Raw genomic sequence first — 112,107 nt, 5'->3', positions numbered from 1 at the left:
CTGCTTCTGTGTTATTTCAGGACAGCCGGAGCAAATACTCTGCAGCCTAATCGCATCATCTGAATGCTGATTTCGGTCACAGGATGGCCCTGTTTTCTTTTCTTTTCTTTTTTTTTTATCCGTTTTTATTTGCTTTATTCCTGAAAGTCTAAATCCCATCCACAGAGGATGCCAACTGTTGCTCCCGGCTGCCAAAAGTGAAACGCTGCCTCACTTTCCTTTGCTCATGCATGCAAACTGAGTTTAAACCTCAAACTTGTTGAAGCTGTCGGGAGTTCCTCTCCAGTGGCTGCTTTCTCCTGCTGCTGCTGGATCTGCAGAGACAAGCGGCCCCGGTTCCTCCTCGCTGATGTCCGTTATTATTTGTAATCTTTTGATCCGCAGAGATGATAATAATCCTGCCACATGCCTCTCTCTGATTACCAGTGCATAATGCTGAGCCTTTATTCTGAAGCCTTTCAGCTTGTGGCGTTTATGCAACAGGCCGAAGCAGAGAGAGAGAAAACCGCACACCCACTGCAGATTGAAGGATATCATTATTTAAAAGGTGATATTTTTACACTGCAGCTGCAGGAAGCTGCTCTTCTTTCACTGCTTCCAGCAACAAAATCCTTCCAGTGTTTAGTCTTTTCTGACCCACTCAGCTTTTCACTGGCTAAAAATATTTAAAAGTCCCGACTGATCACTTCTCTTGGCCTCAGCACAGACCGCTAAAAGTCACTACATTTAAACAGCTGGAGATTAGGATTCAATCTTAATATCTGCAGCAGAAATTTAAAGTTTGATCTCTGAAAAGCACTAGTCATCTGCAGTTACAGCAGGAAACAGTTTTCAAGTATTTTGGGATTATTTTTAGAGAAGGATTAATCCACATTGGGTGCTCTGGTTTTTGTGGCAGTGACAGTATTTGTGGTATCAAACATGGATGTCTTTTTTTCTCACTGAACAGTAAATCCAGTGAGGCGCTGCCTAAAAGGAGTGCCCAGCAGGGGGCGACTCCTCACCTAACCTCTGACCTCAGCAAACACTGACTGCTGCTGGTTTTTTGGTTCTGTTAGAGTCAAAGAGGCAATGAAGCAGAGGAGGGTTTAGAGACTGAATTTGCATTTCTTTGTGTCCCTTATCTAATTCTAGACATTTTAAGTCTCTCTATGTTCATTTCATGTCTTTTCAGGATTGTTTTCTGTATATTTTTGGTCATTTTTCTTAATTTTATTCAGTCTGCTTGCAGTTGTTCTTTTAATATCGTGGTCATTTGGTTGTTTTATATACGTTTTAAAACATTTCTTTTCACCTTGGTGAATTTGCAGTCATTTAATATCAGGTCTTGGTTCCTTTGTGCCTCTCCGGGATTGATTTTGTGTCTTTGATGAAGACCGAGGTTTTGTACCTCAGGTGGTAAATTCTGGACCAGTGCTTATGGTGAAAAACAATTCAGCTGATTGCTGAGGGTAACATTTGTTCGATTTATTTTATTTTGTACCAGAGAAACTAAGAAACCTTTATTGTAAGAAGTGGCAGACTGGTTTTTAAGTCTTTAAGCTGGGGATCACACCGGCTTTGCACATTTATCCATTACAAAATTACTGCAGCTGATTGAATAAATATGAGACTGATCAATCATCAGATACTGGACAACATTGAGCTGGTGCACTGAGGTCTCTCCAAAGGCCTGGTCACTGACGATATGAAGAGCTGGTTTGGGAGCGTACAGCTGACACGTGTCATATGTTCAAACATTACCGCAGTTATTGTTTGACATCTTTAGAAACCAGCTGGCGAACAAAGTGGAGAATTTAGAGCTGTCAGTTTGTTGAGGAGCAAAAACACTGCATGCTCACTGACTAAAGAATTGTCAATTACAAGTCCTCAGAAAAATGGATTACTCCCAAAACTGTGTTTTTATTCAGCATGACCCCAAAATCAGTGACTGAGCTGTGAACTCATCAAGGAAGTGTTTCCCTGGCCCAGCCCCTGGGTTCAATAGAAAAAAAGTAGATTTAGCTCCACCCCCTTTAAGACATCTCCAAAAGTTGATTCTGTTCATCTGGACGTAGCGTTTGGTGGGAGAAACGTTTCGTCACTCATCCAAGTGACTTCTTCAGTCTCAGCTGACTGCAGATTTCCCCAAATCTTATAAACAGTACATTTGCATAATGACTGAAACCAGCCCACTGAGGGAACAATGGGCTGTGAGGTCAGTTCCTTAATCTTAATTATGCAAATTCTCATGATCATTGATCAACAAACACTGACCAAAACCCACTGATCAAAGAACACTGATTAATGGCCATGAGTACCATTCACAGAGAGTTGGGGAATGGCTGCAATCACAGCATTGTAAGATGGCGAAAGATGTACCCTTAGGCCCCCTCCTCGATTCAGAGATGGTCTTTCCCTTTTCACGTAAATGGCCTCCTTGACTCCGCGCTCAAACCAGCGTTCTTCCCTGTCCAGGATGTGTACATCCTCATCATTGAAAGAGTGTCCACTGGCCTGTAGGTGTAAATAAACTGCAGAGTCCTGGCCTGACGAGGTAGCTCTTCTGTGTTGTGCCATCCGCTTCGCCAGAGATTGTTTGGTTTCCTCAATGTATAAATCCTGGCAATCCTCCTGGCACTTAACAGCGTACACTATGTTACTCTATTTGTGTCGGGGGACTCGATCCTTGGGGTGGACCAGTTTTTGGCGCAGCGTGTTTTGGGGTTTAAAAGCCACAGAGACCCGGTGTTTAGAAAAAATGTGTCTCAACTCCTCCAATACTCCTGACACATATGGGATCACTACAGGTTTTCACATGCAGATGCGCTGTTCTTGTGATTGCAGCCATTCCCCAACTCTCTGTGAATGGTACTCATGGCCATTGATCAGTGTTCTTTGATCAGTGGGTTTTGGTCAGTGTTTGTTGATCAATGATCATGAGAATTTGCATAATTAAGATTAAGGAACTGACCTCCCAGCCCATTGTTCCTTCAGTGGGCTGGTTTCAGTCATTATGCAAATGTACTGTTTATAAGATTTGGGGAAACCTGCAGTCAGCTGAGACTGAAGAAGTCACTTGGATGAGTGACGAAACGTTTCTCCCACAAAACGTTACGTCCAGATGAACAGAATCAACTTTTGGAGATTTACTTACCTGGATGATTGAAAATGCATCATGACCCCTTTAAGACACTTTTCTTCTGATTGGCAGTCTACTGCCAATCAGAAGAAAAGTGTACACCCACCTGTGAGACAAGCAGGTGGGTGTACCTGAGATGACCATATAAGGAGATCACCCCTCTGTGACATCACAGATCCAAGAGTAAAAAAAAAAAAAAACAGTGTTTCTGAGCAGTCTGAGCTTTTGGCTCACAGGGATTTCTATTCATACACCAACCTGATCTGTGTTTGCTGTGAACATCCACCTTTAGAACAGGACACATATGACAAGAAAATAAAGAAAGCTGCTTTGTGAGTTCCTCAGTGACAGCAGTCAGATATTTACAGCTCTAGCCGACATTTTAATCTTCTAATTTAATCTGCTGTGGAATTTGTCTAGAATATGTAAAAAGCTTTATTCCTAACCCCACAGCCCCAAGTGACATCATCAATGTCCTTGTGTTTACTTGTACTTCATTAGAAAAAATAAAGCATCTTTGAAGCAGGTAATGTTTAAGCTTTGGTTTCCTGTTGGTAAATGTGATTTATCTGCATTCATTAGTGTGATCTGAAGACTGATTAAGTCTTTTTTCGCTGTAGTCGAATGTTTGAGCTGAGGCTCCTTCACCCACTGGGACAAAATTCAAACAGCTTCTGCATAAAAACCCAATAGATTATTTGAAGAATGTGACTTTGTGTCAGCGTGTGCCCTTTTTTTTCACTCTCTGGGCTCCTCATTGTGGCTGAGAGAGAGGGAAATCAATAGATCTCAGTCGGCTCATTGATCATTTGGTCCTTGGAGACTACTGTGGTTGGCTGTTTTGGTCTTTAACAACAATCAACCTCTGCTTGTCCACACAGGCAGGAGAGATGAGTGTGGCGTAGACAGACTGTGTCATCACAGCAACACTAATGAAGTTCTGACAGTTTAAAAGCACACAAACACCCAAAGATACCATCTTTTAATGCCAGGAACAAGATGATGATAAATGCTGTGATGATTTACAGTACGACTGGTTACCCACGGGCTCTTCTTGCTATTTTACATCCCTGAGGGCAAAACTGGTTTTACTGTTAGTATCTTTAAATGTTTTTTAGACAGAAAAAGGAAAAAGTTTTGGTTCCTTGGATACAAAAAAATCCATAATAACCTTTCAGCATGTAGTAATTTATCTAATCAGAGCTCTTTACTGAGCAGGTCAGAGAGAAGAAGTCCAGATAGAAGCATCTGGTTTCAACACGAACGAGAACAACAATCTAAAAATGTTAATCTGTCGCAGAAAAGTAAGAGGCAAAACCTGCAGTTCCTCTAGCATCCACTAGAGACCACTAGAGAAAATGTTAAAACTTCACAGCAGAGATAAATAGCGTGATGTAACTTACCTGTTTGAGTTGTATTAAGGCTTAAAGTTTGCATTATTAGTGGTGTGGCACCTGACTGACACGTGGACAGAGTCTCTGAGCTGGACCTCTAAGCTGTGTTTGTGCTGTTGGAGCATTTTTAATTACATTATTTGACCAATAATATGGCTGCTGTGAGGTTACTGTGCTAACAGACTGTCCGAGAAGTCCGTGAGTGAAATGCTAGGATTTTATTTGGATGTTACTGAGCACTAATTAGCAGGCATCTGTCTGTGTAATTAATGACCACATTAGCTTGGATTAGCTTATAACTCAACCCTCTTTCTCTATTTAAAAGGTAATGAAGAGTAAAACTATCCACAAAGGCCAAAATTCATGTTTATTTGTGTTGCAAAGACATTTTAACAAGCGAGTCTGTGAGCCAGCCTCTAGTGGGCATCACAGGAAATGCAGTGTTCTGTTTTGAGGTTTTGGTTTTGTTCAGTCACAACCAAAAAACTTTCCTATGAAGTGAAATGTGGAAATCGTGTCGTACTTTTACGTTTTACATGTTAACAGAGCAACAATGGCATGAAGGTCTGCCATGGGCATTAAATCCAGTTGTTTCAGCCTGAGTCATAGTGGTGAACCGACCAAACGGGTGTTTATAAAACTCGCCTCAGCCACTCAAAGCCATAACTAGTGAAACTAACTGGAAACAACAACTCCATCTCTGAATACGTAGTTATCTCAGCTGAATCCTCGCATCTGTCTCACCATCTGTGGGATGTTTTCAATTACTGCTTTTCTAAATCCAGACTAACGATGCTCCACTACTTCTGAGAGAGACAGATATTTGAGATAGATATAAGTCAGGTATTAGTTCCTGTGTGAAAGCAAACCTGACGTCCAGAAAAAGAGAGGATGTTTCTGAGTGTTGCGCTCTCTCGCTCCGCTAAGAGGCTTATCTCATGCAGCATGTAACAGCGAGAGAACAACAAGGAGCCAGCGGCGAAATAAAACACAAATCTGGATTGAATCATCAAGCCACCGGAGTGATCGAGCATCACTCAACCTGCAGAGAGAGAGAGAGAGAGAGAGAGAGAGAGATGAAACCATAGAAACATGCCACGTAGCCACAGGCTGCACCACATGACCAAAAGTATGTGGACACCTGAGTCGCTGGATGGAGTTCAGGTCAGGACATCAAACTGTTTCCCAAAGTGAAAGGTTTTCAGCAGGAGGGTTGAACTCAGACACGACAGTCCTGCTGGACGTCCTCGCGCCGCTCTTTGGCTCCATTACACATGCGTCTAATCTTTTAGCTTAAGTTCTGCAAATAAACCCCTAAAGTCTGACGACCACATGCTAAAACTGTCCACACTCATGGCTAAGAAGGATCAAGCTTCCGCAGTCTGTCCACACAAATGTGTCACTTTTGCTGCACCTCTCATCTACGTTTCTCCACCATCTGGATGGGCTCTGGAAATGCTGCTGAATCTTGGCATCTTGCCCCAGAGGGGAAGGACAAACATCTCCACAGAATCCAGCCGAGAGGTTCACCTGCCCAGAAGCCGTTGACCCGTTAAGAACTGCTGACCCATTAAGACCTGACATAGGTACAATCCCAAAGCATGTGCAAGTACAACAAAGACTTTCTTATGCAGTTTTAAAAACACATAACCAATAAAGAAACTCTAACCATTTAAAACAAGTCTGAACTTTTAGATTTTCAAGAACAGGGAGCTTTGATCTTTCATCAGCTGTGAGTAGCTTCCTCTGTAGACCTGATGAGGTGAGGAGCTCATAGTAGAACCCAGAGCTCCACCTCAAGACGAGACAGCTTAAGTGCTTCACCAGGATTGGTCCAACGAAGAAGAGACCTCTTCGTTCGACACAGGACACCCTGACCAGTGGCCATAGTTTATATACAGTCTTTGGTTTCTCTTTATAACGTTATCACTCACTATGACGTCAGTGCATGCCGCTGACGCCAAACCAGCTGAAAGCAGACTTGTTGTTGACAGAATTATGTGCAGACGTGTCTAACCTGATGGCCACACAGGTGTCCACACACTTTTGGCCACGGCGCTGAGCGCGTGTGTTGTGATTTTGGTGAAATGAGCCTTTATCGTAGAAAGTTCCAGGGTTGTTTGGGCTTTTGCAGTGAAGATGAGACGAGTGAGGAGAGTGGGAGGTGAAGGGTGAGAAGGAGGGCAGGCTGGGGTGAGGTGGGCGATAAAAGAGGCAGAGGGGGAGGAGGGAGGACAGATGAAGCGCTTACAGAACGAAAGCGGTCGCGTTTAAACTCAACAGTTTCTCAGCACACAGCGAGCAGCGCCTCCTCCTCCTCTTCTTCCCCCTCCTTCATCCTCCGTGCATCCATCCATCCTCCTCCTCCTCCGTTCCTCCTCTCCATGCCGGCGGAGGTCTCCGCGGGGCTGCCATGGCGAAGATCCGGGTGTCGTACGAGTACTCCGAGGCCGAGGACAAGAGCATCCGGCTGGGCTTGTTCCTGATCGCCTGCGGGATCCTCAGCCTCTTCATCCTGGGCTTCTGCTGGCTCAGCCCGACCCTGCAGAGCCTCCAGAGCAAGCCGGCCAACTGCACGGTGAGCCCGGCTGCCAGCTCCGAGCTGCCACCGCCGCTGCTGCCGGAGCCGCCGCCGTACAAGGAGGTGTAGTAGATGTAGTAGTAGTAGTAGTCAGGTTAGTGGTAGTATTAGTTAAAATACACACTGAACCCGACTTTCCTTGTCGTTTGTTGTCGGGGTTCACGCTGTGCTGGTTTTCAGAGGTGTGTTTATGTGGAAGTAGTTTTAATGTGGACTGCTGCTACCACACTTACTGTAGTACTGCTACTGCATTCAGTACACGCTACAGTTAAATACTTTTGATATCACACAATGCATTTCTAGGGCAGGCTTTGGCTGTCTATAGTACTTCACTGTAAAATATTATTTTAGCACGCAGCCTATTAATAGTTCTCCTATAAAAAGAAAAAAATAACTTGCAGCCTACTGCAGGATACTGAGAGCTGTTAAGGATTTCAGCATTTCGCAGGAACTGCTGACACAACTAGGACTTTAACTGATTAATTACACGCAGTAAAAGTACATCAATCAAAAGTACTGAAAAATAGTAAACATATGTCTGCTGTAGTGTAGCGTACTAACACTCACCGGCAGCAGGGTGGCTTTACCTGGAGCCTAAATTAGTGATGTGACTGTGGAAGTTTGTTATTATCAGCTGTGGTATTAGTGGTTGATAAAGAGAGGAGTGCTTCAGTGTTAGTAAAATAATAAGTGAAGTCAGGACCAAAATAAATGCAGTTTTTAACATAATACTGACATTATTTTCTTCATATGTGCACTCGTCTGCTTTCAGCTCACTGTGGGAGTCTTTCTTGCACTTATTTCCAGTCTCCTTAGTTTCTCCTCACACATGGAGTGGAGTAGACACATTAATCCAACTCACCACTGCACGTATGTCACCATGAGTTCAATAAAAGTGAGAAACACCTCCAGGCTGCCAACTCTCTGTTATCTCTCCGCTGATGGTGGAGTAAACATTCCCATCGATACTCAATATCCAGATTTTTGAGTCATCATGATTGGAGATTTTATAAAGTATTAATGTTGATTCAGACAAAAAGAAAGTATTTAAGGGAAAATAATGTTGATTCCTGTGGATCTGGGTCCAGTATTTGCATTTTTTCTGTTTTTATTCATGTGAACTTAAAGAATATACAGCTTTTTGAAATTCTATGCATTAACTGGACAAAGCTGCAGCTTTACTATAGGTGAAAGGATCCACTTGCCTCTTTTGTTATGCTGCTGTTTTCAGGAATGTCCAAATTGTTTACTAGAAAGTCACTGACATATTTACTTTAGTGTATTAGAAACTGTCCTATTTCTGTCCTGTTTGTACTTTTAACCATATGTTGCACTGACACACTGACGAGAAGCACCATCTCGAAGAATTCCTGGTGTTGAGATCAATATTGAAGGATTTCTGTGAGTTTGACTCAGATTATCTGTGCTAATCTCCTTCAGCCACTCGAGAAGTGTCCAGTAATAAATGAGGGCAAACTCTAATGCAGATCAGTTATCAGACGTTGATGGACAGTGAGAGCGATCCCGCCGGTCTGACCGAGGTGATCTGACACAAACTGTCAGTCGTCTGTCAGTGAACGCGGACCTCGCTGTTGTTTTTAAATTAAAGTCACCCTGACAGCTGAGTCTAACTTCTGTAGTCCAGATTCTATGTTAGTCTGAGGTTTTGCTAGCTTTAACCTCACAGGTAACATGCTGTGGTTCTAGTTTAAGCCTCAAATTTGGAAAATGCTGGCTGGATACCCAGCGGTCAGACATTTTTCATCCCCCGGAGGATTATTTTTAACTTTCGGTATTTTCTCTTCCATTTCCTGGAAACCGTCCTCATAACTCTCTAAAACTACTTGGTATTATTTGGTATTTAGCTGTAAATTACAAGAATATCACAGAGAAAGTCCTCCACATGGGATATCGAGAAAGAATGACATTGTTATATTTGTGTTTTTTACAAAGAAACTACGTATTAATGTATTAGAAAAGCTAAATATTGCACTTAAACTGATCTTTCTTTCTTTTTTTCAAAGGTAACCTTCACAGCTGAAGTTTTACTCCTGATTTATGCTTGGAAAGTTCCTAATCTGTAGTAGAAGGAGTTCTAGAAAAAACCCTAATATACCACTGGTAAAATCTGCAGTTTTCTCTGGTTCATGGAGTGCAGACACAGAAAAGCATAACTCAACCTTAGTTGAACCTCAATTTCAGTGACTGTCTGTGCAGAATTAGAACATTTTAAGGTGCGACCTACATTTCTAGTAAAGGAATCAGGTTTTAGATAAAGTTCTATGAGATGGTTTATCTACTGAAAGTTCCTGTTCAGAGTGTAATACTTTATAAATGTAAGATCCTGGAAAAACGGGTAGACATTGTTTTTTTTCAGCGTTTTCCAGCCGTCACTGTCAGCTGCAAGAGAAATCATCTTCCATTCTTATTAAGCTGTTATCCAAAGGGAGGATGAAGTGGGAATTTGAGACTTTAATGTTCAAAGAAAAGGTCAACCTTAAAATTTTTGTTGACCTCGTCATTGTGTTGTTTTGATGTCGATGTTTCTAGTGGATCCAACCAGTTACAAACAAAGTTCTGTAAGATTCTTTAACCCTTCTATTGTCAGAATCCATGTTTTTGGATGGACCTTGCAGTGATGATTGTTAGTTTTCCTGCCAGATTGATGGACCACGGCCAAAATTAAAGCCTCCTTAAGCTTTTAGTCGGAGAAAGAAGGCTGACCTTAACATTTCCCTAAGCTCATCATCTTTTTGTTGCTGTTAACTATTCAGTTCAATTCAATTCAATTTCATTTATATAATGCCAAATCACAAGCTTAAAAGCTAGACTGAGAAAAGCTGATAAGAGTAACAATCATTTAAGAATGTACTTTTATTTCTAGAGAGGAACTTGGTTCTATGTAATGTTTCTTGAGATTGTTTATCTTCACCAAACCCATTTCTCAGGGAGTAAGACTTTCAGATGCAGAGGAACTTTTAGAATGGAACTACAGGTTAATCAAACAGATATTCAGTGATTTAAAAATCCGATGTTCTCCAATATTGTCCGGTATTGTTTTTTTCTTTATGACACACAAAACATAAACAAGCTTCTCTGATATTTGTTATGTGTAGATATTTATTTAAGTTCCAACACGTGTTACCAGCAGGGAAGTTCCTAAGTGCCCTCTGGTGGACAAACGATGAGACAGCGATACGTATAATGTTTTTGAAGGGTGTTTTTCCCTATCTGTTTTTTCCCTTTTTAAATTTCGGCTATTAGCCAATAATATTGTCCTGCTTATAAATTGGTCGGGCTCAAGGTGGAACTTGGAGTGCTTCATGCTGTTTTACAGTATTTTGAGCTTCACAGGAAATCTTTTGATAGAAGGGCAAAGTTCAAATCCTTTTAAGCATTTATCTAGAGGAAGACACCCAGTAGGAATTTGAAACGATGAGCTTGAATGAGTCAACATTTTGACAAGTTTGTCGTCATTTTGTTGATCTTTTGATGCTTCAACTGGCTAATTTACCTGCAGCTGCATTTTAAAGATAAGGTAACTTCTAAAGCTATTTTGCATTGTCTTGTTGCTGAATAGGAGGCCACCGCTGTGCAATCAGAGGGATGATTGCTGTGAGAAGAAGGCAGTATAATTACTTTGTGAGATATTTTTACTGAAAGGGAGACAAACTTCCGTCTATTACCTTCAGTCTTAACAAACTCCACTGCCATCAGAAACATATTGAGAAAACACAAGCAGCCAATCAGTTTTTGTAGTTTCAGCTTTTTGTTCATGTAGTGAATCCATCTATTATTTTCAGGAGAATCTTCTTTGCTCACAGACGGTGTCTCTGAATCCCCTTCCAGACATCTGAGTTGTTTCATTTTTAAACTTTTTCTTCGATTCGTATGCAGCAGGCCGGTCTGGTGTTCTGCTCACTGGCAGCTGTTTCCCCAGTTGGTAAAGCCAATCAGCATTCTCCTGCTTTGGAGCCAGAGAACCAGTGACAGAAAAATGGCAAGGAGCCTGAATGAGATCAAGACAGCTGTGCAGGTTTTGTACGTTGAATTCCCCAAATAACAACTCGTAGTGTTTCTTCAGATATCCTGGTCACGGATTCTCTGTCTTTAAAATGGATAAATTAGATTGAATGAATCAATATTTCCATTTAGAGCTCCTGCTGCTCTCAGAATACAAAATTACCCTTTAAAAAATTTCTCGTTGGGTTCAAACATTCCTCTTCTTGCTGTACATGGCAGAAGAAAAAAACATGACCTCTAGTTTTGACAGAAACTAAAACATATTGTTTGAAATCACAGCTCAAAGCAGCCTGAGGCCTTTTCTGATTGAGTTAGTCATTTATTTTGATTTTTGTTGTCAGGACAAAGCGTCCACCTTTAGCTGCTTCGGTTCACTCGTGCTGCATCACTTTCCGCTCTGGATCGTTAAAAGTGTTTGCACAGCGTTTTGAAGCCACCAGGACTTCTCATGGTATAAATTACAGGCAGCTACAGCCTGCACTCCCAGCTGTTTATTGTGGATGATGAATTCATACTGACCTGATTTATTTGGCTGTTAGCTTATTGCATCATTTTGGAATAATGTTCATGCATTATGGAGACTGGAAGTCCAAAGTCATGTGGCAGAGAGCACGTCTGCTCCGTCATTCACTAATCCATCGCTTAATAACACATCAATCACGATACTTGGACATTATTGCAGCTTTGTGACCTCTTGAGTGATGAAGCGGTCTGACTTTTATCAGATCTGCAAAGACTGACTGATTATTTTTCATGGACATTGATATTTATTTTCATGCCTGAGGTCGTTGTTTGAGTCCAGTAATGAGCCGGTAGACAAGTTGCCGCCATCGCTCATCATTAGCATCCAGACATATAAAAGATTCAGACTGTACTCTGTGTCCACACATTTTTAAAAGCTGCATGAACAAAAGTTCCCACAGATATAAGTGTTTACTAAAAACTGACACTGACTAAGTCTCAAGATGCAGCAATGAGAGCTGCTGCTCCCACTGCAAGGATGTGGACTCCGTCAGAGGCTGTGCGGAAAGCACAGTCTCCTCTCGAGCGTGGAGATATAGTTGGACACGTTCAGCAGGAAAGGGCAGGACTTGGATTTGGGACAAGCTGAGCAACGTGGCACAAGTCCATCTCACATGCTGGGCCAGTGAACCAACTGGGAAAAACTGAAACATCACAAGCTCAACTGGAAGGATCTCTGGAAAATGGAAGGAAGCAGACTCAGCTTTATAATCAGAGGCACCTACAATATCCTCCCTACAGCCCAAAACGTCCTTTAGGGAAGTGGAGACGACCATATGTATGCTCTCTGCCAAACTCCAGCAACTCTAAGGCAAAAAAAGCCTTTCCCAAGGCCGCAATGCCTAGAAATGTACAACTTCCACAACCAGGTCCTGCAACAACTGGTGATTATCTCATAAGGAAGGAGAACTGACACCAATGCCCTCGCTCCTACAGTGGTCTGAATACCAAGCCTCATTCCCTTCATGAGAGCAGGAGAACTTCTTGTGAAGTCATCGGCAAGAGTAAGCATCACCCTGGAAGATGTAGGTCAACCCTGATCACACTGGTCTTTCTGATAGGAATAATAACTAATCTCAGGCCAGACCTCATGTTGCGATCAGCTTTGCAGAAGATATTAGACATTCTGGAACTAATGGTACTTTGGGAATCTGGAGTTGAAGAGGCATATGAACAGGAAAGCTTGTCGTAATAGCAGCTCAGGCAGAACCTTGCTGTGGAGGTTGAGTGTACAGGGCTTATTGTCAAGACCAAAACTCCTGAAGAGGATGGGAGTGCGAGGGCACTGAGTGAAGAAGTGACTGGTTGTGGATCAAGAAAAAGGACACCAGGTGTCATGTTGAGCCCTCTGGAGGTATTGTGGAAATAAAATCAATGAAATACTGAGGATGGAAGATGCCCATCTGATGACCCTAATGAAGCAGTTACTGCTCACCCACTAAGGACCCCAGGCAGGAAGCAGCGCTGATTACTCAAAGGATCGAACCATCAAGTCCTATAAGCTCCACTGAGTCAGAGTTCCTGTATTTGTTTTTAAATCCTTAAATGGTCTTTACCCCGAGCTCTCAGGTCATCTAACCAACTGCTGCTACATATACAGAAATCTAAGTGGAAACTCAGAGGGGACAGGATTCTCTATCGCTGCCCCGAGGTTATAGAATAAACTGTCTTTGCATGTTAAACAGTCACCTCCACAGTCCATTTTTAAAACTCATCTTAAACACATTTTTCCTCCCAGGCCTTCATACCAGCATGACACATTCAAATAATTTTATTTTTACCTTAATCCAACCTTCGGTTAAAAACCCAAACAAAACATTCAAATTTACCTCACAGAAAATTGGACAATTAGTAAATATTTATATTTCAAATAAAATTACCAGTAAAAAATGTTATTTTTCAACGAATCAGCTGCATTCCGCTAATATCCATCACTAATCGTGTGCTCCCCCTATTGCAGGTGGTGTCGGTGTTGCGTCCGGAGGAGATGTTCGAGTGCGTGTTCACATGTGGAGCAGACTGTAAGGGAACGTCGCTCTACCCCTGCCTGCAGATCTTTGTCAACAACTCCGAGTCCAACTCTGTGGCTCTGCTGCACTTTGACGAGCAGCAGCTGGTCCTCAACCCAAAGGTAATGACCCCTCGTTTTACCGTGTGACGTGAAGGCGTGAGCGGCATGTTTTTTATAATTTTTTCTTCATCAGTTAGGCTCTGTTAGTCCCGATAGTCCGAACTACTTTGGATCCGCTCTTTGGTCATTAAAACAGAGACACTCATCATGTTTCAGCACTAAAGAGGATTTTATTTAACCTATTTATTTCTTTCATTTACTTTTTTAATTAGCCCTCACATCAGATAAGCTGCATTCTCCAGTTTTAAGCATTTAATGTCAGCTAATTGATTTATTGATTAATCCTTTCAGCCCATATGACTGCTCATTCTGTGGATGAAGTAGTTTATTAAAAATCAGCTGTTCCAGCTCTTATATCAGACAAATCAACAGCAAGCCTTTTTGAACGTTTTCTGAACATCATCTTTGTGCAAATTAATCAGGTTAATTTCATTAACAGCTGATCGTCCATAAAGTGTGATCAGAAAGTTTGGGGAATGAACAATAAGAATAATAATAATGTCGTTTGCCCACAGTCACCTTTAAAGGCGTCTTCACCTTTGGAAGCATTGCTGCTACTTCTAGATCACTTCCTGTTCACTTACCGTGTGTACTCAGTTGAGGGCTATTGCTAATGTTTAGAACTGGGTCTTCTTCTACAGCCCAGAGACCAAACAGCAGGTTTCAGTCAAAAAGTTGTACAGTTTGCAGTCAGGACAGTTATTCTTGTTCTTCGGTTTGTTTGTGTTTTTCAGGATTCGTTGGTTTGTCCAGATCTCCAGGCTCAAAGTCTCATATTTGACTGATGCCAGTTCTAGCTCTGTATTAAAGGCGGGCTTTTAAAGGCCCGTTTTACAGCCTTTACATGAAACTAATAAGCTTTGCACTGTGAATCAGTGTTGCTATTACACATCTGAATTGGGGCAGACCTGAAAACCAAGGCTGTTGGAGTCAAAATGTCTGAATGATAATGGATGATAATCATCGTGTCATGAAATAACGCGTAAGCTCATATGAGTGCTTAAAAATTTGATTTACCGGTCTCTCTTTTCACAGATAATTAATTTTAGTACAATACACTTCACCAGTTCATGAGACGGTGTGAGAGATTTCACTACAAGCTCAATTACTGGCCCGTCATTTAGCATTCCTGCTGCCAAATGTGGAGATTTAGAGCAGCTCAAACTACAAAATATTAACAGTAAGGCTGCCAATTACTCAGAAATGAAGTACTCTGAGTACTCTATAGTGGCATTTGTACTGCACGAACACCCAGAAGTTGTAATATCTTAAGGCAAATGCAGTAATCTGGGAAAGCTGATTCTGTTCACTGAGAACGCCGCCTCCGGATGAACACAAACAACTGTCTGAGTTTTAATGGCAGCAACAACATATCAGGCAATCACCATATTAGGGATATCTGCTCTTGGTGATGTCATACAGATCCAAGACTGGAAATTTGATGTGACACTGAACATTTAGCTAATGAGTATAACTGTAGCCCCATTATTTAAATCTTTGGCCATGTTTCATATGAACATCACCACTGGAACAGCAGATTTAGGGCAGATTTAAAGTAAGTAGTTTGAGTACCCTGATAAAAAGTGATCTACGCCTCAGTGGGTCAGAGGTTAAATGGCTGAAATGAGGAAAAAATGGAAGTGTTGCAGTGATCTTGCCATATTTTGCTGTTTTAGTTCCATCTGAGTGTCAGGAGAGTTTCATTCTGATTGTTGTTGTATCGCAGCGTCTAAAGTCAGAGGTGAACCTAAAGAGATCCACTCAGTGTGTGAATGAAGGACTCAGAGCGCCATTAACAACCATCTGAAGGTAAACACTGCACAGCTGCGTGACTCCGGGTCTGAGGGCCGGCTGTTTACAGTTTGAACCCCTCCGGGTTTCCACTTTAGCTGCGTGGGTCATGAAAGAAAGCACATCCATGTAGTCAGGTTCAATATCTGGTGAAACCAAAACAGCTGAAACTTTCATAGCAATGACACGCTTGCATAATCTGGATGTGTCCACATACATTTGGAGAAATAGTGCAGAAAACCCCCCACGAGGGGCCAAAAGGACAATATGCAACAAAATAATCGAACAGCAACAGAGATAAACACAGAAGTCTGTGCTGCTGCTGCTTCTTCTTCTTTGGTGCATGCCTGGGTCGTCGCTACGGCAACAGAGTAAATATAGAGGGGAGAGACGGGGCGTCATCGATGCTGCTCAGTCGCTATGGCAACCCATGATGTGGAGATGGAGAAACGGAGAGAGAGCGAGAGAGAGAAGTCACGCTTCATTCAGAAATCCTTTAATGTCGAGAGAGAGAGGCTGAAAATTGGAAAAGGACGGATGTCGCACCGCTCGTCGGCTGGGTGACCTTTACATGTAACTGAAATCGGGGTGGGGGAGGGTTGGAGGGGAGGGTTCCTCGCTTCAAATATAAAACCTTTATTGCTCCGCCTCCTTCAAGACCAAAACATCGTTAACATGTTGGCAAAAAGACAAAAATGAGCTTGTTGGCGGGTCCTCAGCCTGCCTCACAGGCGTCATCAGCTCCTCACAGATTCCTCAATGTAAACATCCAGATTCATAACAGAAATAATAAGCACGTGTGCGTCACACAGGTATACAGCGATCATAAACAGACAAGTGCCCCGAATAAAATATGATTTCATTTGATCTGACCAGCTGTGGTGCTCACTTCCTCCTCCACGGGTTTGTTTTCAGACTCTCTTACAGCAGCTTTGTATGATTCATAGTTAAAAATAAGCCATATCTTATCCTGGGCCTCAAGCAGCCCCTCCGTCTCAAATAAGCTATAAGACAGCACAGAAGGTGGGCGGGGCTTCTGTGCCCAAGATGACCATTTTAGGGTTATGTCTTTGTGTGACAACAGAAAGCTCCAAGAGGAAAAAAAAAATATAATACCAGTCAGGGGCGATTTTAGCCCATTTTTGGGGGGTGCTTCAGCTCCCCCAAAAATATTCGGGGCACCCCCCCCACCCCCACCCCTCCAAAATGGTTTGTTCCAGCTCGGCTCTCCCCTGCTCTGGCTCTAGCACAGTTGCTGCCAGAGCGATGGTGGCTGAGACGCAGCGGAGCGGAGGTGTAAGTGTCTGGCTTAAAACAGGACATATTAGCTGCATTTAACCTTCAGTTACTCTTTATATAGTTAGGTAGGAGTCAGATCATGTTACTTTTTAGCTGAAAAACATTACACCCAGGTAACCTGCTGTGTTGAAAACCTGTTTTCCGACGATGTTTGCTACCCTACAATCCGTCCTGCTCTGTAGTAAAATCAGCGACATTTGACCGTCCTGTTGCTCCCTCTGAAAAGTATATAGCCTATTTAAAATCTAAAACTTAAATTGTCCGTAGCCTACTGTTGTTACCACTGTCCTGTTTGTAATGGATACTAACTAGCTAACTGACTGAATGCCCATTAACCTTATAACTCCTGGTGTGTGTGTTTGTGTACAGAGAGACAGCCAGGTTCATAATGGATATAAGGAAGTTTTTTCAAAAACAGGAGCCACATTCAGGTAAAAGTGTAAAATCAAATGATCCGTCAATAAAGGATTATGTTGGATCAGTGTTTCAATATTTATATCTTTTATTAGATGTTCATGTTGTTTGGTTATTTGCCTTTTGGTTGAAAGTACACTGAGAGAGGACTTTTTGTTGGTGATCTTAATAGTATTTTTTTCATATTAATGTAATTTTTTCATCAAATTGAATACAATCTATTTGTGTATGATTGTCAGTCCAAAGAGGGAGAGAGGAAAGAGGGGAACGTGAGGAGAAAGTACAAGGTCAGGAAGAACCAGGTAAGAAAACAGACAGGGAACAGTGACAGGCAAAACAGAAACTATTAAACTGACGAAGAGAAAAAACCTGATTTTACTCATACAATCTGGAAGTTACATTCTCCCTGTATGAAAGCTGCTATACAGAATCTGCAAAACAAACTGGGTTGAAACATTTTTGACCCTCTTTAACAACATTCCAACATAACATTATCATTGCTTGGGGAGATTAAAATTAATGACATATTTTTATGTGGTTCAGCCACAACTCTACTAAAACCTCAGCCAGTAATAGGTAGGCCAACTTTTGGACCGTCCAGTTGTCTGTATGACTGCAGTACGTGCACCACATTTGCGCACTGAATCAGAAAGTGCCAAACAGAGCCCTGGTGGAGTGAGGAGCGTAAAGAGTGTAAAGAGAAGCAGAGTGCTCTGTTTATATTCTAAAAATGTTTTAAGCTAGCTTGTTTCAAAGATTCTGTACTGCAGCTTTAAATGTTTTCCAAAAGCACACATACACTTATCAGTGTTTCTCAAACTTTTTACAGTGTGTACCATTGGGAAAATGTCAAGCTCTCCCAAGTACCACTATGAATGTATGAAACTCATAAATCTTACAACACAAAATTAGTATTATTAAATTAGTCAAATTAGTATCTGCAGTAAAGATTTTTTCATACATTGTATACACTGTACCACAGGCAAAGTTGCCTCCATTTTTATATTTTTTAATTAATATTTTGTAATAATTTATTTGTAATAACTTATTCTGTTTTGGGAGTATTTTTTATGTATCTGTATTATATTATATACATTAAAAGTGAATCTCTGTCCAAAAAATGCACTCAGTTTACTTTTTACTCACTATGAGCATCATTCATTATTCTCCCGCAGTAATTAAGGTTAGGATATGTATTTTTTTTATTCCAATCCATTCTTCTTTTGCAGCATTTAAATAACCTTTATCAGATGTGATGGTTTTGTTACAGCCTTTTAAAAAAGTGTTTTGCTTTTCTTTCACAAATGTGGGGATTAAATTGTGTTAAAATGTACAAAACAGTGATGTCATGTTTTGTGACGAGGACTCAGGCAGAGAGACTTGATGAATTTAAGAATCTTATGATTTAATAAAGAAATTTACAGACTTGCACAGAGATGGTAAAATTATGATGACTGATAACAGAGACAAAGACAACACACAGCGAGGACAGGGAGAAACAGGGGTTTAAATGCACCAAGGAGACAGTCATAGAGAACTCGGGACAACTGGAGACATTTAAGTATGCAGGGACTGACAGAGACAGGGAAGAAGTCTCATCGTGATGTGTAAAGTTTATTTTGCCTGGCTGGGCAGCTCTCTGGGTGCTCAGCACCCCCAAAGCTCTGATCCTAGAATCGCCCCTGATACCAGTGCTGGGTTCTGGTTGTACGGTCGCCATGTTTCACATGGCTTAACATGAGGCTGGTGACTGGAAGAGTGGGGCGGTGGTTTGATCCTGGGCTCCTCCAGTGAACAAGTTTAAGTCTGTGAGTCTGAGTGCAGTAGTTAGAAAGCACTTAAAGAATAGTGTGCTTTGTGATTAAAAACCTCTTTGAGTGCTGAGTTTGTGTGGAAAATTTGCAGTTAGACGGTTATGGTTGAAATTTGAATTTTACTCTTTGTTGAGGAACAAGGAGAAACCAACAACAGCTCCGTATTTCTGTTCTTGGACTTTAAAACAGCAGCTTTGCTTGATCCACAGTTCAAAATAATCGTTCTTTAACATACACTGGTGCAGCCCCTCAGTTAATCCTCAGTCTGAAGTGAGTTGTAAATTTCCTCAGACTGGCTGTCCCTCATAAACAGGAGGCGGGTGGAGCTCCCATGACTAGATTATTAGAACTTCGAGGAGGTGTTATCCAGCTGTCTTTATGAACATTTTAACATTGTTAAAACCCTGAGTGGAGGTTTGATAACATGTATAAAAAGTTGTAGAAATTACAAAATTACAAACATTCAAAAAATTGGAATTTTCACATTTCTAATTTTGTAAAAACACAAGAAAAACAAAAAACAATCAACCAACACAAAAACACGTGTTTAGTTTTTATGTAAAATCAGTTCTGTGTCTGTGATTCATGCAGTCGATGGATAGATCCAGCTAACATCAGCTGATAAATTTAGCACTCCAGCTTTTTGTTCAAAAACGGTCACTTATGGCTCTTTCTGGTGCTCAAAATGCTAAAGTTGAGGCTTCAAATGGCCAAATGTCCACAGCAGATGGGTGATCAGGGTGCTGGTGTGTCTTTTATATAGAGCATATGGTTTGGGGCAGTGCAGTAATAGATGGTTTAACCCAAAGCTGTCTTAAGCAGCTTTCTTGTGGTCTCAGATGAAAAAGATTGTGAAACTTTGTCGTGATATTTTTCCTCTCTGAAGCTGTTTGGACTTCAGCTCATTGTAAAAGCAGATGAAACAATAAAAGGCTGTGTGCTGCTAGCTCTGCAGGGGTATAAAAAAAGATGGCGCTGGGATTTTAGCCAATCACGATTTTAATAAATGACATATCGGCAGAATGTGTCTTCAGGGCCACAGCAGATCTCAGACGAGCAGGCGAGACGCATCGATATGTCTGTTTGATAACCTCTCAGAAGGTTATTGTAGACGACACGCACACACCACCTGCAGATACACACAGTGACGCACACCTGCTGAACCACTTCATGTTTATTGGGGTCAGAAGTTCATTTCATTTTTGTTGGAGGAGAAATGAACTGTGAAGACACGAGCAGAGAAAGGAGCTGCAAGAGATTTTATACTCAGCGTCTCTGTGTGTATTTAAGTGTACTCGCCCAGCTATTCTCATGAGGACTCGTGTCATTTTCAGACCTCATGAGGACCGTAGGGTAAAAGAAAGGTCATTTTGGCCAGTTGTGATTTTGGGTTGCTTCTGGTTATGACGTGGTTTGAGAATTGTCACAAAAGCAGAAGTGAAATATGTGTGTTGGGCCTGTCTAGCTCTCAGCTTGTGTTTAACCACGAACTGATAAGCTGGTGTTTCTGATCAGATAACGACTCAGACCTGCAGCTTTAATTAAAACCTGACAATCTCTTACGTGTGTGCCTACAGTAATGTCTGTGTGTTCGTGCATCACTGCGTAAATCCAAGCGCCGTGTTCGCTTGATTCAGCAGGTGTGAAAACAAATATGTGGCTGGATATGCTCTCCGTTTCCTAATTTAAATCTCTGAAGGTGACATGAAAAGTGCAGCAGGAAGGTTGTTGGAGAGCTCAGAAAAGACTGTTGCATTTTAGTCCCATTACATTAAGAATACTGATAAGTATGGATACAGATCAATGGAGCCAGTATTGATAAAATCCTGATGATAGCTATCTGTAATCCTCACATGTGCAGATATTGATTTGACTTCTGTTTACTGCATTATTCTTAAAACACCTCAGTTTTCCTGCCTTTGCTTTACATGACCAGATTCAGTTGGCCTGTGCTGCTGTTGATCTTAATGTCATGTCAGTCATTTGGTCCACAGGCGGCTCCATTAAGTAATCCCCCCCCATAGACACAACACCAATTAACTCAGAGTGTCTGTCTTCTTCTTCTATTTCTCAGTCAGCTGTTTTACAGTCCACAACGTCCATTTTAGACACAACTGCAATTAAAGTTCCCAGTCTGTCATTGAAAGGTCATGAAGAAAATGAGCTCAACCAGAGGTTCTTTTAAAGATGGAATTTGTTTAGGTGGGTTCCCTGTTGGTTCTGTCTGGATTATATCCAATGCCATTTCATGTTCTTGGCCTAACTTTCTTTAATTTCTTACAGAAATTCATGCTGCCAGTCAGATCTATAGCACAATAACATGAAAACCATCCAACGACCAATCAGCTTTCTGCAATCTAACTCTATATAATGTCATCTGCAGGGCAGAGTGTGTGGATATTGACTCTTCCTGGTTTTTCTGGTGATGGTGATACACTTTGGGGTCCACAAGCACTCAGTGGGGTCGCAGGATGTAAAAGTTTCCAATGTTCTACTGACTCAGTAACTGCAGATCTCCAAACCTCTTCTGGCATTATTATCATGACAGAAACTGTGCACTGGGAGCTTCATGGTGTGGGTTTCCATGGTTGAGCAGCTCCTGTAGGTGTAATGTGAGAGTAGCCCAGTACTTTTCTTCATGTAGTTTATGTTAAACTCCTCCCAGAACGAGATCTCATAAATAGGCAGCCATCTTGAAATTCCTCCCAGTGCTAATTTTTATTTGAGTAGTCACCAGGAAATAAAACTAAATCTATAGAACCACCAGGGAAGTCTCATCTTAAAATACCAACGCTTAAAAGGTTTGATCCAAATTAAATGTTTGAAAAACATTTTTCCCCTGGGAGTTTTACTTCTACCTGCATTTCCTAGATTTTTATTTCAGTAGTCTTGGAGTGCTATGTCCGTCTTTTATAACATCTCTGCTTATGTCCCATTTTCACTTCTTGGGCTTGCTGTAAGTTGTAAACACTGGAGTGGGATACCATACAAACAGAACAAAAATAACAAGGGGCTAAACAGAATGAACTCTAAGCAGTGTAAAGTAAAGTGTAAAGTGTGTTGTGTTAGTCCCCGAAGGGAAATTACTCCTCTGCATTTAACCCATTCACCCAGTGAAGCAGTGGGCAGCCACCAGTGCAGCGCCCGGGGAGCAGTGTGTAGGGGCGGTACCTTGCTCAGGGGTACCTCAGGGTAGCCGTTCAGTGGGGTCGAACCCCCGACCTTCCGATCATGGGGCAGACACTCTACCTACTGAGCTATCCCTGCCCAAAGCAGGACATGAGGATGAGTATAAATAAACTCAAAAGCAAAAATAACATTAGAATGAAAATCAGACATGAAAAAGTCAACAAAGCAAAATCTCTGGGTCCAAAATCCAGGACCAGGAGAACATTAACAAGCATATAAAGAAAAGTTGAAGGTGGGGAAGAATGGGGATTACTCCAAACTGCTGACGCTTTGCTATCGCATGCTGATGTAAACACAGTTATGGGAGGAGCTACTGAAAGAAATCAAGCAGTTATTGGCAGATTCTCACAGAAATGACCCCAGACGTCTGCCTGTAATGTTCAGACCTGTTTAAATGTGAGCCGGATCTGCATAAAAGCCGCAGCAGGGACAAGGAGACATTCTTCAAGATTGTTCAGTTACAGAGCCACTCCTGAATTTAGGGGAGTGTTTAATGCATAACATAAAAAATGTTTCTGCCTCGTCTTTGTGAGTTTATCCAGCTGAAAGTTATGAAGTCATAATGGCGATTAATTGATCTGTTTGATTAATTTCTCTGTCCTGTTTTATTCTTTGTGTGCACTTCATCAGACTGAACTCACAGTGCCCCTCTGGCTTTCTATCAAACACACACACACACACACACACACACACTGTTCAGTTCAAATTTAATGGAGTTTGCCCATCCAAGCTAGGCTGGTTACATTAGTGTGTGTGTGTGTGTGTCCAGCCCATAAAATATTTCATGAGTGCAGAAATCCGACTCTAAAGTCTTAGCAACAAACTAAAGCAGCTTTGGCTTCGCTGCAGCTCGGTAATATCTCAGTACAGCGCTCTGCAGATGTTGGTGTTATGGCAGGATTACTCCTCCTGCACTGACTGGTCCTGCTGCATATGTTTCCACTGATGTCCACATCTGTAACCAAACGTGTCAGGTCAATTAGACATTGCATCGTATGACATATGATTTAGTGAAGAACAATCATAAATGTTTCAAAGATTTGTTGGGAAATAAATCTAATATATGCAAAGAGTCAGTGTTTACAGCAATGGCACTTCTTCGTGACTTCTTCACCACTGTGATTCTCTGTGCTGGATACTGATCGATGGAGATCTCTTCCTGTCTCATCAAGTGATTGGTTTGTGTTCTTTTTAAAGAGATTCTGGATCAGCTGGGAAGTTTCCTAGCCATGAATTCAAAGTGTAGTTTGATGATCTCCGAGGTTCTTGATTATCACTGTTGCCAAAAGTCATTCCATCGTGGTTGAAAATACACAGATAGAGGACATTTTTCCATAAAGTCAGCCCTTAAAAAGAGATTGTGTTGTCCAATTTGTAGGCTGAAATCTGTCTGCTGCTTCACCGGACACTAAAAATACCAGAATCATTTCATCCTGAGTTCATTATCCAGGAAAGCCATCAGAAGTCTCTAAATACTGTCCTAAAATGTATCACTAAAAGGCCTCACAACCTGCAGAGGCCTGACACGCTCCAAGAAATTGATGGTGGTTTCTCTAAAGTGTGCCTATTTTACAGTGGTCTGTTTTTTGGGGGCCCACAGTGAGGAGTCAACTTAATTAGCATTACTGTAAGAAACAGATGAGATCACACACAGCCCTGAATCACATGTTACACTGGACACGTGAGGTAAAGTTAGTTGCTCAACAGAGAGAAAGGAAAGGCATGACTGATGAACCAGGTCAGTGTAAACTGAGTTTCAGTCAATAAGTATATGAAAGGTTTTTCTTTTTGGGATTAACATTATTTTGAATTTTCCAGAACACTACAGTCCACGGTAAATACAGATCACAACATGTAAAAATTGCCTCAGCATAACAGCAGAACAGTAGAGAATACAAAACCTTTGTATTCTGTGATCTCTGAAAGTGCTCATCAGGACCCCAATGTCTGTCCCACTCTAAGTTTTAACCTAATCCTTTTATTCTGAACAGATACAGATCCCGCTTCAGGTGGAAGCTCTCCATTCTTCACTCCTTGGGTGAAGAATTGAAGAAAGTTAGAATCATGCAAAAGGCTTGAGTTTAGCCTCCATCTGGGAGACTTGAGGGGGCTACCAAATGAGGTCAGATGCAGGAGCACTGAGGCATGGTCAAATAAGTGTATACTTCCAATAGAACAAGACATTGCTCAGGGCATGATAGAATTTGACATAAGAAAATAATCAATCCTCGACAGAGCGTTGTGGGGGGCAAAATAAAAGGTGTAATCTCTTGTGGATAGGTTGAATACTCTCCATGCATCTACTAAACCCAAGTTCCTACACATTTTAAGAGCAACTGAAGCTGATCTAGAGTGTCGCTGTGAGGGAGTGCTTCGATCTAGTATATCATCCACAACCAAATTGAAGTCCCCTGCTATCAGGATTGGGTAATCACCCATATAGCTAATTATACATTCCAAATTGTCAATATTTGGTGCATAGATATTGCTTGAAATCTTGAAATCTTGAATCTCAGCCAAGAGTAGCAATGTCCGCCCATCTGCATCCTTAACCATCTGGGTGCATTTAAACTGTAGCTGCTTATGAATCAAAATTGCTACACCCCTACTCTGACTGCTGCCACATGAAAAAAATACCTGACCCACCTAATCACGGCAAAATTTATCCGACTCTTGGGGTGACAAGTGAGTCTCTTGAAGAAAGGCAATGTCAGTGTTTTTTGATTTGATAAATGTCATGGTTTTCTTTTTTTTTATTGGATGGTTAAGGCCCTTTACATTCCAGGTCATTAAGGTAAAGGCCCTTTGGTGTTTATTTGCCACCATGCAGTTTGTATTGGACATATAACAGTGGGCTAACATATTATTAAAACCAGGAGTTCAACACCGAGTGGACAATATTTGGACGGCTGGCTATAAATAAAATAGGGGGGTATGGAAGTAAATAAAAATAACAACTGATAAACATTTAAGCAAATACGTCTGGGGTGATGGAGAACACTAGTTACCCTCAGGTGGGCTAGGAGCCCCCAAAAGCAAAACATAAACTTTATGGTCTGTGACTCTAACCAGTCAAACAGTCATAAACAGGACCCGTCGCCAGCAGCAGCAGCATACCAAGTCAATGTAATGTGAGCAGAGCAGTCATTTCAGGACTTAGCTCCCGGAATGCACCTCTGTGCAGGTTGGTTAGAACTGTCCTTTGACAGACTGAGAAGGGCCTCATGAGGACTGAATTACTTGAAGAGTAATTTAATAGTCTTAGTGAGATTCTCTACCAAGCCGATTGCGTCGTATTCTTAAAACTAAAGTAAGTGAATAAATCAAATCAAAGCGTGAGACCCTATAATATTGAAACTTAAACAGTTAGGAGGTGCAAAGTATATCGATAATTTGAAATACTATAACTGAACAGCAGCCAAGGTTTGCTATTCAATGGCATGTTAATTATGCTATGGCAAAAAAAGGCAGTTTTTAAATCCAAGGCCTTGACTGTATAATTCCCTTAAGGTAAAGACAGAATGTAGTGTTTGGCTTTTTTTGGGTCGATAAACTCACGTCTGCCCTCCATCATTTTTAGCACAAGCACTGCTGGAAACAGTAAGGGGAACTTGATCTTCCTTTTGCTGTAGCAGCCGTTTACAGGGATTAAATGCCGCTCGTTTGTCCGTGACAAGTTTGGAGTAGTCAGAGAAGATCATGATGCGGTGGTCGTTTCAGCTCAGCTGCCCTAGCCTCCACACCTTACATGATCCGCTCTGTGTCCTGGAACTATAGAAATCGGGTGATGATGAACCTTGGGGATGACCGTCAGATTTGTGTCTCACTAGGCCGCGGTGTGCGTGGTCAATCTTCAGCCCGCCTGGGAAGTCGAGTTGTGGGATTGTGTTGTGCATGAATGTCAGAGCGTCCATACCCTCGCAGCCCTTTGGAAAGCCAGCAAAGCGCATGCGGTTTCTCCATCCTCTGTTTTCGAGGTGGTGTAATTCCTGTCGTAGAGCGTTCACTTGGTCACTAGTTACAGGAGGGTTTTCCTTTAGTGCTCTGCTAGCACCCTCAAGGAAATCCAGGCGAGACTCAGCATTGCTTCCCATATGGAAAAGATATATATAAATCTTATAAAGTTTGTATCTGTCTTGTGTGAAACTTGTATGAAAAGCATACAAGATTGAAAAGAGATATAAGATCCCATGAAAAATTATATAAATGAAACTTGTATGTTTTGGATACTTCCTAAAACGATATATGAAAGTAATGAGAAAGTGGCCACTTTCATGAGTAAATCATATAAGCCTTATATGATTCACTATATGAAGCAAGCTAAAGCTGATGCAAGTCTTTTATAAGTTTTTCCTATTTCTTTTCCATATGGGTTAATAGAGTAGCCATATCCCCTAGCTTAGCCTCCACTGCCCTTGTAGCAGTTTGAATTGCATTGAGTTTGCTCTCTTGTGTCTCGGAGGTTTCCTTAAGTGCGTAAATACTTGCAATGTCCTTGGCCATTTGTTCAGTTGTAGCAATTTGAGTAGTATCTGACTTTGAAGGTGAGGGTGGCTGCACATCATTAGCTTTCGCTGAGGCTTCCTTGCTAACTGCTTCTTGGCGTCGAAGTGTAAGTTTTTGTTGGTGACTTGGCATTATGAGCTTTCACAAAGACTCTTCAAGCCTCCCACTGTCCCAAAGCGATATTTTGTAAATGTTGTGTACCGTAATGTTCTAATAATAATAATAATACATTTTATTTGAGGCGCCTTTTTAAAACCCAAGGTTACCTTACAAAGAGAAAAAGACATCAATAAAACAGTAGATTAAAATAGATTCTAATAGATTAAAATACAGAAAACAACGAATAAAACAAAACAAAAAACACAAATAAACAAGATGACAGCAAGTAAAATCTGTATTAAAGTGAGTAAGTTAAAATCCACAAGCAGCCAGGAAACCTGAGTGCAGAGTTTTACACATAGTTTTTTGCTTTGTACCTGTAACCAGACCATAACAAAAAAATTTGTAACTTGTGTAAATATTTTTTACAAACACAAATCGTTTTCACACACACACAAATTCTCATCTGTAGATGCACAAACATATAACTTTCAGATATTTTGGTTTACAAGGTTACAAAACTCAGTACACAAATACGCATTTGATTTACAAGTACAAAATATTTATGACCACAATTTGAGCCCATATGGAGCCTCTAGTGGACGTTAGAGGAACTGCAGCTCTTGGTTGTCTTTATTTTTCACCCACAGAAGTTGAAGTTTCCACTTCAAACCAAGATGCCACATAATTCATGTACGCCCTTCTCCTTTAATACAAATGTTTATCCTGATGTAAATAGCTAACGCTCCATTTTTTGTATTGTTGGATTTAACTGTTAATCAGACTGAATTAAGGTGAGCTGCAGCTCTGGTCACATACGTTTACGCAGAAGGCTGCTGCACACACCCACTGGAAGCTGCGGGTTTTATTTAGCAGAATAAGTGTGTGCTGTGTTGGTGATTAAGGAGTCATTGAGCTGTTTACTGCACATCTACTCAGATTTTTCTCTGTGACAAGCAGCAGAAGAAACGTCTCACTCTCCCCTTCTGTTAGGCAGATTGATTTTACACTCCCTCTCTCCTCCGGTTTCTGTCATGTAGCGAACAAATCGGCTCTAAATCGTGTGTTTTGAGCAGTAAAATGAGGATCTGGCAGCTGAATAAAGCGATGACATGAACACAGTGTGACAGCAGAGAGAGGAAGGAAGCAAGAAGATGAAGGCAGGTGGGCGGTTTCACTCAGCCAATTACTCGCCGAGTAATTTCCTCGTCTGTGACTTAATTATGTCATAAATGTAAATGACAAGAGCTGCAGGTAACCAAAGGGCAGGGGCGCACACATACATGCACGTTTTGTAATAATCTCCCCAAAGTCCCACGTTTTGCATTATTTTTATATCAATAATGAACTTTGACCCCAAACTAATAATTTCTAAAGATAACCAGCAAAAAGGTCCCTCTGTAGACTGGAATCTTTTAAAAGGTGTCTAAAACTTTTATTTTTTCTAATTATTTAATGTCAAAGATTTCTTTAAAATTATTTTTAATCATTGATGGTTGCCAGGGGTTCACCAACTGGTCTCTAGGCCTGTGTGAAGTCTAATGATTTGAACTAGACTCTACTTAAATATGGCAGATCAAATATGTCAAAATAATATAATTTAAAAACTCAAATATAAATAAATACAATAAGAAATAAATGACCCAATTATAAGATCAATGCAATTAAATACTGAAAATATTATATTTCTTTTATCATGTTTCTTTTAGTTTGGCATTGATTTATCTTTTTATGATAAAATTTGTTTGTTTTTATCATTTATTTTGTATTATTTGTTCTTTTAAAATTTGGTGGTTCATCTTTTGTAAATAAAAATGTATTTATTTATTTGGCCAGTTTTGGTCCTCCCTACATAAATGTACTGCGGTTACTCATAAACTTGCAGCACTAAAACACATATGATTCTTTTTTTTTGACCTTGTGCTTTTTGATCAATCATGAGATGTACAGATATAACTCAGCAGTCTGCTCTGCTTCATGGAGGGCATTACATCTATGCTGCTCGGGGCTTTAAAAGAGTGCAGGTGTTGTGGTTTAATACTGACCTTTTTATGCTTTAATCCCAAAGAAGTAGGCAGTAAACATTTTTCATTTTTCTGTTCATATGAGGACGTTTAGAGCTTACAAATACAGCAAATCTCAGAGCAGCTGGAGAGGTCAACAGAAATAAGCCGAACTATTAATTTATGAAAGTATATTTGGTTCATGGAGACAGAAAAAAACATTTAATATAATCACTGAAGAATGACGACAGCAATAATGACGTGTGTGTGTGTGTGTGTGTGTGTGTGTCATGCTAAGTTAAACTAATTAACTGTGATGAGGCAGCTTCTGGAGCTCCTGGACGCAGTGGAGGTGGGAGGCAGTCGTCAGTATCTTCCTGCCCAGCCAGGAGCCACTGTCCCTGGGGACAAACGCTACCTCTCTCCACCTCTCCTCTGCCTCAGAGGAAATGTTCAGCCGAGGCCGTTCAGACATTTGTGTGCTAACAAGTGTGTTCAACCTCTACCTAAACTGTACTAGTTTATACTTTACTCAATTCCTGGACCTTAACTGATCTTGGACAAGTGGTAAATGGCCGGTTTTGTCTCTGGGAGCTTTAGAGAAATCTCAAGCGTGTGTGTGTCCACTCCCACAACACAAGTCATTTTATTTTAAGTTCTTGTACAGGTGTCAAAGTTTCCAAAGAACCTGAATCAGGTTGAATGTCGATGAAAACAATGAGGTGCTCATTTTTATTTAATAGTGTTTTCATTAATTATTGAAACTGGATCCAACCCAGAATTTAGTGCAAACTTGAACTGAACATTGAGATATTCTTTAAAATCACACATAAACTGATTTTCATCCACTGCTCCTACAAATAGGATTTTTTTAGTTTCCAGGTCAAAGGCAGGTATGTTATTTAACCAGACGACAAGATAACAGACTGAAGTTAAACAGGTGAATTATAAAAATATGGAAGTGTGGGGGGCTGCTGCTGCTGCGCTCTGATGGGCATGCAGAGAAGTAATGTGCTCTCTAAATGTACTCGGTGAATATTTAAAAGTGAGACGTCAACAAGACACTAATAAAAGTCAGCTGGATTTATGGTTGTCGTTGTATCAGCTTGCCTTCAGAGAGGCTGACCACCTTTGAAGTGAAGTATCTCCACATGTTCTTCTCCTCACTGAAAGCTTGAGTGGATGCTACAGTGCTGGATCCAAGCATCTCTTCATCATTCACACACTGCCTGAGACTTGGCGTAGAAAGTCAAATATATAAATCAATTATTAAAGGCTCCATAGCGCTCCATAAAGGTGTGTGTTTGTATTCCCATCAGTATAGATTTAAAAAAAACTGTGACTGCGAGGAGCAGAACTGAAGGGGTTAAAGAGACTGCCGAGCCACTCATTCATCACCGTGCTGTTCATCCACATAGAGGCGCACAGGTGGACAGACAGGTCGTCATGACCTCATGTTAATCTGTTTAGCCGAGTGAGACTGAGAGGCGACAGCAGGTCACAGAAGACCAAAAACCTCAGAGCTCCTGATTATCTGCTCCAATTCAGGACAGAAACGCCGCTGTGCTGCTGTCCTGTCTGTTAATCCAACCGATGCAGTTCTTCTAATGTCCAGCAGGGGCTCCAGCAGTGGCTTAGTCCCCACAGACTGCCATGTTACAGTTTTTCTCAAATGCTAAAACACATTTCACAAAAGTTCCCACCATGTTCCCCAATGTCTAAACACAGCACCCTTTTCTAAAGCTACATAAACACAACCACACCTTCCCACTGCAAAACACAAATTTTCACACCAAAAGAGCAGCTCGAAGCTTTCAAAAATGTAAACACTATACACATCATTACACACTACAGCAAAACAATTGAAAACACAATGCTCAATTTGTGAGAAGGTTCTTTGTTTCATAACTGCGAATGCATATTTTTCGAAACTATACAGTAATGGATCGTCGTAGATCTCTGCAGAGGATTAGGCATTTAGATTTGTCAGTTTCATATGAAGAGTATAAATCTATAGAAAATCCTGCATGTACGTACACTACTGTAACACAACTCAATGCAAAAACAGAATCTATTGCACACAACAGTACTCTTGAAAACATGATCAGGGTGTGAAGTTTTTTTATTTACTTTATTCACACCACACACACACCACAATCACTGTGTGGCATCATGTCGCTGAGCTGCATCGGGCCACATCACCTCATCCACATCGCAGGCTATATTGTCTCTCGCCAGGCACCGCGGGAAAAACGCCCTGGAATGGCGAATCCATCCTTGGAAGGCCTCCGCTGGGATGTCAACACAGGCCAGCTCCATTGCCCTTAGGAGGTTCTCTCTTGTGTATGGTTGTCTGTCATAAACCTTCCATCTCCACGATGAGAAGAACTCCTCTATAGGGTTCAGGAAAGGGGAGTAGGGTGGCAGACAGACGTTTAAAAAGTGGTCACTGTTGGTGGTGAACCACTCTCTGATTTGGTTTGTTCTGTGGAAGCGGACATTGTCCCAAATGATCACATAAATGTGATGTGCGGGCCCAGGATGGTGTTGTTGGCGGTCCAGGAGGATGTCTTTTAGCTCCTCTAGGAAGGTGAGGAGACGTTGGGTGTTGTAAGACCCAAGGACAGCATGCCGGTGGACAAGCCCCGCCGAACCCATGGCCGCACAAAGAGTAATATTACCTCCCCGTTGGCCAGGGACCTCAGTGATGGCTCTTTGGCCAATGATGTTACGGCCTCTTTGCCTTCGTTTCTGCAGGTTGAAGCCAGCCTCATCCAGGAAGAGGTACTTATGAGGTCTGGCCATCGCGTCCAACTGTAATATCCTCTGTGAAAATGTGAAAGTGCACAGGTGTTCAGAACAACAGTCAATCAGGTAGCACAGTATTGTCCAGAAGTAATGTAGGCCACTGAGCAACACAGTATGTCCACTAACTGTACTGTGAACATGGATGTATACTTACTTGCACATACTCGTAACGTAGGTCTTTGTGTTGCGCAGAGTTGCACTCAAAGGGAACCCTATAGACCTGTTTCATCCGCGTCTTTTGGCGCTGGAGAACTCGGTCTATTGTGGCCAAGCTGACATCGTCAATGCTCTCAAAGTTGACATTATCAGGAATAACTTTGTCTCTGATGAGGTTGTTCCCACGAACCATATCCACAATGAGGGTTTCTTGTGCCGCTGTAAATATGGCAACCCTCCCACCTCTATGTGGCATTCTTTCAACTCTAAAGAAAGAAACGTGTTGTCAATTGACATGTGTTACAATACAGTCACAACTGATTTGAAACCAATAGACTACTTTCACAGGTTTGTCAAACTGTATTGTGACAAAGAAAGCAATAGAGTACAATACCTGTTGTGTTGTCTGAATGCCCTGATAATGGTGGCCACGGTGAACCTACTCAGGTTTGGACGGACTCTTAGTCCTGCTTCAGCCATTGTCATGCCATGGACAATGACATGGTCAATGACTGTTGCTCGCATCTCGTCCGTAATGATGGTGCGAGGTTGTCTTGCTCTCCCTCCTGGACCTTCTCTCCCATGTTGGCTTCCTCCTTTTCCTCGTTGGCCTGCTCCTCTTCTTCCAGGGCCAGCTCTTCTCCCTCCTCTGCATCAAATTCCTCTTCCCCTGACTCTGCCTTCATCCATTGTGTTTGTTTGGAATCTTCAGCAAACTGTGCACTCTGAACTTGCTTTTATACATGTGGTCACAGCATTAGCAACAAGTGTCTTCAATTTTGAGTCGTTGTGTGTAATGAATGACGCCAGGTGTGTTCATTGTGTTCAAATATTGCTGACTGTGGCAAGCATGTTGCATCACATGAGCTTTCATTTGAGAATATGAGCAGAGTTCTTTTGCAACTTGTGTTTTAGCAAGGCAAAATGTGGTTAGATTTATGACAACGGAGGATTGTGTTCTGTGAATTGTGTCTTCATGTGACATGTGTTTATGATATTGGTAAATGATGGCTAGATTTAGTAAATGTGTTTAGACAACTGGTCATTTGGTTTAGAGGTTTGGCGTTTGTGTTTTAGCATTTGAGAAAAACTGTAAAATGTTACATCAGAAACAAACATGTTTCCAGCCTTGTACAAACACTGGTTTTTCTCTATAGATAATTCCCTGCTTCATGTTTTTAACTGTTTGCATTATTGGAGGCGTGGCCTCTTTGACTGACAGGGAGCTGCCTAATTGGGTCTCTGAACTGGACCTCAGGACAGTGTTTGTGCTGTTGGAGCCTTTTGAATGTGATTATCTGACCAATAATATGACTGCTATATGACTGCTATTGACTGACTGATATTGTGCATTCATCCATCCATCCATCCATTCGCTTCCACTTATCCTTCTCAGGGTCGCAGGGGCGCTGGAGCCTATCCCAGCTGTCGTAGGGTACACCCTAGACAGGTCGCCAGTCTGTCGCAGGGCTAACACACAGAGACAGATAACCATTCACGCTCACTTTCACTCCCACATTCACACCTATGGGCAATTTGGATTAATATTGTGCAGTTTTGGGGAAATTTTAGGATTTAATTAGTGAGCACATATGAGCAGGTATTTGTGTCTGTGTGAAATCTGTTTTTTCTACTCTTGAATCTCTTTGACATCACACAGAGCATGATAATCTCAGAAGACCCAGTAACTTTATGTTTATGAGGAGCAACCAATCAGAAGAAAGTGAATTGTGCAAAGCTACTCTGGTAGAGTCCAAGAGTAAGAACATGGGACTGGAACGAGCAGAGTGGTTTTGCAGCTGTTGTGATCACAGGCCCACTGTTGTTGTAGTCTCAAGGCTTTTGTGGTTGTTGGATTGATTTAAATTTTCTTGCAGTTCTTTGATTTTTTTCCTCTCCAACAACAAATGATGACAGCCGCTCAGCAGTGAACCGAAAGCTCTGACCATGTGACCTCCCGAGAGGCCCCACGGGGCCGATCAATAAGAAATATAAAAATCAGTGAAGAGATCGATAACTCCCCGCAGCGTCAGATAGAGCTGAGAATCCTGCTGAGAACCTTTGTCTTACAAGACACAACAACAAACACCTGAAAAAAAACACCTGCGAATAAAACATGAGCCAGGTTTCCTAAAGTGAGAGCAAATTTACAGAAAAACCAAAGAGCAGTACTTCCACAGGTACAGCAGGTGACGCTGTTGCTATAGTTGGTGCTGTTAAAGCGTTACAGAAAAAACCTAAGCTGGTTTCATGTCTTAGTCATAGACTGAGATGGATATAGCAAATATGATATCATCCACTGGCCTCTGGGTGCTTTAGCATTTGCCATAAATGCCTGTCGAAGGCTAAGCTAGCCTGTATCACACGCACACAGATACCCGCTAATAGCTAACTGGAGCCTCCGGTGGACATGAGACGAACTGCGGGTTTTTGTGTTTCTTTGAATTTCTAGCAAGTTTTCAGGTTGATGCCCTGTGTCAACATGAGGAAAATGACAGTTTCCTCATTCCTTCCTGGAAGCTTCAGTGCAGTTAGCTGATCCTTGCTGGTTTATTCAGGTCTCTTTCTTCTGCTGCCAATTTGTTTTTATTAACACACAAACTTTTAAGGGTTTTTTTTTGTTTTGTTTTTTTTACACGCTGTGGAACCGATTTCTTCCTTGATTGTTGATGCCCTCTTCCTCTCTCTGTGCTGCTTTTAAAGAGGACAAAGGTCACCTGTTCATTACCGCCCAATCAAAAAACATTTCTCTTTGTCTTTTCCAATCAAGACAGGCAGTGTTTGTCCTGTCAGCCTGTCAGGACATGATTGATGTTCTTCAACTCACAGCTAATTGTTTGTGTGTTGTCATGTCTCAGTCTTTTCCTGGTTATTTGGGTCAAGTGTTTGTTCAAGCTGAGTTTTTACTGAAATTTAGACTGAATGAAAAAAAAAACACATTTTGTGCAAAACTGCCTCAAACTCACTTTTTACCCGAGTATCTTTGTGACAGATTATTCACCGTCTCACTCTTTTTAATGCTCCAAATGCAGCAGGACCGCTTCTAACATGTGGTTGAAGCTGTGAAAAAGTGTATTTGACACTAACTGTAACCTTTTCCCAAACCTAACGATCTATTTGTGGTGCTTAACAGGGTTTTGCCTCAGTTGCACTGGTGCACCTGCACAAAAGTTACACCCAAAAAAAGGTACACCCAAATTTTTCAACCACACTTAAAAAACAAACAAACAAAAAAACTGCTGTCCATACAGACAATATTGATTTGTAAATGATTAACTAACAATCTTGTCAAAACAAAGTTCTTTATTTGGAGCACATTTCTACAAGAAAGATAAGTTACTGAAAAAGTGCTTGTGCTTAAAGTGGTTTGGCAATATTGTAGGCAATGTTAAACTTAATCATCATGTCGGCCTCCTCTGACAACCTGTTTGCTGCTGCCTGCCGCTGAAATATGTGTTTTCTGGATACACTGTGCTTTTCAGCGTTCATAGGTTGATGGCTCCGTGTCAGAGCACTGGCTATGAATTTCAGACGGATCAGGCCTTCCCATATGGAAAAGATATATATAAATCTTATAAAGTTTGTATCTGTCTTGTGTGAAACTTGTATGAAAAGCATACAAGAGTGAAAACAGATATAAGATCCCTTGAAAAATTATATAAATGAAACTTGTATGTTTTGGATACTTACTAAAACAATATATGAAAGTAATGAGAAAGTGGCCACTTTCACGAGTAAATCATATAAGCCTTATATGATTCACTATATGAAGTAGGCCACATCTTATGCAAGTCTTTTATAAGTTTTTACTATTTCTTTTCCATATGGGTTAACTTAACAAAAAAGTTATCAATCTTTCTTTTCGTCTTTTCTCATTACCCACAGCTACATCCGCTTCTCTCGGGCCGAGGCTACTCGTTAGGGCTGGGTATCGTCACTGATTTCTATAATCCATTCGATTCTGATTCACAAGGTCCCAATTCAATTTGATTCAATTTTGACTCAGACAGTCAGAGGTATTATAATTCTGATCATTTATCAGTACTGATACTTGTGAGACTTCATCAGAGGTGTGAGCATCACAGCAGATGCCTTTGTGTCAAAGTAACTGAGGATAAAACACAGAAAAACATGAAGCAGATTTTCCTGGCCTGGCTTTTTATAGTAGATTTTATAGTAGATAACCTTAAAAATATTCTGCACTAGATCAAAAACTGAAGAAAACCATGAATCAACATTTTAACATTATCTGATGCTGCTGAAGTGAAGGAGAGGAAAGTTACAGAGGTTTTATTAGAAACACAGCTAACCGTTTAGCAATTTGCCATCATTTTAAAAAGTTTAAAATTCCTTCGCTATTAAACAACAGAAATTAGGCTTTATTGTCGGAGGTAATTTTTGGGAGAACAAAAAAAAAAGCGTCTGACAGTGCTGTATATGACTTGTCCGTAATAAGCAAACAAATAATGCAGAAAACAGAGATTTGAGATGGGAAACTATTGTAGAAGTACACTGAGAGAAAGAAAGAGCTGCGCAGGAAGTGGGATTTTTATTGTGGTGGAAGCAAAACAGCAAAAGTCAGAGGGAATTTATTATGATGTTTATCAAATGTGAATTGTAGTTTGGATCTTCTTTTGCTGCTGGTTCAGTCAATTTTGGTTGGAGAGAGAAAAAACCTGCAGCTTCAGAATCTGTGCAAAAAAGACGTAAACACAAAGTGCGGACACGACGCATCAGAATCAGTGAGCTGTCGGCTTTCAGCCCTTACAGCTATCTGAGTATGTGCCGTCGGGTGAGAAAGCCGACATCTTGCTTATTCTGATGCGTCAGGTCCGTGCTGTGTTTACATCTTTGTGTGGAATCTGTTTACCGGCTCTCATTTACTTTTTAAGCTGTTTGGTTGTTGTTAAAATAGTTTTATGAGCTTTAACCTGAGATTCTGGCGTTTCTGGCAAAATATATTTATATTTAAAAGTCGATTCAGGATTTAATGAATTGATATCGCTACTCACCTCCCTCTATCCGCCTGCACTTTCAAACTTACATCCATGTACGCCGACAGGAATATCTGAATCAGGCCAATCAGAGAGGCCCCGCCTCTGACTATCTCTGATTGGTTTAGACAACGAAATGGGCATAATGTGTGTCTGTTGTTGACCACACGGAGACTTTCAGAGTTGCAGACTTTTTTTTTTGTACTCGAATGGCTGGTTGCACCAGTGCGGCCTAGGATTTTTTTTAGTCGCACCACTGAGAAATTAAGTCGCATATGCGACCAAATTGGTCGCACTCTAGAGCCCTGCTTAAGTTAGGCAAAGATCTCAGAGTCTGAAAAAGGTCATGCTAATGCCTGCAAGTCTACTAGAGGCTGCAGGAGTGAGTCAGTCCCCATAGACGCCCATGTTAAAATGGGTTATAATTAAGATGAATTTTGCTGTATATCATCAAATAAATGAGATTTTTCCTGATTTAAAAGGAAACAAACACAGACTGATGTTTGGTTCTAAAGAAGTGCCTTTAAATGCCTGAGTGAGTCCACGCTTGGACTGTCAGGACAGGGAGATAACAGCAATCAGAGGCTGGAGTGAAGCGAGCTTGTGCGTGGAGGAAACCTGCTGCGTGTTCAGAGCGCTGCTGCTCGCTGATCGCCGCGTGACGGTTCATCCTGTCAGCAGCAGACCGCTGCTGCTTCAAACCCAAACTCCTCTCATTCAGGGCGCTTATCACACACTACAACACACACACACATGTAATTATAACCTCAGCCTGTTGGCATGGCAACCGCAATCATCTGGCAGGGAGCCTCACTTATGATGTCATCAGGCGAGCCGAGTGTGATTGGACGGGTGATGAATGGCTGCTGAGCTGAGAGGGCTGATGAGCGGGCGTTTACCTGAAATACAGAGACAGAGCGATGGTCTCACGACAGGCAGAAACTAACCCGCGATGGTCTGACGTCTCTGCACTCTCAGTAGCTGTCCAACATATCACAGGCAGACCGCTTCATACTCAAGCAAATGAGAGCTGAGGAGCTCAGATTTTAAATGTAAGTTATTAGAAAAAAGACAAAGGTCCCCAAAAAAATAGCACCTGTGGTTAGAAAGTGAGCAGTGGGCACTTTCAGACATGAATCTAAGAGCAAATCTAGTTAACTATTTCTCCTGTATTTGGACTGGATATCCATAATAGCCTTCTGCAGCAGCCCATCCATTTTGCAGCAGTTGATGTGGGTCCAGGTTGTCAGGGCAGCAGTGATGTTCAGGTCTCACTCTCCTCAGACGTCACCTGCAGCTCTTCTCTGGGGACATAAAAGCATTTCCAGGCCAGGATTGAAGTGTAATTCATGTTAAGCAAAGGCTCCCAAGGTCCCTCGAATGTGTCCATCTGCCATCTGACCTGGAGTGGGTGTGTTCAGTTATCATCTGACAACCACAGCCTCAGACTTGGAGGTGCTAATTCCCAGCCACTTCACACTCTGCTGCAAACCACCCAGTATGAGCTGACGGTCATCATAAAACAAAGCCAGCAGAGTCACATCAGCTGCAAAAAGCAGAGAGGTGATCCCGACACCACCTGAACCATCTCCCTTCTCCTCTTACCTGCACTTACAATTCTGTCCATGAAAATTATGCGCAGTGAAAAACAGCAGCTCTCATCATCATCCTAACAACATTTCGAGGCTTGTAGATCACTGCTCGCATTCAACAGAGAGAAAGTTGCTCCTGACAACAAACATGAGGAACTTTATATCTAAAAGAACTCTACTGCCACCAGGGCTTTTGCAGGAATGATGACATCATTTTCCAGGGAGCTGATTGGTTAGTAAGTGTTGGTTATGTACATGTTGAGTTGTTATGTCACATAAATGAAACACCTGCTTCATAACACCTGAGGTTACCTCACTAAGCCAGTAATCTTGCAAGACTCTGTAGCAACTCAGAGAAATTAGAAAATAATCCTCCCCATCACTCCTAAAACTGATGCCATATCAAACTGTTTTGATTTGAAAGGTGTGAAAACAACCATAAAAATATTTCTGAATGAAAGTGGCTCGATGGGGGAAGACCCACATTCAGAGGCCAGCCTGAAAAAGCCTGAATAAGAGCAGTTCAGTGAGTCACACAAGCTCAGCGCTCACAGAAGAAAAAAACCTTAAAAGAAAACAACAGCATCCCCGCTGAGAAACACGGACGAGGCTCAGGTGTGTTATTGGGCTGCTTGGCTGTGTTGAACCTGCGCTGGACTCATAATCAGAAGATTATCAGTAAAACCTGGAGGGAAACAAACCGCCTGGTGTCAGAGAGAGTCTGACTCAGTCGCAGCTCAGCAATCCTGCTACAGGATAATATGCATGTAAAAAGCATGGAGTGTGATGAGAAGGGCTTTACTTCCTGATCTTAATTAAAGTGAACAGCTGTGGAAAAATCTGAAAGTCCTCAGAACACTGGCGGGATTTCTCAGTGGGGAGGCCCAATGGGAAATCAGAAAACTGCCCCAGAAATTAATTAATACCAAACGAGATGAAAATTCATCAAGTTCTCAGGATTTTAATTGTAGACAGACCTGCCCCAATAAACATGCACTTGGAGCCATGGCCACAGTGAAGCGATGACCCCAGGGTCTGAAAAATAAATCCATTGTAGTGAAACCAAAGCTTGCAGTTCCTCTAAAATCCAGCAGAGGCTCCCTCAGTGAGTCAGTCCCCACAGACTCCCACATTAAAAAAACTCGCTATAGATAATAAGGGACACCCCCTTTAGCCCCTCCGATGAATCAAAGCTGCAAAATGAGAGCTTAATTTCTATCACCGTTCAAAGGTCTACTGTATTTTTTGGACCATAAGGCGCACCAGATTATAAGGCACATTAAGCAAAACAAAACAGTCAGATAAGCCAAACTTTACTCAACTCATTCTTCTTGCTTCCTCCACTTCGGTACCATTGATTAATCAATGTTGAATTCTCTTGCAGCTGCTTTATTCCCATGTTGTTGCAGTATATTAATGACTAACCTCGTATTGTGGATGGATTATCTCAGTTGTTCTCCTGACTGAAGTTTGGTCCGTTTACAGCATCCTGCCATGCGATTGCATTTGTCCCTAACCATCAGGAACCCTCCCATTAAATTTTATAGAGTGGAAAAAAGTTAGCATTCATCCTCCAGCTTCACTGTGTTTGTCGTAAGCCGTAAGGCTCCGACAATCCATCAAGCGGTGCAGCTTCGTAGCTTACAGAAATCGTACTAAAACATTTTTGACAGATTTTTGAGCGCCGTGTACCACATAAAATCGGTTTGAGGTCAGTAAGCACAGCCAGAATTCATACATAAGGCTCAACGGATTATAAGACGCACTGTTGATTTTTGAGAAACTTAAAGGATTTTAAGTGCACCTTATAGTGCGGAAAATATGGTAATATTTTTTCCATGACATTTATATGGAAGAGAATTAGGGCCACTGGAAAAAAAAGTGGGCATGTCTTTTTTTTTCTTCTTTTCCAGAATTCTGAGATTAAACTCAGAATTCTGCGAAAAAAGTCAGCATTCTGACTTTTTTTCTCAGAAATCTGAAATTAAAGTCAGAAATCTGACTTTTTTCTCAGAATTCTGAGTTTAATCTCAGAATTCTGGAAAAGAAGAAAAAAAAAGACATGCCCACTTTTTTTTTCCAGTGGCCCTAATCCTCTTCCATACATTTGGATTAGTTTTGATTTTTAAGTGATTTTTTTGCTCTACTAAAGAATAAATGTAACTTATTTCAGCAGTAACACATCTGGAGCCACAGCTGTGCACACTGGTACCTCATCTGGAGAAGAGTGGATGATTATTCTGGAGCTTTGTTGGGAATAAATGTGCATTAATTAGCTCAAAGAGATTTTCTCTGCTTTCATACTGTGACTACACATACTCAGGGAGGGACTGAAGCCAGTCCAAGCAGCTGCTGTTGCCCCTCCCGAGGAATCATTTAGCCGGCTGTCATCTTTAATTTAGTTCCACCTACTGTCCACAAACTCAGGTGTGGCTCCATGCTGGCGAGAGATGCTCCGTTCTGCTTTTGACCTTTGAGCTTCTGATTCGGTTAAAAACATCCACCACAGTTCCACAGAGTCCACAGCTTCCATGACTGATGGAGACGACCCCCTGCCCCTTCTCTGCACCTATCAAGTCATCATCATGGCAACCAGTCGATTTGCAGGAACCAGCCAGACACCAATCAACCTCCTGCTACATGAATCAAAGAGTGTATGTGTGTGTGTGCGTGTGTCACAGAGGTTATGTTTGTTCCCTGAAAATAAAACTGAAGAAAAACAAAGCGATGCCGACCCCCCTTTAAACTTGTCAGATTATTGTGACCTCATTAGAGCGCCTCCTGCCGAGTAATCACTGTCATTTATTTATTCATTTAAGAGCTGTCACAAAAGCAATGTGATGAAACACTGAAACACTCTGTCAAACCCTCTAAGTTTTGTCTGTACAGTTTATATGTTGTATATTTTGAATCTTGTTTTCACCTGTTTGCATCACAAACTGTATATTCAATTTAATTCAATTCAGTTTTTTTTTTTATATACAGAGCACCAAATCACAACAACAGTCGCCTCAAGTCACTTTTTACTGTGAGGTAGAGACCCTACAATAATACAGAGAAACCGAACAATCAGAAGACCGACCATGAGCAAGCTCCACGACAGTATGAAGGAAAGGCTCCCTTTTAAGAGGAAGAAACCTCCAGCAGAACCAGGCTCAGCTTTTTGAACCCTATTGTGGTTTTCACCATCTTGTTTCTAGAACCAGAAGTGTTATATTCGGATACATTATTAGCCAGTTGTTGGCAACCTACAGGAAGTAGTTTCTTTAGACGCTGTTAGTACAGTTACCTCACAGCAGTCATAATATTGGTCACATCATGTCATTAAAAAGCTCCAAAAGGCTTTAACAGCACAAACATGGTCCAGAGATCCAGTTCAGTTAGTTGAGGTGTAGCCTAGCAGGCAGCTATCAGCTACAGCTGCCTGTGTCGCCATCCACCTGTCAGTCAAAGAGGCCACGCCCCTAATAATGCAAACTTTAAACAGGTGCTTTATTAAATACAGGTGTTAGGAAAAGAGAACAGTTTCTGTATCCGGCTGTAAACATGTCTAAGTGTGCTGATGATGTTTATATGATGTAAAACTTCATGTAAATTAAATTGAATATTTGTGCTGAATTTTTTGTCGCAGTGTTCGTTTGTGCCTCCCTGTGAGAGGGACAACCAGAAGAACAGAGACAGCGTTCTGTGGTGGGAGGATTACTTCACCAAAGAGGTCAACAGCCAGTCGTTCATCTGCTTCTTCAACCAGCAGCGGCGGTGAGGCTCACGCACACGTTTACAGATCAGTCTATTTGGAGGTGTGATTCAGATAAATTGGAAATCAAAGAAAGTGTGATCCTGTCACATCATTGTTACCGCAGGAGACGAATGACCGGACTTTCTGACAGATACATTTTCCACTTTCAAATTTGCTGTTCCTGACCTTTGACCCCAAAGACGTGACCTCTGACTTTATTTAAATAGTCTTTCCACTTCCACTTATACTTAAAGCCATTTTTTGTCAGTGGCTTAGAAGGTTTCAAACTTCATGCTTATATTTAAAATTTTAATATAAATTCAAATTTTTATCTGTTTTATGCCATGTTTTACCTACTGTCTAATAATACCATCATATTATTCATTTAAAGGTTTGCTTGACTATAGTTTTATTTCAATATTCATCTTTTCTTCTGGTTTCATTAGTGCTCTGTGTGCATTATACATGATTTCTATTTACATTTTGCTTTCAGGGTGAATTTATGTTGCAGGTTTAGATGAGAAGTGGTCTCTTAGCTCTTTAACTTTGGTGCATTTTTAAGAAATGTTCATTCATGTCTATGTGAGTTAAATACATAAATAATATACATATAAAACATGATAAAAAAACAAAGTGGTTCTACTGCATTTTCAAGCAAAATCCTGTCAAATGCCAAAAATCCTCAAACTGTTGGTCTTTCAATCATTGGACCAAAAACTGTTTAAATGAATAAAAAATAACCTTTAATTAAAAACCCAGAGCCACTTCATTCATTCTGATTTTAAATGCCTTATACATTATTGTTATTTTAATTAAAAAATGTGAAACATCAATTCAGGCTCCAGCCTGAATTCTCAAAATATATCTCGTTAATCAGTGAATAATTTCAGTCTATAGAACATGGAGCAAGTACAAAAATCAAACCGTCAGCAGTGACGTGTCAGGAATTCGGGTAGATGATGCTTCAAACTAGATTATCACACTAATCAGAATTTTTTTTCTTGCAGAGTGAAAATAAGACTGCTGAGACAAATAGAGACCAGCAGAAAAAAATGACTTCTTTCGCTGTCTGTTCATCTAAAATAAGATATTTTGACTTTCTGAATTTCCTTTATCACACTACCGATGACATGAAGGTGAAAATGTAGGTTAACAGTATGATGGAGGTGGATTATCAGAGGTGAGCAGGAGACACTGAGCAGAACAGCAGAAGGATGCTGAGGTTACAACCTGAAAATAAACACTGCAGTGAAAGATAACAAGAGCAGGCGGAGAGATGTTTGAAGAAGCTCTTCTTTCCTCTCTTTTTATTCAGGCTCTGTCCAAAAAACTGATGAGACAAAGAAAAGCCAGAGATCTGCTTTAGCGTGTCAGCTTAATCCTCCGATAATTCACCGACAGTGCTTACCTGTGACCTTGGCTAGTTTTATTTTTATCTCTGCACCAGAAGGATCCGAATGAGGAAACGCTGGTTTATAAATGAGGCCCCAGTGGGAGCTCATTGAAGCTACACATCAGCTCTTCTTTGGTGTTTCAGAGAACAAACTGGAACACTCAAAGTTTCTTTTTTCATTAAGTTTAGAAAAACATGTAGTCTCTAGATGTCTGGCTCATTTCAGAGGTGACATTAAGGTTATACCCCCAAACTTTCTGGTGGTGTCAGTCAGAGTGTGAGAGCTTAAATTAGACTCTGCACAGCTGAAGGAGATCTTTCTTCTGGTCACTTCCAACTCCCTAAGTTTTATTTTGGGATTCCACTAGAGCATCGGCATGATTCACAGTTCATAAAATCCTTGCTGATCTCATAATGGCCCAGAATTAAGATGCTCACTTCAGCATGAACTTTACTGAACGCTTTTTAACCCTCATCCTCCATTTTCCCTCTGCTAATGTGTTTGTATTAACCTAACCACAGCTCTATAGCTAGCCACCAGGTATCACACCACTATCTGTCAACTAGTAAGACTTCACCAGCCGCCCAAACATTTACAGGTTATAGCAGTGCTGTACATTTTAACTTTTTTGGACCCTGAAATGATTAAAGATGCTCCACAGCTAACTGTGGAGATGAATGTGTGCTCAGTTACACTTGCTATGTTAGTTTTTGTTGATACATAGAAGCAGCTTTGCCTTTGTTTGTTAAATTGTTAGGTGTACAATTCATTTTAATCATGTGAAGATTGAGATTCAGAAATGCGACAATGTCACTTTTCAAAAGGAGAGATGGATTTTGTTCATCTTTAGTAAGATTTTCAGTATGATTTGAGTATGCCAATGTTGGATTGGAGTTAACGATATCCAGCTAATGTAACATTAGCTATACTACCTAAATGAAAGACAACATAAACACTTGTTGAGTTAAGCAAGCTAGTCATTTAAGATACTCCCAGTGTGGCTCGTGGACCTTAACTGCATTCTTTCTAATGCCCAGCAGGGGGCAACTCCTCTTATGGAAAAAAAATCATTGTCATTACTGTGGAAAAATAGGAAGCCTTTAATTTTAGTGACAGGAGATGGTTTGGTTTACTTTTTCTTCTTTTTATTTCAGGCCCGATGACGTGTTGTGGCGCCGTTCCCATGACACCAGTGTCCTGTTACACTGTGTTCTTTGGCCAATGGTTTCCCTCCTTCTGGGCACGCTCATTGTGCTCCTGACGGTATGTGCTCGCTCCCTGGCTGTTCGAGCCGAGGCCCTCCAGAAGAGGAAGTGCTCCTATGAGGTCTGCCAAGACCTGTCTGCCATGCCACCTGACCGCTGCGGCAGCAAGGCCAGAGACCCGCTCACGACGAACTCTGACCCCGAGCTGTCATCGCCCTCAAGGACCCTGCCGCTGTTTGCGGTCCCAGTGCGGCGCAGAGATCGGGAACATTAGAGCGAGCAGAAAGATGTTTCTTCAGCATGAAATCACTAAGATGCCAATGAGCCGGTGGGCGAAGTCGACTAAATGGCTAAAGACGCCGCCAACAACCCATTGCTGTCCGGACTGGTTGGTATGATCAGAATGCTTGAATTAGGTGAAGATGAGGGGAAATCCACTATTGCCTATAGATTTCAGCAGGAAGACTGTACAAAACTTCAGACTTTTTCCTGATTTTAGCTTAAAGTGGATCAGTGGAAATCTTCTGACTAGTATGAAAGGCTGTTTAAATGAGGGTAGTTGGCGTTGGGTACTGATAGCTGGTTCTACTTTGGGTCTGGTTTCTAGTCATCAAGAAACCCAGACTCATTAGGTTCTGGTGTTTTAAGGGTCTCTTATCAAGTATCTTTATCTGTTATATTGTTCAGTCATTTCAGCTTACATGTGAGCTCCAATATTTGAATTAGATAATTTGTTATAGACCAGCTATATAAATTAGTTTATTCCAACTATTACATGGGAAAAATCTATTCATCAGAGATCTTTCAGTGATCATCCATCAGTGTCTGGCTTCGTACAGCAGCAACTAATCACATATAGAACAATATATGTTCAAGATATTCTGGGAATGGGCTGAAAATTATTTAAATTTAACCATCTCCAGTTCAGATTATTGAACTGGAAGTCCCATTATGACCACTTATACTTTTGCCTCAGCGATGAGAGCTGGTTCTCCTCCCATCTCAAAACGATAAACACTGAACTTAATTCTCAATTTTAGGAAAGTGGACAAAGTTGGATTGAGGTGAGTCTGGCAAATATTCTGGTGGTAAGAAAATGATTGAGATCAGCCAAATTTGAATCAGGTAGGGTTTTTGATTCTTAGAAAATTTTGACTCCTCGTGCTGATCTTTGACTTGTCTATCAGAGATTCAGATTTAATAGGATGCTATCAAAGCCCAACCCAAACCCTCATGCTGTGATTGATGATGCACTGTCAGGACAGCACAAGCATAAGGACTGACATTTGGGAAGTAACTGCTCTTCTGTAGCTCTCTTATTAATGTAGTTTTCCTCCAAGTCCCAGTAGCCATGAATGTTTCTTAACAGAGGTGCAAAGTCCTGATGTTACCTTCAGGATTGTCTCTGTTCTTCTAGCTTGTGCAACTCAAGGCAGTCTTTCGCTGAGAGTTTCTTTCATCAGTCTTCTAACAAATGAGACTTCATATTACATATGTGAAGATAAATGGTTGTCTACTACAGCACTTTTATAGTACAATCTGAACCCTATAGGAGCTTAGCAGTGATTTTGTTTTGTTGAAAAAAGTTTTTACCAGCACACAGTCACAACTGTTGTTTTCTCTTTGACTTGTATCGGTGGTCATAGAAAATATCTGGATTGTTTAGTCGTCTGTTGTGCTCTTGGTTGTTTTTTTGGGGGGGGTTGTGCAAGATGTTTTTAACCTCTTAACATCTGCCAGGTCAGCAGTTCAGGTTCACATCAATTTTTCCTGGTAATTTTAACATGTTTTGCGTACACAAATAGACATAACTGAAGAACTGTAAGACGAAAATTTATGAATGACATTTAAAAGGTGACAACTCTAGTTTCTGAAGCCCATATAACCCTAAAGTTTACACTAAGAGGTTTGCCAGGTACCTGGTGGATATTAGAAGGTTAAATCCAGTTAGTTAAAACAGTCTTGGAATATTCTGGAAGTACTTTCAGAGTCAGAGTTTCCAAAGATCAAAGACCTTTTTGAAAGGTCGACTGGTGTGGGTTTTTCTAACATTTTGGCTGCTCAGCTCTGTGACTGGATTTTAAGGTAAAAAGTGAAGCGGTGAAAAATATAAAGAGCCAGTAAAAGGCAAATGGACGGGTATTTTTAAATCAATATTTGGAATTCAATTTAAATAATTAAACCTGCCCTATTAATTTATGTATTCAAATACACTGGTGACTCATCAGAGTGCCCATTAGTGGATCCTGTTGCTTCAGGGACTCGAATCCTCCACAGGGTTGACGATGCAAAAGCTCTTTGAACCGTGAAGGTGTTGGCAGACAGCAGGGAGCTCAGCAGAAACAACGACAGCTAATGTTACTGACAAAGTTACCCTTCAAGTCGCACCCAAAGAAAGACAAAGTTCATGTGTTCAGCTCAGTAAAATCAGCTACACCACAGTTTCCCTTCAAAGTAGAGTGTAAAAGAGACCAGGCACCTGCAAGTCAGCTATAACTTTTTTACTTTAAAATATAAAGCATCCCGAAGCAACTGACAGATGACTTTTGTCTTGTATAGCATATTTGATACTATATAATTAAAAGTGAATGTTGGAATTAGAACATTCTGTGGTCTAAATTTGGCAATTTATTATTTCCTCTAAAGAACTGGTCTGAAACTGCCCTAATTATGTCAAAAGAAAGATGTTAAAAGTGCTGTCCCATTTCACTAAGCCAGTCGAAACCAAACCTAAAGCAAATCATGAATGAATCATGAGTTTGTCCATCAAACTGCACGTGGCTTTAACTTATTGGTCAGTACCATTAAAATAATAAGACAATAAGACACAAGGCAAAAGCTCAAAAGGTGGAAATGTAAAGTCCACTTTTGCTATTATTATTATTGTTATTATTGTTATTATTATTATTATTATTGTTAAGGTTTTCAATCCTTCTATGGACATTGAAGTGGTGTTTCGAGTACATCATAAGTCTGTTTAATTGAAATATCACCAATTTTGTCATATTTTGGTGATTATGGATTAGACTACTAGTTCTTAATGTTTTTTAGTCTTCAACCCTTCTATGGACATTGAAGCTAAACACCATGATTTCCTCATTCTTGAACATTTTGTAATTGAAACACTGGCTATTCTGGTTTGGGGTTTTTTTTTGGGGGGGGGTTGTTTTTTGGAGGGCGAGAGGGTCTATTACTCTATGAAAAATATCCATAAATGGATAAGTTTAGATCCCAATGTTATCTAGCAGGGCTGCAGTTGTTGATATAGGGGTTCTGGCCCGTTAAAACTGCATTTTAAAGCATTTAGAAGTAGAATTCTGCTTTAATTTGTGCCACATTGTTCACTTTTCAACGCTTCAAAACAAAGCAAAGCATCAGTGAGTCTAATTAGGAGGATAATAACAAGGTTGTAGTAGGAAAGTGAGCCTGAACTCTGGATGTGAAACAGACGCGTTGTTGCTCTGTAAACACTCCAAGGTAAAAAAACGACACATGCCCAGGGCCCGGGGTTCCCTCCACATGCTGTCTTCAGCAGTAATGAGGACAAAAACTAGACCATGTGAGTAAAGTGTGCGGGTGCTCGGGGGATTCTCTGCGCTGCAGATGGTTTCGCTCGGCTTCAACCCTGATTGTACAGACAGGAAAACCTCTGAGCTGACAGCTAAGGGACAGGAGGCTTATAGCTTGTACGCTATACAGGCACCCACAGAGGCAGTATGTAACGCTTCCACAGAGATGTCTCACAAAATCTTCTTATTGGTTCCCAGTCATAATCAGCTTGTGAAAATGTAGAAATATTCAAATGTACCAAGGAGCACTACCACAAATTCCAGTTAAAATGATTTATTTTTTTGATTTCCTGGACGATGAACGTCTATCCTACCATCCATTCTCTTCCGCTTATCCAGCTCAGGGTCAGAGACTAGTATGCAGCTCAGTGCCCTAACAGAGATACATTACACAAAAAGAGGCACCGGGCAAACGTTCTAACATTGTTTTATCTTAGATAACAGTTTTACAAAGTGGCGAAACAAGAGTTAGAGGCTTTTTCAGTGAAAGTTTTAATCCTCCTTAACAGTCCATAACATTTAGGATCTAAATTAAATAAAAATACTTAAGTTATTATGCATCATATTATTATGTGTCATACACATGCTAATACTGGATCATAATGAATGATTTATTTGTGTGTATAAAATTTTAATGTTGCACTTGGTATGATTTATGTTAATTTGCGTCACTCGGGTGGCCCTTCAAAGTATGTAAGTTAAGTGTTAGTCTTTTATCTTTTATTTCTCGAGTCAACAAAAGAATCAGAAGAAGTTTAAAAATTTTGGGAGCAGTAAACGTCTTAGCCTCGTGTGCCACAGGAGATTTTGAGACTTGAAAGTCGGCCTTTGAATTTGCAAGTCTGGAAATGGCTGATCTATATTAATACAGCATCATATTTAAGCAGAATTATGTTTCAAACTTTGCAAAATAAGAAATCACAAACACTTGTTTTGAAGGCATCTGGAAATCTTTTTTTTGATTCTTGATGACGTTCCTCCATGGCAGCAGTTGGCACCCCACGTCACGTCCTGTGGAAACGGCAGCCATGTTTGGTGGTGCAGAAACATCTCTGCTTTTCTCAGTGAACGGTCTGCAAACTGTAACGATGCTGAGCAGCAGTCAGCAGGTGGTGGAGAAGCTGTAGGGAGTTTTAATTTGAATATCTTCACAGCTCCCACATGTTGGCGAAGACATTGAAGTAGCTTCTCCATCTGGATCTGTTCAAGAACGATCAATGTGAAACATGTTTCAGGAAGTCTGCAGAGCTGCTTGGACGTGTGATGTTTGGTTTGCACAGCCGTGTTTGCCTGGTGTTGCTGGTATTCGTGACAGTTGCTGAGGGAAGAGTTTAGACAAAAATTTAAGTGTTTAAACATATTTAAGCTCATCTCCAGAAACGTTCTGGGTAAAATTACTTAATTTTCTGCCAAGCAGCAGAGTTAACAATAGACCTGCAATCACGAAGTGTGATTCATCTTGTATCAGGGGGAGTTTTTAATCATCAACTGTTGTTTCCAAATGTCTACCACCGCCTTTCAAACATGCCCAGCAGTCTAAATTTGACCCTGCTTTAAGCAATATTTTTGCCAAGCTGTTCTCTGAGCGAGTGAGCTGTTATTGTCCTGTCATCTCCTCCTCGGGTTCAGCTAGGAGACTGCCATCATGTTTTTTGTAAACTTGAATTTTGCTGCTGTAACACATTTTATTCACATCGCTTTTCGTGAGAACGTCTATCCTGTCTTAGATTTGTGTTGACTGTTGGACGCCTTTTAACTGTTTCTTAAAAAAGCCTAAGAGCATGAATGTATTGTTTGTTTAGTACGTCAGATTAATATCTGATTGTTCTTTGTTTTCATCGGTGATCTTTGTGCAAAATTCAAATTTATTCACAAGCGGCAGTTCCTCTAATGTCCACTAAAGGCTCCAAAAGTGAGTCTGTCTCAGTTGCAGCACAATGACCCAAATATGTGTGTATGATGAGGGGAGGCTTTCATTTCTGATCTATAAAACTGAACACCTGTGGAAAAAGCTGAAAGTACACAAACCTGAGAACAGCGGTGGGACTCTGTCTGGTGACCCATGGGAAATCAGAAGGTTACCCCTGAAATTAATTAATACCAAGCAAGATGAAAATTCAGTTTATTCCCTGTATTTTAATTGTAGAAAGACTTTTTATCTCAACAAAAATTCATTTGAAGCCATGGTCACACTTAATGGACAACACCTGGGTCTGAAAAGTAAACCCAATATGGAAGTACCAAAAGCTGCAGTTCCTTTAACGTCCAGCAGGGGCCCCAGCAGTTGGTCAGTACCCACAGACTCCCATATTAACACTTTACAGCATAAATAAACATGTTTACAGCCTGATACAAACACTGCATTGGCCTGTATAGACTATTCACCCTTTAGTTTATAACTCATCTGTTTAAATTGTATTAAGGGTTAAAGTTTGCATTACTGAGGGTGAGGCCTCTTTGACTCACAGGTGGATAGTGACACAGGTGGCTTCAGTTAACTGGACTCCCTGAACTGGACCTCTGTTTGTGCTGTTGGAGCCTTTTGGAGCATTTTAATGATGTTATCTGACCAATAACATGGCTGCTGTGTGATTACTGTACTTACAGACTGTCTAAAGAAGCTACTTAATGTAGTTTGCCAACAAAGCTAGCTCGCATTGGCTAATAAAATATCCAAAGATGGTACTTCTGGTTCCAGAAATAAGAATATACATATAGCACCTTAGTGTGCCACCACATTTCGAAATCGATTTAAACCAGCTGATGCATACTGTCTGTCTGATGCTCTCCAGAAACCTGTGAAGAAAAACAAGGTTTTGTGTTCTGGTTTCCTGTGTGAGACACCCGTGACCCTAACATATTTTCTTTCTAGCACAGGATGTCTGGTTCCCACGGGCACTTCTCTGGAGTGCTTCCTCAGGGAGAGTGGTCCATCCTAATCCCCTCATTAAGATAAAAAGTCTGAGCTTGGCTGAGCTAATGTTCTCCAGACCGCTTAGGGAACCATAAACACCAGTTTACAAAGATATTGTGTCAGTCATTTAAACATGTAGGGGGAATAACCACAGATCCAGTCACACTGAGAATGAACAGTTTGACTCCATGAATGTAGAGAGGCAGAAGCAGGACTGAGTGATGTAGCGTCATTAAAACATAATCAGTGCCTGAAGGAGTCAATCAAAAGTCATCAATTCTTTACCTTTTCTGCTTCTTGGACCCTTTCTTCTATTTGTACAGCTGCTCTTAACACTTGTCCTTTCTTGCTTGCTTGTCTTGTTTTTGCCACTTTTATCATTTTTAATTCTTCTGATTCTCTCATCTACTTTCTTTCTGCCCTTTTCTCCAACTTTTTCTCTTTCCATTTTGCTGTTGGATAAAAACTTTCTAAAACAAAAAAACTAAGGGAAGTTTATGTGAAAGAAAATTTGTGCACACTTTAAATCTGTTTCTACTGTTAGCTCCTGTTTTTCTTCTTAAACACCATTAAAACTTCCTTATAATCCAGGATCCAGCTGTTTAAAAGCCATCATGTCGTCAATGAATTTCGTTTGTCCTCTCCAAAGAAAATGTAGCTTTTTGTAGCATTTCTGTGTATTTTCGTGAGACTTGATGAGGTTTTATTGTCTCTGTCTGGGGTCTTCTTGTTAGATTTTCTATCTAAAGCCATATGCTAAGCTGTGACCTGCAGTAGCAACTAAACGCTGTATTTAGCTTCTTCACACAAACAAATGTTTCATTTCATTCTGACAGATGTTTCGGTTTTAATCCACGATGTAACAGTCAGTGACTGAAAGGTGGATGATGGTTAAATGTTTTAGTCCTTCATTGACTGTTTCTCCATAATTATTCTCGGTGTTATTCTAATGACTGTCAAATCATTTCTGGGTTTTGTGTTTGGATCATGCCTTTGTACTAAGAACTGTGTTGTCTGCAGGTATCTTGTCGTCTCTCCATCTTCTTTGAACCTCAGCACTGTATCATGTGACCCAGGTAGCCGCTTCGCCCGTGTTTTAACGATAAAGATGATAACTATTGTGCCTCATAGAAATCTTTAAATAAAAACAAACTTTTTGTCTTCAAAGTCTCGCCACAGAACATTCTTCTTTCATTTTCAGATCTTTGTGACTTTAATTTATTGATATTAGCTTCACAGAAGCAACTGTGGCTAATCAAATTAAATGTGTATATGAGAATATGAGTTATCTACCAATGCCAGATATAGGCGTTTACTTGCTAATGATAGCTCTGTTTATGTTACAAAACACACCGTTCCTAACTGATCTCAGAGTTGGCAGCCGCTTATATAACATGCTAGTCCAGAGGTTTATGCACAATATGCAATTAATCAGAAATGGCTGCTGACCTCTCAGCTTAACAAGCTCAAGCTCAGAATACAAATTCTAGTGGCTCACAGTCAAGCAGAGTTACAAGGTGACAGTAATGTAAAGGATGGGTCTAACAGGATGAGAGTTCACTTTCACTTTGACATATTTTAACTGATGTTTATTTTTAGATTTCACGAGATAAACACTTACCTTTCTTGACCTGGTGGCATGTTGCTGGTGTTTGGATGAATTGGCTAAACGTATCTACTCAAGATAGTATTTTACATAGGCTTGAGATTAGTGTTTCCATTGTCGCCATCTAGGTTTAAAAAAAAACATATGATGAGAAGGGGGAAGTCTGACTATGAAACCAACTGGCCATTGGTTATCAACTGTTAATCACAAATCATTAGCCAGTGAACATACCATGGATAATCCTTCATTTTGAAACAGAGTTTAGAGTGGCTGAGCCGATAATCTCTGTAGGACTAAACTAATTGAACTAAACAGCAGAAGCGTAAAAACTTGTGTTGCGCTGGTAGGGTTGATGATTTGAAGACTTCATTTCTAAGCTAACGTTACCTGGTGTTTTTCTCTGTTTCGGCATTAGGACTATCAATGAGAGGCACTGACTCAAAAAAACTGTTGTGGAAAACACAGAAATGACTCCTCAGGCTTTTAGACTCAAAGGGGACAATTCAGAGTTTATTTTTTTCTTCTATATGACAATCTGTCCACTCACTGGCAATAAACATGGCTTAATGCATTAAAAAAAGCAAGCCTAGGCTCTACCAGAAGCAACCACACCTAGTCTTCACCAGCAGTCTTCAGGCGAGGTTCAGTTTCTAGGCCCAGTCACCAGACTACAACCAGGCTCCACCATCAACCACCAGGAAACTCCAGCAATGCTAGGACCAGGCTCCAATAACCCAGGACCAGACATCCTTATTAGCCTCCAGGCAATACAACCGACTGAAATGTCAGTAGTAGCTTAGCCATTTAGCCCTTTTGCTGAAGAGGTAAGACTGTTTGCATTATGCCACCAAAAAGAAGTGTATTCAATGAAGAATAACTGGAAGATATAAAGAGGTCAGTTAACTTCATGTCTGAAGAAATGACAAAAATCTCAAAACAGCAAACAGTGATTCTGGACTTAATGGGAGAGACAAAAGACCTTAAAAAGCAAAATGAAGAGAGGGTTTAAAGGATTGCTTTCTCGAGTTTGTGAGCTGGAAAAATACTCCAGAATGAATGGCCTGATAGTGAGTGAGCTGGAAATCATGCACAGATCATATGCAAATGTTACTGCAGCGGAAAATAGGCAACCTTCAGAGAAAGAACAACTCTCCTTAGAACAACAGGTATTTGCCCTTTTTTGATAACAAGGGTATAAATTTAGAGAGCAAGGACACTGACGTCTGTCACTTTCTCCCAAGAAAAAACAAAATTGAGAAACCTCTCATCATAATTCATGTTATTACCAGAAAACAAAAGATTCAATTCCTTAAACAGGAACGAAAACTGATAGGAACTATGTTAACGAACACCTAACAAAGAAAAATGCTGACACTGCAAGACAGGCATGACTATTGAGAAAGCAACTAAAAGTAGTACTAGTGGAGAAGTATTAGTCAGTAAAAAAGTAAATGTTACAGCTATTACAGAGAGGATGTCCTGTGAATGATGTTGACAGTTATATATTGCAACTAACACAATATACATGTTAGAAATTGAAAATGTGATGGATCCAGACAACAATTTACTAAATAAAATGGAGACTAACTGTTGCTATTACCATGAGCAACAGTTTAATGACACAATTCAGCATTAGCAAGGAATATCACTTATTCCTTTTAATATCAGAAGTTTATATCAGAAGTTTATAACTGTGCCAAGAATAGAATATTTGGCACAGTTAAAAAAAAACAAACATTCAATATAATTGCAATCTCTGAAACATGGCTTAAGGCAGATAAGGTGACAGATATTGAGCTGGATGGATATTGATTAAATTGCATGAGGAGGTGTGGCTCCGTATGTTGAAAAGAGCCTCATGTATAAGACTGTTGACAGCATGACAGTGTCTATAGACAATATATTGGAATATGCATGGAAAAAACGAGAGATATAGTTGTCAGTTGTGTATAAAGAACACCAGGATCAAACATAAAATGTTTAACAACATTATGGAAGAACTGTTCACAAAAACAACTCCAAAGACCAATTTCATCTGTGGGGATTTCAATATAGATTTGTTGAATCCAAACATAAAATGACTGGTGATTTTATGGAGCTAATGTAAAGTATGAGTCTTTTTTCCAACAATTACAAAACCAAGCAGACCATCACCAACCATTTTACGTGCCACTCTGGCACTATTTTAATTTACCTACAGGGAAAAGACAGGGCATTATGAGGTGGAGTATAGGAGAGTGAGAACAGAGTCTATATCTGCTCTTAGAATGGATTTACTAAACCATAAGAGTGAAGAGTGTATATGAACAAACTAATGTAAATAAAGCATATAATTTGTTCTTGCACATGTTTAAAACCTTGAATGACAAACACTGTCCAATAAAACAATACCGCTGTGAAAGTAAGTATTCAGTCCCTGGATGTCCAAGGGTTAACAAAATGCTTGTAAAAAAACAATAATCTGTATCGAAAATGTAGAAATTGCAGAACGAAACTGACAGAAGTATAAAAAATATAAAAATGCATTAAGTAGTATTAGAAGGGAATGTAAGAACGATTATTGTAATAAAACACTAGAGGATAATAAGAATAAAACTAAAGGTAAATGGAATATATTAAAATTATTTTTAGAAATAAACAAACCAAAGCTAATTATCCAGACTATTAAAAAAATATGGTTATTACAAATAGGAATAAGGTGATTAACAGATTTAATGAGTTCTCTGTCAGTGTGGTCCAAATCTAGGAAAGGAAATAAAAAATACACTGCCTGAGGAGAACAACGTAGGTGAGGACTACGCTAGTTCTTTCTGGAAGAAATAGTTAATAAATGTAAAAATACATTTTCAACACTGATTGATTACATTGATATGACTATAGTAAAGAAAATAATGGATGGAATTCTATCTCTACCAACATATATATGTAATTTATCATTCAGAACAGGTACTTTCCCAGACAAAATGAAAATAGCCAAAGTTATCCCATTACATAAAGCTGGTGACAAGCATAATTTTACTAATTACAGGCCATTCTCCTTATTCTCACAATTCTCTAAGATAATTAAACATCTATTTGTTGCAAGACTTGACAACTTCATTGAGAATCGTAATATTTTAATGGGGAGTCTGTGTGGCTTTAGATGAGCTAGATTAACATCTATGGCAATATGGAGTTAATGGAAAATATAACTGAATATATAGATAATAGAAAACATACAGTGGAGATATTTGTTGACTTGAATAAAGGCTTTGATACATTTGACCACAAAATATTGTTACAAAGGAATGGAAAGATATGGTGTGAGAGGGGTAGAAAACAACTTGTTAAAAAGTTATCTTGATAATAGACAGCAATTAGTGCAAATTGGCCAGTGAAAATCTGTGTGCTTGAATATTACATGTGGTGTCCCACAAGGTTCAGTATTGGGTCCCAAACTGTTTACTATGTATATCAATGACATCTGTAGAGTGACAAACACACTGAGATTTGTTGTTTTTGCAGATGATTCTTTATTTAGGGGAAGAAATTTATAAGGTATCCATTGAAAGAGTATTTGAAAACAGATTTCTTTGTGTAATTTTGGACCACAAGCTCTGTTGGAAACCACATTTCAAACACTTGTGTAACAAGATGGTCAAAATCAAAGGGACTTTGGGGAAAACAAGGCCTATCCCGAAAAATAAAGCATTGTACACACTTTTACTGCCATATTGAAATTGTGTTGAAATTTGTGGCAACACTTACAAGAGTTCTCTGCAAAAAAATTATGCACAATGCACAAAAGATAAATACAGATAATATATAATGTTTGGTATTGTGAACACACAAATAATGTATTTTTAAAATCACGAGTTATGAAATTCATGTGTGATGTTCAAAGCAAGTAATAATATGCGTCCAAGTAATGTTCAAAATGTATTTAAGAATAGAGAAGTACGACCTGAGAGGAAAATGCAATTTAAAGCAGCTGTGTGTTCGCAGCACTCGTTAAAGCATGTCAGCTTGTGGAGTAACTTTGTGCAATGGTTTAGAGGAGGAAAGAATAACTACAAGTAATACATATTTGATGAGTATACAAATAAAGAGATTAGGTAAATCATGTATATTTTTTATGCTGGTTTTTTATGTTTTCCATTTCCTGTTTGTTTTGTTGAAATTTTAATGGTTCGAAATGAAATAAAAAAAGAACATTGCATAAAGAACATTTATCTTCACAAATTTTTCTTTGTTTCAGGATTGGGCATGATGTTTCAAATCCTTCTGAGCCAAATTTACGACTGAGTAAATAAGTAGGGAAGAAAAGATAATGGCATGTTTTGTGGAAAATGGAGATGATGAGAAAAAAATTGTGATGAAAGGAAAGTAGTTGGTAAATTAGCATTGATGCTGTGGGGTCTGCAGTGTTGACCGTGTAATCACAATGTCCCTGTTTGATTACAAGTCAAGGATGTTTATTGGATTTAATTTCCACCCTCTTTCCCCTCACTTCCTGCCACCTCACAACTACCCTCCATCAAATAAACCTAATTAGTAATATTAGACGTATTTAGTGACAACAACAATCACACTGTGAGCATGAAAAGTCTTCCCTTGGAAGAGATGGAAGATTTTAATGCTTCTACCACATATTTGAAAAGTGGAAAAATGTTTTTCTGTGTTGTAATAAACTAAAATGGTTTTATCTCTTATTATTCTACACGTCGGTTCAAAATGAAATCTGTGCTCTTAGACTTGTCTTTAATTTGTAATTGGACAAAAAGAGGAGCTGATTTATTTATTTCATGTGCCCATCAAATGAAAACTCAGTCATTGCTTGCTGTGAGTCAAAAAATGTTAACAAGCCATTTCACACAGTCTTTTTCTACTCTTGGATTTGTATGATGTCACAGTGGGTTGACATCCTTATACGGGCATCAGAATCAGAACACTTTATTAATCCCTGAGGAAATTATGTGGTCACAGTTGCTCCAACACAGTAAGAACAATAACTAACTAGAAACAATTAAATAAATCAAATAGTACAATAAATTACAAAGTATAACAAAATAACTCTAAGCATCGTCCTTATCTTGGACAACATCTGCCTCTCCGACACCACCTCACGGCAGTCCAGCTCCATCCCCACAACATTACTGGCCTTGCAGATGTGTTTATCGAGTCTGTTGGCATCTGCGACCCTCAACCTGCTGCCCCAGCATGCAACAGCATAGAGGATGGCACTGGCCACAACAGACTTATAGAAAATCCTGAGCATTGTCAGACAGATGTTGAAAGACCTCAGCCGCCTCAGAAAATAGAGTCGACTCTGGCCCTTCCTGTAGAGTGCAGTGATGTTTTTAACCCAGTCCAGTTAATTATCCATGTGTACCTGCCCCATACAGTAGTCTTTATCAAATCAGATTTTACAGTAGAATTTCTTTAAAACAGTCTCTTTCAGAGAGTAACAACCTCATTCTCCTCCTTAAAAATTAGATACTGTAAACTGTAATCCTTTCTCCCTCCCTTTCTCCGGACTAAACTAGCACTGTGTTCACATATTGCATATTATATGTGCATAAGTAGAGCAGAAAACATCTCCAGGGTTACAAACCGACTGTTTAACTGAGGAAAATATATCTACTTGCAAAGTTTTAATATTAGATATCAGGCAGTGAAGAAGGTCCAGCAATGCGCTTTGTTGTAAATAGAAATATTTCTGCAAGTTATTCAGTGTGCGGGAGTCTCCCACCCCTACTCAGAATTATACTATTGTTTACACAGAGCATTGTTATGTAATATGAAATATTCCAAATACCCACGCAGTGATGAAACCCTGGCAACACCTCCAGAATAAAGCCAAACTTTTCACTGGGGGAAACCACACAAATTGTATAAAACAAAGCCTGAATTAGAACAACACACTGAAAATGTGAAAAAAAATTATGTTTCTGTAACGCTAAAATGCAACAGAAAGCTTTGTTTTGCCTTTCTTCCCCACTGCTGCTGCCAAGTGCTCAGAGCAGTTCAGTGGGTTTGTGTAGCACTGCAGGCCCTTTCCCTTACAGTGTGAAGCAGCCACAGACGCTCCTTACAGATAACAATGCACTGAATTAGAATGAGCTTGAGTGCGTGTCCTCCCTTTTATTCGACGTCCTCCATTTATGCGCTTTCATTCATAAACCCCAGCCAAACGAAGGGAGACGAATGGCTTCCTATCGGACAAGAGGAGCACACACACACACACACACACACACACACACACACACACACACACTTGTACTGCATGAGTCAGTGCACTCGCTCTTTGTAATCAATGAATATTCAATGACTCTCTTACAAACACATATTGACCCTCGCTCACCTTGCTCAGCACTGTTAATGCCAAACCACTTACCTCGAGGCTCTGCTATGATGAGACACACACTCTCCATATTATCTATGTCACGCTTTGTCATCGCTGTAAACTCAACACATCTGATCATTAAAGCGAGTCCTTCAACCTAAACGACCACATGAGTGGTTTGATAAAATACCTCCTTATGAAACGTGAGAATGCTACGGAAAAGGTTCGGCTATGTTTAGTCACCAGATGAGCTCAGGTGGGTTTAACAGGTCAGTTCTGCTCACTTCCAGCTTCATATGTTTATTTTTGGACTCTTCTACAGTATCTTATTCGAACCCTCAGTTCATCCTCAGTCCTCAGATTACAGCCTTCTGATTGGTGATTGATGCACATCAATAGTGTAGCAGGAGATATATGACTGAAGATAAGGGCAAGCAGGTGCAGTTTAAAGGAAGACCAGGATTACTTTTTTAAAGAGTGCCATCATGAATACAGATAACAGACTGAGGTTCACTCTGTTGGAAACCCATCCATCCACCCCAACCTCCTCACTATGCTGATATTGTTGCCTTATAACTTGAACAACTCACAGCCTGCAAACCAGTAAACACTCGGGATAAAGCAGCTTTTTTTGTTTATGTGACTGCCAGCATGACTTTGTAACTGATGTATATTTCCCACTTGAAAGTACACATCTGTGTGAAAGTGTTTATAGATGGGCAAGGCGGCCCAGAAATTTTAGTTTTTCTAAACTAACCCAATAGTTTTAGTGCCCCAACCTAACCAGTATTTTATATTAAAATTCTAACAAAGCCATGGGCTTCCACTTTTGTTCCCATCATGATTACTACAACCGCTAGGAGGTGCTACTGGGGTACAGGGAAATAATACTTAAACACCAGGCTGGTGGACGAAGAGTCTAGGTGTGAAAACTGTAGTTAGAGTTGAAGTGCTTTAAACCTGCAGTTTTTCTAGCATCAGAAGGGGGTGACCCCTCAAAGACGATGAAAAAAGAAGCAGGGACGTTTAAGGTCAGGCTTACCTCATAATGAGTTTACTCCAGTATGACTGTGCAGTTTCTGATTCACATCCACCCCTCATTCATCACATCTAGTTTCTACCAGGGCAACCCTCAACTTAAGGATCACTAATGTCAGCTACACAATGTTTTAAATAGAGTCGATGGTTGGAATAAACTGCAGTGCGAACTGCCTGTTTGGTCTTTTTTTTTGTTCCTCCTGAGGATGACAGACATTTTCAAATGTCATTGTGCTATTTTAAAGTCAAGCTCGGGATTATTACAGAGTCTGTTTGAGGTCAGTGAATGTACCATTGTCAGTCTGTGATATTTCAGCCAGAACACACAGCTGTAGATTCAGACTCTGTCACTTACATGCACTGACACATGACTGCTGCTTTATAGCTTATTCATGTTGTCTTATTATTAGTATTGTTCTGCACTTTTATAAGAACTCCTAATTTCATGGTCAAGTCAGTTAAGTTTTGTATTAAAGACATGAAGTTCTCACTTTATGTTTTACTGAAGCTTACCTTTGTGATGCAGTAACATTTCTTACTTCTTATTACTCTTTTATATGACCTTCCATATGAAACAACACACCAAGAACTCATGTGGTAAAGTATCCAAGATCCTCTTTTCGCAGTCCATCTTCAGGAATCTGTAGTTTCATAACATCAGACCCATCCCTGACCCTGGGTCTTACATCTGCCAGGACATTATCAAACACTCCAGAGTGCTTTTTTCCTGAGTCCTTCTAAATAGTGTAGGAGCTCATTTTGGGGCCATGAACTGGCCAACAACCAGCACAGCTGAACTGGGATATTATCAGCCCACTTCAGGTTTCCTGTAATTTTACATTTGGTCATAAATGTGATGATTTTTAAAGTTTTAAGAAGAATTATCTGAACAGGTTTGAGTATGAAAATTTCTAATTTGGACTCTGTTGTATGACTGGGATGTTATTCGGTTAGCAGCTGAATGCTAATGGAGGACAACTTTTCATGTAACGCCACCTCAGCAGAGCTCTGACAGCCGCCATCACTGAAGGGAACGATGCTGATCTCCATCTTCACTCAGAATTGTATGTATTGTATTGTATTGTATTGTATTGTGTGTTTCAGTGAGCAGACACAGAGGCTGTTTTAATGTGCTGTGTTTCATCTGTTTGCAGTTAGGTCAGATTCAGTCTGCAGTACTGGTTGTTTGATTTCTGCATCCTTGCTGGTTTTCAAAGCTAAAAACCAAGTAAGCAGTTTTGTTGAGAAACTGCAGAGTAAACATGTGTTTGTTTTAAAGGATATTTAAAGGTGGTTTTAATAAGATGCCCTGCAAAAGTTTGTCAGCAGATTAAAACTGATTTTTCATGCAGCTTTAGACATTTGAATTGTATGTGCTACTGCCCTCTTTGTTTTGAGTTATTCAGACTGGAGAACTGCCTTCAGCTGATGTTTATCTCACAAATCACAAATGACCATGATCTGGATGACTGAGAACCTACATACATACATCTCACAATGACCTAATATCCACGCACTGATAATAGAGTATTTTAAAAGTGTGATTTGCTGGTTCCAGCTTCTCAGATGTGATCATTATCAAATATGAACTCAAGTTTGGAACAAAACTAAACATTTTAATTCACCACATAAGAAATGAGAACTTTTTGTCATTGTTGACAAAAAATAATAACTGATTTCAGTCTTAGAAAGTGTGCAGTTGCTTTTTCTCCAATAAACCGCCAGCATGTCCCAGCACTTACTTTCAGGATTACTTTTTGAGTTACTTTTGATGAGTAATGATGCAGGAAAATGTTCTGTTTTGCTTATGTTGGACCTTTTGACACAGTTGACCACCACATTCTGCTTGAAAGGCTAAAATATTGGGTTGGTGTATCTCCAACTGCCTTAGAGTGGTTCTCCTCATATTTACATCACTGATGTTTTTCTGTGGTGGTCTCTTATTTCAGGTCATCCTTTACCTCCCTTACTTAGAGTGTCCCTCAAGGTTCAGTTTTGGTGCCTTTATTGTTTTTATCTTCTTCCCCTCCAACATATAATGAGCCCCTTCGAGGACATTTCCTATCACTGTTATGCCGATGACATTCAGTTATACATTTCTTTTAAGCCCCATGATTTATCTGAGCTCCAGCTTCTGAATGATTGCTTAGATTCAATCAAATGTTGGATGGCTGTTAACTTCCTCCAACTTAATGAGGGGAAAACTGAAGTCCTTGTATGCGCTCCTGACAGATTTTTACCCCAGATAATGAAAGCCCTTGGTCCTCTTTTGGTGTATGTTAATTCCTTGAGTCACTTTTGACTCGACTCTCAAATTGGACGGTCATGTCAAAGCTCTGGTTCGGCCTTGATTTTAAGAAATGTTGCTAAGTTAAGCCCTATTGTGTCTCGCTCTGAACTGAAGGTATACATGCATTTATTTCTGCACACTTGGACTACTGCAACTCATTGTTTATGTGTCTAAGCAAAGGCTCCCTGGAACGTCTGCAGGTTGTGCAAAATGCTGCAGTTAGGCTTCTGACCAAATCCTCTAAATATTCACATGCCATTGCTATTTCAGTTATACTGGCTTCCTGTTGAATTCAGAGTCCATTTTAAGATCCTAATTTTGACTTTTAGAGCTTTGCATGGACTGACACCAGCTTACATCTCTGATCTTCTACAGCCTTATGTCCCTAGCAGGTGAAATCATCTGATCAGGGCCTGCTTGCTATACAGCACACTAAGATGAGAACTAAGAGTGATAGAGCTTTTGCCACTGTGGCCCCTAGACTGTAGAAGTCTCTCCCTCTCAACCTAAGAACTGTGGACTCAGTATTCACTTCTAAAAAACATCTCAAAACTCACCTTTTTAGAATTTCTTTTGGTTAATTCTTGCCTGTTTATGTTGTTTGTTTTATGTTTTAGGACTTGTTATTCTATGTGCAGCACTTTGTGATTCTCTGTCTAGAAAGGTGCTATATACATAAAATTTTACTTACTTACTTACTTTGAGGTTAGCAGACTCATCAGTGTGGGCGTGCAGCCACCGAGGGCTCGGCTGGATTAAAAAGCTGCAGACGCTCTGCCCTCTGTGGCCATTTAACACCTCTGCTGTTCAGGCATAAACACAACTCTTCCTGAGGTGCCTTCTTTCCAGCTCATCAATATAAGGAGTACTCTGATCAGCAGAATGAGAACCTAATTGAGACCAGTCCATCACTTCCCCCGGCTGTACTGGCACCGAACCAAAAAAGGCCTCCACACACATCTTTTAATACAAACTGAAAGCTTAAAAACACTTTCCCTCCACTCTTCTACAGAAATGTTCAATTCAGTGATGCTCTGAGAAAGCAGACGTTTCTCCAAAAAGATTTAAGTAAACCATAATCCTGTGCTGCTGCTCACCCTTTGTTACACATGATGATGTTTTCTGTCTGGTAATGCTAGGCCTCAAATTCTTGTTTTAAAGGAAACATTTTAGGGTTTTGACAAGTTAATGAGTTAGAAAAATAACATGCAGAAATTGTGTTTAGTTTTCATTGATCCAAAAGACATTCATATATTAATCAGCACATTAAACAGTCTTAATCCAGGTCATCGGTGTGTCTGTGTGGAGCATCTTGTTTACTGTGAGGTTTGTGTTAGCTGAATTTGGACATTAACTTTCCTGCCAGGTCACAGAGGGGAGGCTGAGCTGGATATTGGTCCTGGGGGAATGGGGCTCAGCTTGGCCCCTCTGACGGGACCTCCTCGGCTCTCCTTTAAGCATGCCATAGCTGCTCTATCTGGGTTACCCAGTTCTGTTCGGGCCTCAGCGTGCCCTAGATCAATATGGAAATCAGTTTTAAATGAGCCTCACAGATGTAGATTGGAGCAGTACACAAGAAAGTTTTCTTATGTGTTGGTGTGACTGTGCTTCAAGTTCATGTTCAGTTCTTGTTTTTGTATAAAGTTTTCAGGTTTTCTAACGATCCAGATTCTAACATTGTATAACATCTTTAACTGATGTGAAACTTTGGACAATGATGCTCAGTCTTACAGGATGATTCAGTCTCAACTACTCTGAGTCAAGTATATCAAAAAAGCATCAACATGTGATAAGTTTAGGTTGTTTTTTTTTTTGGGTTTATTGTGAACAAAGTTTCAATATGACCACATTAAAGCTGCTGCTCAGTCTACAGCCATTTCCTTGGATCTGTAATCTGAATACAGGTGTGGAGTTAAACTCATATGAACCTGTGAAAAGACTACACCCCACAATTCATTAGCTTAGTCCCTCTTTTATCTGCAATAACCTGAAATGCTTGTTTTCTGTCTGACTCTCTTACATCGTTTTGGAGGAATAGAGGATCGGGGATTTGCTGCTGTGACTGCGATCATTGTCCAGTTGATGAACCAGTTTGGTTCAAGCTTTAGCTGTGGGACAGATGGCCTCACAATTACCTCTAGAATACTTTGGTACTCCGATGAGTTCATGATCCACTCAGATCATCACCCATCCACCACCATGCTGAAAGTTGCTAAGAGGTGTTTGTGGTGATGTGCTGCATTTGATTTTGAGCGAACATCTCAGCTTTGGTCTCATCTGTCCACATGACAATGTTCCAGAAGTCTTGTTCTTTGTTATGAAGAAACTTTGCAAACCTATGCTGTACTGCCATGTTGTTTTTAGTGAGAAGAGACTTCTTCTGCAATCCTTCCACACAAAATGTACTTGTTCAGTTTGCAATTTCTTTGTTTTTTCCCTGAGATTTGCATGGTATGAGATTTGAATGAATGTCAGAAGTGTTTATCAACACAATGTGTAGCAGGAGCATGAATCCAAAAAATCACTAGACCGAAGACAATGACGGCTCAGTTTTAATAGTTAATATATTTACTAATGACACCAAGAATAAAATACTGATTGGGATGTTAATCAATAACAGCCACCTTCCAGTTTTTATAGTATTACAGGAAGGAAAAGCAGGACAACAAAACAATCTACAAACAGGTGAGAATGGCGGCGTTGATGAGTAGCTTTAAAAACATTTTACCAATGCAAAATGACACAGTATGTGCTCCAGCCCTAGAGAAATATCATGATCCTGGCACTTTTGATTTTGTGAGTTATATTTCCGCTTATCCTGTTTCTACCATATCTCATAAAGTCTAAGTCTGTGCAAGTTGTTCTTATGATTTAGTTATTTCCGGCTTTATTTTGATTGTTTCTTATCTTGTTTGTGTTGTGCTTAGTTTCACTTCCACTGTCTTGTTTTCCCTGATTAGTTTCAACTGTGTATCTCACGCGTCTCCACTGTGCCCCAATCACCCTGCTGTGTGTATTTAAGCCTGGGCCCCGGTCAGTCCTTTGTCTGTTTGCTTGCATTTATGTTTCTTAGTAATTGCGTTCAGACAATTTTGGATTCCTGTTATTTTTTTCCATTGGTTTTTTTGGTACCTGTTTTGAACAAATTCTTCTACATCATCAAACAAAAACAAAAACACAAAAAAATGGATTATATAGATAGTCCATGGATCCCAAAGATATTGCAAAACGCCAGTAAAAAGAAATATATCCTGTACAGAGAATTTATAAAGTGCAGACCTAAAGAAATGTGACTGATGATTTTAATAAATTCTTTGTAAGTTTCAGAGCAGACATAGCTGATAAAATTACTGCTTTGAGAAAGAGCAGAGGAGCAAATAGAAGAAAAAAAATATCCTAATTAAATGTTTCTAACAGCACAAGAGGAAAATACAATAATTGATGTTGTAGAGAGATGTCAGGACAAAATCTCAACTAACTGAAATGATATTGATATGAAAACTGTTAAAATGTAATTGAATGATTTTAAAAACCTCCAACCTTCATCTGCAATCTGTCATTATAAGGCGGTACATTTCCAAACAAAACAAATAGGCCTGTTTCTCTACACTCACGATTCACCCAAACACTAGTGAAATGCTTTATTGATAGACTGGATAAATATTTAAATGAACACAAAATATTAATAGAGAGTTGACATGGATTTAGGTCAAACTGATTAATGTTTAATGCATTAATTGAACTAAATGAAGAAATCACAAATTGTATCAATCAAAGAAAGTATGCACCTGGAGTCTTTATTGACTTGAAGAAAGCTGTTGACACACTTGCCAATCACATATTAATTGATAAATTGGAAAGGTATGGTATTAGATGGGTGGCGTTGGACTGGATGAAAAGTTACATAAACAACAGGCAACAGTTTATGAAGATGGGAGAACATTAATCAAACCTTTAAACCTTGCTTGTGGAGTTCCACAGGGGTTATATGGGGTCTAAACCTCTAGATCTTCAGACATGTTGCGGTTCATTTTATTTGCAAATGATACAAATATTCTTTATCATGGAGAAAATTCACAGCAGCTTTTAGAAGTTATCACATAAGAATTTACTAAAAACAAATTATCACTGAATTTAAGCAAAACTAAAATTCTGATGAGGTTTTTTTTATTTTAAATTTAAAATATCTCTATATTTGAAATATCATCATCTTAAAAATGTTAAATATGGAGAATAATTTAAGCAGCATTTGAAAATGTGTGTATAATATTTATGAGCTATGTAGCCTATCACACAAAGAAAAAAGGCCACAAACAGTGAGGCAGATATTTTTATTCAGCACTTTATGATCAAGTTTACAACAACAGGACAGCAAATTCTAAAACTCAATTACACATTTTCTTAGGGCCTGGTTATTTAAATCCAAATCACTTTCATGAATCCATCACGATATGACAAACATATTAAAGTCTACATAAAACAATCCAGCAGGTCGATGTATCAGAGAAAATCTTTAAAAAAGAAAAAGTGCAGACCAGCTTTCATGAGTTCATAATAATGAATTTAGCCATAGTATTTTAAATGTAATGTAAATGTAAAATGCCATATCATAATACTATAAAATAAAATATGTTGCATGAGCAGAGGTAATTTAAAATGAAAATCCTCCAGCATTTGAGTTGAACAGAAAAAAGAAGTTTGGCCAGCTTTTCAGTTAAGTTTGAAATATTTAAAAAGAGAAAAAAATCTCTGCTTTTTCTAGAAACTTATACAATCACAAAAGTCAGATTCTTTAACAATATTTATAATGATGTTTTTATTAAATATGGAAAAGAAAACATGAGGTTCCTGCATTGTATTCAGACTTCAGTCTTTTATGTTTAAAGTTTAAATGGTGTACAAGCATTAATTACATTAAACAGGAGATCAGTGTGCTCATTTCCAACTCCAGAGCTTTCTTCTCAGGCTAATAAAGTAGCTTAATGTGATATCGAGTATTTTTACTATTATTTTTTTTTTAATCCTCTGAGAAACAGGCTACTGTCTCTTTAAGGCCCCTCCCCTCTCTTAAAACTTATCTTATGATTAGCCAGCTTTCAGCTTGGAGCTTGCGATCTGTACTAAAAGTACTTTTCTTTACAGGGATTACATTTGCATACCTCAGTATTTAAAACTTTGGCCACGTTTAACACGAATGTCTAATGCTGTAATATAAAATATATGACAGAGAAAAAAGAAAAGCGAAATAAAGCCTCTTTAAAGTCTGAATACAGCAGGTTATGTTTGCTTGCAGCTACTCAACAGGTATAAAAGAGAAACAGAAATATTACACAACCAGGCAGTTGTTGATATACATATATATTCATCATAGTGTAAAAAAAAAAGAAAAAAAAGAGTATTACATCTATATTTACATACAGCAATATGTGTGTTTAGAATTTTTAAATAAACAGCTTATATGGAGCAGTGAGTGAGAACATACAGTAATAATGGAGGGTATAAAAAAATAGATGGCTCTTTCCTTCCCTGCTGTCACTCAGTTATTATTTGGATCACAACAACCTGAGATCAACCAGTGCCTACATTAAAGGGACTCCACTATGTTTTTCAATGAGTTTCAATCCATTTCTAACAATTTAAATTTTCAAAGTTTGTTGTTTTCGTTGACAATGAACTATATTTTATTAACATTTAGGATTCAGATAGGGCTGAATTTGATTGATCATTTGTGCCTTCTCTCTGTAGGTTTGAGTCAAAGCACTCCTGTCAATTGAGCTTTTCTAGTATGTTTAGCTGGTGGACTTTGCTGGACTGTCAGGTGGATTTAGAAAAAAAAGAAATCCAATTTGCATGCCAATCTGAGCTCAGATGCAGATTATTTAACAGGTACTCACAGTACTTACACAGCTTTATGGAAGACGATTTATTCAAAATTACAGAAATGACTATATAATTATAATAATATGGTGCACAATTATCATTCAATTCTTTTTTTAAATATATGAATGTATGGTTAAAAATAATAAGTCTCAGACGTTTTAATGGTTTAGGATTCTTGTGTTGAATAAAATCAGACTGTTTCCTTGTAGATTTAGTGGAAAGTCTGTGAGGTGTTATTTACTAAATTTACTAAATTTTAAAAACTTTTCTCAGATAGTGCCGATCACCAGCTGATCACCACCTCTAGCTACGAAAGTCTTCCCTGCAGCGCCACAAACCCAGAACCTCCGACTTGTCTTGTGCTTTGTTTTTATTTAATCCCAAATCTGCACTTTCATTTCTACTTTTCTTCAATGAATTTGTTGCTGTAAAACCAGTGATTCAGAGTGCAAGACCTACAGCCCTGAAAAAAAGTTTTTACAATCTTGGACTTATTTATTTATATTCCCTGTTTTGTCCGTTTTTTGTGTAGGAATGTTTCCTCTCTTTGATCGCATGAACATCGTCTTCTCTTTAGCGTCCAGTGTAAATGAAATCTGAGAAAACAAAGGGACAAAAAAGGAAAAACAATGATTATGATTTATGTGTGCTGCAGACAAAAACACAGTTTCTACTGAAACATATAAACGCAGTTTCAGTTCAACTGTCAAACACAGAAATGAGACGGTTCATGTCCACGTGAACAGGTGGACTGTTTCATTTCTGGGCTGCGATGACAAATGTTAGAAACACTCTCACCTCTGCAGTACTCGGGGTTGAAGTTTTCGTAGATGGGGTAGAGAGGGTTCTCCTGTTCGCTGCGATGCTTTCTGGCTCTCAGAACATCCCGAATACACTGATACAGGAAGGCATACTGGCACTGCAACGCAACAAGACTGTTATAATGATGTAATAAACACCTTCAGGTGCTTTTAGAGTGTTCACTGCAGAATTCATTCATGTCCCATGGAAAACACAGACGTTAATTTCACTGACCAATAATTTGTCAGTTTTCATCAATAACCATTTTTATTTCTGACAAAAACACGACCATAACAAAATAAAAACTGTTGCAAAAGGACAAAATACTATGAAATACATTGATCGTTTCGTCAACAAATAAAATTGAATTGACTAAAACGAATGATTAAGACTAAATCTAAAACTAAATAAGCTTTTGGTTTTCTTTATTTTTTCTTCATTTGTTTGATCCAAGTTTGATCAAGATTGACAATTTAGTATTATAATGACAGTAATTGGTAGAATTTTTAGACCAGCATATTTGATAGCTTCCATTATTAATATTTTCTCTTGTTTTAATGATGTAGCTCCAATTTAGTCTAAAATTCTCATTGTAATATTAATGGTTCAACTTGTTTTTTATGTACTATAGTATTTTTTTATTCACTACAAACTGGTTTGGGTGTGGTAAAGTCATCATGAACCAATTTGCATTTAATATTGACTAAAATGGAGGGTAACATCGTACTTTTAAATCTTTATTGGTAGTTAAATTCTAGTTTAGGTCAATATTTCCTGATGTTTCTTGTCTAATAGTTTCAGTTTTAATGATGTATTACCATAAACCATGCAGATTTATCAATACCCAATGAAATGGGTTTTTGTTTTTTTTCTTCCAGTTATTAGTTTTTTGCCACTGGTTTTTTTTTTCAAAATTTATTGTTGTTTGCCTTTGCTTCCATGTGGGGCTATCCTTAATCATAGTCTAGTAAGTAAAATTGAAATAATGACTAAAATTTCTGCTAACCATAATGAGGTGAACTGAAGCGTTACAATCACAGGTCTAAGTGGGAGAAATGTCTGGTGGACAAGGTGAAATTAAATAGTCAAACAAATGTCCTAGAATCCAAAGCTAAATACTTAAATATTTGAATGTAGCTTATACCTCAGTCTGGACCATGTGCTGGCGGTGCAGGCGGAGGTCGAACACGCAGCCGTAAAGGTCGATGGTTCCTTTGGAGTCCAGCTGCTGCAGAACCCGATCCAAAGCAATGAAGGTCCCTGTGCGCCCGACTCCAGCACTAACAAGCAAAAACATCCAGTTATCAAAGATCTTAAACAGAGAATCAAAGAAGGTTCAAGGGCTCACTAGTTCACTTTTTTTTTTTGGTTCTAATGACGGGATTCTGTTAACTCACAGCCAATCAGATTTCTCCCTGAGGACAGCCTCAAGCATCTAACCTGCAGTGAACGACGGTGGCTCCGGTGCTGGGTGATCGGTCCACATAGTCCCGGGCCGTCCTGACAAACTGGATCAGGGACTGGGTGCTCTCAGGGACGCCGTGATCGGGCCACACCGTGTAGTGGAAGTGACGCAGTACCCGAGGATAACTGCAGCTGCTCTCCTGTCCGGGTCGATAATGGATTTATTAGGATTGTTATCACCCATAGCAACATTCAAGGTCTGGATTTTGAGGCTTTAGACATAATGTAACATAACGACATAACGTTCGTTTCAACATAACATAGTGGAAATCAACTTTTTCATGGCCACACTAAAAAAAATGCAGAAATAATCAGAATAATCCTTCTGTAGCCTCTCAATTCACCCTCTGCCTGAAACAAGCTGTTTTAGCTCCTCCCCTTTTAACAGATATTTGAACAGCAGGTGGGTGGACCGTCTGTCACAGAGATAAACATACAGCATAAGGATATCCCCTTATCAACCTCAGTTTGGAGAAGTTATGAAAATGAAAAGTTTCACAATAAATATATGCCATCTTCATTCTTTAGATATTACTGCTTTTCTACATTTTTACGCTGGAATAAAAAATGAGAGTAAAAAGAAGCATACCGAGGTGATCTTGAACTCTCGGATGGTCCACTCAGGCAGAACAGACTCTGACAGCATCTGAATGACCAGATCACCGTAGTACAGAGGCTCTCTGTCTGCAGGCCAGTACTGGTCACACTTCACCTGGAAACACAGCATTCATATAGTTTAATTACTTCTCAGGGTTGAATTTATCTTCCTTTGCTAACCTATGAGAAGAGTCTGGAGCTCTTTTCAGCTTGCAATCAAAGCTCATAATTTCAGTTTCATAATTGTTCCACTCAAATGGACATTTTGATCAAGCGGACGCCTCACCCGTCCTTTCTCCACACACTGTGTCACCATGACGATGTTGTAGACGCCGTGCTCCCACACCATCCGCCAGAAATCATCTTTCGTGCCCGGGAGCGGCCCCTGGGTGGCAATGTACTCCCTGCGGTAGTTATTACCCTGCACATGTAGGCGAGAGAGGCAGTATTAGTGTCATTGTCAGTGTGTGCGCTCAGTTTGTGCTTTTTAGCATGTGTTCATACAGGCATGTAGCTGGCATTGATGTAATCGGAGCAGGGGTCGTCCTCCAGGTACGACAGCTTCACTCGGGTAGAATCATCTAGAAAAATGAAGAAATAAGTCACCAGCGGCTTTCATTATCTTTAATGTGTAGTTTAAACTAACTCTAATGCAATGAGTACTGAACTGGTTTAATAAATGTTGACTGAATTCCTCCCACTACATCCAGCATCCACAGAGCAATGTGACATTAAAGCGTTTTAGCTCCATTTTTGGTCTCCACCTGTTCTTATAAATAATTTCTGGGTTTTTAGCTTCTTAAGGTTTCTCTTTCTTCAAAAGCTGTAACTCTCTGCTGTTTGCTGCTGAGCTGGGCACTTTTAGAGGTTATTTATTAAGGAATCATTTACCTAAAATCAGTTTGTACATCCAGAACTAAAAGTGTGAAGGCTACAAAAGCAGCACAGTACAACAGCTAGACTCTGACTCTGAAGTATTGCTCCAGTTTTCTTGTTTCTTGTTTTCTGTGTTTCATCATTGTAGAAGTTCATTAAAATGTCTTTTTTCACATTTTTTTATCAGTTAACCTCTATTATATACCACCGCCCAGTGGTAGTCTCGAACAGAGAGGAAAAATCAGGGATAAATAAATATTTATTAATATTTATTTAAAATTGTTTGCAATTGTTTGGATAACATTAAAAATTTTGGATTAAAAGCAGGTTTAACTGATGCTCTCAGTCGTTCAGTTATTCTTATTTTTTTTTCTTGCCATTTTAATTAAATATATATCATCTTATTGCAACTTTGCAATAATACTAAACATCAGATTCGCACATTTAACCTGAAATCAGCCAAAAACTAACAATTTTGAAAATTGCCCAATTAAATTTCTATCAGTCTACTTAGTGAAGAAGCAACAATCATTTTGAGCTACTGAGGGCATATTTGTAAAAGCAATAAGTGCAGATTCCTTATAGTTTAATCAATATGGTCACATTAATGTTTCCCCGCAGGCTAAAGGATGCAGTTTATGTCTGATGGTGAAATTCTAACACATCCACTCTAGAATAAGTAATGAAAACAGCGTCTCTCACAGCTTTCCTGAGGCTCTTATTATTAAATGTGAAAGATGTGTAAATGTGAAACTCAGTAATGACTCATTTCACTGAGAGAGAGTGTGTGTGTGTGTGTGTGTGTGTGTGTGTGGTGTAAGTGTGTTTACTTCTCTGACAGTTAATTATAGAGGTGATGTTGTAAATGTGGCACCTCGAGTCATAAATCTGATATTTTTGCAGTTACAAATGACTGATGCTTAATTACTTTATTTTAAACTGCGATACTTAAGAAGGAAAAACTTTGAAAATGGCAAATTGTGGATATTTCCTTTATAATTGCGTAAAACAGATGTACCCAACAATTTTCATGTGATTAGAAATCTGTCTCTATATCACTCCCATAGCAAAAAATCAATGAACTAACATTTCAGACACTTAAAAATAATTTGGCATCATCCCTAACGACACAGACAGAAAACATTTTCACAGCTGTATCGTCATTTTAAACATTACATTTAACACATGATTCATTAATTGAGTAATAACAATTAAAACAGCAACTCTTTTGTGCTATTTTGAGCAAATGTTATCGTTACCTGAGTAAAGATTGCTTCATTCAAGGAAATTTAGATTCAGTGTCATTATTTAAAACAGCTCCTTTCTTTTTCTTTTTTTTAAAATCAAACCATCGTTAGTATAATTTGGCTGTTTTTCAGCCCATCATCACACTACCTTTGAATGAGCAAAAATTCAGTTATGCAAATTCATTAAACTGGACTCAGATACAAGGGCTGAAATTTTAAGATCAATTAAATTTGGCCAGTTGTTGGTATCAGCTGATCAACTGGTTGGAGGACATACCATTTTATAGTTTTTAATCTGCTGGTTGGAAAAAAGATGCAATGCGAAACTATTTTGTGACGTGTGGATAATAAATAATATGGAGGACAATCTGCTTGGGTGGCTAAGAAATGGAAACGAAAAGCTAATTAAATGAGTAAATATTCCAAATAGATGCTGTATTTTCAGTAGTATTGTGTAATTATGAATGCTTTTATCACCTCAAGCCTCAGAGTTCATCCTTGTCACCAAGGGAACAGGTGCTGCCTCATTAAAGCTCTTGACGATGATTGCAATGATTTCCACTTTGATTTATTTTTCTTTCTCACTGAGGGACTTGAAGGGTTGTCAGCTAACTGTATTTATGTGGAGGGACTGTTTTTTTTTCTTTTTTCTTTTCAACTTTTTGAGAAGCAAAACAGCTTTAAAGCTAAAAACTGCACTAACATGGCAGGATGTTGTTGTAGCGGTTCTTTCCTCGGTTTTCCGGCACTCGGGCGACATCCATCGTCTGGTTACGGCCGACATCCTTCAGATCCTGAACAGAGATGAGAATAATTACATTTGTACAGTTATAAACATCAGGACGTTGTGACTAACAAGACCAGCCAAAAATCTGCTTTTGAAGAAAACCAGTGCCATTCCTCATCAGAGTCATGGTACATTACTTGACCTTTAAGTTTCAGAGAAGCAATGGTTGAAAAGCAAAATGGTTCTGAAAAGGCGGGCAAGTTGAACCAACAGCCAACTGGCATGAGCATGAGCCCAGAACAAGCAGTTTGATTTGCTGTGAAGTTGGTACACGAATGGAAGAGCTTCAAGGTTTCTGAGTGTAAGATGTTTTGGGCCTGACCAGAACTGTCCAAAACCCAGAGTTATCCCAACAGTGTGATCTGATGTTATATTTTATTCAACTGAACTGTGAAGATAAGATAAGATAAGATAACCTTTATTAGTCCCACACGTGGGAAATTTGAAGCACTTTGATGCAGTTTAAAAGACCTATTTTGTTTTATTTAATCAGTTACTGTATATTGTACTTGTTTTTTGAATTTACCTGATTTAATTTAAGCTCATTTGTTGTTATTGCTTATTGGTCAAAGGGACTGTGTGGGTATCAATTTTTCCTTATTTTGTAGTTTTAATGGTGCTCAATGATGTCAAGAGACTGAGCCGTGTTTGGTGAGGAAATAAATGGCTGCACCCGTTAGAGACTCGTCTGTCATTCTTGATGCCAGGGGCTGCTACAACAGTGATTTAATATTATTAATATCCAAAACCTCTGGTAAAAGAAACGGTGTCTCTTTCTGTCTTCCTGAGATTTAACACTCCAAATGAAAACTGAAGACATGCCCAACAAACAAATAGTATGATTGATCAGGTTCTTGATTACACTTTTTATAATAATTGTCATACACTTACCTCAAACTCTTCAGAAAGCAAGTAGTTGGAGTCGGCCTGCAGCTTGGTCAGATGTGACTCGAAATGGCCCGCTTTGATAGGACTGAACAGAGAAAGATGGACAAATACTCAGCAAAAGGTATATACTGGAGGTAGAGTGGTGATTTTTAGCCATTTCAACAAATTAATTACATACAGAGTTCCAGAAAGCCTAAACTCTCACCTGGTGATCCGACGGTTACTGCAACAGAAGATAAAAAAATCGAGTTAATCCATGTGACAGTATAATAAGGTGGTGAAACATAGTTTATAAAGGTGGATAATCAACTAGACAGTAACACAAACATAATGCAGGAGTGAAAATGATACATTATGCATAGTTTTATCGCCTCTTGTAACATTATCCAGTAAGAATAGCAATATTTCCAGTCTAGTATACAGTCAGAACATCTCTATTATTTAATTCTTTATGTATTACGTAATTGTGTTGGTGAGGTCTTTATCAAAGAAAAAGCTGTAAGATGTATGTAACAATCCAAAACTTACGCTCTCCTTCACCTTTCTTTTTCTAAAACAGTCCAGCAAGCCAGATTGGAGTCCTTGTCATGCTAATTCTGGCCCCCGGGTCTTACATTTGACACCGTGGTTCTAAAATGTAATGGACTGTGATTTTATGCAAAAATGGGGTTAAATTTAATCATCTATAGTTTAGCTGGTTCGATCATCACTTAAAACATCTTGTATACTCAGTCAAAGAAAACCTTACATTTGTGACCTTAAAGTCATTTTAATTCATGGCCCACAAGCTGAGGTGGGCTGGCCTATCCTGTGACAGAATGATGGACAGTCTGAGATGTCTCACAGACATGTAGTATGAAAAATACCACAACAACAGCCTATTTTTACACATTCGTTGGGTTTAAAGCACTCGCGTCTAATCACGTTACTGCAATTTTCACGCTTGCAAAGCTGTCCCGTAAGCCGAATTGGACCCTCTGGTCAGTTCTGGCCTAAATAATGCAGGAATTTTTCATCTGCGATCTATTTCTAAGCGAATTTGAGATCTGATAATCACTGCTACTAGCAAACGCAGAAGAGCATCGTCTTTATGTACAGTTAAAAAATGTGCTGTAACTGTAAGCTGGGGTCATTTATGAAGCACAGAGAAGCTTCATTTCTGCACTCTGTTACATTTGTGGTTGATGAGCTGTGGCCAATATACAAATGTATGCAGACACACACACACAGTAATTAACAGATGCTGCGGCCTGTGGTGGGTGAATGATGAGGTAATCTGAGAGAGGGAGCGAGCACTTTATTGGAAACTAATAGTTCTTCACATACTCACATATTGGACGTGGGAGGCGTTGGAAACTAATCTCTCCCTCTTTCACGTACTGAAGAAGAATAATTATAGATGTGCCGCGTGCACAAACTTACCTCCGGACGCCCATATACATCCCTGAAGTTGGAACTTCTTTCCACATGCTCATCCTCACCACCGGGTTCTCCTGCACAGCCCTGCACACAGAAAATATCAGCACTGATTAGGAACATTAAGATCAAAGAGTTAAACCAATGAAAACATTTGAGCCCTGCCTCTACGCTAATAAACGTGTTTACCAAATCACAACTAATTAACTCTGTAAATTAGCTTTACAGCTAAATGACTGTGAGAAAACCGATGTGACATTTTGGAGCTAATTTTCTGTTCAGAGCTCTGTTGTGGCACCATAAATGTTACATAAAGTCATGAAGCCAGTGGGAAATTTCACACTGGTGCCACAGAGACAACGCCCCATCCAGATTTGGTGGCATTGATGGTGTAGTTAAAAAAGGAATGTGTGTTATCTCAGACATGCTTTAAAAAGCCGTTAAAGTGTCCATCGTTTTGACTTATACAAAAGCAAATCTGTAAACAGAAGAACAGATTCAACTTAAAGGTAACAAACTCTAAGCTGTAGTAAAAAAAAAAAAAGTTTTACTATTCTGTTCTTAGTCTGAAATAGAAAAACTTTTAAAATTAGACAAATTATATTCTCCTTTTTCTTTGCATATTCTTAAACTGTCAGATGGTCCAAACAAACATGACCAAAGGTTCAAATAATATAGTAAGTGTTTGAAAATGGTAGAAGCCAGCAATCCAGTGTTTGGATCTCGGCCTAATTCGGCTTCAACAACTTTTCTTATATTTTACTTTGTTTTTCACTTAATTACAAACTGTGGTCGACTCCATCAGCTTTCCCACTTTGTTCTGATCGGTTTAACATTTGTTTTGAAGATTATGTAACTTGTTATATTAATATTTCCCCTCTGTGTCTATCTCTGCTCCACTCCGTGTGTGAGGAGGTGCACTCACAGTGATACTGTGAGCAGGGAAAGGAGGTGCTAACATGACCAACTGGAGTTCAGCACCTTCATAGGTCTCTAAGAGAAAAAATACCTAGATGATTTAATTTGAAAATCATTCAAATAGCTAGCTGTGTTTTAAACTCACAAACATTGACTCATGCAAAGCTACCGTAGTGGAGTCTCAGATTAAAGAGCAGGAAATGAGCAGCACGGCTCCCCATGTTTTGGCTGATCTAACGTAGTCACTTCCAAGCGTCCTTGAGGTAACTACAAGCAGAACGGCTGGGTGTACTCACACTTTGCGTAGCCTCTGTCTGTAGGCCAGCAGAGAGACGACTGCCACCATCATACCAATGAGGAACATGCCAGCACTCAGACCCTCCACCACGCCACCTAGAGGCTCTGACAAAGAACAACACATATCAGGAGATGTCTGAGGTTAGACCAGCTGTGATGTTTCAGCTTTTACTTCATGTGCCCGCGAGTGGAAGGTGTAGATAAAACAAAAGACAAAACTGAGTCACGTTAATGCTTCAAAACTCAAAGACACTGCAAATTTTTAAAAATTTAGACCAATGGTCCCAAAAAATTCATTAATTCTACTCATCCCCATTCTTAGTTTACAGAAAAGTTAGGTTTGGTTAAGCTCAGGTTAGATTTTTAAAAGAAAAATAATAAAATCTCTAATCATCAGTGAAAATGGTCGGCCGTCTCACCTGCATGCGTCCGGAGTGGCTCCGACAGGTAAGTGTCAGTGAAGAGCGGCTGAGAAAACTCTCTGTGGTTCTCGTCAAACAGTCGGGTGAAGGCTCGCACGCTTAGCCTGCGCGAGCGCACACACACATACACGGTCAGTAGCTGAGGGGAGGTGTTTCTGTGCTCAGCGGCACTTCAGCAGCATCAGTTTCTCATTACCTGTATGATGTTTTGGCTTTCAGCGGCCCATCACAGAAGGCACCATAGCTGTCACTCAGATAGAGGTCTCCGTCATGGTAATGATCACAGGATCCTCCCAGCCGGTCTCCTCCTGCCCCCAGGTTCACCTCCACCACCTAATCAGGTATCGATTGACCACATTAATATATTGACAGATATACACAAAACACAGTTCTTATTCAGAGGTTGATTGTAATCATTTTTTTCATTTCTTCACGCTTTTAAAAATGATTTTAAAAAACGTAATAAAATTAAATATTTTAATTCTAATGTCTCATATTTAAATTTTTGCATATAAACAATAACTAAAAATGTTCTTAATAAACATCAAATACTTTAGTTAAATCAGCACCTTTATTATGACTAGAGGTTTGTAGAAAGCAAATATTTTGTTTGCATTTTTAGAAAATTTCAACACGTAATTTACATATTACCTGCCCAGCAGAGTTCTCAGTGTCCTGTGGACAGCGGCTGGGGAAGTAGGCAGTCTGATAGGCTCTGACGGATGAGTTGCTGATGTAGTCGCGGTATGAGGGCAGTGGGTGGCGCTGCTCTGGCTGCAGCATTTCATTGGCTGTCAGAAGAGACAAAAAACTTGTCTACTTCCAGTTTGTGTCTCTGTTTCTTCATTTCCCAAATTAAACTGCTATTTATTCAGGAAATGGCTTATAATAAAAATGATGAGAAATTCAACAGGAAATGAATATAAGTCAAAATAATGTGTGTTGGTGTGTTTGTACCATTGGACTCGGCCACGATCACACTGAAGTATCGGACGGCTCCGTTGGTGTCGCTGAACCAGGAGCAGTTAAAGCGAAACAGGATGGAGGATGACTTGATCTTCGATGACCTTTTGGTGACACGTACGCTTTGAGGTGGGACAGGAGGGCCTGACAGGAGAGAGGACTGGTTAAACAAAGTGTAAACAAAAATTTTGACTTTTTATTAAATGTATTTTTAGCTCATAATTATTGCAGTACTAATTTTAAAAATTAAGTTGGAATTTTTGTTCATTTTCTCAAAATTTAGACATTTTATCCAGCTCATAAACTATTTTATAACTGTGAAATTATCATATGACATAGATGATTATTTATGGCATTTAAAAATATAATAATGTTAATTGCAAAATCAACAGCACATTGAAATGTTTTTTTCAACAATATTATCCTTCCACAATCAGCACAATAGTATCAGATGGTTATCATCAATACTAGTATACCACAACACTGTGAAAAGTATGTTGTTTCAGAAGAAACTGGCTTTTCCAGTTTCCATTCGCTCTTTCTCCCAGTTTCATCCTTGGCTTTCTCCCTTCCTGAACTGCCATCTATAAAAAAACTTGTGGATTTTCTGCCTTTTTCTGTTTCCAGTGCACTTGTGTCAGGATGATTTATAATGCAACACAAGCACAAAGAGGGAGGAAGAGATGGACGTGAACTAAGGGGGAACAAAGAGAAGAAAGGAAAAGATTCTAGCAGAGGAGAAAAGTTTCCAGATTGTTTGGGGTTGTCACGAAATCGATCAATGTAGAGCAGTGAAACAAACCACAGAGGCCCCAGAAAAGTGCAATCAAACGGTGAGTTTATTAATACAGAACAAAATTACAGCATGAGTCTTCTCTATCTCTCTGCTAAAAATACATGTGAAAAACACTTTTAAAGCAATGGGGTATCCGCCCCCCCATGGCGTCAAATACAGGTCAAAAATAGATTATGTACAGTCATTGTTTACAGACAATGGTACATCTTGTACATTTTTAATGGCTAGACACAGACATATAACTTCTCTTTTCCATAACACCTTCCATGCACAATCATAGTCTTAAGCCTTCAGAGTATCTGAGGGCTGGTTATCTCCTCCGGTCATCTGTTACCAGGTCGCTAAAAGGGCAGCCGGTTACAATAAGGTCAAAGACACTTGCCTTTTAAGGTAACCAACTTCAAGCTACAGGGTCTCTAAGAGCTAATAATGGACACTCGTCATTAATCACTAAGTAGACTAAATTGCAGCAAGTCTCAAGAAGGAGCAGAAGACACTTGGGCCCTCGCTCAGACCTGTCCCTAGATTTATGTGTATTGTAAGCATGCATGCAATTAACCTTCTATGTTCTCATCTTCCCTCAACATGTATCACCTGGACACTCTCACCAGTGAAGCTTAAAACCCTCTTGGATGGAACATCAACTCTAAACAAGCACAGATATGCAATGTGTATAAAATGAACTCTACCTGTGAATAGAATGAATGTGATGACAAACATATTCAATGCAATATGAACCCTGTAAGAAATATTACTAATCAAATAATGCTGTAAAACATGTTATTAATGCAATTATAATAATGCAGGTTATATGGCAGCAATAAAAGAATTTCTGAATCTCCACAGGGTCATAGTGACTTTTTCAAAAAGGGCAAAGAGAAAAATAAAGTGACACTTCAAAGATTAAGAGCCTGTGTGTGTCTCCTTCCTTCATTATGAACACACACACACAAAAGTTCTCTTTTGTCATTTGTGTTTTATTGTAGCAGGAGTTGACTGCACCAGATGTTCAAACTCGGCCTAGTTAGATAGAATCGTAGGAGGAAGTGTGCTATTTAGAGGTTTTAGACCCTTAATAAACTAAAGATAATACCTGATAGTTCCAATTCAGTGTAAGGTACAGCTACTTAGATATACAGCAGAAACAAATGGGTTTGACAGCAAACACAGAAAACCAGATGATGCCAAGTCAGATCCCTTCTGTTTCTCTCTGGCACCCATGACAGCATCATGAACTCATGAAGTTGGCTTATTCAAATAAGAGCTGGGCTTCAGAGTGAGTGAACAATCAATCACAATTTAGTTTGCCTGTAAAATGACAAATATGACCTTAAACCTGAATGTTATTAGTGTAAAAACTCATGGCGAGCGAGTTTCCCGAAAATGTGAACCACAAACTGGGAGTGAATAATGGTTGGACAGCTGACGGGCAGGTGTGCCAAACTCAGCGATGTAAAAAAATGTCTGCTGAACGCTTTTCTTCGACTTTCTAGTAAGGAGAAATCTGTTCACAAAAGCTGCTTTATGTTGCTTTAAGTTAGTCATGGGCTGCTAGTTTGACTCATGGTAACTGCTAATTGAAGTTCTTCTAGCTTGCCATGTGATCACTGGTTATTGTTGATGTGTCAATCACAGCAGTGAAGTCAAACTTGTCAGTCATTGAATCCCGCCTTAGCATTCCACCCTCTCCTCCAAATGTGATTGTGTTTGGCTACAGAAACCCAAGAGGCCAACGGACATAAAGCTTAACTACAAGTTAAAAACATTTGAGCGTTTTTATGGAATTAGTTCAGAAAAGTACGCAATAGTCACAAAGTTAATGATGATATTTGAGCATTAACGCCACTGAAACAGGTAAAGAAAACAGACTACGCACAAACTTGAAGTCAGTCTTCAGTTCCCTCTTTGTTTCCCAGGTGAGCAGTCCTACTTAAACAGAGGTTTTATTTAAACAACCAAATCCAACATTTTACCTGAGGGGAATATTGGTGTGTGTATCTATGCTTGTCTATCTATCAATGTGAGGACCAATGAAATTTAATGAAAAGTGAGGACTGTTCTGGGTCAGTCCTCACATGCTTAAAGGGTCTTGGTGCAGGGCTCAGGTCAAATAGGTTTAGTTCCAGGTTAGGTGCCTGATACTGCCTTATTTAAATGAAGATCCTTGTGAGCGTGTGTTTAAACTCACGGTCGATCATGGTGACAGTGGTGTGTGTCACCGGCGGGCTCGTCTGTCCGGCTGATGACACTCTGACCGTCACAGAGTATTTCCTGTATGGCTCCAAGTGGTCCAGTGTCACCGCTGTGACGCCTCCCGCTAGCTTCAATGCTGAGATCAGCTCCCGGTCATCGTAGCGCCGACACTCAACCTCGTAAGAGTCAAAGTCGGCGTGTGGAGGTGACCAGGAGCAGGAGAGGGAGGAAGAGGAGAGAGGGAAGCAGTGGATGGACTTTACAGAAGATGGACCTAGAAAAGAGGAGGTAAGGACACAAGGGGAGGAAAGAAGTATAGAAAAAATGAAGACAAGATGACAAGAAAGATGATGAATGAAAAGTGACAAAAGGAGACAAAAAGAACAAGTCCAGTGAAATTTCTGTTTCTCACTTTGCTTATTTTCAAGTTTGACCTTCATGAATAAAATAAATTCCTTGTGGTGTTTATTTTTTCAAAACAGAGAGCGACGAGTCTGCTGCTGCTAAAGTCCCCATTTATTTTTCCTGATCAGATGATAAAATCACTCTTTAAGAGATGATGAATGTGCCTGAGGAGGCCAGAAAAGACAAAGGCAAAGGACGACACATTTGTCATTTTGTGGCTGGCAGCAGAGAGAAGATAGAAAAATAAGATGGAACTTTTGTATTTAAAAGATGAGAATAAGGGCCTTTGATCTGTAAACATGAGCTAATTATGACATAATTATTGTACTACAAAATTATTTGGATTAATACTCCTGTGAGTAGAACAGATTTAACCTCGCTCGTTGGGATTTTACTGGATTTTTTTTGTTTTTTCCACATGAATAAAATCAGCACTAATCTGACTGCCCTTTAACAAAGCAAAAAAGTATAAGACATAAGCTCCACCCCCTCTTACATTAGCCAAACTAAATAAATGAATATTTTGCTGAGATTAATTCACTCTTATTTCACTTGTGCTCATTTCTGCTGACCAGTTTTTGATTGGTTATTTGATGCAGTTTAACGGTTAGTAGTCATTATAACTTAAATCAATATGAATCCATGATTCAGTGAAAGTGTACACAGGTTACATGTAGAGACAGCATCTATCAATGTCCTCCAAGGCTTTTTGAAATGTTAAAAATAATGACAAAAGATTAAAGGTAATAACAAAAGCTTTAAGGTGCTCCTTTATCATCTTTAAACATTTAAAGATGGATTGATAATCTGCTTTTTGGTTGTTTTTGAAGAGGTGAAAATAGTTTTCGGGCTTTTCGGTGCACTCACTTGTGTCTGTATTCAGTGAAGAATGAATACGACACACCTCTGATGAACAGACATTACTTGCATTCAGTTGTTTTTCAGAGGGATTTTGTGGGCCTTTTCCTTTAAGTCATCTTTACTCTTCTAATGATACACAGGGAAGTTTTGGGCCTGTACAGATCTAGCTTTTAATTTTGTACTTCCTGTGTGAGTGAGCTCAAAATAAGGGCTTCTCTGTGGGTATCTATAAATGTGTTAAATACTTTATCACTTCGTCTGCTGGAAATTAAAAAAAAGGAAACTGTGGAGAGAAACTGGGTCAGATTTATTTAAATATATGTGACCTGGATATTTTTTATTCCTCTCCGTGATGGTTTCAGTCCCTGCAGCCAAAAAACCCTCTGGACAAGCAGGATAGGATTAAAAGTGGATTTAACTCCACAGAGAGACGAGGACTCAGAGCCTCTGTTGTGCTGCCATCAAGTGGAATAAAATCATAAATACAGCTGGTTTGTAAAATGCTTTTAAAGTTTTGGATCCTTTTCTTGTAAGCAGATAGTATTTTCTTAATGTTTGCTCAAATTATCTATAAACATAAATAAAACCATAAAGATTGTCTAATGTGCATTTCTCTTATGGGTCTTGATTGACAGCAGTTGCCCCCGGTCAGAACCTGATTAATCCTGATCTGATTAACCAATTATAAGAAAATGCAAAAAACATGCCAAAATTAATATGCAGAACATTCTTCCACTAACAGGAAATATTAAGAGAGTAAGGTCTGTATAAATAAATCTGATTAAATACTCGCACAGTAGTAATTGATTTATTTTTCTTCCTTTAGGTTCCACCTACTTGTTCTTATGTTCCTCTGGATTGGCTGGCTCCTGACTGTCGGTCCACCTTTGGCTCCGCCGCCACTGGCAGTCATCAGAGTGAAGTTGTACTCTCGCCCTGGAAACATCCCGCCCACAATGCAGCTGGTCAGATGGGTTTGTGTGACCGTCAGCTGATCAGGAGGAGTCCACTGTAGACTGAAGTTACTGTAGTCTCCTTTGGTGGGAACAGCCCACAACAGCTCTATTGTGTCATTGGTCGGGCCTTGTTTGACAGACAGATGATCGGGCGGTTGGGGAGCTGGGGGAAAAAAAACGTAATCAAAATAATTTGGCATTTAAACTACATCAAAAAAATGTGCTGGTGTGTATTTTCATTTCACTCACAGGTGCGCCCAAATGCTGAAACATTATTGGTCAAATCTCCACTGTGCGTGATGACCTCAGCACTGTACAGTCTACCAGGGACCAGCCCAGTGAAGGTGTGACTTGTGTGCTCCGCCCCAAGAGTGTGAGCTCCCAGCTTGGATCCAGAAATGTTGTACAGCACCACCTTACGTAACAGGGAAACGAACAAATCAGCATGAGATTCTAATTCAGAACTCCACTCAGATTTTTTTCTGTTTTAACATCACAGAGTCATGGGGAGGAATTTAATTCTTAACGATAAAGAGCAAACTCTGCAAAACATGGCTAGTGGGATTTATTTTTTGTGGAGTGAAGGAGGAGGTCACATTAGCAACAGTTTCACTGCAGATATCACAGAGATCCATTTACCTCGTAACTGCTAAAGCTTCCCTCTCCGTGCTGCCAGCTGACTCTCAGTCTGTCCGTCCATCCTGAACTCTCGACCTGCAGAGACGAGACTGGAGATGGGACTGCAGAGCAGAAGGGGGACAAAAAGGAAGAAGACATTTTAACAATGTGATTGAGGTAAGTGAAATGAGAAGAAGCAAAAAGAAGAACATTTTAAGAAAATAGAAAGGCAAGACGGAAGAAGAGAAACTATCAAAAGAAAAAACAGAAAATGAAGAGAACGTGGAAAAAGTATCTTGAAGGTGAGAAAAGATGAGGACAGAGTGAAATGAAGGTTAAGCAATGGCTGTGGTGTTTGTATCCATACAACAGCACTGACTGACCAGTTCTGGCCAGCACAGATGATTCGCTGCTCATGTCTCTGCTCCAGCTCACCACCTGCAGCTTGTACAGACTTCCTGGTCTCAGCCCAGAGAACACACAGCTGTCTGCAGCCGAGCCCACCTTCTGCAAGTCCACCTGTTCACCTGCATTCTGAAGAACACAGCGCACATTAACATGATGAAACAGCTTAGCATGAACATCAGGACAGATGTGAATGTTGATCCCACCTTGTGATGATCCCTCCTGTTCCCAGGAGAGCCCTGCCTGTGATTGGTGGTCCCCTCAGAGATGCTGTACAGCGTCAGGTCATAGATGTCGACATGGCCATCGGACGGACGCCAGGAGAAGGAGAGAGAGGAGGTGTTGGCTGAAATGGCCACTAGATTACTGACGGCAGCCGGACCTGAGGAAGAAAAGAGTCGCCTTGGGTCAGAGTGTGCATTTACAGGAGGTTCTTTCAGGAGGTTCTTTAGTGAAAATACTTCTTTTAACATGGGAGTCTATGGGGCCTGCTGGAGCCTCTAGTGGACATCAGAGGAACTGCAGGGTTTCAACACTTAAAAAAAAAAAAATGTAGCAGAAGAGTCATAGTTGTATCATAACGTGATTTATACGTCATTACCGATCAGTCCTCTTAGTAAAAACTAAAAACTAAATAGTGACTTACGTGTTTGCCCCTCTGCGCTTGTCTCCAGTGACTGCACGCCACCACTCAGCGTCACGACCCTCACACGATACCACTTCCCTGACGTCAGACCCTCCAGAAGCTCACTGCGACTCTCCGCTGCGACCATTCTATTGATCACCACAATGCCGGCCTCGTCCAGCAGCTGCAGGCTGTAGCTGTCATATGTGCCCACTGGCCGCTCCCATCTGACGGTGAGGCTGTGGGTGGTGTGGTCGTTATCAGCCTGGAGGGCTGTGACTCTGGCTGGAGCTGTGGTGAGGGAGAGGAAATTTACCCATGTTCAGTCTACACTGATCTAAATGACAAAACTCTAATAATCTGTCAGGTGCCTTACCTGTCCTGCCTGTGACTGTGTTGCTATTGCTTAGCTTCCCACTCATCGATTGGACAGTGATGGTGTAAAAGTGACCTGGGGTCAGCTCTAAAAAGTCCAGGGTGGTGACATGTTTGGGAACAGGACGAGTGTCGTTTGTGACTCCGTCCTAAAGACAGAAAGTTGAGGGAGAAGTCTTAAGTCATCTGTTACTCCACCACCTCCTCATCCCTTCATTATACAGTATGAACATCACCCATTCATCAGTCGACCCAATGTGTACACGAGCTGTTCATGTTGGTGTGGAACGGAAAAGCAGAAGGTTGATCTGCTGTCTGAATTATATACCAGCACACCCTGAACTGTTATCTGGTGGGGGTTTTTGTATTTTTTTTAATTCAAATAAAACATTTCCAATATATTATACTTACACAGAACATGTACAAAATCACACTGAACCTATTATTCCATCCAACTGTATACATTTCAAACTAATATGTTTATGATAGGTGTGAAACTTGCAGTGTTTGATATCAGATGCACATTTATGAATTGCAGTTGAAGTTGGAACCAAAAAAGGGGTTAAAAAAATCATGTGATGAGGTGTTTTTGGTAGTAACTTACCACGGTTGACAGGGACACAATGTACATGTCCAGGTCTCCTTCGCCAGGCGTCCAGGAAGCCAAAAGTCCAGCAACAGAGTCAGTCAGACCAGGTTGTGGAACCAGGTGGAGGTTTCCTACAGCTCTGGGAGCTGAAGACGAGATGGATTTACTAAACTTCGACCCAAGGTGCTTGCAAAAAAACTGTGGACATATACTCTGCATTTCTAACCTGTTCGCCCCTCGATGAACTCGGCTCTCTGATACGTTCCACTGAATGTCGCCACCACAATCTTATAAAGCCGCCCAGGCATCAAAGAGGTCAGCCGGTGTTGTCTCACCTCACCACCCAGCGTGACCGGAGGGAATACCCGAGAATCGTTGAAGAGCAGAGTGACCTGGAGGTACAGGAAGTGGTGCAGCGAAATGAGTTCATCCTCTGGGAAACAGGGCTTGAATTCATGTTTGATGATACATTTTAACATTGTTAAATCATAACAGTAGGAAAATGCACTCAGAATACCTCATTTACAACACAATTGTTAAGTAATTATAGTAATTTATTTTAACCACAACCCTATTAAACATGCTTAAAGTACCTGCTTACACTATCACTCAATCATAATATTTTTTTTCCCCCAAACCTACGTCAAAGTTTTACCCAGACAACTATAAACTGTGTGGTGAAATAGTCATTTGACCGAAACTTGCAGTTGTCATAACTGAATAATAACTTTAAAGAAAGAAAAATTATTTTCAGTAATATAACAATTATTATCTGTCAGATATTAATACAGGCATTTATAACAGTTGTTAGTCACAGACTGAAAGAAAACCTTTTTTATATATATATTTACATGGAAAAATTAAGAAATTTGATGAAATTCTGCTCTTAAAACTAGGACTATAAGTTAAATTCCCTCAGTAATATCCGATTTACAACACATTATAGCTGATACTGATTATTTAGACCTGTGCTTTCAGGTTGGACTGAAAAATGTTCAGGTGTTTGTCTATGAATTACTAAATATTTTTTAAACAAAGTTTCGTAGAAGCACACCTCATAGTAATCCACGTCTCCAGGGGCAGGGCTCCAGGTGACGTTCAACTCGTTGATTCCTGCATTGCTGAGTAACAGATTCTGAACAGCTGCAGGTACTAAAATACAAAATTCATAACAATCAGGAGAAATAAGACACACAAAGAAGAACTTTTCTGTAATATTAGCACGTTAGGTCATTTTTTCCTTTATCTCTGACTCACAGGTGCGTCCGTCAGTGGAGATGCTGCTGACATAGTTTCCACTCCAGGTTTCCACAGTGACAGTGTAGAGTCTACCCGGCGTCAGAGATGAGAAGATGCACTCGTTGTGTCCTGCTGAGACGCTCTTATTCTGCAGCACGGTGTGATTGTAACGGATCAGAACCACGTAGCGGTCGAGAACCCCAGCCGCATGGCGCCAGTACACCTGAAAGTATGACACGATATGATCACATAGTAATATTTAAAAAATTTAAAGAATCAATCAATCAGCTTTATGACTCTCTATCAGTTCTAGCTTTACTCTTATTTGTACGTTTAATAACTCCTTCACCCAAGTTAACTAAACCTGGTTATGGCGAGACCAGGTGCTCTAGTTCAAAGCTGATGGCGGAGTTCCTCAGGACTTGGTACTTAGCTCATTTTTATTTTTAATACATATGTGCTGAGATGTCCTGAGGCATGTTAGAGTAGTGCACATCATCAGTGTTATGTAGATGACACCCACATCTATTACAGCTGTAATCCCGACGCTAATAATGTGTGCCACCTGTTTTGCAGACAACAGCCACACCTATTTTAGCTGTAAAGGTTTGTGTAATGGGTGGTAATTTGTTCTCAATTAAGCCACCTAGAAATATTTGTTTTGATGATTATTCAGCCTTAAAACAGACAACCCCCACATTTATTTTAGCTGTGACTCTTTTGTTATGTGTAAGATTAAAGTGTCTTGAAAACATCAAAAAATTAAGTTTAGTTTTTAATTAAAAATATATAGTTTATACAGAAATCTCAACACATTATTTGAGGGATCAAAAGGTAATTTAAAGTAGTGAGAAATTTCCTTTTAATCTACATTTGTGTCTTGTCAAAAAAAAAAAAAAAAGACACTTTTGCGCCTTAATTCCTCTTAACAAATCCACAATTTAGTTTGTCAGAGCCTCAAGTCGCAACACAGGTTCAGAAGTAAAATTGTTTTTGGACTATCAAAAAAAACAAAAAAACATTCAAATATCCCAGAAAGTTGTCTTTTTCTGAGATGTAGACCACTTAGGTTGTCATTTCACTAAGAGAGCTGTAAAAAAACAAGTAAAACAAGTAAAAAACTGCAATAGTAACACCACATGAAATGAAATGTTATTCTTGTTACACAGATATACCTTGAGGAAGTTGTCTATTCCAGAGTGAACAGCTGTTGGATTTTGCACAGTGGCTGGTTCTGCAAAATGGAACAAAAGACAAAGCAACAGAGATGTTTTAACTGCCCACCTACATTTGCGATCTGCTCACACGGAAAAGTACTGTTTCTTAAAGCCTGCGTTCAAGCGATCTTTTGTTGCTCAATGTTCCATTTGCCAGAACTGAACTAGGAAAGAGGGCTTTTACTTATGCTTCCCCTTTCACATGGAACACGATGCAAAAGGATTGGAAGATAGCAGATCTTATTTCATTAAATGCTTTTAAGTCTAGATTGAGAGAGCCAGAGAAAATCGTTTTTTAAAATGTAATTGTTATTTTATAATATGTATGTAACTTTGTAATTTCAACGTGTTGTCGCCTCTTGGCCAGGACTCCCTTGAAAAAGAGGTTCTTAATCTCAATGGGACTTTTCCTGGTTAAATAAAGGTTATATATAAGTACAAACAAAACTGGTAGATGGTAAAATAAACATAAACTCAGACAAATATAGGACTTTAAAAGGACTGGATTCTTACGTGTTCGAGCTAGGACGGTGGTGGCAGTCTCCAGGTCGCCACTCCTTGTTTTTATGACCACCGAGTAAAGCCGGCCAGCCTCCAGCGACCTGAATGAGCACTCAGGTGGTGAGGAGTGGGACACAACAAATGTGTGGATAGGAATTCCCTTCTTCTCCTCAAGGCAGACCAGGTAGCTGTCCACGACTCCTGACACAGGACGCCACGACACCTGCAGAGCATCGGACTTGCCGCCATTTGAAACAGTTATCTCAGAGACTGGCTCCGGGGCTGAAAATAAAAATATTATTGTATCGTTTTCACTGCAGTGTTAAATATTTGTAATATAGAGAATAAAATGAATGTATCTCTTTAAAAAAAAGTGCATAAATTGTACATTTTAAAAAACCATAAATAACCTTTATCCCTTTTGTTTCTCAAACTTTTCTTAAAAACAAACAATGAAAATTGCGTATACCATTGCAGATACAACAATGATACCACTTACTGACCAATAGAAGGTTATTTGAGGGGAGTGTGGGCGGAGTCAGGTTTTGTTTTTCTACAGTCTAAATACTGATTTGTTAGCAGGAGAACAATACAGACATTCACATCCAGAGTATCCTGAAAGTATCTGGAACATTCTATGGGAACACAATACAGTAAGTGCTCTGAACAGGAAGTGTGTGTTTGCTTGTCGAAGTGTTTATGTGAGATGTAATATGAGTCTTAGACTTTCTGAGGACATTTGAAGACCAAATAATGCCAAATTTTGTCTTCACATTTAAACAGACCTTCAAAGGGTCACTGCTGGGTCCAGACTTAGTTATGGCTCAGATTGAATTTTAGGTTTTGGCAGAAGGTAATGGTCCGAAGAAGGCAACAAGTCTATTGCTATAGTGCCCATACAGACAGGTAAACAAGGGTGTGTGTGTGTGTGTGTGTGTGTGTTTGTGTGTGTGTGTGTGTGTGTGTGTGTGTGTGCACGCGCGCGCAAGTGCGTGTGTGTGTGTATACAGGAAGACCATTAGGAGCATTTTTGTGTGTGTGGAACATTCCAAACGTTCTTTTTAGCGTTTCAGCCATTGTTCTAGAAACCACCTGATGTTGTCACATAACATATTTTTACTTACTACTTTACCTAACTTTAACCACTACAACCTGAAACCACACCAGGTGGTAACCAACATCCCAAGAAAATAATGTATGACAAGTCATCAACATTCAGAAATGTCATGCTTTCAATAAACAAACAAGAAAACCCCACAAACATTTACATGTTTTGTTTTGGGTTTTTAAACTGTTTTTTTTACAACATTGTTCATCTGAAAAGAAGTTAGGAAAAAATGTTTTTCATGTTGAAATCATGCTCTTTCTTTTGACTAAACTCTAAAAAAAAAAAAAAGAAAAAAAAAAACTCTAATATTTCCAGCAAGCCTGATTTTACAGCGGACCACAAAGTCGACTCAGGACATTTTTTAGTTACTGTAAACTGTCTGCTGACATTCCTGTTCAGACTGTTTGGTTGAGAGGGTCACACAGCAATATTGTCTCTACACAATAAGATCCCGGCAATCAAACAGTGTTACATAAGCTGTCGTGCCTTTGCATGTTTGTGTGTTGTAAACATTTTACAGTTTCTCTGGCTTCCTGAACAGTAACAACAGTTACAGTAAACTGGGGCTTTTCTGTTAACATGATTTTTCCCCTTCTGAAAACAGAATAAAAAAATGAGTGTAAATAAATACTGAATTTCAAACAATGTCACATTTACGTGTGCAGAGGGAGTACAAACACAGCTGTGCCCTCACCAGGTTCATTATTTAAACACAAACACAAGCACTGATTTTTTTTTTCTTTTTCAGCCATTCTGTTGGTGATTTGCTGCTGTGTATGGGCTTGTTATCTTATTGCACAACCCAAGCTTTAGCTTTAGAAAAGGTCATCTAACATTTGACTTTAGAATACTCGGGAGTTCATGGTTTATGGAAGACTTGATGATTGCTGGGTATCCAGTTCCTGTGGTTGTAAATCAAACCCAAATCATCAGCCCTCCACCAACATGCAGACAGTAGATATGAGTTTTTTGTGCTGACAAATAAGCTAAACTGGTTCAAACACCCGCTAACTGAGGCCTGTAGAGTCTGCATGATCCGAGCGTGGGGTTAATTTGCTGGAAAATTAATGTTCAAAATAGGATATGTGGAGGGTTGGTGTGACAGAGGAGGATATCAGGGATATATTGAGATGAGGGTTAGGGTTAGGGTTAGGCAGATGATCTGCTGAGGTGACCCCTAAAGTGAGCAGCTGGAAGATGAAGAAGAATGATGGACTATTTGCCTGACACCAGATGGGCAAAACATCATCCTTTATAAAGGTGCTCACACTTACTGATGATTAATCAATCAAGTAAAATTGATTAGCAGCAAATGGCTCCTACTTACCCAGTTAATTACTGTGGAAGCAGTGAGTTTGGACCTTATTTTTTAAACATGATTTTTATTTTTAGTTTCTATATGTATTTTTATTTATTTATGATGTGAAATTGTTAGAAAGGAGAGACCTCTTAACACAACCCATAAACAAGAAATACATTTTCATCAGAGACTGCAGAGATATAAAGATTTAATAAAATGTCACCTGTGCGTGCCTCCAGACTGATGGGTTTAGACTGTTGCTCCCCACTGACAGTGACAGCCTGCAGCCTGTAGAGGGTGCCAGGTGTCAAACCAGCCAGCAGCAGAGAAGAAGAGCTAACTGGAACACTGTAGTTCTGAACAACAACACTGAAAAGGAAAATACATGTTAATATTCACACTGACAGGAATAAAAGTTAAAGCAGAGTGAATAAATGTATAACGAGGGACTTTAAAAGCAGTTGTAGATGTTGCTGGTTACACATACTGCATGATTGCAGTTTGACTTCTGTTTTAAGACGTGGGCTGAAAGATGAATGATCTCAGACCTTGTGTAATACTGTAGATTTTACAAGTGTTTTAAATACCCTGATCAAACAGAAGTTACTGTAATAGTTTCCTTATAGACACACCTATCCTGTAGCAATGTCAACGTGTACAAGTCTACATCTCCTGGTGGTTTTGTCCATGAGGCCTCAAGACTGTTGACGCCCATGTTTCTCAGAGTGAAGGCATGCAATTCCATGGGAACTGAAGACAAACAAAAACACATGAGGAACTTAAAGTAAATAAACATTTTCCCAAAATACTTAAACATTCCTTAAACCATTCAATAACACTTATCTCAGCACTCAGTTTTAACTCAATTTTAAGTTTTATTGTTCTATAAATGTTGTAAATGTTGTATTACATATACATATATATATATATATATATATATATATATATATATATATATATGTATACATAGAGGGAGAGAGAGAGTTAATAGTCATTAAAATAAAATTACATTCTGATATTTTGAACAATATCATAATCTTTTCTGACAATGTACTTCATGTTCAGTTATCTGAGAAAAACTTTCCACGTTTTTACATGCTAAAATAAAATCAGTTGAACTGGTGTTCTTTCCTACGGTACCTCGTGGGGACCTGCAGTTTTACTACCACCAACACATGGGCAGTATAAAAACACACACCTGTTCTCCCCTCCACAGAAACAGAGGTGTTCAGTTTTCCACTTCTGGTTGTCACGGTAATGGTGTACAGTCTCCCAGGTGTGAGGACATTGAAGGTGCACTCCCTCATATTTGGCTCCACCGTCCTGGTAGCCACCGTGTTGTTATCTAGGAGACAGCAGGAAGTATAATGAAGAAAAAACAACTTTTTCTAACATTTAAGAGTCAAAATTTTGAAAATAGCAATGCTGATTTCAGCAAGTTTACAAAAAAAAGAAAAAGACTGGTAGGCTGTACTGTTATTACCATGGTAAAGGGTGAGGAAGTAGCTGTCACGTGACCCCAAGGGGGCGTGGCTCCACATAGCACTGAGTGAGGTCTGATCAGAGTGCCGAATGTGGAGATCCAACACCGGAGCAGGAGCTGCAGAGACAGACGGAAAAACAGCAAGTTTTACTGCAAGTTGTTATTCTGGCACACCAGTACAGGAGCCCAGTTCAGCCCTCACTTTGAAGTGGTCAGATTAGTCGGTACCACTGGTCGGAGCTGAACTTCACAAGTATGATATGTACTCTCATATGTATTTGTGCTGATATATTTCTGACCTGTTGATCCCTCACAGCTACTCTCAGCCGTCAGTCCTCCACTCTCCACTCTCAAAACGACTCTGTACACTCTCCCTGGTGTTAGGCCTGCCCTGGGGATGCTGAAGTTCACTGCCTCCCGGTCCAGAGATGTGCTGACTACCTGTTGAGAGCCATCAAATAGGAACAGCGTGTAGTTCTCCCAGTGACCAGTTGGAGGCGACCAAGCCAGGAAGAGGCCACCAGAGGTGGAGGGAGACAAGGTGAGGAGGGATGCTGGAGCTGGAGCTGGAGACAAGAAGATGACAGGGTGAGGAGAAAGGGGGGAAACAAAGAAAAAAAATAAAGGGCAGTTTCATTTCATCATCTCACCTGTCCTGACAGTGATTTCTGATTGGTTTGTCAGTCTGCCGCTCCTAGAAGTCACTGTGAGCTGATAGGCTGAGCCAGGAGTCAGCTGATGGATGGTGATCTCTGTGACGTTCCCAGGCAGGGTGGTCTCCCAGAGCCTCGTGCCATTAGATGTGAGCGTGACAATGAGAGCGTCCAGGTCGCCTTTGGGCTTTTGCCACGACAACAGCAAGCTGGTGCTATTCTCGTAGTTAGTGGTGATGTTGGAAACAGCAGAAGGCACTAAAGAGAAAAGAGACTCAAATGTAACATTTACTTCTTTTCCATTTTTCTTTGCTGTCTTTCTGATTTGTTTCCTTTACTGTTTCACTCTCTCCTTCTTTTTTTCCTTTTGTTCCATTGGAACTTGTTTCCTTCTTTATTTCCTTCCCTTGTTTCAGTTTTTCTGACTGTCCTTGTTTTTTTTCCTTTTCTTTCTGCTGTCTGTTTGTTTAATTCCTTCATTTTATTTCTTTTTACCTCTTGCTTTTTTGTTGTTTTGCTTTTTCTGCTTTCACTCCTTCCTGTCTTGTTTCCTTGTTTTATTCTTGCTTTCCTTTAATTTCTTTCTTTATCTTGTATCTTTTGCTTTTTGCCTTTCCATCTTTTTTATCCTTTCCTTCATTCACTCATTTACCTCTTTCCTCCTGTCATCACTTTCCCCCCTCTTCCTCTCCTTCCTTACCTGTCTGAGCCTCGATGGTCTGGCTGTTTTGCAGCTTGCCACTCTCTGTCACCACAGTAATGTTGTACAGTCGACCTGGCACCAGGCCGTTTAGTGTGTGTCGCGTTGTTGTGCTCCCTAAAGTCTCGTTCTTCAGCAGACCTGCAGACATGACAGTGGAGAAGAAGTTGAGACGCTGAAAGCTTCAGACTGCTTGAAACAATCAGCTAAAAGCAGTTTTTTTTCTGTTCTTCAATCTGAAAGAGCCTGAAATGTAAACTCACTCATGGTGCCTTATTTTAAACTGTGAATCATGCAGAGCTACTCTGGTAGAGTCCAGGATTAAAAGTATGGAAACGCTGAGAGTGGATGATTGCATCAGGGCTGTTTCTTTTGAGGACATGGATGATCATAAGCAGTTAGAAACATCACAGACGTACCGGACTGATCTGGACTCTCAGGCTGTTCCCACAGCTGGAGCCTGAAGCGCTGCGTCCTGCCGTTTCCAGCCTGCCAGGAAAGACTTAGACTGCTGCAGGTCCTGGATGTCACCGCAAGGACGATCACTGCTGAGGGCTCTGAGACAAAAGCAAATTAAACATTAAACTAAATAATTCAATTTACAGCCCGCTTTAACCTTTTGCCTTGCATGCTTATTTCATTTAATTATTTTGTGCGAAGACTTGTGAGCTTTTGAATGCCCATTTAGGCTGGGTGTTCTGATTTTTGTTGTCTACTCCCCCCCAACCCCCAACGTTTTTTTTTTTGTTTTTTTTTAAAGAAAAGCTAATTGCAGAAACTTTAACTGTTTATTTGTGGAGATTGTGATGACTGTATTTGACCTCAGACTGGAGTGGCTGGTGACACAAGAGTACTTTTTTAACAACCTTGTGAGGCTGCAGAGAGGCGGTGTGGAAGAAATTCAAACAGGCATGTGTGTGTGTGTCAGCAGGCCTCCCACGATGTTCAGACTTTGATGACAAGGCCACGGATGGAAGCGATGGATCCTTTTCCTGCTGAAACCTCCCTGCAGTCCGACTGACCTTCATGTTCAAAATATATAATTTACCTTAAAGGAACAGTCCCACTGTTTCAGACACAACATGGAGCTCTTCCATGTTCGAGCTCAACACATCCTTTGGTTAGATGACAACCACAACATCAGTGGACACAAACACAATGCTGTAACGCAGCACATGTGAACATGGTGCAGGTCGAGGCCCGTTTAGCATCCACAGTTATTTCTTTGTTCTTTGTTTAAGCTTTTCTGACCCACAAAGCTACGACTGGTCTGAAGAATTCAGGACTGGTTCTGTACGTGCAGCCAGTCGCAGCCCTCTTCCTAAAACTGCTGTGAAGAAATGCCACCATGCTAATGGTTAAAGGCTACAAAGAAGTAAAGACATGGCATCAACATAGACCTTCACTGTGAAATGATTAGGAGTATCTTTACTCTGTAACTGACAGACACACATGAACACTTTAAGAACTCTCTCATAACCTGAACCCAACATTAAATATTAAAGTTTTTTCCTCTGTTACCAACCAACTCTCTGAAATAAGCGCAGGAAACCTCGACCCATAGTTTAGAGCAGAGAGCTTGTATTTGTTTCCAACAGCCTGAACATGATTTATGAAATTTGACCCATTTTCTGTTAAATCAGTGTCAATAAATGATCACAGTTGCTTTTTTATAGAAACTGTTAGCATTCATACATCTGCTGCTTAAGTCTGAAGTCAATCGTTTTCAGGTTCACATTCTCAAATCAAATAAGTTAAAATTATTTCAGCTCCAATAAAATCATCAGTGTGTCTTCTCTCCAGGAGCTATAATAAGGTGTGATGTTCAAACTTCTATGACAAACAGGACTGATGAGGTTTTAGTTGTAGAAACATCTTATCTATGAGGTCTTATCTTAAAGATAAGACCTTCTGTCTTCCTCCCCTCACACCCAGCCAGCCACAGCAGATGGCCACCCCTCCCTGAGCCTGGTTCTGCTGGAGGTTTCTTCCTATTGAAAGGGAGTTTTTCCTTCCCACTATCACCAAGTGCTTGAGCATAGTTTGATGGTTGGGGTTTTCCCTGTTTTATTGTAGAATCTTTACTTTACAATATAAAGCACCTTGACAAAACTGCTGTTGTGATTTGGTGGTATATAAATAAAACTTAACCGAACCAAGTTAGAAATTAGCTACTTAGTTTTTATCTGGGGAGGATATACCATGTTCTGACTTTCTTTCTAAAAAAGTCTTAAATGTAGAGTACTGCTATAACTTTGCCATAAATTTTGACAAAAATAAAGATGAAAACTAAATAGTGATGTTTGGAAGGTCAGTATAGTTGTGCTAGCTTATATAATGATTTGATATGTTTTAGCCTAACTCGTGACTAGCTACAGATCTAAGACTAATATAAAAACACTGGCACAAGGAAGATGGAGGATGGGCATTAAACTGTTCTCAACAATAGTTCATGTTGAGGACAAACAGACAAACGTCTTTATATGACAGGAAGAAGATCCCAAAAACAGAGCAAACTTCAGACCATGACGTCTGACATGATCCTTCATGCAACAACTTAGTTAAATATAAAACCAAAGTCGGGATTAAGAAAGCTTGAATAATCTAGTAAACTACAGGTGGATGGTTCTGTATCTAAAGATATCTTCAAATATCTTCAATACTAAGTTTCTATGTTCTTTGAGATGTGAGACAGTTGCCTGGTTCATAGTTTGATTTTTCAACCAACTAACCAACCAACCAAGCCAGCAACCAAATAAATACATGTGATGTCTACTAGAAAATTTGAGGACGGAGGTAAAAATATTTGACCAGTCCGCTAAAGGTCAGTGGATGTAACAGTCGGCATGCTACAAAAGATAAGAAACCACAAACGCCACAGTAGAAGTGTTTTGGATTTCTGAGAAGGTTACTGTCGGGACTCGATTGGGTGCAGCAACACCCAGTTTTCCCCAAACTCAACACACACATGAACACAAACACACACTTATACACACCTTCACACCCTTTCCCACAGAACAAAGAAACAATGGAGGCAGGAAATGGCTGAACCCTGAGCTCTGCCCACGATGGAAATACACACTGAGGGTCCAACTTCTGTTCTGGACTCCCGCCAGCGTGGAGACACAACACACACACATGCATTTACTTTAACAACTCTATCACTCTCTCTCAGCAGGGCAGGGGTTCCTGTAGCTAATCACAGAGCTGCAGAGAGGGGAAGCTGCATGACATTAACTCTGAGATACACAAAGACATGGAGGTCGAGTCCTGTTGGTTCACTTCAAACGCGAGAGGGCAGAGGAGATGGAAACAATGCAATGAAACAGAAAACAATAGAGTATTAGCTCCACTATAGTGAACGGGGTTTAAGTCTGTGAACCGGTGCAGGTATGGTGTGTTTAGCACTGTGTCAAATAAAATAAAAATTCGACATGCCCTAATAAAACTACAAGAAGTAGCAGAAATGTCACACGTTCAACATAAATTAATTGTGCATTTGTAATCAAAATTACTGAGTAATCTAAGTAAGTAATCAGTATGCACATGAATATGGATACGTCCGTCAACAGTATGTATCTTTTTTGAATATCTTAAATTTTTTACACATCTAGATGGGATCAGGACTTACTGGTGTGAGCGGTGATGTTTGCAGACTCCTGATCTGTCTTCGACTGCACCTGCAGCTGGTAGGCGGTCCCAGGCTCCAGGTGATCCAGAACACAGGTGAAAACTTCTCTCATGCTCTTGTTTCCTCCCGCTTCGACTCCTAGCTGGTCGGTTCCTACATGATGTGCTCTGCTTGAACCCTCCACCACCTCCTCTTCTCTTGTTCTTTGCCTACACTCGATGCCATCTGTATCTGGAGAGGTCACAGTGAAAGAGCAGTTCTGTCCAGGTGTGCTCACAGTCAGTGATATGGAGTCCAGACTGGATACCGGTTCAGATAAGGAGATGTTACATGGTGAAGAAGCTACATTTTCCTCTGCGGGAGCTGCGCTGCTTCCATTCTGACAGAAAGAGATGAACAGACATGAGTGAGAAGAAACATTGAGAGGAAAATTTTAGAAATAAAAGCATAACATGAGTTTTTTTCCAGGTGTTTGTCACCAAAAGATACACCAGTTAATACTGGGGAAAAAACCTCAAGGCCTGAGCAAGGAAACCAAAAGCTGCATTTCTCCACTTGAGGCTTCAATAGTGAATCAGTCCTCATAGACTTCATTGTTAGAGCTCTACAGGAGTCATACCTTTTGGTGCATTTCTAATCATCTGACCAATAATATGGCTCCTGTGCAGTTAATTGTATCAAACAGTCTATAAAGTTTGAGCTATGGTGGCCCTGAGAGGTCAAGTGCACTGCAAGAAAAATTAAGAAAACACCAGCAAACGCACATGAAACAAAAGTTGAATTAACAAGAAGTTGAAAAAAAAAACCAATATAAAAAGGAAAAGAAAATCTAGCAAAACACAGCGGAAGTCTTTTTGGGGATACAATATTTGTGATGGAACAGCTGCAGAAGTGACAGAAAAAAAAACTATGCTACCGAAAGGATGCAGGTAAAGTGTGTTTTGATGGGATAAGTTGTTTAATATTGTAATTATATGTTCGCTTCTAGCCATTTACCATTAGCTCGTCACTTCTGTCTCCCAAAAAACACTTCCGTCTTGTTTTTTGAGGATGTCTTTTGTGAGCTGATGTCGTCTTTTCTGCCTTGAGTTGCAGTGCATTTGACCTCTCAGGTCCACCGTACTGAAATTCTGAGAAGTAATTCTGGATGTTACTGAGCAGTAATGAGCAGGTGTCTGTATCTGTTAGCCAATACCACCCTATCATCCAAATATGGTTAACGGTTTCTACAGACATGTTGATGCTGGAGCGTTCAGGAATCTACAGCCTCTGTTTTCCATAAGGGAGGAAACAACAGACTTTTATAGTCTGCTTTCAAGTCTACAGGAGGCTCATTCCCAAAATGAAGATGTTGGGCGTTGCTGTACTTTGATCCCATTGTTCTGATAACTTTCTGAAGTTCTGGCTACAGAGGAGCCAAAACTTAAGTAGTACTCAGGTCATAAGTCCAAATTTTCCCCACCCTTCTTAATTTTGATCAGCAAACAAAAACATTTTTTTCATTTTTCTTTAATATTTTCTGGTTTCCAAATATTTTTGTGATTTTGACTCACACATGAATAGAGGCATACTTTGGTGTTGATGCTCCAACCACTGAAAGGTAAGAGCCCAGTTTGACCTGCAAAGTTGGCGCTGGGAAGTAAGGGGGGTGGTGGAAGTTGAGAGGCTATTTTTAGAGTCCTTTCTGGACCTTGTTCTGTAATTTGTTTTTTCCTACTTGTTTTTGGCTTTCAATTTAACTCACTGATTAGGTTCAGACCCTAAAAGCGGCTCAACTGGGTTTAGGAAAGGATCACAGATGGACACAGTGATGCCACCAGTTGCATGCTAAGTTATCAGCTAATGCCAGCCAAATTAGTTAGCAAGCTGCATCTATAGACCGTATGGGAGCATCACAGAGACTCCTGCTAATCAGTGCTCTGTAAAATCCAAATAAAATCCTAGAATATAACTCCTCAAAACTGCAGCTCAGACATCTTGGACGGTCTGTTAGTACAATAACCTCACAGCAGCCATATTATTGGTCAGATAATGTCATTAATAATGCTCCACAACGCTCCAACAGCACAAACACAGTCCAGAGGTCCAGTTCAGTGACTCCAGTTAACTGAGGTGAAGCCTAGCACACAGCTAGCAGCTCCAGCCACCTGTGCCACCATCCATTTATCAGTCAAAGAGACCAGGCCCCCAACAATGCCAACTGTAAGCCAATTTAAAGAGGTAAGTTATAGAAACATTCTGTACAATTGTTATGAAGGGGCTAAATTAGCTACAGAGACCAATGCATTCTGTGAACGTATTTATACATAATTCCTGCTTTAAAGTTTAGCATTTTAAAACGTTTATAGGGACTGACTTGCTTTTGAACCCTCAAGTAGACATCAGTGGAACAGCAGATTTTGCCCCAGAGGTTGCCACTTGGCCAACGACATTAATAAGCTTTGAGATTCACACATCTTTATCACCAATGTAATATCCCACTCTGTCAAGCTACACACCAATGGACACTTTGTGTGTGACTTAGTCATACCAGCAGTGCAGCTTTGACAAAACAGCATTAATTAATGAGACTGAGGTGCACAAAGCTATCAAAACGTCACCCAAAATGAGGAAAAATAGAATCAAATTTATTTGGTTCACCTCATGAGTGTCCAATCAGAAATGGCAGAAAGTGATGGATCAAACCAACAAGCTTTTTAGCAACTACTGTCAGCGTCTGCTGAGAAGTATAAAGATTAAGAGTTTATTTTAGTAACAGGGCTGATTTTAAGGCTTTGAGAGCTGCAGAGTTTCTGAAGCATCCACCCCACGGACAGTTAATCAGCTGTGCTATTTAAAGAGCTGCAACTGCGTATTTGTGCGTTTTTATCATGTTTTGGGTTTGACTGTTGAACTGACCTCCTGTGTAATATGATAATAAAGTTGGAGATAGTTGCTTCTGAGCTTTTTGTCCTCAAAATTTGGCCAGCACAAGAGAAAATAAAACAATTTGTCACTGATAATGAAGTTCAGGGAGTTCAGAGACAACAATGCGGCAATGAGGCGACAGTCAGGAAGAGAGGGAAGCGCGACCGAGGAAAATGAGACTGTATAAATGTTGGTGTAACTTACTAATCACAGAAGTAGCAGCATGAGGTTATGGTTAAATAAACCTTAAATCTGCTTTGATATAGTTGGAATTTTTTATTAATAAAGAAATGCCTGAACTGCCCCCCATCACTAATGTGAGCTAAACCTTGGCTTACTCTGAGGTCAGACTCATTAACCCTGTCCAAATGTGGCCCACATGTCATAGCACACCTCATATGTGACACATCATCATTAAACCTCTGGGAGATTTCAGGCAGTCAGTCAAAGTCAAATATGGCCCAAGCAAAACTGTACATGAGCCAAACCTTCACTGCTATCTGGGTAAACCTGCTAATGTGCAGCTTTTGGTTTCAGCCAACAATCATCAGAGTGTAAACCTGAAGACACTGGGTAGAAGAAAAATGTTCTTTTCAGTGTTTCTTTCACTGAAAAAACATAAAGAAACATGAAACTGAAGCAATGATAGTAAGAACTTCCCATTTTTTTACTTCTGAAAACAAAATACATATCTATTATTTGGAACTGTAATCTAGAAATGCACTCATCAGAAGGAGCATGTGTTTCTTCTCTGCTTTTCTGCAATTACATCCCTGATTTAGTGCTAAACATGCTCAGCGGGAAGCGACTCGCTTGTTTGAGTGTTTTAAAGTGGATGGAGGTATATTTAATGAAGTGAACCATGCAAAAAGAAATCATTTTATACATGGAAAAACATTTTAGATTGTGTAAATGCTCCATCACATGTTGGTGCTCAAAGCAACACCAAGGCAGATGGCACTTTATGAGGTTTCCCTTTGCAGTAACAGGTGTCACCAAAGAAGAAACTGTATCGCACAAACTTTTGTTTGTATCGGACTCAAAGTCCAAATTATAATTTTTAATGGGTTCATTTCAAATAAAGTCCCATATATTTTTGGCAGTTTTCTTGATTAAACATTTCCATTTTGGTGTTCAAAACAGGTCAACATCCTTTGAAAAGTATTGAATGTTAATCAAATCAAACACTATGCATAGTTCACTGGTGACCTGATGGATGCTAACACCAAGATTTGTTTGTCATGAAGACAAATCTTTCTTAAAAGAATGAAAAATACAGATTTTTCTAAATATATATATATATTTGGTTGGTTTAAGACAAACTTTGCTGTTATTTCTCAAGTTTTCTACCTAAAAATGACAAGCTCCTTAAAGCTTGTCATGAAGATAAATGAACCCATTTTCATCTTTTTAGGCTAAACGCTGCTGAATCTACTCTGTATAACATCTCACATGGATTTCATTTTATTTATCTCATTGCATTTAATTTTATTCACACATGACTTCTTTGGTATTTAAAATTTAAAAAAAGAAGGGCCAGTTTTATTTTGCATTTTAATTTAAAGAACTGAAAGAAACCATGAGTTAATATTTGCTCATCTTGCATTAGGCACATTTTTGAAAACAGAGTCGCAGAGACTTGTTCACAAAGCACTTTGTTTCTTTTTAGAAATTTAGTAATTATTATATATTTCATGGACTTTTACAAAAATGCAACAAGAAAAGAAACAAATTCATATTTGAAAAAATAAAAAAAAGTTTGCATTGTATCTGAGATGAGCCTCAACTACAGGAGCATGCAGAGTGATCACAGTTAATCGAAAGAGTAACTCAGATCGCATGAGGTTGATATCACATCTGAAGCTTCTTATGTATGTGCTCGTTTTCGACACAGATCATGAATGTCAGACTGACCTGATGCAGCAGCAGCAGTGAGGTGAACCACAGACAGCAGAAATAACTGCAAACTTTACATTTCAGCATTTTGATCCTGTCTCAGATCCCCACGCGGACCATGCACCACCATAATCCTGAGCCTGAGGTAGGACGGGTGTGTTTGTATTCACTGTTTCAGGTGGATGGTAGAAAATATCCTTCTCTTTAGTCTCTTTTGTGTTCAGCAAAGAAGCCAAGTCCTGATAGGAAACCGAAGAAAAATGTTGAGAAAAAAGTGGTTAAACGTCCTTTTTAATATCTTTTAAAAAATTATTCCTTTTTAGACAAAAAATTTTAATTTTCCCAGAAAATGTGGTTTTATTTATCTGTCGTCTCTGCTCTGCCTCATGTCCATCCTCTCCTTAAACCTCTCAAAGTAAAACAGCCGTTTCCCTCTTTGTGCTCCCTGTCTCACCAGCTGTATGTCTCTCTTCCTGCCTGTCTGTCTGTCACTCTATAGTGTTGAGGTTGGGACTCAGTAGCGGACTTCCTCAATCAGGCTAACAGACCTGTGAGTCACTGCAAAGGCACGACTACAAACCCAGCCTGGATGGAGGCTAAAAATAGGCCTGTAACTACAATAGCAGCACACCTTGATGCACTGACAGCAGAGGTAGATGTTAAAAATAGAGACGAGTGTCTGATTAAATCTCACTGAGACTGAAGTTTAAAGTTTGCTCCGTCTCTCTTTTTTAGTGACAGCTTTGTCTTTGGATGCAGCTCCATTAGTAACTTCAATGTTTCTGTGGGTCTATATTCAGCTCAGCTGTATATTCAACTCTAACAAGTCTTCTATTGAGTAGCTTTACAAGCTAAACGCCAAGCGACTGTTACTCCCTTCAATGGCAAGTGACCTCCTGGATATTCAGAGAGCATAAAACCAGTGCATCACAGAGCTGGGGAATTATGTTTATAGAGCCAACATCAATTATATTCATATAAGAATGTATATGTATGACTAAACTCTATCTTAAGATAAGATATAATCAATAAAGTAAATGCCCATGTAGTGGCTAGAATTTTCTTTGCACTGACAACAACAGGTCTCATTCTCAACAGGTGTTGGACTTCACCAGCACTGCCCTTTGTCCACAATTCTTTTTAGATGTTTGTCGGCAGCCTTTGGTGAAAAGGTTCATGTTAGGTGATATATTTAAGGTGGCCCAAGGATTGCTTCACTGAGTGATGAACTCTGGCTTGCCCTGCAGCAGTTTGCAACTGAGTGCAAATCAAGGAGTAAAGGTTAGTACCTCAAAGCCTGAGGCCATGGACACTTCCTGGACACCAGCTAAGTAATATACTCCGTGCATTACTACCAGGAGTAGGCCAACCCAGGACGTGCTGGATTATGCTTCTTGGCTGCCTCAGGAATACCCTGCAGTGGAGCTAGAGGCCTCATTTAGGGAGGGGGAGGTCTGGGCATTTCTGGTTACACTGTGGTCACCATGACGTGGACCAAGATAAGCATCAGAAAATGGATGGATGGTTTAATAGGTCAGTATAACGAGACAGAGCCATGGTTTATTTAATGGATATGCAACCAACACTTCTCAAAAGGAGCAACTTTTTTTTTTTTTTTTTTTTTTTTTTTTAATTAACCTGTCCCGTTTGGTTCTTTTGCCATCAGAATTATTGTCTAAAGGCGAAGAAAGATGCCCAACGGATTTACTTTACCAAATGGACCATCCCAGCCTTGCCGTAATGGTCCATTTGATTCACCTTTTATTGTTTATTTTATTTTCACTTGCTGAATACGGGACAGACTTGACTGGTGGAAAGAAAGGGGAGAAAGAAAGAGGGAAAGAAAGAAAAAAAAAAAAACCTGAGAAGAGGGACGGGGAAAAAGGGCAAAAAACAAAAACCAACAGAATAAGCAGACAAAAAATACATATATCGATCACCTGGATCACCTGTTGAGAAAGAAAAAAGAAAGCAAGCAAAAGAAAACGAGAGTAATAAACAAGATCACAATGATATATGGGAATATGACAGTAAATACTAAATATTAAACATTATTGTGCAGCACGTAAGATCGACAGCGCACAGTGTGCTTTGAGGTAGGAGCCAAAAAGGGTGTAGTTTGTGTGTGTGACCACCCATGTGTGCACCTGTGAGCATGAACGCGCTTGTTTTTAAAAGGTTCCTTCATGTAATGATCTGCTAGAGGGTGTGGGGGGCCACTGCCCCGTCCTCCAGGGCATGAAGCAGGTATGGAGGAGATCAAAACTCCAGACATCCAGAGGCCCCCAGAACACAAGAGACCAAGGAAGACCAACAGAGGGGCAGCCGCGCCACTATCCCAGAAAGAGCTGAGGAGAGTCCCAGATGAGGGGTCACTCAGCAGCCGCGGAGCAGAAGCCAGGGGGGGTTGCAGTGACGTGCCCGTGAGCTCCGCCGGCAGCCAGCTGTGCCTGAGTGACCGAGCCCCGGGCCGAGAGGCCAAGGGCACCCCATCCCCGAAGTGGCCCGAGCGAGTCCCAGGCTCCATACCCCGATAAGCAGCCGCCAAGGAGTGGGCCGGTGGGTACCTGGGCGCCCACCCCCGGACACAAAGAACCACCAACGCACCGATGTCTGAGGGCATCTGCCACCGGCAGGGGAAGTGGTGGGGGGAGATGGGCCTCTAAACCTTGGAGGGCCTGAGATGTCCCCAGAGAGGTGGCGTCTGATACCCAACCTGACATATAGACACAGACAAACAGGCACACACAGATACAAACATCTATTCCCACCTTCATGCTCTCATATACAATTACTCAACACTCACCCAACGTGGAGACAGACATTAATAGACACTGTACACACAATCACACTCCCCAAGCGTACTCTAAGCCCCGGGTCTAGGTACCCTTGCCCCTGGATGGGGAAACTGCGCCCAGACCCAGGTGGTGTTACCCTTTTCCCTGCGGTGGGGAGAAGCAGACTGCCCCGACTCCGCAGCAGCAGACCCCAGTTGGACGGCCAACTCCTCCTCCTAGCCCCCCTGCTCCAGCAGGCCGCAGAGAACGGGGGTGTAGGAAGACTCCAAACCTCCCTCCACCCGCTCATATGTAATGTTGATGTATGTGTGTTCTAAGGTGCATTTAAAACCCAGGAGGGCATGGAGCTACCTGCCAGAGCAGCAGGTAAGCGTATAGCCCCTCCTGCTAGCCCTCAATGTCTACGTGTATTTAAAATTGAGAGGTGGGCAACGACGCCAGGGGTGAGGTGTACACCCTGATGGTAATTTGGAATCCGTGTAGTGTGCCCACCCCCAAGATCCTATATGTATGTGTAATGAGAGTGTGAGTAATGTGAATGTCTAAGGTGTGGGATAAAATTGAGGCAGAGGCAGCCAGAAGGGGACAGAGGGGGGGGGATGTCTCCTCTGCACCCTGGTGACACACCCCTACCCCAAGGCCCTGCATGTGTGGGTGATTGTGGTGGAGCGGGAAGAGGGAGGCAGCTGGAGATGGGGAGGGAAGGAAGGGAGGGGCAAGTGACCCCTCCCTGGGGCCAGCTCCCCGCTGACCCCAGTAGGCACCCCCATACTCTGCAACCCGCCAGGGAAAGGGGGCCCAGGCCCATCCGGACCGGGGCCCAGTGCAGCAACGCCGCCCGGCCCCACAGAGCCCGGGACAGTCCACCTGACCCCACCACAGAGAAAACTGCACCAACCCCATCATCCACTCATGTTCCAGACTACACAAGACAATAGACGCCCAGGCTGAGATCTTCCTCCACCTCTCCTGTATCTCCCCCTCCTGCAGAGAGAGTTCCTGAAGAGAGGAAATCTCCTGCAGGATGTGACAACCTCCCCCACCAGTTGAAGAGCCCCCCCAGGTGGTTCGATGCACAGGCAGCATCCTGCGCCAGGACTGGGCCCCCATACACCCACCCGCCCACAACCCCGGCAACACACCAACCAGGACCCAAGCCCCTGAGGCTTGGCCAAGGCCCCAGCCCAGAGACGGAGTGCCCCCAGAACCTCACGCCCATCCCGGACCCACCCAGGGGCAGCCAGGCTACCAGGTCAGTAACCCACGTCCGTCAGCACAGACCCTCCCCTAGCCCTGCTGCACGCAGCCACGAGGAAACCGTCACCTAAGAGCCAACAGAGCCCCTAATTGGCCATGACCGCTACCCCGGGTTGAGCCCCCCAAGGAAGATGCTCCCGGGGAACCCCCTGATGCCCTAAGCCTGTCCCTACCCCCACACCAATCACAACAGTGAAGGTGGGACCAAACTAAGACCCCCCACCCCCACTAGGTGATGGAGCTGATCAAAGGAGCCCAGAGCAATTGATCTGATGTGGTGGCAGAGGCTGTATCAAGACTAATGTAATCTAATAGATAATTTCTATATTGGTTAGAATTAAGATTATTTTTATTTTTCCAGTTCATGAGGACTGTTTTCTTGGCTATGCATAGGGCAGTGAAAACCATATGGGCTATATTCTTTTCCGGAGTGACATTATCTAAGCTGCCCAACAAACATACTAAAGGGGAAGTTGGAATGTTACATTTCAGACACTTTGATAAGTCTTCACATATCTCGCGCCAAAACTTCTGAACTGTTGGACAGAACCAAAGAGCGTGGATATAATTGTCCGGTGAATTGGATTGGCAGTGTGAGCAGTTGTTGGTAGACGTAAAGCCCATCTTGAACATCCGATGACCTGTATAGTGTACTATACAGGTCTAAAGGAGCAACTTTTAACGTGACAGCGAGGGGTCTCCATTTCTTCTTTCCAAGTTTTACGACTACCAGCGATCAGCTGCCGAGTGCTTACAGGCGAGTTTCCGTCATCCATGCAAACTACAGACAACTGTGTCAGTCTGCGAGCAACCAAAGCATTCACAAGGAGATTTTTGGTGCATCATCTTCTAATTTCGCCTAACAAAGGCCACCAACCTCAGGGAATACACAGCATTCCCTAGTGAGGACCGCAAGGGGCCACTAACCAGTGTCTGAGACACAGTAATGGACAAAGTGGTTTTCCAACAACCACAGTTTTCTTTTCTGTTTTTTTTCACGGCAGAATTTTAACATGGAAGCATAACACATCCTTACATGTGTGACAAACTGCTAAATACTGGATATCAAATTTCAGCTTTTCCATTTTTCACTGTACTACTTTTATCTTGTAGTTACAATAAATACCAATAAAAATAATAAATACCATGAAAGTTATGTTGGAAAATTCAGATTTGTTGGTTCTTGTCTGTAATGCCTATTTAGCTATAATTGTGCTTTCAGGCCTCTGGTTTGCTTTCTAACATGATGGAGTTTTGTTTATATTATATTTGTAAAAAACGTAATAATTCTAATTCAGTTTTGTGTTATGAATTTCTCTACTGTTTCCCCTTTTCCTCCCAAAAAATATACACTTAATTATCCACGATAACAAGACAATGATTGGTAGATTTCTGGCCAGGGCTGCCAAAGATCAAATCTGAGCCAGAAAAGGTCAAAGTCGACTTCTTTATGAAGCAGTGTTACAAGTTAAAGGCCAAACTCCTTTTGTTTCAGTTGGTTTGAGCCACATTTAGTCATCCCCACCTCTTTCCTTCCTTCCTGCTCCCCTCCTCTCTCTCCCTCTCTCTCTTTTAATGATAGTTTCTAGGAACAAAAATTTTCAGCTCTACACAAGTTAGTCTTTAGTGTGACTGAGCATTAAACATTTCATTTTATGGAATCTGGTAAATTTCTATGCAACAGTTTGTGCAGGGGTTAATCTCAAATATTTTACTGTATGCTAAAAGTTTCTGTCCCAAAGTAAGCTCTATAAATATAAATGTGTGTCACTTTTTCATGTCATGTTGACTGCTTCACTCACCTCCGTCTCCCAGTCTCTGTTCCAATGTGACTTTTAGGTGTTTTTGTAACGTCACATTGCTCACATTTCTCAAAAAGATTTGCACATACAAATACATGATGCTTAATTTAGAAACTGAGACAACTCCCTCTAAAAATTCCCCATTTAAAATATTTTTTTAGCTGCTGTTTATTGAGAAGATGCTGATTAAAACTTTAAATTTAACCACAGTAAATTAACTTATCTCAGCTGTAATGTCATGACTTCTCAATGTTTCCAGAATCCCTACATATACTATTAAATAATAGTATAAATATTTTTTTCCATTTATGTCTTTCTTTACCGATACACTTTGTAAGTTGAAGTTCTTTTGATTTCTTTTCACAACTGTTGTATTATAATATTATTGTCATGTTAGGTTGATTATATAAATTTCAATTTGCTGTACCAGACTAGGTATTATATGAACATGTTTTTATGGCCTTCAGTACCAAACATATTTCCTGTGTTTCTTGATATTTACATGCTGAATATTTTTCTCAGCACATCTTTATTTTGTTGTTGTCATCACTGCTTCTTGATTTATTAAAGTATATAAAAAGTAAAAGAATAAATAATAAGATAAAAATATTTAATGTCATCACATAACTTCAGCATTTAAATGTCAACATTTGGCAACCAGAGGTTCCAATCCTGCACCCCAGACAGCTTTACACCATGTAAGACTTTACAGAGAAGTAACTGGTTATTTTCAAGGTTTTGATATTTCGTGGGATATCACATGAAAAAAAAAAAACCCTGCTAATATACATCGTAAATATAAAGCAGTATTTTTGCTGCAGAACATTTGTGAAATGAAAATCAAAAATATTATTACCTATGTGATTATAGTCTGCATATAATCACAGACTGAAATTATATGTTTGAGATGTTCAGGCAAACTGTTTTTGTATTTTTTAAAGGTCAGAAGTCGAATGTGACATGATATTTATTTATATTTGCAAACTATAATGCGATAGTTAGAATCCCCACATAGCAGTGCCATTTCTTAAATGTTACCAATATAAACATAAGCAGCAAAATTGTAAACAAAGTTATAAAAACAAAAGACATTTTATGAAAATTTGAGCTTGAAAAGGTCTGAAGTCCATAGTCAAATATTTAGAATCCTCATATCATCGTATATGTCTATGTGTTGTCAATACAAACAGTGGCAGTAATAAACAGTTTACAAATAGCTCTATATGGCCTTTTATTATCATTTTGACCTTCAGATCAATCTACTAACCTTGAAGGAGAGGTCAGAGGTCAGCTACACAATATATACCATACTTATAAGGAAATTGATAAGTTAGGCACTGCTGAATCACGCAGGAAGTCATTCGTGCCTGTTGCTCTGTCTCTGTACAGTTCCTCCATCTAAAGCACGAGTAAACACTGCAGTAACTGCACACCGTCACATCCTCCACAGAGACCTTCAAATTTATCTCATTGAATTTTGGAATATTTATACATCAGTGCTATTTGTATTCAATAGAGCTATTTTGTAATATTTTGTATTATTTATTATTAGTACTTTAACTAGTGAGTTATGTTCTTACTATCTTCGAGCAACCGTACCCTCATTTCCTCTGGGATTTATAAAGTAGGGGAGACCGGGGATAGTTGTAACATTTTTGACATTTCTGTCTGTAACTTGGAGCTCTTTTAAGGTAGTGGATTGAAAATTTAATGCAAAGTATTTACATGTCTCTGCTATTAAATAGTGCAGCTATTTTCTCTGCAGCACAATTACCCATTGCATGGTGTAGTCTCAAACACAAAGAGTGAAATGTTACAATTAACCCCATAGTCTGGGTTAGTTGTAACATATCCTGGGGTGAAATGTAACACAATGAAATAAGGGTACTGACAAAACATTAACATGTAATCTTTGTTTATTCAACACATGAATGCACTTAGAGCCATTTATGTAGCTGTGTGTGTGTGTGACAGAATGCAGAAATCTAGCTTTTGAACATATTCCAACCCCCCAAAAAAGACAAATGATGGAATTTTCTGCAACTGAATATTTCATTAATTTTGGTTGGTCTTCCTTGAGTTTGGCCTCATTGGCTCAGTGGGCATTATAACCTACAACTCTTGCACCAACTTTTGAACATAACAATGAAGCTGAAAAAATTTAGTTGTGCACCAGCATCGCAATTCCATTGCTTTTTATCATGGCTTACCTTGGTGTGGTTTAGTGCTTCAGAAAGATGGGGAAATCTGTTTCTTGCACCCATCCTGATTTATTTCCACTACCAATACTTCCTACTGGTCCATCTCTGACACAGTGGTCTGCATAATGTATGTGTGGGAACACAAACAGTGGAGGAATTGTGTTGCCAATGGCATTAACCGCATATACACAAGCGACCAGTGAACCTCTCTCTGCTGATGTCACTGCCCCAACTTGTTTAATATAAGTTAAAGTAATAGTGTGGTAAGTTGTAACATCTGCATTATTGTTACAACTAACCCAGACTGTTGTTGTTACAACTAACCCAGACTTCTATAGCCATGAACTAGCTAACATTACAGCCAACGGCTAAAACATTAGCACAGGCGACCTACACAGAATATATCCCCATAGACATACAAATAACATAATTTAAGTATGATGCATTTAACTGCAAAGCAGATAATGCTATTAGAAATTGAAATAAAGTAGAAAAACTTACTTTCTGGCATAAAAATT

General features: G+C 40.0%; 3 protein-coding genes and 2 long non-coding RNA genes across 6 annotated transcripts; 2 read left to right on the top strand and 3 right to left on the bottom strand.

Moving 5' to 3' along the window:
- Positions 1 to 4,861: 4,861 nt before the first annotated feature.
- On the bottom strand, positions 4,862 to 6,410 carry LOC112842595 (uncharacterized). The gene is made up of 2 exons (XR_003214423.1): positions 5,657 to 6,410; positions 4,862 to 5,557 (listed from the first exon to the last, which is right to left on the bottom strand). It is a non-coding gene; the product is annotated as an uncharacterized LOC112842595 (long non-coding RNA).
- A 195-nt stretch (positions 6,411 to 6,605) lies between these two features.
- Positions 6,606 to 52,425, top strand: LOC100691688 (calcium-activated potassium channel subunit beta-4). 2 transcript variants are annotated; one of them, XM_025899408.1, is made up of 4 exons: positions 6,606 to 7,159; positions 13,602 to 13,772; positions 42,069 to 42,196; positions 44,725 to 52,425. In XM_025899408.1, the coding sequence occupies exons 1-4, from the start codon at positions 6,929 to 6,931 to the stop codon at positions 45,047 to 45,049; spliced, it is 855 nt and encodes a 284-aa protein (XP_025755193.1). In that variant the 5' UTR covers positions 6,606 to 6,928; the 3' UTR covers positions 45,050 to 52,425. The 2 variants fall into 2 exon arrangements, with proteins under 2 accessions (XP_025755193.1, XP_025755194.1); XM_025899409.1 differs by having other exon boundaries at positions 6,615 to 7,093.
- On the bottom strand, positions 30,992 to 35,092 carry LOC109195037 (uncharacterized). The gene is made up of 3 exons (XM_019346443.2): positions 32,246 to 35,092; positions 31,850 to 32,117; positions 30,992 to 31,713 (listed from the first exon to the last, which is right to left on the bottom strand). The coding sequence occupies exons 1-3, from the start codon at positions 32,374 to 32,376 to the stop codon at positions 31,045 to 31,047; spliced, it is 1,068 nt and encodes a 355-aa protein (XP_019201988.1). The 5' UTR covers positions 32,377 to 35,092; the 3' UTR covers positions 30,992 to 31,044.
- Positions 52,426 to 66,829: 14,404 nt separating the features above from the next.
- LOC100691958 (receptor-type tyrosine-protein phosphatase beta) lies at positions 66,830 to 104,014 on the bottom strand. The gene is made up of 40 exons (XM_005463463.4): positions 103,550 to 104,014; positions 98,729 to 99,107; positions 95,517 to 95,654; positions 95,098 to 95,238; positions 94,395 to 94,655; positions 94,044 to 94,310; positions 93,745 to 93,861; positions 93,460 to 93,606; positions 92,894 to 93,011; positions 92,485 to 92,630; positions 89,866 to 90,135; positions 89,311 to 89,369; positions 88,154 to 88,358; positions 87,951 to 88,048; positions 87,123 to 87,288; positions 86,912 to 87,042; positions 86,309 to 86,456; positions 85,954 to 86,223; positions 85,514 to 85,689; positions 85,286 to 85,436; positions 84,924 to 85,024; positions 84,534 to 84,699; positions 84,166 to 84,447; positions 82,058 to 82,336; positions 79,068 to 79,217; positions 78,762 to 78,901; positions 78,307 to 78,443; positions 78,108 to 78,214; positions 77,688 to 77,793; positions 76,480 to 76,560; positions 75,263 to 75,280; positions 75,061 to 75,142; positions 74,086 to 74,176; positions 71,764 to 71,840; positions 71,546 to 71,680; positions 71,252 to 71,374; positions 70,639 to 70,802; positions 70,343 to 70,478; positions 69,196 to 69,316; positions 66,830 to 68,993 (listed from the first exon to the last, which is right to left on the bottom strand). The coding sequence occupies exons 1-40, from the start codon at positions 103,616 to 103,618 to the stop codon at positions 68,971 to 68,973; spliced, it is 5,976 nt and encodes a 1,991-aa protein (XP_005463520.1). The 5' UTR covers positions 103,619 to 104,014; the 3' UTR covers positions 66,830 to 68,970.
- Positions 79,163 to 80,352, top strand: LOC112842625 (uncharacterized). Its single transcript, XR_003214485.1, has 2 exons — positions 79,163 to 79,248; positions 79,701 to 80,352. It is a non-coding gene; the product is annotated as an uncharacterized LOC112842625 (long non-coding RNA).
- Positions 104,015 to 112,107: the final 8,093 nt, after the last annotated feature.

This window comes from Oreochromis niloticus, linkage group LG17 (assembly GCF_001858045.2).
Source record: "Oreochromis niloticus isolate F11D_XX linkage group LG17, O_niloticus_UMD_NMBU, whole genome shotgun sequence".
In the NCBI taxonomy this organism is placed as follows: Eukaryota; Metazoa; Chordata; class Actinopteri; order Cichliformes; family Cichlidae; genus Oreochromis; species Oreochromis niloticus.
This window is presented reverse-complemented; position numbering and strand designations above follow the sequence as displayed.

Coding starts and splice junctions, on each gene's coding strand:
- LOC100691958 (XM_005463463.4), bottom strand. CDS start 103,618: ATGCTGAAATGTAAAGTTTGCAGTTATTTCTGCTGTCTGTGGTTCACC. Junction 92,631..92,893: donor TTGACATTGCTACAGGATAG/GTGTGTCTATAA, acceptor TTTCCTTTTCAG/TGTTGTTGTTCAGAACTACA. Junction 79,218..82,057: donor CACTGTCACCATGATCGACC/GTGAGTTTAAAC, acceptor CTCTCCTGTCAG/GCCCTCCTGTCCCACCTCAA.
- LOC100691688 (XM_025899408.1), top strand. CDS start 6,929: ATGGCGAAGATCCGGGTGTCGTACGAGTACTCCGAGGCCGAGGACAAG. Junction 7,160..13,601: donor AGCCGCCGCCGTACAAGGAG/GTGTAGTAGATG, acceptor CCCCTATTGCAG/GTGGTGTCGGTGTTGCGTCC. Junction 13,773..42,068: donor AGCTGGTCCTCAACCCAAAG/GTAATGACCCCT, acceptor TTTTTGTCGCAG/TGTTCGTTTGTGCCTCCCTG.
- LOC109195037 (XM_019346443.2), bottom strand. CDS start 32,376: ATGCGAGCAACAGTCATTGACCATGTCATTGTCCATGGCATGACAATG. Junction 32,118..32,245: donor GCATTCAGACAACACAACAG/GTATTGTACTCT, acceptor TTCTTTCTTTAG/AGTTGAAAGAATGCCACATA. Junction 31,714..31,849: donor TACGTTACGAGTATGTGCAA/GTAAGTATACAT, acceptor ACATTTTCACAG/AGGATATTACAGTTGGACGC.